Here is a 133,827-nt window from a genome sequence, read left to right on the forward strand (position 1 = left end):
GCATAAAGCCTCTATGCAGAAAGCTTTGAAAAAGGCCTTAGGAATAAAGCCTCTATGCATAAGGCTTTGAGGCTTAAGCGTATAAAGCCTCTATGCATAAGGCTTTGAGGCTTAAGCGTATAAAGTCTCTATGTATAAGGCTTAAGCATAATGTTAAGCCTTATGTATAGAGGCTTAAGCATAAGACTTAAGCCTTATGGATAAGGGCTTTATGCCTAAGACTCTATGCATAATGTATAGAAGTTTAAGCATAAAGTCTCTATGCATAAGGCTTAAGCATAATGTTTAAGCCTTATGCATAGAGGCTTAAGAATAAGGGCTTTATGCATAAGGCTTAAGCCTTATGCATAAGGGCGTTATCCTTCAGTCTCTATGCATAAGGCTTAAGCATGAATGCAACATAAATTATGGCTTCTATGCATGAGCCTTATGCATAGAGGCTTTACATAAAGCTCATGCATAGAGTCTCATGCATAGAGGCTTTGCATAGAGGCGGTGCATGAAGCTCATAAAGAATCTTTGCATGAAGCTCATGGGGTTTTACAATCATGTCTTATATACATAATTGTATGTATTGTGTAGGCAACCATGTCTTCTCCTCCTCGACATTCAATTCCAATTAACCCTTCTCAAGAGACCCAGTTGTTGTGTAGCTACTCTCCATTGTCAATCAACGTTATGGGCATCAAGAATGGACATAGTTGGCACATACACATGTATATTTATATGTTTTATGTGGCTTTTTATGTTCTCTCTCTCTTTATGTGTTTATATATTTAGTATCTCTCTCTTTATGTGTTTATATATTGAGTATCTCTCTTTATGCATCCGTATATGCACACTCCTTTAACACCTTTTCTACCATCAAGCCAATCTACTCCATTGTATGGTGTAGGCCCAAGTGGTGTAAGAGGCCCATCACGAGCTGGGTATGATAACCCTACACCTCAATCTAATAGACCCACATTGACTAGACCCACACTTGCTCCATTATGTCCATCTTCACCACCATGACATAGGGAGTCTAGTGAGGGGTCTACTAGACACAGTAGCGGCATGACAACAGAATACTTCTTTTGGGGAGAAGCTCTACTAAGTCCCTTACATCATCTTCATATACAAAGGAGAGGGGGGGTTTATTATCCCACACTTATGAGCCATCCCCGAGCATAGAGATCCCACCACATGATCCACGTGAGTTACCATATAGCATAGATCTGGATGGGTCACTTATCATGGATAGTAGAGGGAAACAAGTAACCAACCGAATGCATGTGCTTGTGAACTAAGAGTTCTATTTTTTTTTAAATAAAGGGAAAGCACAAGATGATCTTCCAAAACAATATGTTATTGATATGCTTAAAAGTGAGTTTCAAATTCCACATCGGGCCCTAAGTTTATGAAAAAAGAAAGAAGCTATTGCTCTCTAATATAAGAGAAAACATTACGAGAGTCGCTAATAGTAAAACTCTGAGAAACCTAATGTTTACACATAAGAGAGTGGAGGCATTCGTGCAACTTTGTGGAGAAGAATCCAAATGCATACAAACAATGAGTAGTGGCAAGTGCTTCAAGACTACGAAAGCGAGAAGCTTCTCAATTTGGGTCTGGAGGAAAATCTTCCTTCAATGTGCACTTTGTAAGTGTATATTTTTCTCTTTGCATTAATCTAATTTGGTCTTCTATTTTACTCTTCTCTTAAATGTAATTTGATCTTCTATTTTATTATTTCTTTAGAGGGAGGTTGTTGGTTATCCCTCCAACAAAGGAAGAATAAGATCTTATGGGTACGTAGCCCTCTGAAAACTATTGTAGGCATGGATGCGCATAGTAGATGTTCCCTTGAATGAGTCCATTTTGGGAACTACAACTGACGAGGTAAGTACTATATAAGTTTTTTTCTTGTGTATATGTTCTCTTTTACTATTTAATAGTTATCTTATTCATGTGTGCATGTATATAGGAGAGTGAAGATGATCTAGACTATTGGCATGAAGAAGACCATAAAGATAAATAAAGTGATTTTGAAGATGAGGATGACGATGATGATTATTCATCCCTTTAGCTTTATTTAGTACATGGCTAAAGGCCTTATTAATACTTTGCTATCGTTTGAACTCAGTGAATATATGTTTTTGTTAATGTTTTTGTCCACTTCTTTCTACTATCTCTTTATTTTAAAAAAAGTTGGGAGAGACAACAATTTTTTAAAGGTCAACACTGAGGAGGGGAGTTCTATGAGAACTTCCCAATCTGCCCCAACTTTTTTTTTTGTAGGTTTATTTTTGCTATTGAGCAGCGTTTATAACAGAAAAATAACACTACCCACCAACAGTATTATTTTCCAAGCAACAAAATTTCACTACTAGTAACGCTCCTGAGGAGTAGCGCTCCCACTACAACCAATATAGCAACAGCTGTAGTAGCGAAATGACCCTGACATTCACCAAGGCTTGTAGTTATAATAACGCTGCTATAATTTCATTCTCTTATAATGCTTCATATGGGCACAAGATCTTTCTCTTTCAAAAATTTGGCAAGGTACATAAATCCACACTTCTCAAGTTGTTTAGTGAAGAGGATAAGAGATGGGTGGAAGTGGAGATGATGATAGAAAGAAAGAAGTGCAACTCATGGTACACGACATTGCGCTCTCATTGCGCTGCAATTTAAGCACATCCTGTTTAGAAGATGCCTATTCATGTAAACTAAAAATGTATCTATATGGAACCTATCTACCTATATAGATGTTTAATGTTCTCATTTCTTGTTGTTAACCACACTAGTTAACATTATTTTTAAGCGTGGTTATGCTTCATGTAACTCACTTTTATGAAAAACGCCCTAAGCGCTTTATGAAAAAGATATATGGAATGATCGAGCTTACGACTTGTGTAATGTTGGCCCCATGAGCTTAAGCCTAGGTGTACTTAGAGCTAGAAGAACCAGTTTTGGGCCCCCAATTATAGAATGGGTGGCCGAACATTGTAAAAAGAAGAGCTCATGTATATAAGTGACTTATGAAATATGAAAAGGGACAATCCCATTATCACAATTCTCTCTCTCTCTCTCTCTCCATCTCTTGTGGCTATGTTGGTAAGCTTGTGTGCATCCATGCTTGCTTTCTTGATTGTGTGTGTGTTTATGTAGGTGAGGTTCACATTGCTTGCATCTTCTTATTCTTCTTGCTCTGTCTCTCATCTTCACTCTTGCACACATGAAGGTATTGAGTAGGAGTTGAGCTCTCCATATCTCCTTCTCTCATTGCTCCTTACCTAGCTTATGGAAAGCTCCACTTGAGTTACACAAGTGGTGGTGGAGTGAGCCCCTGGCGACCTCACATCGAGTTAACCCTCATTAGGGTTGGCTAAATACTAGTCCCCAAACTGAACCTTGCATTGTCTCCTTTCTCTTCTCTTCTCTCTCTCTTGTGCAAGGAAGCATGCTCATTTTGGTGAACATCTTTAGCACCGCTGTTGGGGAATGCATTTAGCTTAGGGTCCTCCACATCCTATCCTTTAGCTAGAATTCAACTAGCTAAAAATTTCATAGTAGCTTAATCTCATAATTAATCTTAGGTTATTAGGTTTAATTAGGCATTCTAGGCATCATTAGATAGCTTGGGGTTAGCCTAAGCCATCCACAAAAAGAGAAAACATAAAAAATCATCTTGGAGGGGCTAAAATCATAGAGAAACCAGAGGAGAAATTGGGTGCATTCAGTCTCGGCTAGCTTTTATGGGAAGTGAATGGCCGTTCACTTCTCAAAGGTATGACCGTATGCTTCTAAGCCACATCTATTTGCTTTTTCTGGTAAGACCCTCCCATATTTGCCTCATCAATGAGAGAAGTGTGCATTCAAAAGGGTATAAAGTGCATTAAAGAGAGAATAAAGTATATTAAAAAGGGTATAAAAGGAGTACACTTGTACTATCAGGGGAATATTTGAGGGTAGCTCAGCGGAATATTTGAGGGTAGCTCCCAGAAGATACGTCATTTTGATGCATTCAAGATACCTGCCAGTGTCTGTAAGTGTACACTTGTACCTTTATAGAAGTACAGCCATACCTTCCCCAAGTGAACGGCCATACTTTTCCCAAGTGAACGGCCGTACCTTTCCCAAGTGAACAGCCGCACCTTCCCCAAGTGAACGACCATTCCCTCACCAGCATATGACTGTTCCTCAGCATATCCACATCCGTACCCTTCTAGCTTAAGAACACTCGTTCCTTTGTCCAAGAACACCCATTCTCTTCCTGATCCACCATCATATACCAACTTCAATGTATGACCACACCTCCCCTAAGCCACACCCGTACCTTCACAGATGTACATTTGTTCCCTAACAAGTAAACATACGTACCTGAACAAAGGAACTTCCATTCCTATGTGAGCGAACGACCATACCTAACCCTCCAGAGAGGGCAAAAAAAAATCCATGTCCAGAGTGTGATCCTACACTGTCACTTGACACATTCATGCACCTACACTTAGGGAAATGTTAAAACCCTAAAGATCTCTCTAGATAATAACCATGCATAAACATGTATGAACCAGGTATATACTCATCCACCCAACCACCCTCGATCCCAAGGGTGCACACATAAATACAATGAAGTATCACATATATTACCTTAGTGTCCCATACCACCAAGAGATATGACTTCACTCCAGCAGCACATAGCTCTAGCATGAAATGACAAGAGAGTAGATACAATGCTCTACACAAGAGAACATCCCTTGAGAGTGCCCCATGCCCCTATTATATGTGAGGGCCCTCAAGTGACTCTTGGCTTTCCATTTCCATGTGTGACCCTTGATTGCCTGACCCTAAACCCACGGTTAGACCTAACCCTTGCCCCACTAGAGCATATTCCCATGCTCCCATGTTCACATGCCTAGGGTGGGTTAGCCTCCTAGTATATACACATATAATGTGCACATAACATACTTCCCCTCTCTCAAAACATTGCACTCTTGCAACAATGAAAAGAAGGAAAACTGCGCCGAACATCTCAACTAACTCCTAGGTCAAATCCTCAATTTTCATGTCTTTCCACTTAATTTTAACCTCAAGGATTAAGTGACTACGAAGTTTCCTTTCCCTGAATTTAAGTACCTTCTCGGGTTCATGTGGAATATAAGACAAATCTTTGACTTTAACGAGTTCTTGAGGAGTAACTGTGTTATCCTCACCTCTCCTAGCTTCTCTTTCAGTCTACTCACATGAAAGACTAGATGAACTCTGACACGTGGAGGTAAATTTAATTCATACGCAACCGTGCCAATCCGACATATAACTCAAAATGGACCACAATATCTAGGAGATAATTTTGAGCACTTTCCTGTTGACAAAGTCTGAGAATCTTTAAGAACTTTCAAATAAACCAACACTCCTGGCTCAAAAGACCGAGGTGAACGTCCCTTATCAGCATAAAACCATGCTCTATCCTCAGCACTCCTGATAGAATCCTGAGCTTGGGTCAGAATTTCCTACATATCTCGCAAGAAATCCCTCGCAAGCTCAATGTCCTTAAGAGACTGATATCAACAGGTGCCCTGGGTTGATACCCATACATAAGCATGAATGGACTATAACGAGTAGCCGAATGCTTAGAACTATTATAGGCAAATTCCATCATTGAAAGATATTTTTTCCAACTCAATGGTTTTCTAGAGACATATGCACGAAGCATATCCTCTATAATCTGATTCACAGTCTCTGTTTACCCATCAGATTGTAGGTGATCAAAGGAACTCATATTCAAAGTAGTTTCCAATTTCTTAAAAATGTCTTGCCAAAAATGAGGCCCATGAACTTAGAGTCCCGATCGCTCACAATATCAGAAGGTAGACCATACATTCTAAAAAGTTGCTTGACAAATCGGTAAGCCAATTTTAAAGCTTCAATTGTTGTCTTTGTGGGTAAAAACCTAGCCATCTTTGTCAATCTATCCCCATGACTACCCAAATGGCATCGTGACCCCTACTAGTACGTGGAAGTTCCGTAATGAAATCCATGGAAATACTTTCCCACTTTCAAGATGGAATATCCAAAGGATGTAATAACCTAGCAGATTTAAGGCGCTATGCCTTATTAATCTAACATTGATGACATTTGACCACATAATTCTGAAATAAAATCTTTCATTTTTGGCTAATAAAAATTCCTAACCAAAGCCAAGGTACACTATATGCCTGGATGTCCTGCTGATGGTGTATCATGACACTCAAATAGAATCCTTGATTTAATTTCTAGCACATCCGGTACGCAAACCTTATCATTTCGGAATAAAAGAATAAAAAATGGTCGGCTTTTCTTTGATTCACCAGGTTTTGATGTACCTCAGAGTTGGACCCTGATTTTACCAAATTCTAATATTTTCCAAAGAAAATATATGTACTGCATTTTCCCTGAGTGAATCGTACAAGTTAGAAGTAATTTTCGTGAAGCTAAGTTCATTAACTTCACCAATGCTATTCAAGCTACCTTTTCTATATTTAATCATGCAATCAAAGTCCTGCATCAATTCATCCCATCTGGCCTTTCTAACTTTCAAGTCTGGCTGATCACAAATGAACTGTAAAGACTGATTATCTGTCAAGACCATAAACTAAGACCCGTAGAGATACTACCTCCATGCCTTTAAAGCATAAATAATTACATACAACTCTTTCTCCTGAACTGGGTACCTAGTATGTGCATCATTGAGTTTTTTACTTTTGAAGGCCATAAGCTTCCCATCCTGGAACAAAGCTGTGCCTACCGTAAAATCACTAACATCAGTGTCTCCACAATGTAAGGCCTACTAGGATCTAGTAAGGCTAACACAAGAGCATCTCGAACTTTATATTTTAAAGTATCGAAAGTTTCCTGTAGCTTCTCATTCCACTCAATCAAAGAATTAGACTTCTTATTTTTACCCTTAAGAAGGTTGGTAAAAGGCACTGTCAACTTTGGATAATCCTTGAGAGAATTTTTAAAGAAATACCACGAAACCTAAGAAAGATATTAACTACTTGACCATGCACAAAACTGGCCATTCCAAAATCTTTTGGATGCAATCCAAATCTATACTTAAGCCATCTTGAGAGATCTTATGACCCAAGTATAACAATTCCTTTTTAAAGAAATCACACTTAGATAATTTACAATACAATTTCTCCTTCTTGAGCCTTTCTAGAACCTCTTTAAGATGATTCTCATGCTCAACCAAAGTTTTATTGTATATCAAAATATCATCTAAGAAAACCACCACGCATTTTCCTAACAGATCCTAAAATATATCATTCATCATCTGTTAGAAAGTTGCTAGTGCATTAATGAGACCAAAGGGTAACACTAAAAATTCATAATGGCCATAACGTGTCCTAAAAGCAGTTTTAGGAACTTCTTCCTGTGCAATACGGATTGTGCAATACGGATCTGATGATAACCGGTTTGCAAATCAAGCTTTGTGAAATACTTAGTTCCTTGCAACCTATCAATAAGATCATCTGATCTAGGAAATGGGTATTTGTTTTTAATTATAATTGTGTTAAGACATTTTTAATCAATACACATCCGCCAGGTATCTTGATCTTTTTTTCTTAAAACCAGGAGAACTAGTGCACCCCAAGGAGACTTACTTGGTCCAATTCGACCCATCCTCAAGTATTCAACTAGTTGCTTTGCTACCTCATCTTCCTCAGTCTGGTAACACCCAGAACTAGCTCAATTTTATGGTCCACCTCTCGTTTAGCAGGTAATCCATGACGTAACTCATCAAGAAATACATCCTGAAATTCACTCTTAATGGAATTTAACACTTTACTTTCCCAAACATCCATAGAAACAGTGTTTACATCAAAATGAACACATGAAGATACTAGATCCATAACCAATTGGAAAAGTTTATAGTTAAAAAGATTTTTCATTAACTCAAGCTCATTAATAAAAGTTTCCTTGGGTACAACAATGTTTCCCTTATAAAAGTAACAAGATTTCGAAGTTCTGTAATATGTACAGATTTCTTTGGTATGAACTTCTTCGGTGCCACCTTTTGTCCAGGCGCCGAAGATGCTGTAGCTCCATTCAAAGGACATAATTTCTTCGTGTGTCCCTTTTCCTTGCATTTGAAACATGTGATATTATGTTCGCTCACAAATTTTTGCTTCTTGTTGGCCGCTGTTAGAATTTTTTGGTTTTGGTGTAAAAACCAACTTTCTTTTTCGTCCACTATTTGAAAAAGTGAACGTGGATTTCTTTTCATTAGACGATGGTTTTGAAGTGTTGGCGTTGACCATAGTCTTATGAAAAACCTGAGTTGCCTGAATAGCATCCTCAGCCGTTTTGAGCTTGCATTTCTTTACCTCATATTGATAATCACAAGCTAGACCATTGATGAAAATCCCACACAAGGTATGATCATTAGACTTGGCTTTGGCAGCCAATTGTCTAAATTTTTGCACATAATTGTCAAAAGACTGATTTCCCATGCTATTTTTAACAAGCTTGGTAATTATTTCGAATTCATCCTCTTGGACAAACTCTTTTTAAAAGCTTCCTCAAAACTTTGCCAAGTGATAAGAATTGAATCATCTTTGAGATCCTTCCACCAGGTTAAGGCCTTTCCTAGTATAACAAATTTTGACCTCAAAACCTACATTAGGAGCTAACTCACTAAGGTCCACAGACCTCTCATCAAATGGAAAGGGCCTACCCAAAACATTTCAGCCAACACACAGCACCTATGTTCAACCACTATTCACCTCGTGGAGTGTATCCTGGATACCATGTGGATCCCTACGAAGCACACGTTGGTCCACCACTAAGACAAGGACCACGGATGGGATACTATCCTCTAGGCCTAGCTTCCCTGCCCATCATACCCGAACTTGCACCAACTCCAGCCATGGCAAGACTGAAACCGGAAATGTTAAGGATAGCCATGGAAATAGAGAGGGGAGTAGTTTGAGGAATCGCTCCACCAGCACCACCTGCTCAGTCGGTGCAATGGCCAAGATAGGAGAGAAATAAACCTGCCCACATTTCTAAACTTATCACTAAGTTTAATGGGACTGGAGACCCCCCATACCTCATTTGGAGATGCTCAACCAGATTTTTGAGACATTTGGCCATGTGGACAATCAGGTTAAGGTGAGTGCCTTTGGTCTCACTCCCTGGATGGAAAAGTAGGATAGTGGTTTTGATCACTGAAGGTGGAAGACAAGGCTACCTTTGACACCTTGAAAGAGGTTTTCAAAGTCGGATATTCAAGACAAGGAAATTGATGGAGTCTAATCGAACAATTACACACAATGTGAAACAAAAAGATGGAGAATCTATCCAAGACTATATCAACCGGGTGAGATATCTCCACTGTCGGCGCTGTAATAATAGAGGCAAGTTCTTTGACGGAAGACTGATCAGGCGATTCCTAGAGGGCATCAAAGATGTAGCCTTACATAACTCTCTGTATGCTCTAGTCCACACTTTGAGCAATGCTGCATGGATTTTAAGGATAATTTCAAGGGAACTCATTCTCAAGAATTGCACGATGGCACTTCTAAAGCTTCCTTCAAAACTACTAGTGAAATCTGAAGGAAAGTGAAAAGAGTTCTCTTTAGGACCAAGAAGTGGAGCAGTTATCTACATTAATGCAACAAATGACCCAACATTGGAGAATAGGCCAAGGCCATGACTAAGTTGGCCAACCCCCAACTTTATCGTAAGGGAGAACTAGTATGGTTCCCGATTTGTCAAGCTAACCACACTAGTACGAAGTGTCCACATTTGAGATCCCGACCCACTTTGTACTACTACACTTACTGCCAAAGGTGGGGCAATCAGAAACCTCCAACTTCTACCACCAAATAGCCGCTCAAGCACAAGCTCTACCCTAGGCCTTGCACCACCAAACCTTAGACAATCGTTGGCCTTGCCAGCCCTAGCACAACATAATGCACCTTTAACTAAGCCATGAAGTGGCCCTGAGAGGAATCCTACGGGTGCCCTAGGTACCCTTACCACCCCTAGTTCTTCACCGCAACCACCATTACCTCGAATGACCCCTATTCACCAGTTGACCTTGATAGAGATCTTTGAAGAAGGTGAGGAGGGAGAAGCCATTAACAATACCACCTTTGAAACAGATAGCCCACCCCAGCAAATCCTAAGTCATTATGTGATGGAGGGTGAACACATGTACCCCGTGTACCTAATAGCCATAAACCCTCAGGGAGGAGACTTAAATAGCATGGCTAAACAACTGCCTATGCAATGCTATCATTGTGTTGGACCTCATCGAATATTTGAGTGTCCGATCAAGAAAGGGATGGCTAGTACTCCTACCTTAACTCTTTTATGCACAAGCTGTGGGATAGACAAGGATTATCCGATCAAGAAAGGGATAGCTAGTACTCCTATGAATACTCCTACCTTAACTCCTTTATGTACAGGCTGTGGGATAGACCATATATACAAGGATTGTCCATTGAGAATGGGTATGCTTGGGAAGGGAAACGAAGCTAAACCTAGAACCATCATTAACTTGCTGAGTGTATGAGATGGTTTCATACACACGGTACCTCTAAATGCAGTCACCAGAATGCAAAGTAGAAGAAGAGACAACTCACGTTGCCGCCAAAGCATCTACATATTGCAAAACTAGGAAACCTTGGGACATGCAAGTATTTTATCCCCTAAAGAGGTCCCAAAAAAGAATGTGCAGCTAGGCGCTCCTCACGGAAGGAAAAGGCCACAAAGATTGGCAAGGGGGATAGCCAAGTGGTCATAAAGAGCAAGTTTGATGAGGGGACAACCACCAATCATCTTCCTCATCTGACGAGGAGAAGATGCTATCGTCCACCCCTTAAGCAAGAGGGCAAATAGACCCCAATCGGCTACCCTAAAAGTTAGCCAAATACTCAAACCCCATCGTAGAGAAGGAAAGGCTAAAGGCTGCTCTAGAGTTGGTCATGAAGTGTCAAGCTCAATTGGAGGAGAAACCTCAAGCAGCACATGCTATGAAAAGATCCCCTATGCCGAACTTACAACCAACTAAGGAAACCCAAGAGCTTGATAGACGTCCTAACAACCAAGCACTCCCTGAGAATCTGCCTACCAAAAGCCATGCCAGCCCCACACCAAGTAGACCCTGTTGTGCTTAGTATCTCAAAAATATGAGGGACAGTCACCCAAGAAGAACTGACATAGAAGTTCATATCCCGATACCCTACACACAGAAAAGCCAAGCAGGAATAGGGATAATCCAATTCGGGAACCCGCATCCATCCCGAGAGACATTGCAAGTGTTTCCTCCTTCCTTTCTTCACAAATCCAAATTCACATTGGTACCTTACTTTAAGGCAGCCCGAGTCTATGGAAAGATTTAAAAGATTGGATGGAAGGAGGGCTTGGAGCAGGAATGGAAGAATAGGCACAACTAGGAAGTTCTAAGAGACTAATGAGGATGGATTCAAATGGAATCATCGGTGTTCCCACGACCCAAGTAAACAAGTTAGGGTAGTACTTTGAAGGAGATGAACTTAAGGCAGTGCATTGCCCTTAACTTTCGATCACCTTCAAGTCACCACCACCATCTTGGATAGCAGGGTAGGAGTGAGCATTGTTACCAAAAAAATACTGGGAAAAATGGGGAGAATCTCTCATGGATGACACAGCGTTAATCGTGAAACTTGCTGACAGAGCGACCCCAAAGCCCATAGGTCTTCTATGGGATTTGAGGATTAAGATCTATTCCCATGGTAGAGTGAGCAAGACCTGTAAAGCATAGAGCATATGCAATAAACCCCAAATACTCCAAGATGGTCCGAGAAGAAATCAATCGACTCATAGATGTTAGATTCATCTATGAGATAGAGCACACAGAATGGGTTTCACCCATAGTGATAGTGCCCAAAAAGAATGGTAAAGTGAGAGTGTGCATGGACCTCAAAAAGGTCAATGCCACGATATGAGACCCCTATCCATTGCACTTCATAGAACATGTGCTCAAGCGAGTCGCAAGAAAGGAAGCCTATGGCTTCCTTGACAGATTTTTTGGTTATAACCAAGTGTTGATCGACCCAAAGGATTAACATAAAATGGCTTTTGTCACCGAGTGGAGCACGTATGCATATCAAGTCATGCCATTTGGACTAACCAATGCCCTAGGCATCTTTTAACACCGAAACTCCTTGCAGTCTTCATGGATGACCTTTGTGTCAACTCTACTTGTTGGAAAGTGCATTTGTGGTGTCTAAGGAAAGTGCTAGATAGGGATCGGCCTTACATGATCTCTCTTAACCCTCTAAATGCCAATTTTGGGTCAGGCATGGAGTAATCCTTAGACATATTATCTTAGAATGTGGAATCTTCATAGATGATAGCAAGCTGCGACTCATTCTTGAGCTACCACCCCTGACCAACTTCAAAGGAGTCCAGTGATTCATGGGACATGCTGGTTATTATTGGCATCTCATCTTCATATATGTTGACATTTCCCATCCCTTGGATTGACTCTTATAGTGATTTTTGAACAGACAAAGGAGTGCCAACAAGCATATGATACCCTAAATAAGGCATTAGAAAATGCTCCCATCTTGAGATCCCCTAATTGGGAAATCATATTCCATGTCCACATAGATGCCTTTGCCTTGGCAATTGGTTGTGTATTAGCTCAACCCAGAGAATACAATAGGGATTTTCCTATTAGCTTTTCAAGTTTCCAATTAAATGAAGTAGAATGAAACTATACCACCACAAAAAGAGAGGGATTAGCTTTTCAAGTTTCCAATTAAATGAAGTAGAATGAAACTATACCACCACAAAAAGAGAGGGATTAGCAATGGTCTACATTGTTAAAAAGTTTCACCATTACCTTTTGTGGCGACTAAGTTTATTTTCTTTATATATCATCAGGCTCTTCCTTACCTAGTGAATAAACCTTGTACCACTGGAAGAATTATCGGATGGCTTCTAATTATGCTAGAATTTGAATTTACCATCATGGTACGTAAAGGCTCACAGCATGTATTGGACCATATGTTGCACATCCCGAATGGAGAGCCACTGGTGGGTGTTGATGAGATGACCTACTAGATGCCCCCCTTTTCCAGCTATGTTTAATTCATGAATGAGGAGAAAAAGTTGCACACTATCTAGCTAATGGCCTACTTACCAAAGCACCGATCAATAAAGATCAGGCTACACACATCATCAAAAAAGTTACCCCCTATTAGTTGATTGCAGGGTAACTCTATAAGCAAGGAAAATACAGAATCATGAGACGATGTGTCCGCGAGGATGAATACATCTCTATTTTGGAGCAAGCCCACCCTAGAATTGTAGGAGGACACTTCGTAGCAGATACCATTGCTTAGAAATCCTACTGGCAAGCTTGTGGCGGCCTAGCTTGTTTGGAGATGCTACTGAATATGTCAAATGATGCAATGAATGCCCATGGGTAGCAACTCCACACAATAAGGATAGAATGCCCCTAAACCCTATCATGTCCTTACAACCATTTGAGAAATAGGGCATCAATTTTATGGGACCCATTATTCCAATTGCCCGCCAACACACCCAAGCTCGGTACATCATAATGGCCACAAACTATTACATAAAATGGGTTGAAGCTAGGGCCACAAGAAAAGCCAATGCAAGGTCTATGGCAAAATTCCTTTACGAGTGCATGATCACTCTGGTGCTTCTTGAGCTAGTGTGAGTAACAATGGTACACACTTCATTAATGAAATACAATTCTTTTCACACACCAAAAATCCTCTGCCTACTACCCCCAAGCCAATGGCCAAGCCAAAAGCACAAATAAGACCCTATGCGTTATCCTGACCAAGACCATAGAGGCAAGCCGAAATGACTGGGAACAAAAGTTACTGGTTGCACTTTGGGCTACATATAAAGTGGCCATTATCACACGACACCCTTCAACCTAACCATGGCATTGAAGTGGTTATGCCTATGGAATTCTTAGTGCCAAGATTAAGAGTGGCTGTATGAGAAAAACTCACTAGCAATGTCTTGAGTGACCGGCTCTAGGAGCTTAACGAAACATGTCTATAAGCTGTGTATGGAATGTTTGTAGAAAACCTAAGGCACAAGCAATGGTTTGATGACCAGCTCAAGGACAAGGAAATGAACGGAGGGGATATGGTCCTCCTCTACAACACTAAAAATCATAAAAACAAACTCAAATATAGAGGACTAGGACCTTTCCTAGTGACTTAAATAACCCCACAAGGTGCGATGCACATCGAAACGCTTGATGATGTCGAGATGGCCGGTTATTTCAATGGTAGCAAACTAAAATGCTACTACGGCCCACTCACACAAAACACCTTAAGGGCCATTCACCTCAAGAAATAGGAGAAACATAAACATGATGAGATGAAAAAAATGGCACAACGCGAAGTCAAGGAACGGCAAGCAAAACTCAGGGGGCCAACAAATCGTGGTAAACATGACCCAGGTAGTTGACTTTGAAGAAGAGGACTAGGAAGTGAAACGTGCACGCTTGTGGTTAGGAATGACCACTCCGACAAGTTTCACACAAGAAACTAGCACTTGTTCACACGGGTGCTAACCACAATTTAATGTCCTATGACACATGGTACTCTCTCGGGAGGCCAACCTTATAAAATACCCCAACCACTGTGTCACTGGTTGCTTCACATTCGGTCCAATGTTTAGGTGTTATTACAATTCTGTTTCACATTGGGAATAACCCATTGGAAGGCAAGTTGTATGCTATGCTTGCATGAACAATGCACAAAGAGAACCTTCTAGGATGTGGATGGATGGGACACAACCAGTGTCAAATCTATTGGGACACAAGGATGGCAACACTACAACTTGTCTCAGGGAAAGTTATAGTCCTTTTATGACAGGCGAAGAGCCTGAGCCACCCAATTCCCCTGACCACTCCCTTTCACCAGCCATGATCACCCTGCTTCTTAACCAACATAGAACTATGCCACCCAAAAAGAGGCCTCTCCTTTGCCAGCATACTCCATCTACTCTCTCCAAGAGCCTCATTCGCACCAAGCTCTGCCAACAACTCAAACCTTACCAACCAAGCCCACTAACACTGCTAACTTTACTAACACCACTAACTGCCAGCTAATACCCATTAACCCCCATTGCACCCAACCCACTGATTCTCACTATTGGGTACCCAAGAAGATCCTCATTGCCAAGAGTTATTATGAGGGTGCTAAAACTCTATTGATTCCTCGAAGATCCAACCTCTCCCCTCAAACCCCGATAAAACCCAAAGCTTTGGCACAACCAAAAACTCCTATTTCTCATCATGTTGGCAGAACCTCACGCCGGCCTCTAATAAGGTAGCAACAAGCCCAAAAAATCAGGGAAAACATCCGCTGAAAACCCTTGCCATCTCAAAACAGTCATCACCACCCACCTCATCCTAAACCCACAATTCCTTACAGGTCGGTACCTAAACCTCTTCTCATAGCCCAGAAGTTCTATGAAGGCAATCGGCAAATCAAGTTATCACAACAATCGACGTACACCCTCCTTGATCCCAAGCTCCCAGCACTGCAACAATTCCACCACATAGCACTCTACAAGATAAGGGGAAAGCGAAGATCCAGCAAGAAGCTAAGGCCATGCAACCCCCACCCAATATACAACAGTTCCATCTTATGAAGCACCAAAGCTTCCCGACAAGATGCCAACCTTGCTAAAACCCAATTGGACCCGCCTTCTCGCTATTGCCAACTAAGCAAGGAATCATTACATAACCCTTAACGGGCCTTAGAGTACAAAACATGTTAACAAGGTTCCCAAAAAAATAATCAATCTAAGTCCAAGTGAACGGCGGTTCATTCAGAAAGCCACGACCGTTTCCTCACTCACGAAGCCACGATTGTTTCCTCATGAAGCCACGACCGTTCATTTAAAAAGCCACGACCATTTCCTCATGAAGCCACGAGCGTTCACTCTAATTTCACGAAGCCACGGCCATTCATTTAGAAAGCCATGGTTGTTTCCTCACAAAGCCATGGCCATTCACTCTGATTTCATGAAGCCATGGCTATTCACTCAGAAAGCCATGGCCATTCATTCAAAGAGACATGATCGTTCCTTGGTCAAGCCCCAATCGTTCACTTTGATTCCACAAAGCCATGGCCATTCACTTTTCCATCCACAGTTATTTATTCATGCAGCCAACAAACCACCAACGTCAAGGTGAGATCACATTGGTCAAGTCCACATTGGCCGAGTGGAAGGGTGAGGTGCATCCATCGTTCATTTGCAAGCCACAACTGTTCATTCGTAGAGCCACGATCATTCTCAGTGATGAAGCCACAGTCGCTCCTCCACAAAGGAACGCCCATTCCTCTTAAGGCCATGGATGTATCTTCCTTGGAAATCTATATAAGGCCCCCCATTCATTTCCCTCACTTTTCTTCTTGCCCTCTAGCGGAATTATTACAATTTTTCCCCCAAAATTTTCATAGCTTCCTGCCTACTTGCTCACCCACAACTCTCATGGCCGGACCCGAGTATTCTGACTCATCCTATAAGGTCATTGCTCATACCCCACGAAAGAAGAGGAGGCATGCCAGCCACCACTTTGAAGAGTATGGGAAGCATCCCACCCAGCTTTCCCACTTGGGTGAGGCACTCATGAAGCAGGTTGATGGTCACGCAATCCATAGCCTCATGAAGAATACCCACAAGGTCGAGCACAAGCTTCTCTACTACACAGATCCTTGTTATCGGGCCATCGCATACCCTACCATAGTCAACTGCCTGGAGTAAATAAGGCTTGGTGGCTTGCCCACACTACACCCCTAGGGGCCATACCTCCTAAACTACCTATATTTCCTTGAAACCTACAACACTAAACCAAGCCACGGGGTAGCTGTTGGATAATGAGGGCGCTCCCCACACAAGTCATCTCAATCTCGATCTTGTTAGGGATGCACTCCACCTCCCACAAGTTGAGTAACCTTATATCAGATACAACCATGTCATGCGCTAAGTGCATCATACATTCCAGAGGACACCACCAAGGATGGCATTAAATGGCAAAACACCACTTACCCGAAGCTTGTGATGCCTACCCATGCTCTTTCATTCCTCCTCACCACCCACTAGTTGGATAGGTTTAACAAGTGCAATATTTCAGCCCTAGCTTGCATCCACCAAGGAGTCCATGTCAGTTGGGCAGAATACTTACATAAAGAGCTCCATGCCATTTGCTTAAACCCCTAGGGCAAGCTTGTGGCATCATCTTTGCTCGCCAAAGTGCTATATCATGCCGCGGGCTAGGAGGACCTTCCACACCTCATCTACCTATAGAGAACCACCTCCATTCCTTCTCCTACCCTAGAACCAAACCCTCCCCAACCTCGCCACCCTCCAAATGCCACCATGCGGATACTCAAGCAGAGGAGGAAGCTTGTCGCAAAGCTGCAGAGAGGAGGACCTTTGCCACACATCCCAGTTTTTCAAAGAACACCCCATCCAAACTCCTAGCCCCGTGAGCCAACTTTTACCTTCTTCGCCCCCGTTTTTCTCGAATAAGGTCCCTCAGGATCACCCTCTTCAATCATCACACTTGCACACCATGGACACCCTACACTGGGTCTAAGCGGGGTGCTTCTGCTCCCAACAGGCCTATTTAAAAGGCATTAGGTCCACTCTCATGACACCATCCCCAAGTTTGCGGAGGGCTTTTCCAACCTCACCCAAGAGTTGGTCACTTCAATGTGACTGATTACATGCAGTGCCAACATGAACAAGTGATAGCCGCTAGCAAGCAATGCTCCTGGCCAAAGTAGATCAGCAACAAACACATGAAGATCTCAAGGTAGCCAGCCCTGCCAACACACGCCATGATCTTAGAAGATCACGAGACTACCCTCGCCACCGCACTCTCAAATATCACCCAACTTTAGCAATAACTCCAGGTAGCCCGTGAAGACGCCCACATAATAGCCAATCACGCCCTCTCCCTCACCCAATAAGAAGCTCGACATCTCCACTGCAAAGTGCAAACTGCTGAAGATGGCTACAACTGTCTACGTGCCTCCTTTGACAATTACAAATAGGTGACCAAAGAAAATTTGTTTTAGAAGGACACCCAACTGTGGGCAGCGAAAGAACGAGCTCTCCAACATCCACTAGCAACTTTGAGACAGTCGCCCCCCACAATAGAGCGCAAAATAGATGCTTTGATGGACGCTACCACTAAGTTGCCAAGCCACTCCAGCCACCCACAAAACCCCCCACAACTCCTTGACCTCCAATTCTATGCCCTTCACTTAAACCTTCTACTATAGCATAATATCTTTATCAATGACCCCCTCACGTCCTCCATGCTCTCCTACCTCATCACAAAACTCCCTTGCCTATCCATCAACCTCCTTGTCACCTTATTTTACCAAAACCAGATCTCCCTTGCTAACCCCATAAACCTCTACACCCTTCCCATCCACTTCATCACTGCTAACCTCTACCACTAGGCCACACTACTGGAGTATGGGCATGCCATCGCAACCATTGATCTCTTTGTCCCCCATGGCCTTTACCTATACCCATACAACTCTGCCAAATACCTCATCACCATCGACTTCCTAGAGGGGCTTAGCGGGGCTGGTCGACCATTCACTATGCTTACAAGGCCCTTCACCACCGAGCCCTCCCCCTTACTATCCCTATGGACTTCTAGTCCTCTATCACCAATGCTACTGTTAATTATAGATCATCACCGCCACTAGCATAATGCAGTTTGACATCTCCCATGTCGCCTTCCCATATGATATATCCATCGAAGAGGCACAAAAGGCAAAACTATTCTTCTTCTCCAAACAACTGGCTTGCAACTTTGATAGTGACGACGACGACAGTGGGACAACACAAAGGCTCTCGTCCCATAGGATATGACCCCCCTGCCTATTAATCTCCTCCCTCTCAACCTCCACCCCCACTTTGACCCTCGCCAAAACCAATCCACCCCACCAACGCCCACTAACATACCCTTAAACCCCCCACCCTACATGCTAAAATCCTCGGAGGCACCAATTTCCCTCCTTCCACCACTTTACCCACACCACCTTGCCCCTTTTTCCTTTGCCTTCTACAACCCCTCCTTACATTCTCGCACCACCTCCTTCACCCATGCCACCATCGCCCCCTTTATCCCTTCATCTAGGCTTGGGCCTTCCAGTACCCCCCCAAAGATCTTCCCTCTACATCAACACATCCACCTCCTTGCCTCGATGCCTCCCTTGGCACCGCTCCCTCTTCCTCAGCTATTCCTCCACCTCAACCACATCTCCCTGCCAACCTCCCTTCACCCACCCCCTCGAGGAAGGTGAGATCCCACCCCAACCCTTGCAAGAGCACATGGAAGTGGATCCCCCCCTCAACCCACTCAACTACTGCAATCCTTTAGACCGCACGGAGTTCAAGGCCATCCTACTCGGTTGACAACTCTGGCATGCGCCCATTACCAAGCTCACGGACTGCCTAGACATCCATGTCCTCTGGCCCTACATTGATGGCAAAAACGACACCTAGAAGCGCCAGCATCCACACCGCCAACACGGAGGTTACCTCAGGCCCCCCTTCGATGCTCAGCCAATCACCTTCAAACTCATGGGTGAGTAGCTGGTTTGGTGATGCTTATTCATCCTCAAATCCTACATCTGGATGGCCCCTCGATTACTCCAAATTAATCTCGCTCACCTCCCCATCCACCAACGCTAGGCCTGGAACCTATTCTAAATAGAGCAAAAGGAAAACCCCAAATTACAATTCAACTTCCCTTGGATTGCCCATCCTACGTCCCAGAGCCCATGCATATGCAGGATAGCATGATCACTAAGTTGCAGGATAGCATGATCACTAAGTTGCATGCATTCATTACCAGTATGATCACTAAGTTGCATGCATTCATTACCAGTATGATCAGGTGCTCGATCTAGCAATTGTGGCCACCATACATTTTTTCAACCTCATCACATCACACTTGTGGAGGCCTTTCCATAGTGGCACCACTACCATGAAAAAGCCATCGCCATGTGCGAGATTGGCAATAGGCATTATCTTGTAGACTTAAAAGTTAACTTTCATGTGATTTTTAGCCTTAGTGGACTTGCCAATGCACTTCTTGAGACACTCATCTTGGATGAATCAAGATTTTGGGTAGCTTTCTTAACACCACAACCAAAACAATCATCCTTCCACAAGGACAAGTGTTCACCAAAATGAGCATGCTTCCTTGCGCGAGAGAGAGAATTTAAGAGAAAGGAGACAATGCAAGCATCGTTTTGGGGACTAGCATTCAGCCAACCCTAATGAGGGTTAACTCCTCGATGATGTGAGGCAGCTAGGGGCTCACTCCACCACCACTTGTGTCACTCAAGTGGAGATTTCCACAAGCTAGGTGAGGAGCAATGAGAGAAGGATCTACGGAGAGCTCAACTCCTACTCAATACCTTCATGTGTGCAAGAGTGAAGATGAGAGACAAAGCAAGAAGAAGAGGCAAGCAATGAGAACCTCACCTACATGCACACACGCTTACCACCATATCCACGAGAGAGAGAGAGAGAGAGAGGGAGAAACTCAATTATGATAATGGGATTGTCCCTTTTCATATTTCATAAGTCACTTATATACATGAGCTCTTGTTTTTACAATGGTCGGCTGCCCATTCTATGATTGGGGGCCCAAAATTGGTTCATCTAGCTCTATGTACACCTAGGCTTATGCTCATGGCCAGCATTACACAAGTTGTAAGCTCAGTCATCCCATATATCTTTTACATGAAGCGCTTAGGGCGGTTTTCATAAAAGTGAGTTACATGAAGCGTACCCACGCTTAAAAATAATGTTAAGCAGTGTGGTTAAACATACCCGCTCCCTAATTCTAGTCCGTCTATGGAGTATGTTCGGATGAAATCGTACAGCGATTTTGGATGTGGAGGGATCTGTGAAAAGCTTTGTAGCTCATCCAAAAAGGCCGTCTCCATCATATCTTCGAATGTTTGATTAGAACCAAAAGGGGGGCCTTTTCTAGTGTAACAAAGTGCAGATATTAGCCTCACGTGGTATCAACCTTGATAGGTAATAAGTATTTATGTTCCTAGACACTAGTTCCAAAGTATTTGTATCATTGATGTTAATAATTTTTTCTACTTGGCTGTGGTAATGGGAAGAAGGAGCTTCTGCAACAAATGATGATGACGGCAAGTGGAAAGCATACAATTGCATCCACCAAGTATGGAGATAAAGAAAAGGTTCAACTCTATGTGAAAAAGGAGACACATTGGTAGTACTTGCTTGAGCAAGGCATTTTCATCATCAATAACTTGTGAAGCCGTGATTTGGAATTACCCGAAGGGTTTGACGCATCCACCAAGTACGAAGATAAAGAAAAGGTTCAACTCTATGTGAAAAAGAAAACACATTGGTAGTACTTGCTTGAGCAAGGCATTTTCATCATCAATAACTTGTGAAGCCATGATTTGGAATTACCCGAAGGGTTTGAGTCATTTCCTAAAGAGAAAAGATGGCATCACCTCTATGAAGCCTTTGGAAGAATATGAAATGTACACTTTGAAGTGGATAAGCAACCAAAGGAGTCCTCCTTTCACTTGGTGTATAGGTGATATTTGTATTTGGTTTAATTAACCATTTTACTCATATATTTGAATACTTCCATGCATAACAAGTGGATATGATCTTCATGTAGAACCATGCGATTGGTTGAGGATGCCATATGAGGTTAAGGCATGGAGAGACATGGAGAAAGAGGCAAGCATGTACCCCTTAGCATGGATAAATAGAGACATAACTATTTGTTGGTGGTTGGATTACCCACACTGGGGAAAATACATCCCACTGAGAAACACACATATGAAGGTGATGCTTCAAGGAACCCCTTGAATTAATATCTATGGATATGTTTGGCCATCTAGATACATATAATTAGCTTTGTGACATTTTGTGCTCATAGTCTTCGAGAAGAACATGGTATTGCTGAAAGGATGGTCTTCGATATGACAACAAGTTCTCCTTGCTTGTGATTTCTAATCATGTTCTTCATGCTTAATGATCATCACATTTGATTATGCTTGGATTTTGGCATCTATTAAACTAGGGATCAGGAAGCCTAAATGAAAGGGCTAGTGCCTATGATGTTGGGAATCATGCTTTATTTGATTTCTTATGTGTGTTGATGAATTATTAAATATTGGTATAGATGTTTTCCCTACCCGAAGCTACATGTGTTATCCTTGTATGGCCAATCATAGATTAGGAATCTAACATACTTTAAGTATGCATGAAGTTTAATGGAATTCAGTTATGGTATTCAAGTGATTGTGACATGATAGATGCTTTAGGTATGCATAAAGTTTAATGGAATTCAATTAAGGCATTCATATTAGATTCAAGTGGATGTGACATGATAGATGCTTTAGGTATGCATAAAGTTTAATGGAATTCAATTAAGGTATTCATATTAGATTCAAGTGGATGTGACATGATAGATGTCAAGTCTTATGCGCCTCACCCCCCTTCCCCCCTACCTTTCTTTTCAAAATGGAGTACGATTTAAAAAAAGGAGCAAATCCAAAAAAAGCTTGCAGTATTTATGGAATTGAAAAAATAATGAAAATTAACATCTTGTAAGGGGAAAATGAATTGGGATACAAGGATTGTGTAGAATCTAGAGTAGAGCATGTCACATGGAGACCGTTAGATGACATGCATGTTGAACATCCACATGCATGGGATGACATGCATGGAGACCGTTAGATGACATGCATGCTGAACATCCACATGCATGGGATACAAGGATTGTGTAGAATCTAGAGTAGAGCATGTCACATGGAGACACATGGAGACCGTTAGATGACATGCATGCTGAACATCCACATGCGTGCTCATGATAGATGTATTTGCATTATTTTATGGGGCCAACATTTGCAAGTTATATGCCATTTGCAAGTTATATGCTCATGATAGATGTATTTGCACACGGGGCCAACATTTGCAAGTTATATGCCATTGCAACAAGAACCAAGTCTTCAATATCCATGCTTAAGAAACATTGCATAAAGACTAATAATGAACATCTTGAAAGGGAAAATGAATAAGGCCCATTACACAAATTCCAACAATTGATATTTTTGGCTTAAAAAAAATGTCTTTACTAAACAAATTCGGTTGTATTGCTAGAATCAAAGCTTTACATCTATACAAGATAAAGCACGAGTGCCCAAGGATCCACATGGCCAAAGGAGAGGGAGAGTTTGAGAAAAGGAGAAAGGAGAGAAAGGATGAGCTCTTTTTATTTTATTTCTCCCCCTCTACCACTTGTCATTCTCTCTAGCCATCTCCCTTCCCCTTTCTCAAATTTGAATTTTCTTATCTCATGTCATTTCAATTTTTGAAAGGAGAGCTATCCCTTTTTACCTAATGATTTTCTTGGGAGAAAAAAATACTAGTCTTCCTCTTAAAAAGTGAGCTTCATGATGAAAACTTCAATGTGTTGTATCTCTCTCTTTCTTTCTCTCATTGTAAAGAAAAGATAAAAGACATTGTATGTAAGATACATCTATTTAAGAGTGAGCACACCTCACTATCCATCCCCACCGATTAAAATTTAATATTAATTAATTAAAATTTAATCAATTAAAATTATGTGTATGTGTGTTTATTTATTTTATAAAAACACATGTATATATAGGTATATGTGTCTAAATATTATTAAAAATATATATTTACACGTGAGGGAGAGAGAGAGAGAGAGTGTGTGTGTGTGTGCGCGCATGTGAGAGAGAGAGAGAGAGAGAGAGAGAGAGAGAGTGCATGCATGTATGTAAGAGAGACAGAGAGAGAGAGAGAGAGGATGCATGCATGCATGTGTGTGTGTGTGTGTGTGTGTTGGTTTGAGAGAGAGAGAGAGAGAGAGAGAGAGAGAGAGAGAGAGATTTTCTATGTGTGAGAGTGTGTGTAAGAAGAGAGAGGGAGTGTGTGTGTGTGTGTGTGTGTGTGTGTGTGTGAGAGAGAGAGAGAGAGAGAGAGAGAGAGTTTCTATGTGTGAGAGAGTGAAAGGAAGGGAGAGAGAGTTTCAATATGTGAGAGAGTGTGTGTAAGAAGAGAGAGGGAGTGTGTGTGTGTGTGTGTGTGTGAGAGAGAGAGAGAGAGAGAGAGAGAGAGAGAGAGAGAGAGGATTTCTATGTGCGAGAGAGTGTGTGTGGAGGAGAGAGTGTGCGTTTGCATTAGTACATGTGCGGGTGTGTACATGTGCGTGTGTGTGAGAGAGAGAGAGAGAGAGTATGCATCCATGTGCGTGCATGTGTGTGTGTGTGTGTGTGAGAGAGAGAGAGAGAGAGAGAGAGAGAGAGTGTGTGTGTGAGACAAAGAGAGAGTGAGATGGGGGTGCCTTGGGGGGGGGGAGATATATATATATATATATATACATATATATATATGGATGTAAAGAGAGAGAGTAAAATTATATTTTAATAATATATAAATATAATATAAATTAAATAAAAAATATGTATGTATATGTGTATACATGTGTGTGTGTTTGTATAAATAAAAAATATATATGTATGTATGTATATACATGTGTCTATTTTTTTTATTTATATTTATACATACATACATACATACATACATACATATATGTATGTCTGTATGTATACATATATATATGTGTGTGTGTGTGTGTGTGTGTGTGTGTGGGTGTGTGTAATATATCTATCTATATCTATACTATCTACTATGCACAAGCATTTGGGAGGAGAGGGGACAAGTGGTGTTTGGAAGAGGGTCCAATGGTGGGGTATGGGAAAGAGAAAAGAGGGTGTGATGGGGAAGGAACGGAGCCACGTGTTGGGGCAGAGGAGAGAGAGAGAGAGAGAGGGGGGGGGGGGAGGCCACATACTGGGGAAGGGGAGAGAGAGAAGAGTGTAAGGGTAAGTTGAGAGAAGAAAATTTAAATAAATAATATAACACAAAACTATAAAGATATATAATATATAAGTATGAAATATATGATATACAAATATATATAATAACAATATAAAAATATATAATGAGTAAGGATATTAAATAAATAAATATATTAAATTGATATTAATATATTATAATATAATGTTATATATATATATTACATAAATTTAAATAAGAAAATTAAACACACACACACACACACACACACACACACACACACACATAGTAAATATATAATACTATATTATGATAATGATATATAAATCAATATACATATAGGAAATATATAATAGTATTATATTAATACTATTATATATAAACACATTCACACATACATATGTATGCACACACACAGCCAGACACATACGTGTGGAGGGTGTGTGTGTGTGAGAGAGAGAGAGAGAGAGAGAGAGAGAGAGATTCTATGTGTGTGAGAGAGTGTATGCGAGATGGGCGTGAGAAGAGAGAGAGAGTGTATGTGTATGTGTATGTGTGTGAGTGAGGATTGTGTCTATGTACGTGACGAAGACATAAGGAGAATGCATGTGAGAGACACACAGATATGTGTCTATATGAGAGTCGCACATAGACACATGCACACACAAGTACAGATGCATACACACATGCATATACAAACACACACCACACATAAAAACGCACAAGCACATGCACACACACACTCACATATGCTTGCACATATATACATATACATAGATGCATACATATATACATACAAAAGTGAAAACTTTATGCCGGAGCAACGCACGAGTCACGTACTTGTAATGCATAATCTGCAACGAAATATTCTAGTCACTTGAACATGATTTAGTGGAAGCTCCATGAGGTGGTTGGGCACTTACCGTGTGAATTCTTTGGGCGATGTGTAAGAAAACCACGCCACTGGTGTGAACACGAGAGTAATGTCACATGCATGCCCCAAAGCTTCACTGCACTAGCTACATCTTGTGATGACATGCATGCCCCAACAGGGGCGCATACGTGTTCTACCTGTATCTGAGATTGGCCGCTTCCAGAAAAGAAATCAAAGGTGTGTTATACTACCACATTATCATGATTTGCATCTCATGGGGTCTGCCTTCCTCCAAGCAGCAAGCGGATTGCCTCGCAAGGACCAGGTCTGTCATAACTTACTGCACAGGAAGTAGGTTATCTGCTAATATGTTATTCCAGCATGCTTCTTTTGTGTGTGTGTGTGTGTGTGTGTGTGTGTGTGTGCGTGTGTTGTATTTGACTCCTTGCTTGATAAGCTAAGCATGAGTAATTGCTGTTTGGGGCTAGGCCAGGGGGCTTCAACTATGATGACAAGTATGTGGGTAGCACCCAAAGGGAGCCCTTTGATAAAAACCAGAAACAGGAGCTGCAAAGGGGTGGCTATGCCCTTAACAATGTCCGGGTCCATCTTGGAACAGGAGAAGCAACCTACTTGAAAGCAAAGGAGAGCCTCAAGAGCTGGAGGTATGATGCTTCTATTTTTCTGAACAAGGCATCCATGGGTTACTGTTCCTAAAAAGGTTAGTGTTCCTTTTTGGGCTATGTATGGATTGGAATTTGCCCTATCCTTACATTTGAATAGGAGCCATATTGACTTAATCCTTTTGATTTCCTTGTAATGTGAGCTGAGTTGCCAGGTATGCATGCAAACGCCATACTATAAGTTCTAGAGTGGTGCTTGTATGACATAGATCTCCCATCCTTCGTGAGAACGAAAACACTGTGTTTGACGCAACAAAGGCTTTAACAATTCATAGATTGCGCAAATTTTGGTCATTTAGGGGGGTGTAGATGCCTAAAAGCTAGAGTTTTGAGAGGCAAGAAATAGGAAAACCAAGGTATTGAACTTCTAAGTATGACTCTACATTGCTAATGTACTGCAAAGCCAAGGTTTTGAATTTCTAGGTATGGCACTATGTTGGTTGATGCACTACTTAAAACAAAATGTTCGTTGTTGGTGTTATGTTAGCAATTTAGCATGGTCAAACAAGCCTAGTTCTTGAGCTTCAGGTGGCCATAACTTTCTGAATATACGAAACACATTTTGCCCCTAATCTCACGTATCCAAAACAATGCCCCTTAAGCTCATGTAATTTGGATCTCCGAGTTGAATTAATGAAACTTTGTTGTCTTTTGCAAACATGCTGAAAGTATATTGGACAAATGCTCGAACAACGTGATACCTCTCATAATGGTTGTTTCACACTTAGCAATGTGGAATCACAATTGGATGCTCAGAGTAGGATATAAACTCTAGCCAAACTATGGCTGCAAACAGCCTGGATGCCGGGGGGGAGTCTGCGGGGATTTGAACCTGGGACCTCCCCCTCCCCCTCCCCCTCCCCGGCCACAAACCCACACTGCTAGGCTTCACACCCATTGAAGATCATGCGCAGGGTTGTTTAGGTGAGATGAGAGTTATCTATGAGTCCTATTATTAAAGGAACATGGTCATTGGGTGACAGTGAGGAGTAGGATTTGAACAGGGTTAGTGTCGGTGCATGTCATGTGAGAGGAGCAATGGAGGGAGGGGCCCGGGGGTTATGTCTTCCATCAACTTTTTATGTGCTGAAATACCACTATGAAGACTATTTCTAATTTTGGCTATCTAATAAGACACAATTAAGACTTAATTCGGAAGTTAAACAAGTAGAGAGTAGAAAGCAATGTTCGTGGCATTGATGTCAAAGGCCTCTCTTAAAGAGAGTGAAAGGTCATAATTGAGGAGTCATGCTTTTTGGAAGACGTGTGACTCTGGATAGTTACGTCTTTTAATGGTGAAGAGTCATGCCCTTTTAATGCTGTGATTGGAATTTGTTTTTAATCTTAGAGGTGTTGGGGGCTTGAGCTACATCCCTTGTGCAATTCCTCTCATGGACCTTTGTGCAACGTAGATTCTGGTTAATATATAAAACTAGATTCTCTCAAAAAACAATAATAGGGAAGAGACATGTCCCATTGATGAGGTCCTCATAAAGAAATGTTTCTTTGAAAAGTAAAACGCTTCTCTTTGTGGAAGTCTGACCTTTTGTTGTGTGTCTTCATGAGAGGCCGCATTTCATTAAAGGTGCGACTTTCAGTGAAAGAGGGGGAGAGGGGTAGGGGTGGGCAATTTGTTAAAGGGTGTAACTTCTAGTGAAAGGGTGCGATGGTTCGTGAAACTGCTTGGGAAAGTTTTTGTCTCTCTGATGATGTCCGTCTTTTCAAGTAGAAGTTATATTGGGCCCCAATCCCCCTCATTCATCATCTTCCACTCCAGTCCCTAGCGAAGCAAAATGCAGCCTCAACCCTGGTGATTCAGCTTAGAGCAACAGTCAAATCAGGTTGTCATTGTTGAGATTACATGGTGCTTTTGAGAGATAGTGTCATGATTTGGGCATTCTCTGTGCTTCAGGCTTATGGACGAGCTCCATGAGATGGATTGGCATGGTCGAGGACTTGCTATCAACACCAAGAGCTAGTAGGTTGGGGATATTGATCCGCGTCCATATCCAGAATATGGTACCATGGGTTACTAGCTAAATGAAATGGAAAATTGTTCCATGGTGCATTCTTGCATTATATCTATACGTGTAAGGTTTTAGGCCTGTTTTTGCATGAACTGTTTTATTGAGGTTTTAGGCCTGTTTTCGCATGAACTGTTTTATTGCATGCATGAATTGTGCGTGTAGTTCATGAGTTGGGGACGCCCTCTGTCCTCTTGTTAAACGTGCGAGTGAAATAGTCTTTTGGCCTTGCTTGTGGAATGTAAACAAATGGTAAGTATACTACTTTACTCTATGTTGCTTATTTTCCTGTTTTGCAGGTCCACACTTTAATGAGTGTGTCCGCTCAAGTTATGAGTGAGTTTGGGTATCCACACTTCATTAAAGTTCAGGCGGACAATTCATAAAGAGGTTGGACGAGTTTCCACTTCCGGTCGGCCAGGCACATATTTAGGCGTCCTTTTCAGCATGCTATGAGCTTTGGTGGCCTCCCACATGTCAAGAGGAGGGATGGTTTGGACGGGTGGCTCAATAGGCAATAGGCACCCTCCACTCATCCTCTACATGTTAGGAAAGCTTATCTTTCCTCTCTCTCCTCTCTCTAGAAGTACCATATAGAGGCTTCTCTTTTCACTTTTACACACACACTTATGGGAAAGCTGATTTTCTTCTCTTTCATAATTTCCATAGCCATGAAAGCTTGAGAAATCTTGTCTTCTACTTATACAGTCTCATATGATCACCAAATTGCAAAATTCCTCTTCTATTCATGAATATGGAGCCTCCTAAGTATTCTATTACTCCCAAATTTTCTATAAACCCTAATTTACAGAAACTCTAGTTTTGTCAAAAACCCTAATTTTGAGGCAACCATAGTACATCTATAGACCTCTGCTTTGGGCATCTTTTGCACCCAAAAGCCCCAATTGTGGAGTCCGAATACTTGTTGAAAACCCTAATTTACAGAAACCTTAATTTCAGCTTGGAGTGGAAATGGACCCATGGAAGCGTGAACATCAACCATACGGTGGTTGTACTCAAATTCAAGAAGCAGAATTGCGGTAAGAGGTCATTTAAGCTTTCTTTCACTTACTCAAGATCCAAATACTAGTCATTATGGTCCTATGTCTCGGTCTTTGCACACACAATGTTTGTGTATGGATGCCAATGAAACATAGTTACATTTGATTAGCTATGAGGGATCAAGGAATGAGATGGTGAAATCAAATGGAAGCTATGAAACCAATCAACTACATCAACAACTATGTTTGCAATGCTGTTTTCATTTGCAGGAATGCCTATGGAAAGTTTGGCATGTGAATGCTCGTGAAGCTTGTAACAGGAACCTTGATAATATAATCTATTACAAGGGGGATCGGCCCTTTCTGGCCCTAGTGCAGTATCCAAGTGATTTCAATTTTCAGTTTTGTGGTGTCATTTTCAACTTGTTTAATTATGTTAATTGCTTGAGTGTAAGGCAAGATTGTGCTCAACCCCGAACGGGGGAGTTTGGGGAGTCTTATTGGTATCAGAGCCTAGGATCTTCTCTCTTCTTACGAGGAAGATGATCCAAAATCTTGCAAACACTAGCATTTAACATTGTTAGATAATATGGCAAGTCAAACAGGTACCATGCAGGATGTAAATGCAAAACAATATGTAAATGTGGAGCATGGAGAAGAGAATGTACACAATGATGCTCATATGCATAAACAAGATATGGCTGAAAATGTCTCTCATGCAATTCATGCATGGTGGACAGTCGTTCCATGCTAGAGAGGAAGAGCATGTAACATATGTACAAATTGGGACAGCCGTCTTGTGGCAAGGAGAAGGCTTTGGAGGAAACTGAACATGATGCTATGTAGGCTGAAATTGCAACTCTTAAGAAACAACTATGTGAAATTCAAGGCTAACTCAAAAACATGCATGAAGGTTCACAAACTAAGAATTTATCCCGTCTTTGTGAATGATACATTAGGAAATGTTGCATTGGAATTGGGAGTGCAACCAAAAGATATGGTCATCTCTTATCTTATGGGACAAGGTGATGTAATCAGAGGTAAACAAGATGGGCTTATGTTCAGAAAGCCACCTAATGTAAGTCGGCCTTCTTTTGTGGCATCAAAATTGAAATTGGTTGTGCATAGGAAAAGAGAAGAGGAGTCTGCAACCTCTCATTTTGCCTCTTAACACACATGCTACTTTCTCTCGTAGGCCTCCTCCTATACCACTTGAAAATCTTCCCAAAGAGCATATGCATAAGTCAACCTCTCTAAGTATGGAGCATGAACGGTATGTGCCTACTTTGGATACAGGGAAGCGGGCCAGCCATGTCACATGAAGAAGAAACCCACCGCCGTAGAAAGAAAGCCAAAGAATTTGATGTGGGTGACAACCATGTAAAATTTGAGGTTTATCATGGGGAGTGTGATTCGGGTAAAGCATTATCTTTCATCTCCCAGATCCATGAAGCCAACTATTTTGAGAGTTCAAAACTCAGACATGTGGGAATGTACATGAAGGGCACCGCTGCACATTGGAGGTTGGTCGAGAAACTTGCAGGCAATACCATTGCTACATGGGCTGAATTTAAAGAGAAGTTTTATGAGTAGTTTTTGCCTCCAAATTTTGTTACAGACATGTGCCAAAAATGGCATAGGTTGGAACAAAAAGAAGGGCAATCTATTTCCTCTTATGTGTCAAAGTTTTGGGAGGTGCTAATGGAAGTACGTCCCTTCATAATGAAGAGGAAAAGAAGAGGAAGTTTGAATTGGGATTGCAACCTATCTTCCAACGAGGGCTGCAAGTTTATCCCAATTAAACTTTATGCCAACTTATAAACTCTGTCTTGGCTTTGGAAGAGCTAAAAGTTAAATGGGTGCAATCTAGGATTGATGTGAGCTTGGGAAAGGGCAAGGACAAGGCTGGCCCTTTTGTTCAAAGGAATGGACAGCCACCAAGAAGAGATTTTGGAAATGCAAAAGGTGAGCATAAGGCTGAAAATTCTAGTTTTAAGGATACTAAAGGCCCAAGATGCAAAGGAGAAGAAGAAACCCCCCAAAAAGAGCACTTTTGGGTTATCTCCACAACAAAGAATGCAATATATGTGTGAAGGGAAATGCTTTAGATGTGGTAGTAAAGACCACATTTCTCCTCAATGCCCAAACAAGAGCAAGAAAGAAGAAGATCCCAAACCACGTATAAACATGATACATAATGTGCAGGGTAATACGGGCCATGCAATCACGGATAGAATGGTATTCAAAGCATGGGGTCAACTCAAAGACCAACCCGCTTTATTCATGTTTGATGATTGCTCTATTGACAGCTTCATCTCCACTCATATGGCTGCCGCCTTGTGGGTTTAAGTAGGTGAAATGGGACCCGAAATAAATGCATGTTCAGCCTTTATTGAGAAGGATGTGAAGGTCACTCCTTCATTGGAAAGCTGAGAATTCACATCCAAGGCTATCTCGACCACGAGAACTTCTCATTGCGCGTCTTAGTGGATGTGATGTGTTACTTGGAAAACCATGGCATGCACGCCTTGAGTCCACCAAAAAATACAAAACCAACAAGATCTCTTTTATGTACAAAGGTAGAGAGCAGAGTCACAAGGGACGGGGGATGGTAATGGGGGACGGGGACGGGAACGGGAGCGGGAACGGGACGGGGGACGGCCGTATGTACGGAATAGGGACGGGGGTAGGAACGTCACTTAAAAATTACTTTGTCGGCGCCACCCACTCGCATATATGGGCAAAGCTTGCATGCCCATGGCCGTGCACAGCCTCCATGAGGGGATGGGGTGTGATTGACCTCATCCCACCATGTCCATCCCGTCGTCCTTCTACGGGAACTTGAAGTGCCACCGCCATGTGAGGAGGATGCCATGGATGATGGATGCCTCCTTGTCACTTGATAACTTGAGAGAGAGAGAGAGAGAGAGAGAGAGAGAGAGCATAGCACTACCATAAGTGAGCATATGCCTACAAATCCCCCCTGTAGTGGAAGTGTGAACCTGTACAAGGTAGCAGATCACTCTCTGTATGAGAGTAAGCCCAAAGCTTTGCGGAAAGCTTCAAACTTTTCTCGAGGTAAAGCCTTTGTGAATAGAGCTACAACATTATCCTGTGTAGGGCAATAAGATAAACTGATCTCCCCTGCATGTAGCCTCTCTCTGACATAGTGATAATGAATCTCTATGTGCTTGGTATGTGCATGAAATACTGGATTTCGTGCCACGGCCATAGCACTCTGGCTATCAGTGAGAATGGTGGTGGGTGTTTGCTGACACTCACGAAGATCAGCCAATAGTCTCCTCAACCATACACAATCTACTGTAGCTGTAAAGACTGCCCTGTACTCAGCTTCACAAGTAGATGTAGCAACAGTGGGTTGCTTTTTACTCAACCAAGATATGCATGAGCTGCCAAGAAAAAAACAATTCCCATTGGTGGATTGCCTGGTATCATTCACCAGCCCAATCTGAATCACTGTATGCATAAAGCTGCAAGCTGCTCCCCTTGGGATACAACAAACCAAGATCCAGGGTACCCTTAAGATATCGAAAAATGCGTTTGACTGCTTGCCAATGCTTTGTGCCTGGGCTGTGCATGAATTTGCTCAACAAAGACACCCCAAAAGATATGTCTGGCCTCGTGTTACACAAGTAAATGAGGCATCCCACTGCCTGGCTGTAAATGCCGGCCTCAAAAGGCTCTCCAATATCATGCATAGTAAGCCGTACACCTGGTTCTACCGGAGTAGAAATGGGCTTACATTCATCCATGTGAAACCTTTTTAGCAAACTTTTTATGTACTTAGTTTGCTGCATAACAATGCCATCATCTGTATGCATAAACTGTATGCCGAGATAGTAGTGTAAAGGCCCCAAATCTGACATATCAAATTCAGCTTTCAAATCAGATTTGAAATCTGAAATTTGTGCTTTGCTAGTACCTGTAATGAGCATGTCATCTACATACAAGATGACTATGAGAATATCGGCATCGGTTTTCTTCACATACAATGTGCTTTCAGCTGGACTATTCTCATAACCTTGGCTGGTTAGATGAGCATGTATCTTATCATACCAAGCTCTTGGAGCTTGCTTTAACCCATACAATGCTTTGTGCAACCTGCATACTTTATGTTCCTCACTAGGAACTACAAAACCAATGGGCTGATTTACATATACTTCCTCTTGTAAATCCCCATTTAAGAATGCAGTTTTGATATCCAATTGATGCACTTTCCATCCTTTATGGGCAGCCAATGCAATCACTGATCTTATTGTGGTCATTCTCGAAGTAGGAGGAAAAGTCTCTTCATAATCTATTCCCTTTTTCTGGGAGTAGCCTTTAGCCACAAGTCTTGCCTTGTACCTGTCAATAGTACCATCAGACTTTCTTTTGACTTTGTACACCCACTTTGTTCCAATTACATGCTTGCCTTTAGGCAATTCCACAAGATCCCATGTAGAAGAAATTTCAGCTTGCATAGCTTGCAACCAATGCTCATTCTCATGTGCTTCTTCATAAGAAGAAGGCTCTTCTGAATCAAAGAGACCACCCATTGCGAATGCAGACTCCCCACAATGTACATTTAAAGCATGGCTGGAACTAGCCCTTGTTCTACCTGTGACCTGGAGTAGTCATCAATGAATGTGACAAAGTAAAGATGCCCCCCTATGGATGGTGTCCGCATTGGACCACATACATCACTATGTATGAGCTGTAATTTACTTTCAGCTCTAACAGCTCCATCTTTGGGGAATGGTTTTCATTGCATCTTTCCCAAAATACACCCCACATACATGTCTTGGTGGAGACTCAAGAGGTGGCATATTATCAGCCATATGATGCTTCTGCAAAAGCATCAAACTCTGAAAATTTACATGCCCAAAACGAGCATGCCATAGCTCTACATCATGCATAGCAGGAGTGTGGGCAGCCACTGTATTTGCATCATAAGTGCGCTTGTCATAGCTGTCCAGCCTATACAAGCCTTTGTATCGTGTTCCAGAAGTGACTATTTCATAACCCTTTGATGGGTCTTTTACCAAACACTTCCCATCTTCAAATTCAACCTTTAAACCTTGGTCGTTTATGGCTGAGACGGAGAGCAGTTTTTTCTTTATTCCTGGAACATACAATACATTTTTCATACATATATTGGCACCATTGGCTGCAATAAGTATGACATTACCAATTCCCTTTACTGGATATGTGGTATGATCTGCACATGATACAGTGCGGCCATTTGAAGCATAAACCAAGTGCTGAAATACATCTTTGCATGAAGTGATGTGGCTCGAAGCACCACTATCAAAATACCATGATGCATTTTGTCTGTCAGATGCAATGCAAGACATATCAGTGTCTGAAGCACTTGGTGTGTCACTAGTGCATGTGACCAAAAAAGTGTACTCTTCCTGGATTACATTAGCTGATTGTTGTGCTTTGTCATCCGAAGAGTCTGCTATTGCATTGCCTGCTTCTTTCTTTTTCTCTTTTGCAATCCGCTTCCTACATTCACTGATGTAGTGTCCAGGCTTATGGCAGTAGTGACATTTTCCCTTCTTTTTGGGCTTGTTTGCATCCCCTTTGTCAGACTTTTCACCACTAGAAGAGGGCTGTCCATGACCAGCCTTGCTAGATTGTCGTCCCCCATGCTTAAAGCTCTTTGCTTTACCCTTATCCTTGGCTGTAAATGCCTTTTCTCCACCACGGTTGCTCGATAAGTTTGCTCTTGTTTGCTCTTCCTGCAAGAGTAAACCCACGAGCTCTTCAAAAGTGACGGGATCACCACCTCCTCTCATTGAGAGGTTGAGAGAGGTGTGAAAGCCCAAGTAGGAAGGCGGTAAAGAATGAAGAGTGTTCGTGACCATCTGTGTGTCTGGGATAACCTCATCAATGTTGAGCAATTGTTCCTGCAAATCTTTCACTTTGGTGAGATAATCTGCCATGGAGTCACCCTCATCCATAGAAAGAAGATCCAATTGCCTCTTCAAGTAGGCAACTCTTGCCTCGTTGCGTACCTGATACATTGCTTCCAATGTGTCCCATGCAAGCTTCGATGTCTTGCATGAACGAATGTGTGGAATAATAGTCCTTTTCACTGAAAGAGCTATCAATGACATGGCCTGTGCATCTCTAGAGTCCCATCTCTTTTGCTCTTGTGTGGGAGCAGGATCTACATCAGGAGCTCTTTGAGCACCTCCCCTTTGAGACGTGGCTGGCTGTATGGTAAGTGGGCGTGTGTCATCACCACACACGATGCCCCAAAGCCCTTTGGCTACCAGCAAATTACGGATCTTGAAACTCCAGAGGGAGTAGTTAGATCCATCCAGCTTGTCCTCCTGGGTGAGCACACCAAATACAGCTGTAGCATTCTGTGCCATGTCAACAAAGTATATCTGCAAGCAAACCAAGCACCAATGTGCACTACCAGGCAACCAAATGTCCTGTGCAAATGTATGCCTGCAAACCAAAGCATGTGTAAACCTGCACCAAATTTTCCAATTACACACAATGTGTATACATACGCGACAAATCGCAGCTGTAATGCCCAATTACATGCTCCAATATGAAAATCCCCAATTTTTATTTTTATTTTTTATTTTTTATTTTTTATTTTGGAAAAACGATCCTTCTATTAGTTAATGAGAAAACGCCATAAGGCTACAAAACTCACCTCACAAGGAGGGATAATAAACACAGTGAACACCGGAGCTCCACCCCCGTGGCTGGCCGCTCTCTGGGGGGGGGGGGGGGCTACCTAGTAATACATGCTGGAGGTGAGAAGAGCCAAACTGGAGGCTTGTAGTGCCAAGTGACATCCTCGCCCCTCGCGATGAGGAAAGGGCCAGGCTGCCAAGTGCGGAGGAACGCCGTGCGGCGACCTCTCATGCGATCCGAGTCGCCCTGAAGTTTCTCCCAGTGTCCTCTCAAGGTGTGAATGATGTCCACCCAGAGGGCCTGTATGACCTCCGCCGGTGGAGTCGCCTGGCGGTCTATGGCCTCCCTGCGTCGGGCTCTCCATATGTGCCAAGCCGTCATGCTGCTGATCATCTCCCATCTATGCCCGTCCCCCTCCTGGGAGACTGCCGAAGAGAAGTCTGGCGTCGGAACCACCGCCATCGCCCTGTCAGAGACCTGGATGGTCACACTGCCAGGGAAGTCCTCGTATCCAAGGGCCGGGCCGCTGTCCGTGGCCCAAGCCACCGCACCCCACGTCGCCATCATCTCACCTGGCGAGCCTGCAAAAACCATCCTGAGAGCGCGTTGCCAGACCTGCTGGGCCTGTGGGCAATCCCATAAGCAGTGCCGCTGCGACTCTTGTGCATGGCCGCACCGAGGGCAGGACGCTGGGTGTCTGCCAAAAGCTAGCCAAGCCCCCACAGCCAGTCCTCTATGCGCTGTAAGCCAGAGAAAAAGCGTCACCTTCCGGGGCCGGAAGCTGGCCCAAAGGCGCTGCCAGAAGTCCCTAAGGAAGGCATGGGAGAGCCCTTGTCGCCGCCAATGCTCGGCCGCCCCCGGGGTGCCCGCTGTCCTGTGCCTCTGGATCCTCCGCCCCAGCCTCGCTGTGTACTGAAAAAAGGGGGTGCCTGGGCTGGTAGGGGCCGAGTAGGGATCTCGCCAAAGCCACTCGCCTGGATCCCACTGAAGGCGAATAAGAGGCCTGCTGTCCCAAGCCCATAATCTCCAAGAATAGTCCTCCCCTATCGAGGCCGGTGAGGGGTCTACATGCCACTGTCTCTGATGAAAGCCGACCACCCGCACCCTCTGAAAGATACAACCCTGGAACTCATCCAAATCTAGTCGGGTCCTCTGAAGCTGGCCTCCCTCTCCCACCTCGAAGGTGAGTGGGGCGACTCTCTCTGCTGAGCCGCAGACCGCTAGAAGGATCTCATGCCGAGTAAAGACGCCCATCCACTGTGGAGGAGGAGGGTCCTGTACTGGAGTTTGCCACTCCCGGGGGATGGCCGCCTCAATGTCCTGCCTCATCAACTCTCTGCCCCTCATCCCGCTGAGTCTCCTCTCCTGAGCCTCTAGAGGCAGCTGCTGAAAACATATCCAGTCGTCTAGGGACTGGGCTGGGCCGGAGCTCAAAGGGCCCCACGACACTTGAGATCGCGATCCAACCATATGACCACTGGGAAGTCGGATCAAGGGGTTCCAGATCAATGGCTGCCTCAAGCGCTCCTCATCGGTGCCCGGGGGAGTCTGGAAGAGTGACGGCCTCAGATGCTCCCAGGCCCTCAGAAGGCTAGCTGCAAAACGCTCCTCGAAGCCAAGGCCCACTCCTCTGGATCGCTGCTCTGTAAAGATCCACCTGATGCTGGGGGTCCAGGGGCCGCGAAGAGAAGGAGTGCGGCTGAGAATCCTGGCAACAAGAAACTTGTTCCACGGCTCAGCGCCTGGTAGGAGGCCACGAACCACCAACTTGCCAAGCAAAGCTCGGCTCTGACAAATAGGATCAACTATGCCCAGGCCGCCTCTCTCCCTCGGCTGGGTGATCACAGCCCATGCCACCTTGGCCCTGGCGGGCCGCCCGTCGCCACCGGACCAAAGAAAGTTCCTGATGAGCCTCTGCACCTGGCCAATACACGCCCGCGAGAAGGCCCAGCAAGAAGTGATGTACCACATGGTAGCAAGCAGGACCTGGTTGGCCACAACCACTCGGCCAGCCAGAGATAAACGAGCGGTACTCCAATACAGAAGCTTCTTCCGAATGCTCAGAAGAAGGGGGGCTATCTGCTGCTCCGGAGATATGTCAATGCCCACATAGCATCCCAAATAGCGCACTGTAGTGCCGGGGGGCAGCCACTGAAACCCATCAACTGGCCTCCAAGTTGGGGGGGGGGGGCACAGAACTGACCCACACCCCACACGACTTGTGCTAGTTGATCAAAGCGCCCGAAGCTCTGCAAAACCTGTCCATGGCTGAGGCGAAGCGACGGAGGTTCTCCTCCCCTCCCTGAAGATAGACAGCAGTGTCATCCGCAAACTCCGAGTCTAGGAGCTCCTCCGAGGTGCGGATGGGGAGCTGGAGGCCCCGCAAACCTGTATCCTGTGCCGTCAAGAAAGTGCTCATGGCCTCCGCCACAAAAAGAAAAAGAAAGGGCGCCAAGGGGCACCCCTGCCGCACCGATCGCGAGAGCTGGAACCTCTCTCCGCGCACGCCGTGTATCAACACCTGGCTATGGGCCGATGTGTAGAGTGCAGAGACCCCACGGATCCACTGAGGGGGGAAGCCCATCCTCTCCATAGTGCCTTCCAAGAAGGCCCAGTCCACCCGATCACATGCCTTCTCGAAGTCGAGAAGGAGCACTGCCAGATCCTCCTGCCGAAATCTAGCCAAAGCCGTAGCCTCCCAGAAAGAGAAGATGTTATCCAGGATGCTCCTATCCTGGATGAAGCCTGTCTGCGTGGAGTGGATGATGTCCGGAAGGTGAAGCTTTACTCTGGCTTTACTCTGGCTGTGTTCTATGGAATTGCCGTGGCAGCTCTAGGGATGCTCAGCACTATTGCGACTGGTCTTGCAATTGATGCATATGGACCAATCACAGGTGCACGACATGCACATAGGTGACGAGGCAGGGGCCAGGTGTCTGGTTAGGCAAGCGCAGAGGCGGAGGGTTCGAATAGTGGAAGCGGGCAGAGGCGACGAGGCAGGCGACGGACCATTCAGGCGCTAGGCGCTGGTGCCGGGCAGGAGCAGTGACGCGAATAGCGTATGGAGGCGCAGGAGTCGGGCAGGACCCGCCGAGACGCGAGAAGGAGATTGAGGCGCAGGGAGGCCTGGAACCGTCGGCGCAGGACGGACGGCGGGTTCGGGTGTCCGTTGACGGAACAGAACGGACGGTGACGAAGGTCGAGCAGAACGGGACGTCCGGAGCAGGAACGGCGATCGGTGGCTGTGACGCAGCCGGGGCGCGTTGGGACGGCGTGGCGGCTAGTCTGCAGGCGTCGATGGAACGGGACGGAGGGGCGACGCCTGTGCTGACCTTCGACGGGCCTGGGCTGGTGGCGCTGATGGGGCTACGACGGCTGTTGATGGCGGTGCCGCCCGCGAGCTGGGCGGCGGTGGTGGGCTCCCCACTAGTGCCGCCCGTCTCTGGCGGCCGGACGGCTGAGCTCCGACGGACGGAAAAACGGCGATGGAATCTGACGGACGGAAACACAGCGGCAACGGAAAAACACAGTGGCGGCGACGGAATTTTGCTGGAATTTTTCCAGCAGCAGAATATTAGGCCAGCTCCCAGCTCCCAGCTCTGATACCAAATGTTGGGTGTTGGACTCACACACTCACACACACAAACCTGCACATTAGGGTTAGGTGCAGGGTAGAGAAGCTCACACAGAAATGAGAGAGAGAGAGAGAGAGAGCCAAAAGTGTGGTATCCACAAAATGCAAGTCAACCCTTGCATGTGTGCCACATCCATATAATATAGAAGTACAAAATATTATATGTCCTTTCACACTTGATGTCCAAGGGGAAAAACCACATGGGAAAAAGTGCCCTTGGTTAAGCCCTGTTCACACATAGCACTACCATAAGTGAGCATATGCCTACAAGCCCCACATGAAAGCTCAAGTCCAATCTGGTGTTCAGTAACCAGATCAATGAACCAACAAGCTTCCGATATGGAGAGGCATCAACCGGCTCACAAGGATCATTCACTGTAAGCTTCGTGTTCGGGTCCATCGGTGACATGATAGGCTTGTAGTTCTCCATCCCAAAGGCCTCAAGCAACTCATAAACATACCGCCGCTGTTGAGAGACAAAGAACCCCCTTTGGGTTTGCCAGATCTCCAACCCCAAGAAAAAGTGGAGTAAGCCTAAGTCGGTCATCTCAAACTCCTTTGACATGGCAACCTTCGTCATTGCTATGTGCTCCACATGACCGCTAGTGAGAATGAGGTCATCCACATAAAGGATGATCAATGTGACCAAGCCGCGCTCCTGAAAGAGATACAAGTTAGGATCTGCAACTGATCACTGAAATACAATCAGTAGAAAGAAGGAATCAATCTTCTGATTCCAAGCCCTGGGAGCGTACTTAAGACCATACAAGGCCTTCTGCAACCTATAAACCATCCCCTTTGATCCTGGAACCTCAAAGCCTGGAGGCTGCTCAACATACATCTCTTTTTTTTTTTTGGGAAAACGATCCTTCTATTAGTTAATGAGAAAACGCCATAAGGCTACAAAGCTCACCTCACAAGGAGGGATAATAAACACAGTGAACACCGGAGCTCCACCCCCGTGGCTGGCCGCTCTCTGGGGGGGGCTACCTAGTAGTACATGCGGGAGGTGAGAAGAGCCAAACTGGAGGCCTGTAGTGCCAAGTGACATCCTCGCCCCTCACGATGAGGAAAAGGCCAGGCTGCCAAGTGCGGAGGAACGCCTTGCGGTGATCTCTCATGCGATCCGAGTCGCCCTGAAGTTTCTCCCAGTGTCCTCTCAAGGTGTGAATGATGTCCACCCAGAGGGCCTGTATGACCTCCGCCGGTGGAGTCGCCTGGCGGTCTATGGCCTCCCTGCATCGGGCTCTCCATATGTGCCAAGCCGTCATGCTGCTGATCATCTCCCATCTATGCCCGTCCCCCTCCTGGGAGACTGCCGAAGAGAAGTCTGGCGTCGGAACCACCGCCATTGCCCTGTCAGAGACCTGGATGGTCACACTGCCAGGGACGTCCTCGTATCCAAGGGCCGGGCCGCTGTCCGTGGCCCAAGCCACCGCACCCCATGTCACCATCATCTCACCTGGCGAGCCTGCAAAAACCATCCTGAGAGCGCGCTGCCACACCTGCTGTGCCTGTGGGCAATCCCATAAGCAGTACCGCTGCGACTCCTGTGCATGGCCGCACCGAGGGCAAGACGCTGGGTGTCTGCCAAAAGCTAGCCAAGCCCCCACAGCCAGTCCTCTATGTGCTGTAAGCCAGAGAAAAAGCGTCACCTTCCGGGGCCGGAAGCTAGCCCAAAGGCGTTGCCAGAAGTCCCTAAGGAAGGCAGGGGAGAGCCCCTGTCGTCGCCAATGCTCGGCCGCCGCCGGGGTGCCCGCTATCCTGTGCCTTTGGATCCGCCGCCCCAGCCTCGCTGTGTATTGAAAAAAGGGGGTGCCTGGGCTGGTAGGGGCCGAGTAGGGATCTCGCCAAAGCCACTCGCCTGGATCCCACTGAAGGCGAATAAGAGGCCTGCTGTCCCAAGCCCATAATCTCCAAGAATAGTCCTCCCCTATCGAGGCCGGTGAGGGGTCTACATGCCACTGTCTCTGATGAAAGCCGACCACCCGCACCCTCTGAAAGATACAACCCTGGAACTCATCCAAATCTAGTCGGGTCCTCTGAAGCTGGCCTCCCTCTCCCACCTCGAAGGTGAGTGGGGCGACTCTCTCTGCTGAGCCGCAGACCGCTAGAAGGATCTCATGCCGAGTAAAGACGCCCATCCACTGTGGAGGTGGAGGGTCCTGTACTGGAGTCCGCCACTCTTGGGGGATGGCCGCCTCAATGTCCTGCCTCATCAACTCTCTGCCCCTCATCCAGCTGAGTCTCCTCTCCTGAACCTCTAGAGGCAGCTGCTGAAAACATATCCAGTCGTCTAGGGACTGGGCTGGGCCGGAGCTCAACGGGCCCCACGACACGTGAGATCGCGATCCAACCATATGACCACTGGGAAGTCGGATCAAGGGGTTCCAGATCAATGGCTGCCTCAGGCGCTCCTCATCGGTGCCCGGGGGAGTCTGGAAGAGTGACGGCCTCAGATGCTCCCAGGCCCTCAGAAGGCTAGCTGCAAAACGCTCCTCGAAGCCAAGGCCCACTCCTCTGGATCGCTGCTCTGTAAAGATCCACCTGATGCTGGGGGTCCAGGGGCCACTAAGAGAAGGAGTGCGGCTGAGAATCCTGGAAACAAGAAACTCCTTCCACGGCTAAGCGCCTGGTAGGAGGTCACGAACCACCAACTTGCCAAGCAAAGCTCGGCTCTGACAAATAGGATCAACTATGCGCAGGCAGCCTCTCTCCCTCGGCTGAGTGATCACAGCCCATGCCACCTTGGCCCTGGCGGGCCGCCCGTCGCCACCGGACCAAAGAAAGTTCCTGATGAGCCTCTGCACCTGGCCAATGCACGCCCGAGAGAAGGCCCAGCAAGAAGTGATGTACCACATGGTAGCAAGCAGAACCTGGTTGGCCACAACCACTCGGCCAGCCAGAGATAAACGAGCGGTACTCCAATACAGAAGCTTCTTCCGAATGCTCAGAAGAAGGGGGGCTATCTGCTGCTCCAGAGATACGTCAATGCCCACATAGCATCCCAAATAGCGCACTGTAGTGCCGGGGGGCAACCACTGAAACCCATCAACTGGCCTCCAAGTTGGGGGGGGCACAGAACTGACCCACAACCCACACGACTTGTGCCAGTTGATCAAAGCGCCCGAAGCTCTGCAAAACCTGTCCATGGCTGAGGCGAAGCGGCGGAGGTTCTCCTCCCCTCCCTGAAGATAGACAGCAGTGTCATCCGCAAACTCCGAGTCTAGGAGCTCCTCCGAGGTGCGGATGGGGAGCTGGAGGCCCCGCAAACCTGTATCCTGTGCCGTCAAGAAAGTGCTCATGGCCTCCGCCACAAAAAGAAAAAGAAAGGGCGCCAAGGGGCACCCCTGCCGCACCGAGCGCGAGAGCTGGAACCTCTCTCCGCGCACGCCTTGTATCAGCACCTGGCTATCGATGTGTAGAGTGCAGAGACCCCACGGATCCACTGAGGGGGGAAGCCCATCCTCTCCATAGTGCCTTCCAAGAAGGCCCAGCCCACCCGATCATATGCCTTCTCGAAGTCGAGAAGGAGCACTGCCAGATCCTCCTGCCGAAATCTAGCCAAAGCCGTAGCCTCCCAGAAAGAGATGTTATCCAGGGTGCTCCTATCCTGGATGAAGCCTGTCTGTGTGGAGTGGATGATGTCCGGAAGGTGAGGCTGAAGCCGCTGCTGATCGCCTTACCTAGGACCTTGTAGGCCGTGCCTAGCAAGGTGATCGGTCTCCACTGTCTAATCTCCAGTCTGTCTCCTCCCTCTTTGGGGATCAAGTGAATCAACCCCTCTGCCATGCTGTCCGGCATGTCTCCCGACTCCATGATCTCCTGGAATGCCAATTTGAAACCCCTATGCAAGAGACCCCAGTACCTCTGGAAGAAAGCCATTGAGAGACCGTCCTCTCCTGGGCATTTGCCCCGAGGAAGTGCCTGAAGAGCCGCCTCCAGTTCCGTATCCGAGAAGGGGGAGAGAAGGGAGTGCTGCAAGTGGGCCGGCACAACCGGTCTCGTGAAGCTCCAGACTGCCTCCCGAGCCTCTCTCACCCTGTCATCTGCTGGCTCAGCAGAGAGCAGATCCCTGTAAAAATTTGTGGCGATCGCCCGAACCCTGGGGGGATCCACCACTACCTGGCCATCAGCCTGCCGAAGACGCCTGAGACCCTCTCGTCTGAAGCGAGGCCCTGTCGCCTCAAAGAAATCTCGAGTCACTCTGTCTCCAGCCTGTGTCCAAAAAGAAGCCCGAGCATGGAATCGGAACTCCATCCTCCTCTCCTCGATGGATCTGATCTCTGTGCGAGCTGACTCCATCTGCTTTGAAATCCAAGGGCTCGTAGGATCCCTCTCCTGAAGTCTCTGAAGGGAAGCTAGACTCCTCCGCAGGCTCCTCTCCTGCTCTCTGAAAGCCTCCAGATGGTCCAGGGCAGCCTGTCTGAGCATCCTACTGATCTCCTGCAAACCCCTGTCAAGATCGCTGGCTGCCGATCCTCTCCTGAACTGAAGCTCCTGCCAGACCTGCTCAACTCTGGTCGCAATCTCGGGCTCCTCTATGAGACAATCTGGAATCCGGACGCTCTGGCCTCGCTCTCCTCTCGTAGGGTCCTCGATCTGGAGAAGCACTGGAAAGTGGTCTGAAAACGAGGAGCCTGCAAGTATACCCACAGTGCCACCTCTATCGCAAGCCCACTCATCAATGTAAAACCTGTCGATGCGGGAAAGGTTAACTCCTGTGGCCCGTCTATCCGAGCGCGAGAAAGATAAACTCCCCTGCAACCTGCCAAACTCCGAGAGTGTCCACGGATCCTGGCCTCTCACCTGCAGCACTAGTTCCTCCCAGGCAGCGAGCTCCGGCCCATGAATGGTCTCCTGGCTGCCCCCATCCTGTCCTCTGCATCCTCCAGCATGTTGCAATCCCCCCCTAGGCACCAATGGTCTGCCATGGGGAGGGACTGCCTAATGGTGCTCCAGAACTTAGCTCTCCCGGTCGCCCCATTAGGGGCGTAGAAGTTGAGGAAGCCAATGCGGTCTTCCCCAACCCGAAGGATGATCCACTGCGTTCGACCCTGGACCAGAGTGCCAGAATCCACAACCTCGGATAGAAGTTGCTCGCTGACTGAGATGCATACTCCACCCTGGTTCCCCTGGGAGCCATATGCCGGTGACCAAAAAGTGTGACTCCTGCCTGGCAAGATCTTCCCGCAGGTGCGGGTACGCCCGTCAGAAAGATGGTGCTCCTGGATGAAAAGGATATCTATGGGTCCTCCAACGAGAGCCCTCTGGATCTCCTGGCGAAGTCTGTCCCGACCAATGTTACAGCGAGGTCCACCAAGACCCTGGATGTTCCATGAGAGGATCCTCATGGATGAGCTATGGCAAGTGAAGCAGCCGCCACTGGCTCACACCTCTCAGCCGGCCCTGATGAGCTGCCCTCCACTCTGTGAGTCTTGGGCGCCGGCTTGGAGGGAGAATAGTCACTGTCTGTCCGGGTGCGGAGTCTCTCCAAAAAAAGGGTGACCTGTCTCTGTGTCCAGCCCCACTCCACCTTCGCCCTGTCCAGGGCATAGGCGTGAGACCAATCCTCTGCATATATGTATCTAAAGGTAGGCTGCATCCTCGGGGCGGCGTGGAGGAGAATCAGTAGCACCGCCTCAACTGAGGTGTGGACCGGATCCGCCCACCAATCTCCTATACCAAACAAGCTCATGCGTGCTGAGTGTAATTGGGTCTGCAATAGGTCCGTGAGCCCCAAGTCACTGAAGTGGTGAGAAAACTCCAGTATCTGATCACCCTCTACAGAGTTGCAATCCCATGCTGTGTCTGGGGCAACACTGAGAGGAAAGGAGAAGGCCACCATGCTGCTCACCACTGAAGGAGAACGAGAGGGATGGCACACCACGCAAACTCGCAAGGGCGCGACCAGTGTCTCGAACAGGCCAGCATCCAGCTGGAGACACCTGAAAAAACCGTAATCAACTGGGAGCCCCATCACTCGCGGGGGCCCCCCAGGGGAGGCTGGAGAGAACTCTGTGGCGGGCGAAGCTAGGATCGCCATCTCCACCGGCCCGGAGTGGCGGTGGAACAGCCGCTGAACTGAACTCTGGCCTACCCAGCTGCGTTGCCCCGGGGCAGTGGGTGGTCTGGAGGAGTATCCTAGAGAGGCCGAGGGAGGGATGGTGGCTTGCGGAGAGGAGGGGGGAGAGTGAGGAGAGGATGGAGAGGCATCTGCCAGAGGAGAGGCGTCAGGGGGGGCCGCCGGGGGGGGGCTGGGGGGGGGGAGAGGGGGGGGTGGAAGGAGTGCTCTCCGAGTGAGGGGAAGAGGGGCCGGGGGTCACAGAGTGCGGCCCGGGATCCTCAGGAATCTGCTCCATGGAGGGGGCGGGGCCCCCCGCGTGGGGAGGCGGGAACGGGGTCTCCACGTGGGGGGCTCCACCGGCGGCCTCAACGGGCACTGAGACTGAATCCTCGTCCATCGGGGTGGGACCTGTTGGCCGCCTATCCCTGACTGGAGCATAAGTGCGGGTAGGTGCCTGGACGCCAGCCGGAGTCGCCTGTCCGCCAGCCTGTGCTGCCTGCTGGCGTCTGCGACGGTCCCTGCGGGCCGGGCGTTTCCGCCGGCGAACCTCCTGCCATCTGCCAGCCTCCTGGGTCTGCGCGGCATCCTCCGCCGGGGCCTGCTCGTCAGATGATGGCGCTTGCTGAGACGAGCCAGGGATGTCCGGTCTCTGAGGTGGATGGCCACCCCTCGGGCCTCCTGAAGGGGGTCCAGAGGCGGCAGAGCGTGAAGGATGAACCTCCTTGTGGGGACAGGCGCGTGCGAGGTGGCCCATCTCCCGACAGATGTAGCACTGGCCGGGGAGGCCCGAATACTCCACGCGCTGTATCAGATGTCCTCCAGAAAGACAAGGAAGGAGGATCGTCTTCGGGAAGGACTCCGGTGACGGAACCACAACACGAATGGCCGGGAGTCCTGCTGCCCGAGCTATCACTGAAGCCGCTGTCTGAGGCGTCTCCACCACCTGCCCGAACGCCTTGCCAATGGATGACAAGAGGGGCAAGTACTCCCTGCGGAGTCCAGGAAAGCAGATAGTGATGTGGAAACCTGTCGTGCCTGCTAGCGGGTCAGAAGCGGGGTCGAAACCGTGAGTCCATCGCGCCAGGAACACCCGGGATGAGCGGAGGGCAATGGGGCTCCGAGCCAGCACCGTCTGAGCTGCCTGGGGGGACTCGAAATCCACCTGGTAGTAGCCACGTCCCAAAAAATCGACGCTGACGATCTTGGCAGGCACGCCAACGAGGCTGCCTTGCAGAAGGTCGCGAAGCTCTCTCCGCATCGGACGGCTACCCACTATCTTGCAGACCAAGGAGGAGGCCTCAAGAGCGGATACTGTGGAAACAAACAACTGATGATCTGCATCTGTGAACTCCAGACGGAGACCGGAATCGGTAGGGGTAGTCTTAGCGGCTTCCATGGAGTCCTCCAGAGGGAAAAGGCCAGAGACCGGGGTCACCAACAGGAGGGACACAGCCCTACGAGGAAACGGAGAGGCGGAAAGAGAGAGGATAGCGGGGGCGGAGCGGGGGGCGGGGGGAGGGGGGAGCTAGCGGTGGGGGGTGGGGCGAGACGGAGGGGGAGGTGAGGGAGAAGGCGGGGGGAAGAGCCGCGAAGCGGAGGAGAAGGCGGGGGGGGAGAGATGGCGGGGGAGGAAGCGAGGAAGGAGGCGGGGGGGGAGAGATGGCGGGGGAGGAAGCGAGGAAGGAGGCGGGGGAGGAGAAGGCGGGGGGGGGGGGAGATGGCGGGGGAGGAAGCGAGGAAGGAGGCGGGGGAGAGAGGCGGAGGAGATGGCGGGGGACAGGCGGGGGGGGGAGAGGGGGGCACGCGACGGCGAGAAGCAGCAGGGGGAAGGTAGACGGGAGGGGGGATGAGGCGGAGCTCGTAGGAGCAGATCGACAGTCTTCCTCAACATACATCTCCTCTTGCAAGTCACCATTAAGGAACGCGGATTTGACATCCATCTGATATACGGGCCACTACTGAGAAGAGGCAAGGGCAAGAATAGTCCGAATCGTGGTCATCCTCGTTGTTGGTGCAAAGGCATCCTCATAGTCGATGCCAGGCTGCTGAGCATAACCCTTAGCCACAAGTTTGGCTTTGTGTTTGTCCATCGACCCATCAGACGTATACTTGGTCCTAAAGACCCGCGTGACACCAATGACTGACCATTTTGACGGCCTCGGAACCAACTCTCAAGTTTTATTCTTCTCTATGGCATCTAGTTCCACTTGCATGGCTTTCCTCCAAGTATCCTGAGAAAGAGCTTCCTTCACGAAAGTGGGTTCTTTGTCCTGCATGATACGAGACATCAAAGCATAGTTTACCTGTAAGAGCTCCGCTGAATGATTTTTGTCACGAACTCTATGCGATCTTTGAGGTCTGTCCTCTGTGGTCCACTCGGAGGGAAGCTCCATAACACCCGACTCCCGAAGGGTGTCTAACAACCACCTGGGTACTCAAACAGAACGCGGAGCCTCCTGCTACTGCGGGGGCTCAACTCCAGCCTCGGGCTCAACCTCTACAACTGACTGAGGCTGTCCAGCTGGAACAATGGACTAGGAATCATCATCAGACTCATTTGGGTCTCCAAGAAATGGTGGCTCATCAACAGTGGAAGCGGGAACATGCTCATTAAAAACAACATTTGTACTGACAACAATCTCGTTCCGCTCCGGGTCATACAAAGTTGAACGGGTAGCCTTTGGAAAGAGAATTATATCCCACAAATACAAGCTTCTAGGACTTTGAGTCAAGCTTCCCTCTCTGCTTCTTTGGAATGTGAACATAGGCATCACTCCCAAACACACGGAAATGGGAGACATCCGGTTTCCTGCCAAAATAAGCCTCAAATGGAGTCATCTTTGGTACTGAAGTCGTTGGAGATTGATTGAGGATATGGACAGCCGTAGCCACAACCTCTTCCCAAAGGGGACGAGGAAGATCATGATGCTCCAACATCGTCCTCGCCATCACCACTTGTCCGGTTCTTTCGCTCAACCACTCCATTCTTTGAGGGCAAACCTGTATTGGCCAGCTTTCGCTTGATGCCATGTTCCGCACAAAACCGCACAAATGCATTGGAAGAAAACTCTCCTCCTTTGTCAGCCTGAAGAGTCTTTATCTGCAACCCAGACTCTTTCTCCACCATCACATGCCAGTCCTTGAACCGAGTAAAAGCTTGGTCCTTCTGGGAAAGGAAATAAACCCATGTGAATCTGCTACAATCATCAACAAGCAGCATAAAATACAAAGAACCTCCCAAGGATGGGGTTTGCATAGGTCCACACAAGTCAATGTGTACCAACTCCAAAGGTTTCGAAGCCCGCCTAGAAGCGTGCTTCGGAAAAGATTCCCTGTGCTGCTTACCACGAATGCAAGAACTATAGCGTCCGTGCTTACTGCCAACATTTGGCAAGCCATCCACCATGTGGTCCCGGAAAGCCCGTCGCAGCGCATCCACATTCAAGTGGCCAAAACGGAAGTGCCACAAGTCACCGATCTGAGTGCCTGTCAGAGAAGAGAGTGCTGAGAGTTTGTAGATACCGTTCTCCACTCCGCCTTCCCATACAACCTGACTTGTTTCTCTGTCCCGTAGAGCAACAGAATGCTCCTCAAACTCCATCCGGAAGCCAGTCTTGCAAACCTCATGCATTGACAATAGATGAAAACCAAGTGCGGGGACGTAAAGAACGCAAGAGGAATGCTTCCCCCCTGTGTTATCGGGAATGATCTCCATCCTTCCCTCACTATAAATCGGTATAGTGGAATTGTCACCAATGAAAATGCGACATGACTGCCGTTTAAGATCCTGTAAGAACTCATAGGAAGGAGTCATGTGATTGGAAGCACCACTATCAAGAATCCACTCCCGAGTATCCGTGGCGGTGAAGCCAACTGCCTCCTCGCTTGAAGAAGATCAAGCATCTGTGTCCAAAATCTCCAAGTGCACAAAAGCTGGAGTCTTTGCAGTTGAAGCTGAAGAATCAACACTCTTTCCGGTATTCCGCTTAGGACACTTTCTCCCTTTCTTGCCACAATCGTTATAGGTCCGCTCGGCCTTCAGTTTCTCACGGTCTGAATCGGGCTTCTTCTCAAAAGACTTCTCCGATGAAGACTTCCCTTTGCCCTTATTGTTGTTGTTGTTATGGCCCTTCGACCGCTGGCCAGTCAAGGTCTCAGAACCTCTGCCCCGTGGAGGGTTCATAAAACACTCTTCCTGGTCCAAGACCATAGGCACGAGCTTCTCCCATGTGATGGTGCTGAGCGTGCCACTGGTGATCAAAGAGGAGTAAAATGCTGAGTATTGAGAGGGCAAATGAGACAATAATGTGATGGCCATGCCCTCTGAAGATATCTCCTTCCCAGCTTGAAGAACCTCCCGCTGAAGAGCCTGCAACTTGTTGATGTGCTCCCGGATGGTCGAAGACTTTGCAGGATTCATCACCTGCATTTGCACTTCCAAGGAGATCCGCTTCATGGATGATGCCTTGTTATACTACAGAGAAGCCAAATGTTGCCAAATCTCTCTGGCCAATGTCATATGCTTTATATGATTAATCACCTGTGGTGTGCAATTAAGGAAGATGAAAGAACGCACACGGGCATTGACACGATCCCATAACTGTGCCTAAGCCTCCCTTTCTTTCCGTATAGAAGGTAACTCCCCGTCTTCCAACTCCGGCCGTGGAACACCAACTACAATGAAATCAGCCAAGTCATAAGACTCCAAGACGGACTCCATCATTAGCTTCCATATGCCATAGTTGTTCTCGTCCAACTGTCAGTCCAGCGGGAATGTGGGGAGTGTAGGGATTTTCACGTGCTTCTTAGCCATCTCAAGCAAGTTTGCCATCTCAAGGGTTCACAAGGTCTTGTGAAGTGAGGGTGGGTGGGAAAAAAAAAGAAGAAGAGGTTGCAAATAGTATGCAAGGTGGCTGTCCAACGGTGATGGCCTCCTACCCGATCTCCAAGTCCCGAACAGCCCAAGCAATCTCCAATCAGCACCACAGATCAACAAACCCTCGAGGTCCCACTGTCTCCAAGCTTCAAGCCACCTGGGGCTTTGATACTATGTCAAAATGCACAACGGAAATGAAGACAACTACCGTAGAGAGTGTTGGGGTAAAGGCACTATGCCCACCCTTATAGTGTGTACAAGCCCATAAGTTATAGTACATAGTACACTTAGTACTTTTAATGTACTAAGTGCACTATGTGTACTAGTGCAATATACATGTGTGATAGGGGAGTCACACACTCATGCCTCATGAGTTGACTTATCCCCACAACTCTCTCTCTCTCTCTCTCCCTTGCTTCTCTGTGTATGTCTCCCATGAATGAACTCTAACCCTAATTCTGTTTTCTCCCCATCAACTGGTATCAGAGCCTTCAATCGTGAACACACAGTCGAGCCAGCAATTGTGAAGGCAAGCTTGTAGCGAAGAACCAGGCAGCAATACGTGAGCTGTAGCTCTACACGCCTTGCCGCTAGGTGGCCTCACGTGTTGGTTCAACGCCCGCCACCTAATTCGCTTGTGTTTGCCTGCGCCGTGTAGAGCTACAGCTCACGTATTGCTGCCTGGTTCTTCACTACAAGCTTGCCTTCACAATTGCTGGCTCGACTGTGTGTTCACGATTGAAGGCTCTGATACCAATTGATGGGGAGAAAACAGAATTAGGGTTAGAGTTCATTCATGGGAGACATACACAGAGAAGCAAGGGAGAGAGAGAGAGAGAGAGTTGTGGGGATAAGTCAACTCATGAGGCATGAGTGTGTGACTCCCCTATCACACATGTATATTGCACTAGTACACATAGTGCACTTAGTACATTAAAAGTACTAAGTGTACTATGTACTATAACTTATGGGCTTGTACACACTATAAGGGTGGGCATAGTGCCTTTACCCCAACAACCTCCCACTTAAAGGCAAAGTGCCCTTAAGTAAAGGAAAAGAAAAAATCAGCATGTACATGATAATATACAAGGCCATATCAAGGCTGAAAATGGCCTCATCCAATGCCCATCAAGTGTCTGCAATGAGCAAACCGCTCCGGAGGCAAACTCTTTGTCAACAGATCAGCCGGGTTGTCATCCGTATGAATCTTAACAAGCTGAATTTGCTTGTTCTCTATCACCTCTCTGATGAAGTGATACTTCACATCCACATGCTTCGTCTTTGCATGAAAGACAGGGTTCCCGCCAACTGGATGGCACTCTGACTGTCACAATGCAACAATGGAATATCCCCTGTATAACCCAAATCAACCACTAACCGAGATAGCCATAATGCCTCCTTGCAAGCCTCTGTGGCTGCAATATACTCGGCCTCTGTAGTAGATAAGGCTGTGCACTTCTGCATCCTGGATATCCATGACACAGCACCTCCTGTGAATGTAAATACATAACCGGTAGTAGACTTCCGGTTATCTGGATGACCGGCATAATCCGAATCCGTGTAACCATGCACTAATGCATCCTGTTTGCCAAAGCAAATGCACAAATCCTGTGTGCCCTTCAGGTATCTCATGACACCTTTCACTGCTTCCCAATGCTTCTTGCCAGGGTTGGCCATGTATCTAGAAACCACTCCCACTGCAAATGCAATGTCCGGCCTAGTAGCAACCATGGCATACATGAGACTGCCACAAGTTGAAGCATACGGAATCTTGGCCATATCAGCCCTGTCTCTATCTGACTGTGGGCTGTCCATAGCACTGAGTTTCACATATGGAGGCAAAGGAGTACTAGCCTTCTTCCCCCCGTCCATATTGAACCTCTGCAAAACTTTGCCAATATATTCCTTCTGAGACAAATACAACACATGCTGATTTCTGTCCCGAAGTATCCGCATACCCAAGATGTGATTTGCATCACCCAGATCCTTCATATCAAAGGTCTCATGCAGCCTCTTCTTCAAGGCATCCATCTCTTTACGAGATTTCCCGGCAATCAACATATCATCAACATACAAGATGAGGATCAATAGACTGCCATCCAAAGCTTTCTTGGTGTACAAGCAGTGATCTATGTCACTTCTCCTGAATTTCTGAGATTTCATGAATGTATCAAATTTATGATACCATTCTCTTGGTGCCTGTTTGAGCCCATAAAGACTCTTTTTCAGCTTGCATACAAGCTTCTCCTTTCCATTTACTGCATAACCTTCTGGCTGCTGCATATATATCTCCTCATGGAGATCACCGTGAAGAAAAGCAGTCTTCACATCCATCTGAATCAAGTCCAGATCATCATGCGCAACCAAAGCCAACACAGCTCTAAGTGTGGTCATTTTGACCACTGGAGAGAAGATCTCATCAAAGTCCACACCATATTCCTGCTTGAAGCCCTTAGCCACTAACCTGGCTTTGTATCTTGGCTTTGCATCTGATGCAACTTTGAGCCTGTAAACCCACTTGCATGGCAAAACCTTCTTGCCTGCAGGCAAATGCACCAACTTCCAAGTTCCATTTTTATGCAGAGAATCCATCTCTGACTTCATGGCACGCTCCCATAGAGCCTTGTCTGCCCTCTGTAAAGCCTCTTTATAACATGAGGGCTCCCCACAGTCAGTAAGCATCAAGTAGTCAACCCCTGGAACAAACCTGTCTTGGACTCTGGAGGGTCTAGTGGACCTCCGTACCCAATGACCATCATTTGCAGGTTGCTGTCCAGCCTGCATATCACCCATTGGTGGCTCCTGTTCCATGCCATAAGGCTGAAAAATCATGCCCGGTATATCCTCTAACTGTGGTATATCCATAGGGATATCTTCTGCCATATCTGGCTGTCCATTTGGACCATTTTCAGCACCATTTAAGGGCTGGTTTTCCTGCTGTAATGGCTGATTTACAGCCCTTTGTTGTTGTCCATGATGTCCATCATCATCAAAGATGACTCTGCCAGGCTCCTGTTGCCTTGCAGGCTCCTTATACATGCATGTTTCATCAAAAATGACATCATTGCTGCGTATGATCTTTATATTTATGGGATCCCAAAGTCTATACCCCATTTCACCTCTGTCACCATATCCTAGGAATATGCATTTGTGAGACTTAGGATCAAGTTTGGTGCGCATTTCCCTGCGTATGTGCACGTACGCAACGCAACCAAACACTCTCAAGTGCTTGTATGACGGAGGCTTCCCTGTCCATACTTCTTCTGGCACTTTCCCACCAAGCCTCGTGTTAGGTGACCTGTTTATAAGGTGAACGGCTGTCATAACAGCTTCAGCCCAAAAACCATGAGGTAATGCAGCATGTGACAACATAGAACGGACCTTCTCCTGTATGGTCCTGTTCATCCTCTCTGCTGTCCCGTTTTGTGGAGGATCATAAGGAGTAGAGAGCTCCCTCTTGATGCCTTTAGCATCACAAAAGTCCTGAAACTGTTTGGACATATACTCTCCACCATTGTCGGAACGCAAAGCCTTCAGTGTTTTGCCAGTTTGATTCTCAACAAGAGCAACAAACTTCTCAAACACTGAGAATGTATCACTCTTCAAACGAAGAGGATAGACCCACACCTTGCGTGTGGCATCATCTATGAAAGACACAAAATATTTTGCCCCTCCCAAAGAAAGCTGAGGCATCTCACATACATCTGTATGCACAAGCTCTAACTGAGCATCTTTCTGTCCAAGAGCTTTCTTGTGGGGGCACTGTAGTTGCCTACCATATATACAATGCTCACAAAATTGAAAACTTGAAAACTTTAGAGAAGGCAAGTAACCCAAACGAGACAATTGCTCCATTCCCTTGACACTCATGTGTCCCAACCGGCTATGCCACATAGAAATTTCCGACAGCTCGGTTGCATTTACATTAGCATGGTGACAAACACCTGCATGCATAAAGTAAAGAGTGTCCACCTTAGAGCCTCTGGCAACAACCAGTGAGCCCTTACTAATTTTCCACTTTCCACTACCAAATGTGGTAACATAATCAGCATCATCAAGCTGTCCAGTAGAAAGCAGATTCTTCTTGATCTCAGGCACATGTCTGACATCATGGAGCATAAGCTGTGAGCCATCTGAAAATACAAGCCTTACATCACCTCTGCCAAGAATCTTGCATGCATGGTTATCACCCAAATAAACCACTCCTTCATTGCCAGCAGTATACCTGATAAACAAGTCTCTGCAACCTGTGACATGAAAGGAGGCACCTGAATCAATGATCCATGAGTGCATACCATGACCACCTGTAAGAAGTGAATGGGCATCAAGTGAAGACGTAAAGAGGACCTCATCCTCACTGCCACCTGCATGTGACACATTGATTTCTTCGATTTTGACTCCACTTTTGCCCTTTGGCTTTACATCTTTGGCTTCATCTTTCTCTTTGTCTTTGCCTTTTCCCTTTTCCTTTTGATCATTTTTCCATTTGTAGCATTGTTTTTTAATGTGTCCCTTCTTGCCACAATAATGGCATTCCAAATCCTTTTTGGAGCGAGACTTGCTCCTTCCCCTTTCTTGGCTTTTTCCCCTTTGCTGGGATCTCCCACGTGCATTCATTGCATTGGACTTTCCAACAGAGTTGTTTTTCCTGTTCATCTCTTCTTGAAGAAGAGCACCCTCAACATCTGCATATGACAGCATAGCATGCGAATTGCTAGTGGCTGTCCTGAATGTGTCCCAACTCTCTGGCAAAGTGCATAACAGAAAAGTGGCTTTGAACTCATCGTCCATTGCCAACTTTTGATTGATGACCTGGCTGACAATACCATTAAACTCATTTAGATGGGCTGTCATAGAAGCCCCTTCCTTCATCTGAAGGCCTATGAGTTTCTTCAACCAATACACTTTGCTTGAGGCACTTTGTTGGGCATACAAGTCCTGCAATCTCTGCCACATTCCCCAAGCTGTCTTCTCTTCACGAATGCTGAAAAGTAATGAGTCTGACACAGACAACATGATAGTAGATCTTGCCAGCTCATCCATATCTTCCCATTCTTCAGCAGTAAGAGAAGCGAGCATTACACCCCTTTCTTTGATAGGCTTGTGCTGCTTTTTCTGGAGCAACACATTGTAGCACTGGGTTTGCCAAATATCATAGTTATGCGAGCCTTCAAGCTTCTTGATGTGAAGCAATGAAGAGCTCTCACCTGTGGTTGCCATAGCAAAATGCAACCTGTCAATGCCTGACTCCCTGCAAAATGTGCAAACACTGCACCAAAAGCACACAAAGTGCTCACGGTTATTCTCCCAAGCTTTATCTCCCACTGCGGAAGCAAGAATGCAACTTTTCTCCCACTTTTTGTGATGAAAACACCAAAATCTGGTTGCTGCAGATTTTGGACAGCAACTTAAATGTGCTCTTTTGCCCTTCCAAAGTACTGTACAGCAGTACCAAGTGCTCACCAATGATGTACCAAACCTGTACCGGCAAGTTCAGCAGCTGAATTTGAACCTTTTGATCACTCAAAACAGTGTACAGCCATGCCAAAACATGCACAAAGCTGTGCCAAATCTGTACCAATAGGTACAATAGCAATAATTGCTCTCCTGGCTGTCCAAATGAGTGAAAATCAGACTTTAACAGTCCCGAACACTGCATACAACAGTTCCGAACAGAAATTGGGCAAAAGCCCCTTGACTGCAAGCTGATTTTTGAGGATTCAAGGCATAAAAGTCTCGCCTGCTGCTGTGCCAAGCTCAACAAGCATACAAACTGGAAAAGCCCCTTGATTTAAGATCAATTGCTGATCATACATGGTACATTGAGGCACATGAAGGCATCCAGAGTGTTCACGATGCTTCCCCCTGGCCACATATACATCAAATACATGAAAGCCCCTTGTTTTACAGGCACATTGAGTGCTTCTAAGGCATTAGCACATTATCCACAGCATCAAATGCGATTGCCTGCATGCAAATCAACCAAATCGGCACAAAAGCCCCTTGATTTGCACTGCAATTTGCTGCAATTTTGCCCAAATGTGCGATTTTTCACATCATACAGCATGTATGAGTGCTTAATTGCACAATTACATCAAAAGTCCCAAATTTCGACATCCAATTTCCTGCAAATTGATCCTGATTTGACCAATTTCCTGCAAATTGATCCTGATTGTGACCAATGTCTCCCAATTTTGCCAATTTTGCTCAAAAATTGAGCAATTGGGCACCTGTACCTGCTCAATTGTTGATTGTACTTGCTCAATTGCAAATCCCAAAAAAAAATTGAGGCAAATACCTTGTAATTTTTTGATTTTTCTCTGATTTGCAGAAAAAGGGGGGTTTGCTGATGCTGCTGCAGAATTAGTGCAGATGAAGGACTCCTTTGCAGTAGCCCGTGCGAATCTCTACAGTTCTCTGATGAGACCCTTTTCTGTGCTCAAGCGTTGAAGCCACCTGTAGAAGTGATTAGCGGCGAGTGTGGTGGGCCTTGCCCAACCGAAATCCTATCGCAGCTCTGTGAGGGAAAGCGGGCCTGCGCTTACTTTTGTTGGCGTGGCAATAGAAACAGGCCACCAGAATGCAGGGACGCCACGCAGAAACGCCCAAATGGTGAGCTTGCATCTTTCACGACCCTCCTCCAGACCCTCGCCACCGCAAAAACCACTACAGGCAAAAGTGCCGACTGCTGCTGTATGTTTATGTTGCCGCTTGGTTTACGCCTTCGCTGTCTCCTTCGCCTAGCGCACACGTTCACACGCTGCTTTCGCCTAGCGCATCTACTCCCAGCGCTACACGCCTTGCCGCTAGGTGGCCTCACGTGTTGGTTCAACGCCCGCCACCTAATTCGCTTGTGTTTGCCTGCGCCGTGTAGAGCTACAGCTCACGTATTGCTGCCTGGTTCTTCGCTACAAGCTTGCCTTCACAATTGCTGGCTCGACTGTGTGTTCACGATTGAAGGCTCTGATACCAGTTGATGGGGAGAAAACAGAATTAGGGTTAGAGTTCATTCATGGGAGACATACACAGAGAAGCAAGGGAGAGAGAGAGAGAGAGAGTTGTGGGGATAAGTCAACTCATGAGGCATGAGTGTGTGACTCCCCTATCACACATGTATATTGCACTAGTACACATAGTGCACTTAGTACATTAAAAGTACTAAGTGTACTATGTACTATAACTTATGGGCTTGTACACACTATAAGGGTGGGCATAGTGCCTTTACCCCAACAACCTCCCACTTAAAGGCAAAGTGCCCTTAAGTAAAGGAAAAGAAAAAATCAGCATGTACATGATAATATACAAGGCCATATCAAGGCTGAAAATGGCCTTGTATATTATCATGTACATGCTGATTTTTTCTTTTCCTTTACTTAAGGGCACTTTGCCTTTAAGTGGGAGGTTGTTGGGGTAAAGGCACTATGCCCACCCTTATAGTGTGTACAAGCCCATAAGTTATAGTACATAGTACACTTAGTACTTTTAATGTACTAAGTGCACTATGTGTACTAGTGCAATATACATGTGTGATAGGGGAGTCACACACTCATGCCTCATGAGTTGACTTATCCCCACAACTCTCTCTCTCTCTCTCTCTCCCTTGCTTCTCTGTGTATGTCTCCCATGAATGAACTCTAACCCTAATTGAGAGCAAAACACAGATGAGAGAGGGAGAGAGAAGCTTTATAAACTTTGTATATACACTAGAAAATCCCAGTAATGGTACAAAAACAAGTGTGGGGGGCAGGGGCCATTTTATATGGCCCTAGGCTGCTCATCGGCATGCAAAATCTTAGTCGGCCAGTATTGAACCAGGTCGGGTAGCAACTCCACCAGTCGGCCAGCAGAAGATGACAGCCGACAGCCCTCCCACACCCAGAAAAAATGGGAAAATACATGGAAAGTGAGGAAAAATGAGGAAACACCTAAAATGGGCAGGCACACCCACAACAGAGGCCTTGGTGTAATGTCCAGACAGGAGATGACTACCAACAAATTCTTCCTTTCGGAGATTCACTATTTGGGACATATAGTCTCCAAAGATGGTGTGAGAATGGATTCCGCAAAGATCCATATTGTTGAATGTGATTCATGTGGCAATTGTATTGGTGTTGTCCTAAGTCAAGAGGGACATGCAGTTAATTGCAAGTTAATTGCAGCACCCACAACAATCTTCTGCTCGCTGAAGCTCCTGCCCATCCCTGCTTGCGCTACCTGCACACCTGCGCCCCCCGCCTGCCTGCCTGCTCGTCCCCTCGCGCCCCCCTCGTTCCTCGCGCCTCCCTTGCCTCCCCCGCCTGCTTTCGCTTCTGCGCCCCCCTCCCACGCTGCACTACCCGCCGCCCCTCCTTTTTGCCCCCTCCGCCTGCTTTTGCTGCTGCGCCCCCCTCCCTTGTTGCACTGCCCGCCGCCCCTCCTCGCCTTTGCGCCCACCCCCTTCTTCGTGCCCACCTCCCCTCTGCAGTGCCCCGACACCCCCCCCCCCCTCCGCCAGCACTTTCTCCACCCCGCCCCTCTTGCGCGCAGCTTCCGCCCCCCCCCCCCCCCCCTAGGGCTTCTCCTTCGCCACTTCACCCCCCCTCCCTTTTCTTGCTGACTTCTGTCCCCAGGGGGTTTTTTTTTTCCTTTTTCTCCGGCCTTCGTCTTCCGCCTCGCTGTGTGCAGCTCGTTTCTTGCAGGATCTCCGCTTTCGCCTCGCCTTCGCCTTAGCTTCAGACTCTGATGGAGGCTCCTCCCGCCCCGCCTCAGAGGGACTCATCCGCAGCCCCCTCGCCCGCCCCTGAGGACACCCCCATCAGGCTTTCTCTTTCGCCAGAAGAGGAAGCGAGCCTCACCGTAGAGGTGGAACGCCTCCAGGCTCATTCCACCATCTGCCGTATAGTCGGCACTCGCCCCAGCAGAGGGGAGATCCGGGATCTTCTCCAGGCCCGCCTTCTTGCAGATGTGGGCAAGATCCTCGACGTACAGCTACTGGGCCGTGGACATTATCAGATCGAGTTCGAGACCGCCTAGAGCGTGGCCAAGGTCCTTGCCATGAGTCCCCTTGACATCAGGGGTGCTTGGGCTTTCTTCAGACCTTGGCAGCATGGCTTTGACCCAGCAGCGGCTGAGCAGGGAGAGCGCCTTTTTCATGTTAGAGTTTGCTTCCCTGGACTCCGCCGGGAGTATCTTCCGCTCCTCTCTAGGCTAGGAGCATTGGTGGGCTCGGTACTAGAGTCTGGCCCCATAGCAGCTTCAGTGGTGGCCAGAGCAGCTGGGCTACCTTCGGTCAGAGTTTTGGTGTCTGACATCTCCTCCCTTCCTAAGGTTATTCAGCTACCTAGGATAGGGGGGGATGGATTGATCAGAGAGTGGAGTTATCGGGGCTCCCAAACCAGTGCTTCATTTGCAGGCAGGTCGGTCATCTGGCCAAGGCCTGCCCTCGCAGGAGACCTCGATCCTCACCACAGCAGCAGGCCCCTAATGGCCCGCCCACATATGCGGCACGGCACGCTGCCTCTTGGACACCTGCTCAGGCCACAGAGACCTCGGAGTGGCAGCCTGGACAGGGGCGCCGCCGAGGGAGACAGCCACAGCAGCACGCCCAGAGACCGCTGCAGCAGCAGCCAGTCTCAGCCTCACTGGGTTCCCGTGAGGTAGAGCTTTGCTCCCCTCCAGGAGGAGACCCCTGCAGCGACGACTGAGGACCAGGAGATGCCAGCACCCCCTCCTTCACCCCCCTCCCACCCCCGTCCCCTCCCACCGCCTCGCTTCCACCTTCGCCTCCTCCCGTCCCCGCTTCAGTTTCGGCAGCGGCTCCCTCTCCACCCCCCTCGCCCCCCCCTCCTCCCCCCCTACCCGCCTCACCTTCCCGGGAGGCCCTGGCAGTCCCCTGGTGTTCGCCTGCAGTCCGGAGGGCGCTGAGCACCGACCTCGCTCGAGCACCACAGAGGAGACCTACCATGCCGATTCGTGCTTCACGGATATTATCTATCCGCAGTCGGCTGAGTCGCCTTGGTGTTAGACATCGATCGGAGGCTTTTGATTACGCCTTCACTCGGCTTTTTGGAGCAGAGGGCCCCCATGAGCCAGCACCCATCCGAGTTCATGTAGTGATACCTCCGGCTCGCGGGGAGGAGGCACTTGATTCAGCGGTGGCCTTCTCGTTCCCTCTATGTGGCCCTTGCGACCGGGAGTGGACTCTAGAGCTCGCTCTTAGCACTTTGAAGATTCAGGCAGTTGAGTTTTCTCATCATGTGAGCGATCTGGAGGTGACAGATGTGATAGGCCGGCTATGGGAGTTGGCTCATTTTTTCTTGGATCCCGGGAGTGTGGATGCCTCAGGGATTCGTCATTTGGTCGTGCGTATAGTGGCAGACTTAGCACGCGACCCTGGATATGTATGTATACACGAGGTTGCTCTGTCAGAGCGGGAGGCAGTCGCCATGGGCCATAGCCATTGGCGCCTGATCCGTGATTCTTGCAGTACACCGGGTGGGCAGATTCGCAGCCACTCGGATGGGGACTACTCTCCATCCAAGCCGCTTGCGAAGGCCCGCCGTACGGCTGAGACAGCATCCACCTCAGCAGGTCATCCATGAGGATCATCTCATGGAATGTACAGGGCCTGGGTGGAGCACATTTTATACCCTATCGTGGTTGCTTGAGGCAGGAGCTTCAGAGATGCCTGGTTGGTGGCAGCATTGATATTTTGATGATGCAGGAGCACCACTTGGGTGAGAGCAGGATCCGGAGATATGGTTCGGTGATGCCTGGTAGATGGGACACCTTTTGGTCTACAGGGTTTGGTCCTTTGGGTGGACAGGGAGGAGTATGCATGGTCATTGCAGATGTATGGCGGCAGGCCATTGTGGATCGAGGGATCAGTGTGCCTGGTAGAGCATAGTATGTCATTCTGAGAGTGCATGATGAGCTATTGGGTGTGCTCAACGTCTATGCGCCTAATCATGCTAGTGCCAGAGCAGAGTTCTGGACCCAGGTTACGGATGCATTGCCAGAGGCCGCACATTGGTGTGTCGGGGGAGACTTCAACATGCTTGAGGACCCGGCCGATAGGGTGGGAGGCAGTCATGTTACAATGCACGGCACGGAGCTTGCAGCTTGGGACCGGTTTTGCATATCACTGAGGATCACTGATGCATGGCAGCATGGGGCCTTCTCCCGCTCTCAGGACAGTCTTAGTTTCTCTCGGTCGGATCGCCAACAGGGAGGGACTAATCTATCACGGATTGATCGCTTTTATGTGGGTGACTGGTTAGGGGAGCGAGGGGGCTCCGTCGGCATTCTCGCTGGCACCTCATTTTCAGATCATGCGCCAGTTATCCTGACATTGGAGGAGAGGACACGGGAGCCCAGCTTGTAGTTGAGGATCCCAGAGAGGGTACTTACAGATCCCAGTCTCGCTGAGGACATTGAGAGGATCTGGCATGATACTCAGTGCTCTGACCAGGATGCAGCAGGCCAGTGTGCCCAGGGACTCATCGAGCTTAGCTCTTTTCTGCACGCTGCAACTTTGACACGGCTGGGAGAGATTCGCGAGCGGGAGCATCGGCTGAGACGCAGCCTTGCTTCGCTACAGCGCCTTCAGGAGCAGCAGCCTGCATGTGAGTGGTTGGTGTCACAGCTGAGCTAGGCACGCCAGGAGGTTAGAGAGGCAGAGGAGCAGAGACATGAGTTTTACTATCGCCGTCAGGCCTCTCAGTGGACGCAGCTTGGTGATAGAGTGACTGGGGAGTTTTTTGAGATCACTGGACCCCGCCATGCTCGAGCAGGAGTCCGTCAGCTTGGTAGACCGAATGGATCGGTAGCTACTAAGCCCGGGGAGATCAGAGCCATTGCCACTGCATTCTATAGAGATCTGCTTTTAGCGGAGCCAGCCACTGAGGATAGAGATGCTTGCAGACAGACTGTGTGGGCCCATGTGCAGAGGAGGGTCACAGATCGTATGCGTACAGTTCTTGGTGCGCCTCTTTCAGAGATTGAGCTTGCCGAGGCCTTGAGGGTCCTGCCGCGACATAGTTGCCCAGGGGAGGACGGACTGACGCCGGCCTTTTTTATGCGCTATTGGGACCTCTTGGGGCCAGGCCTCCGCAAGGGCTTTCAGTATGTTTTGGACACTAGGGTGATGCCACAGCTTTTCAGAGCGCTTGATCTTTCTTATCCCCAAGGGGGAGGGAGTATCCGATGATATTCGGCATTGGAGGCCTATTATGATTCTCAATACTGTCTACAAGGTCTTAGCAAAGGCCTTGAGTTTGAGGATCCAGCCCTTCCTGGGGGAGTTGATTCATGCTACCCAGACAGGATTCGTCAAGGAGCGCAGTATCCTTGACAACATCTTTACTTTCTGGGAGGCGACAGCCCGAGCTAGATTTCTTGGCGAGGACTTGGTCGTGATGCTTCTCGATTTTGAGAAGGCATACGATAGAATTGATTGGGGTTTCTTAGAGGGCACTATGCTTCGCCTGGGCTTTGAGCCAGGATGGATTAGAGGGGTGGCGGCTCTGTATTCCACAACTCGTAGCCAGGTGTTGATTGCAGGAGGACGGGGGCCGAGTTTTGAGCTGACCAGATCAGTCCGTCAGGGGTGTCTCCTCGCCCCTTTTCTTTTTTACTTCTTTGCGGAGGCTATGAGCATGTATTTGACGGCAGAGGAGGTTGGTTTGAGAGGACTCCAGCTCCCAGTCCGGGGGGAGGACCTGCTCGATGCTGAGTTTGCAGACGACACGGGCTTATTTTTGCATGGCCAAGAGGCCAATCTTCTTCGGGCAGAGCAGTCGCTCCAGGTTTTTAGTGCAGCTTCGGGAGCATTGATCAATTGGCGCAAGACAGTGGCCTTTTGGATTAGTAGTGCTCCCACTCCGGCATGGAGCCCGGACCCCGGTTTTAGATGGATTCCTCCTGGCACAGCAGTGCGGTATTTGGGATGCCAGATTGGACTAGATTTGTCACCTGAGCAGCAGATTGCCCCGCTTCTTCTGAGCATTCGGAAGAAGCTTTTGTATTGGAGTACAGCTCGACTATCCTTGGCTGGGAGGGTGGTGGTGGCAAATCAGGTGCTGTTAGCGACCATGTGGTACATTACGTCTTGTTGGATCTTCTCGAGCTCTTGCATCAGCCAGGTACAGAGGCTGATCAGGAACTTTCTTTGGTCTGGGCGGGACTGTCAACCAGCCCGGGAAAGGTTGCATGGGCAGTTATTACACTTCCGCTGGCTCAGGGAGGCTTGGGCATTATAGATCCAGTCGATCAGAGTAGAGCCTTATTGGGGAAGCTTATTGTTCGGGGGCTGCTTCCAGGCGCTGAGCCTTGGAAAGAGCTTCTCTTGCAGCGGCTGCAGGCTCGGGCTCCCCCAGTAGGGGACACTTGGGCACCAGAGATTCGCTGGATCTTCATAGAGATGAGGAGGACAGGCCTCAGTAGAGGATGGGAGGACAGATTTGCTTTGAGTATCCTGAGAGCTTGGGAGCTGCTGAGACCGGGGCGCTCTCAGTGACCTCCTTCTTGTGTTGAGGAGCGGGCTAGACAGCTGCTCATCTGGAGCCCAGCGGTTCGCACAGAGCAAGGTCATATGCTGGGTTCTCGGCCTCGTCTAGCCTGGGGACCTTTAGCGGCAAGCCCAGCACGAAGTTTTGGAGACTGGCAAGCCTTCTGCAGTCTCCTAGAGGAGATCCAGGTGGAGAGGCTCAGTCACTTCAGAGGGGGGTTGATTATGAGGGATGATATTCAGGAGGCACTCACAGAGGAGTGGTTCACGCCTTTCGAGCCAGTGGCCCCACGGTGGATGGGAGCCTTTACTCAGTTGGAGATCCTGATTGCTGTCAGAGCTTGCATTGAGGATGGCAGATGCCTCTACTATGAGATTCAGGATGAGGGCAGACTTTAGAGAGTGGAGGTGGAGTCGCCTTTGGTTGCAGAGTGCACCTTTCAGAGGATACGGGTAGTAGCCGCCGCTTCTCGAAAGTGGCATATTGACCCCGACCCTGCTGATGTGCTCCCGGATTGGCGCATATGGGCATATGCAGCGCGCCCCTTGGCCCGGCTACAGTGGGACCCTGGGGAGTACGAGTGGCATGATCCTTATGCATCCCTTGAGGCCATAGAGATCACCTTTTTCCAGTATACTGTTCGGCTGGGGAGGCATATTTTGACGGCGAGGAGGATGGTCTCTCCAGCTGCAGCGGGGCATTGGCGCCTACAGGGATTCTCACAGGAGTTCCTGGAGGATTTCTGGGCTCGGCTTTGGGCTAGTCGACAGGCCCGCAGGATCTCAACTTTCCAGTGGCTGGTCGCCCACAGGGGCTCAGCAGTTGGCACCTGGCTTGTTTACAGTGGTCTTCCGGCGGCCTGCGTGCGATGCGGCCACCCTATGGAGACACAGAGACATTGCCTTTGGGATTGCCCTCAGGCGCAGCAGATTTGGCTGCGGATGCTGCGTATTCTGGCCCCCCTCTCTCCAAAGGGTATGTTTACGTGGGGTGCCGCTGCTTGGTCGACTTCGTCAGGGCATGCTATGGGCTATGAGATGGAGCAGGACAGTCAGGCTATCAGATTCATTAGGGGCCAGCCTCGCCTGGTTCCGGCACCGGATTTCTCGTCCGCCAGCTGGACACAGGAGAGGGATTTACGATGGGAGCTCCTCAGCAGCCTGACCATTTGGTTCACCTGGAGGGCCCGATGTTTCACGGCCTTTGAGGGGAGACTGGAGCCACCAGCAGAGACTGTACGGGGGGATTTGGCAGGAGTTGATCCACACCCTGCGAGGACAGTATGACCGCATCCAGGGCGACTCGGACGAGGCGATCTTGCAGCGCCAGGCCTTTCACACCACCTGGCGCAGCGGCCCCTTCTACACCTTACACACGGGATCCCCCCGTTGGCATTACAGGCCACCTGTTTGGCTATTCCCCCCCCATTGTATGATTTAGCCCCTCAGTCCTTTGTACTGATGCTTGTATTTTGCAGCACCTAGGGAGAGTCTCCCGGGTTGCCTTGCTGTATTCACTGCTCTGTTTCTCTTATGAGCCGGAGAGATCTTTTGTAGCCCTACGGGCGTTTTTATATAACTAATGAAAGGATCTTTTCTCGAAAAAAAAAAGAGGGACATGCAGTTGTATATAAAAGCAGGAGACTGCGTGATGCCGAGCTTATACTTGACGTTTATGGGAAGGAATTATTGGCCGTTGTTCATGCCCTTACAGTGTGGAAACACTACTTATTGGGAGCTGAATTTGTGGTCAAAACCAACCATCAAAGTTTTTGATACTTTCTTACGCAAACTAAACTCTTCGAAAAGCAAATGAGGATGGTGTAATATGTGGAAGCTTCGGAGAAGGATCGGTACTTCAAAACTCAGAAATCAGTCTCTTTTCGCGACGGAATTAATGCACAAACTGAAAGGAGATGTGCAGAAAATAGAGAGAGAAGGGGGAGATGGAGAGGACATAGTATTGGGTCCCAATTACCCTCTGTAGTGCCCCCACCACGGATGGTGTATTTGCTTTATTAGAATGATGTGAATCTGAAAACAAATACAGGAAAACTTGACCTTTTCTTGGCTGGAAAACTGAGATGAATGATGGGATTTAGGCCTACCCTATTTATACTCCTCCTCAGGAGCAGTCGGCCAGCTGAAAAACAGCTTATTGTCCCACGACTGGTGAAATTCAGCAATAAATGCTGAATTAAATCCCAAAAAATACTGCCTTTTTTCCCTAACAGGCTGAAAGTGATGCGCCTGCTTCTGATTGGCTGGACACCACTTTTGTCCACAATCCCAAGGCTGGGCAGCCTGTATGGGCTGCCCCATAAATGCCCTACAGCCATCTAAAGGCTGTAATCCCTTGGAGATTGCCTGATCTGTGCCCTAGGGCTGTCCTACAGCCCCTCTGGCCACAACTCGGACAAAAACTTCACAATGTGAAATCTGCATGTCCGCTAATACGGCTGAATTATATACCTAGATGAATCCAGGAACATGCCCAAGTTCACCTTTTAGGAACATGCATGTTATATACTCATGGTAGTCAACCCACAAGACTATATAACTATCAACTCCATTATGCATAGTATGGACTGTCTAATGCTGAATTATGATGCCTTCTTATATATCTTACTGAAGGTGAAGTCGGCCAGTTTTCAGTAATCAGCCTGTACTGTTGGACATAAAAACCCTTTTCTTATAATATAAATGATGTGTTTATTTGTCCTTGTTGTCGGCCACTACCTAGGCATCAGCCGCCTGCTGTTGGGACCCGTGATGGTTGCCGACAGCACATCTGCTAGCTACCAACAGGGTTCCCAGCCGTCCAATATGATGTAAATGTTGATGATGGGCTGTCAATGTTGCTGATGCTATAGACCAAGGTGATGGTCCTGATGCTGATGATGAAGACGATAGTAACCCTGCTAAGGATGATGCTTCTAATACTACTGCTTCTGCTGATGCTGACACTATATGTTGTCCTAACTGTTACACTAATCAAGAGTTAAGACTGTTCCTGCACAGGGTTACCCATGGCACGAGCGTGCACGTGACATTCCCTTCTGCTAAACTTGATGACGGGATGGAGACTCTATCATCCTTCCTCCCTGGACTTCTACTGACCTTGAACTGCTACTGCTTAACTAACTTTGACTTCTACTGACTTTGATTGATATTTTTGGTCTGAACACCTTCACTCCTGATCTCCACTTCCAAGTCTTTGATGAAGAACTGAGCATCTATTCAATGTTGTCCCCATGCTTGCTTTCCCTTAACCTTGACACAGCGGTGGATCACCTGTCGGAACTAATTATGCCTGTTGCTAGGCCTTTGGAACTGATCTAAGGACTTATTGAGGTACTGGGTCTGCATACCTACCCTCAGGGACTGCTTCCTCTAGTGTCACCTGTGGGGCGAGACAGACAGGCCGGAACGCCCGGAACGCGCGTTCTGCCCTACGTTCCGGCGTTCCGGGAAACGTTCCGCCACGTTCCGACTTTACTGGGCGTTCCGTGCTCCGTTTGCGCGTTTCGAGCACGCGGCATCTTCCAGGCCGGTGTTCCGGCGTTCCAGGAAGGCGGAACGCCGTTCCGCGGTAACTATGGTGTGTGGAGTGCGTGTGAGAGCATATCTTGATACAGAGTTCTACACCCACTATTGGGCACTGATGACGTTAGTGGGGATGTCATAGTATCTAGTCCATACTATGCATAATGGAGTTGATAGTTATATAGTCTTGTGGGTTGACTACCATGAGTATATAACATGCACGTTCCTAAAAGGTGAATTTGGGCATGTTCCTGGATTCATCTAGGTATATAAGTCATTATTCAGTCACACATCCATCATTTATCCATGTCTGTAGTAGAGCATAAGTAGAAGGGCTATGGGTCAACCCTTATGGGCTGACCACAAGTGGTAAGCCTCAATCATGTACAAGCATCAGTTATCTTTTTGTACCATAGGAATAAAGAAAAGCTGACACCTAATCTCTCCCTTCTTCTCTCTCCTCTGTGTCTTAATCTAAGTTAATTAGCATCAATGCTCTTAAGTATGCTTAGGGCCGTGGATCAATACAACAAAGCTTCCGTGCATGCAACATTGGTATCAAAGCATTCAGACTCAACCCACTAAGCTATGCCCCAAGGAAGGTGCACAATTCGAGTAGGAAGGATGCTGCAGGGTAGCAGATGGAGTGGTTTGCACGGTGAAGCTAGAGGAAGCAGTCCCTGAGGGTAGATACGCAGACCCATTACCTCAGTAAGCCCTCAGATCAATTCCAAAGGCCTAGCGAGGCATGATGAGTTTCGGCAAGTGACCCACCGCTTTGTCAAGGTTAAGGGAAAGCAGGCATGGGGACAAGAGTGAACCAATGCTCAGTTCTTCATCAAAGACTTGGAAGTGGAGATCATGAGTGAAGGTGTTCAGACCAAAAATATCAATCAAAGTCAGTAGAAGTCAAAGTCAATAAGCAGTAGTAGTTCAAGGTCAGTAGAAGTCCAGGGAGGAAGGATGACATAGTCTCCACCCCGTCATCAAGTTTAGCAGAAGGGAATGTCATGTGCACGCCCGTGTTGTACTGGTTGCTGAACTGTACCTGACTCATGTGAAGCTGTACTATAGTGTACTTGGCTACTCGCCAGTACCTGTTGTGCAGAACCCGCACCATTACCTGATGTGCTGAACCTGTAACACTGCCGTACGACTCTCTTGCCAACTGGGTACCTGCAGCCGTTACCGGCTTCTACCTGTATCACTCGGTACTTGCATGAGCACTTGCTCTTCTACAAGTGCATGTTCGCGTACTTGTCATAGTATGAGGACTTGTTTGTGTACTTGTGCTACCAGGACCTGGTGTATGAGGTTGTGAAGGGAGAGAGTTAGGGTTTCATGTGGGAGACATACACAGAGAAGAAGGGAGAGAGAGAGAGAGATATGTGGGGATGTGTCAACTCATCAAGTGTGAGTGTGTGACTCCCCTATCACACATGTATATTTGCACTAGTACACATAGTGCACTTAGTACATTAAAAGTACTAAGTGTACTATGTACTATAAAACTTATGGGCTTGTACACACTATAAGGGTGGGCATAATGCCTTTACCCCAACAACCTCCCACTTAAAGGCAAAGTGCCCTTAAATGAAGGAAAAGAAAAATCAGCATGTACATGATAATATACAAGGCCATATCAAGGCTGAAACTGGCCTCATCCAATGCCCATCAAGTGTCTGCAATGAGCAAACCGCTCTGGAGGCAAACTCTTTGTCAACAGATCAGTCGGGTTGTCATCCGTATGAATCTTGACAAGCTGAATTTGCTTGTTCTCTATCACCTCTCTGATGAAGTGATACTTCACATCCACATGCTTCGTCTTTGCATGAAAGACAGGGTTCTTTGCCAACTAGATGGCACTTTGACTGTCACAATGCAACAATGGAATATCCCCTGTATAACCCAAATCAACCACTAACCGAGATAGCCATAATGCCTCCTTGCAAGCCTCTGTGGCTGCAATATACTCGGCCTCTGTAGTAGATAAGGCAGTGCACTTCTGCATCCTGGATATCCATGACACAACACCTCCTGTGAATGTAAACACATAACCGGTAGTAGACTTCCGGTTATCTGGATGACTGGCATAATCCGAATCCGTGTAACCATGCACTAATGCATCCTGTTTGCCAAAGCAAATGCACATATCCTGTGTGCCCTTCAGGTATCTCATGACACCTTTCACTGCTTCCCAATGCGTCTTGCCAGGGTTGGTCATGTATCGAGAAACCACTCCCACTGCAAATGCAATGTCAGGCCTGGTAGCAACCATGGCATACATGAGACTGCCACAAGCTGAAGCATACGGAATCTTGGCCATATCAGCCCTGCCACTATCCGACTGTGGGCTGTCCATAGCACTGAGTTTCACATATGGAGGCAAAGGAGTACTAGTCTTCTTCCCTCCATCCATATTGAACCTCTGCAAAACTGTGCCAATGTATTCCTTCTGAGACAAATACAACACATGCTGATTTCTGTTCCGAAGTATCCGCATACCCAAAATGTGATTTGCATCACCCAAATCCTTCATATCAAAGGTTTGATGCAACCTCTTCTTCAAGGCATCCATCTCTTTACGAGATTTCCCGGCAATCAACATATCATCAACATACAAGATGAGGATCAATAGACTGCCATCCAAAGCTTTCTTGGTGTATAAGCAGTGATCTATGTCACTTCTCCTGAAATTTTGGGATTTCATGAATGTATCAAATTTATGATACCATTCCCTTGGTGCTTGTTTGAGCCCATAAAGACTCTTTTTCAGCTTGCATACAAGCTTCTCCTTTCCATTCACTGCATAAGCCTCTGGCTGTTGCATATATATCTCCTCATGGAGATCACCGTGAAGAAAAGCAGTCTTCACATCCATCTGAATCAAATTCAGATCATCATGAGCAACCAAAGCTAATACAGCTCTAAGTGTGGTCATTTTTACCACTGGAGAGAAGATCTCATCAAAGTCCACACCATATTCCTGCTTGAAGCCCTTAGCCACTAACCTGGCTTTGTATCTTGGCTTTGCATCAGGTGCAACTTTGAGCCTGTAAACCCACTTGCATGGCAAAACCTTCTTGCCTGTAGGCAAATGCACCAACTTCCATGTTCCATTTTTGTGCAGAGAATCCATCTCTGACTTCATAGCACGCTCCCAAAGAGCCTTGTCTGCCCTCTGTAAAGCCTCCTTATAACATGAGGGCTCCCCATAGTCAGTGAGCCTTGTCTGCCCTCTGTAAAGCCTCCTTAGAACATGAGGGCTCCCCATAGTCAGTGAGCATCAAGTAGTCAATCTCTGGAACAAACTTGTCAGGGATTCTGGAGGGTCTTGTGGACCTCCGTACCCAATGACCATCATTTGTAGGTTGCTGTCCAGTCTGCATATCACCTATTGGTGGCTCCTGTTCCAAGCCATAAGGTTGAAAGATCATGCCCGGTATCTCCTCTAACTGTGGAATATCCATAGGGATATCTTCTGCCATCTCTGGCTGTCCATTTGGACCATTTTCAGCACCATTTAAGGGCTGGTTTTGATGCTGTAATGGTTGATTTACATCCCTTGGTTGTTGTCCATGATGTCCATCATCATCAAAGATGACTCTGCCAGGCTCCTGTTGCCTTGCAGGCTCCTTATACATGCATGTTTCATCAAAAATGATATCATTGCTGCGTATAATCTTTCTATTCACTGGATCCCAAAGTCTATACCCCATTTCACCTCTGTCACCATATCCTAGGAATATGCATTTGTGAGACTTAGGATCAAGTTTGGTGCGTATTTCCCTGCGTATGTGCACGTACGCAACACAACCAAACACTCTCAAGTGCTTGTAGGACGGAAGCTTTCCTGTCCATACTTCCTCTGGCACTTTCCCACCAAGCCTCGTGTTAGTTGACCTGTTTATAAGATGAACGGCTGTCATAACAGCTTCAGCCCAAAAACCATGAGGTAACGCAGCATGTGACAACATAGAACGGACCTTCTCCTGAATGGTCCTGTTCATCCTCTCTGCTGTCCTGTTTTGTGGAGGATCATAAGGAGTAGAGAGCTCCCTCTTGATGCCTTTAGCATCACAAAAGTCTTGAAACTGTTTGGACATATACTCTCCACCATTGTCGGAACGCAAAGCCTTCAGTGTTTTGCCAGTTTGATTCTCAACATGAGCAACAAACTTCTCAAACATTGAGAATGTATCACTCTTCAAACGAAGAGGATAAACCCACACCTTGTGTGTGGCATCATCAATAAAGGACACAAAATATTTTGCCCCTCCCAAAGAAAGCTGAGGCATCTCACATACATCTGTATGCACAAGCTCTAACTGAGCATCTTTCTGTCCAAGAGCTTTCTTGTGGGGGCACTGGAGTTGCCTGCCATATATACAATGCTCACAAAACTGAAAACTTGAAAACTTTAGAGGAGGCAAGTAGCCAAAACGAGACAATTGCTCCATTCCTTTGACACTCATGTGTCCCAACCGGCTATGCCACAGAGATTTCCGGCAGCTCGGTTGCATTTACATTAGCATGGTGACAAACACCAGCATGCATGAAGTAAAGAGTGTCCACCTTAGAGCCTCTGGCAACAACCAGTGAGCCCTTACTAATCTTCCACTTTCCACGACCAAATGTGGTAACATAACCAGCATCATCAAGCTGTCCAGTAGAAAGCAGGTTCTTCTTGATCTCAGGCACATGCCTGACATCATGGAGCATAAGCTGTGAGCCATCTGAAAACACAAGCCTCACATCACCTCTGCCAAGAATCTGGCATGCATGGTTGTCACCCAAATAAACTACTCCTCCATTGCCAGCAGTATACCTGACAAACAAGTCTCTACAACCTGTGACATGAAAGGAGGCACCTGAATCAATGATCCATGAGTGCATATCATGACCATCTCCTGCATGAAGTGAATGGGCATCAAGTGAAGACATGAATAGGACTTCATCCTCACTGTCACCTGCATGTGACACATTGACTTCTTCAATCTTGACTCCACTTTTGCCCTTTGGCTTTGCATCTTTGGCTTCATCTTTGTCTTTGTCTTTTCCTTTTCCCTTTTCCTTCTGATCATTCTTCCATTTGTAGCATTGCTTTTTGATATGTCCCTTCTTGCCACAATAATGGCATTCCAAGTCCTTTTTGGAGCGGGACTTGCTTCTTCCCCGTTCTTGGCTTTTACCCCTTTGTTGGGATCTCTTCATTGCATTGGACTTTCCAACAGAGTTGTTCTTCCTGTTCATCTCCTCTTGAAGGAGAGCACCCTCCACATCTGCATATGACAGCATAGCATTTGAATTGCTAGTGGCTGTCCTGAATGTGTCCCAACACTCTGGCAAAGTGCATAAGAGAAAGGTGGCTTTGAACTCATCGTCCATTGCCAACTTTTGATTGATGACCTGGCTGACAACACCATTAAACTCATTTAGATGGGCTGTCATAGACGCCCCTTCCTTCATTTGAAGACCTATGAGTTTCTTCAACCAATACACTTTGCTTGAGGCACTTTGCTGGGCATACAAGTCCTGCAATCTTTGCCACATTCCCCAAGCTGTCTTCTCTTCACGTATGCTGAAAAGTAAAGTGTCTGACACAGACAACATGATAGTGGATCTTGCTAGCTCATCCATATCTTCCCATTCTTCAGCAGTAAGAGAAGCGGGCATTACACCCCTTTCTTTGATGGGCTTGTGCTGCTTCTTCTGGAGCAACACATTATAGCACTGGTTTGCCAAATGTCATAATTATGTGAGTCTTCAAGCTTTTTGATGTGAAGCAATGAAGAGCTCTCACCTGTGGTTGCCATAGCAATATGCAACCTTTGACACAGTCAATGCCTGACTCCCTGCAAGATGTGCAAACACTGCACCAAAAGCACACAAAGTTCTCACAGTTGTTCTCCCAAAGTTTATCTTCCACTGCGGAAGCACGAATGCAACTCTACTCCCACTGAATGTGATAAAATCACCAAAATCTGGTTGCTGCAGATTTATGACAGCACCTTAAATGTGCTATGTTTCCCTTACAAAGTACTGTACAACAGTACTAAGTGCTCACCAATGATGTACCAAATCTGTACCGGCAAGTACAGCAGCTGAAAATGTACCTTTTCCTCACTCAAATCAATGTACAGCCATGCCAAAACTTGTACAAAGTTGTACCAAATCTGTACCAGCAAGTACAGCAGCAATAAATGCTCTCCTGGCTGTCCAAATGAGTGAAAATCAGACCTTGACAGTCCCCACCACTGCATACAACAGTCCCGGACAGAAATTGGGCAAAAGCCCCTTGACTGCAAGTGGATTTCTGAGGATTCAAGGCATAAAAGTCTTCCCTGCTGCTTTGCCAAGCTCAACAAGCACAAAATCTTGAAAAGCCCCTTGATTCAAGATCAATTTCTGATCATGCATGGTACATTAATGCACATGAAGGCATCCAGAGTCTTCACAATGCTTCCCCCTGGCCACATATACATCCAATACATAAAAGCCCCTTGATTCAATGGCACATTGAGTGCTTGACAGGCATCAACACATTGCCCAAAGCATCAAATGCCAATGCTTGCATGCAAATCAACCCAATTGGCACAAAAGCCCTTTGATTTGCACTCCAATTTCTTGCAATTTTGCCCCAAATGTGAGATTGCTCACATCATACAGCATGTATGAATGCCCAATGGCACAATTACATCAAAAGCCCCAAATTTTGACACCCAATTTCCTGCAAATTGACCCGGAATGTGACCAATGTCACCCAATTTTGCCAATTTTGCTCAAAATCTGAGCCATTTGGACCTGTACTTGCTCAATTGATGAAAATGAACAAGCAAATCCCAAAATTGAAGGCAAATACCTCTGAAATCAGATGATTTCTGTTGCAGAAAAAGGGGGGGGGGGCGTCAAATTCGCTGCTGCTGTGCAGACTCGTGCTGAAGCTGTATTCGTGCTGCTTGCTGGTCAGGCTTCTACAGTTAGTGCAACAGGGTAGAGGTAGGTTGCTGCAAGAGCCACAGGAAGCAGCAACAGTCACAGCTGGCGATGGTGGGCACAGCTGGCGATGGTGTTGTCAATGGGCGGCGAAGGGCAGCTGCAGCAGCACTGAACAGTAGTAAGAGGCGGCGGGACCTCCATGGGGACACGTAAACATGCCCCAAATTTGTTTTTTTTCCCCCGATGGCGTCGCACAAAACGGAGAGATTGTGGGCCTTTTTCAACAGTCCCCCACGACACTTCGAAAAAAAAATCACCTGCCGTGTATTCTCGTATCCGCCCAACGCCTGCGTGCGCTTATTGACCACCTGCCTGGACTGGTTCAACAGCTCTGTGCACAGGCGACCAACGACCAATGAAGGGGAAGAACGCTGCGGCCTTGCTCGTGGCTCTTCAATGCTGCGCGCTGCCCTCCACTGCAGGATGTGTGAAGCGAAAGCTACTACCTCCACAGTCAGCTACAGAGGTGAAACCGGTGGCCTTTGCAGTTGGCGTCAAAAATGCTTGTGGACACGCACCCCTGCTTCTTCAAGCAAATGCTGCAGTTGCAATCGCCATGGCTCTGATACCAGTTGAAGGGAGAGAGTTAGGGTTTCATGTGGGAGACATACACAGAGAAGAAGGGAGAGAGAGAGAGAGAGACACGTGGGGATAAGTCAACTCATCAATTGTGAGTGTGTGACTCCCCTATCACACATGTATATTTGCACTAGTACACATAGTGCACTTAGTACATTAAAAGTACTAAGTGTACTATGTACTATAAAACTTATGGGCTTGTACACACTATAAAGGTGGGCATAATGCCTTAACCCCAACAAGTTGGTGGTTTGGTTTCTGTGCCTCTTGCGACGAGTCTTGCATTGACATTCTACTCCGACACACTTGTTTGGGTAACATGTATTCATTATTTGCATTGCATGGAATATCTGGTTGGAAAGCCCTTGGAACTTTGTACACTGATTAAATATCCAATAACATACAACAGTATTGAGGAGAAGGGGGGGGAGGAGTGGGGGTTGGCCCGTTCGCAGCCCTAGTGGTGGTGTACAATACAGTGCAATATCCATCTTTGCAATGATATCTTGAGTAGTGTTGTGTATTTTCAGCGATTTGTTGCATTGTTAGTCTATATTTAAGTGTTGACGAGTTTGTTGTTCATGAGACGGTGCCTAGAAATGCTCACACCTAACCGGTGGTAGTACAAATGCCAACAAACCGGGGCGGCATGAGTAGGAGAGGTGTTTCCACATGAGTCTCTGATGCATGAGTAGGCACAATGGATGGAGTAACATGTCGTACAGAGGCTTCCGATCACCTCGTGTGAGCTCAATAGGAAGTGTACCATGGGGTACCTAGCAGTTACGACCATGCCGAATACCGTATGGGGTAGAGGCATGACATAGATGATGCTCACGGTCATCCATCTTTTGCTTTTGGGGTGGGGTTGTCTACTTGAACATTGGCTGCAATGTGCATCGTAATGTTATCATGGCCTTGCAAGAAAGCAAAGAAGCCATGAAAGGATGTGAAGTTTCATGAGATTGATTATGAAAATTTTATCTCAGTTTTGTACTTGGAGGCAAATTGATATTATTTTTTGTTGATGCGAAGTGAAATTCATTTCGTTTGTTGGATTCATGTGAGCATTGAGTTATTCTAGCATTATAATGTCTCTTCGGGGTATTTATATGTAGTGGAAGCAAACGAGAGACATACATATTTAGCTAATTGGGTAATAGATATATGGTTAAGCATATGGATATGTATATCAGCAAGTGAGTTATTTGGTTTATGCCCATGATAGATTATAGAGCATGAAAAGGTTTCCTTCAGTTCTATGAAATATTTTCTAGGAAAGTGCAGGTGTCACGTGCACACCTTAATTTGGTGCCACGTAGACATGATTATTCCTTATAGCTTCCTTAAGGGCAAAGATAGAGGTCGTATATGGGCAGTTTGGAGACAATTTGGTGACCCTATAGGTGCCTGGAGGTGCCCAGGACATGCACCAATGGTTGGGACATTATGGGCACAATATGAACACATTTTATGACATTTTTGATGACTTTTTATGGCCTGAAAAGTGAAAACCGACCTAATTACGACTTGTTATCACTTTTACTATATAAAGGTAGCTCATGGGTCATTCATAATCATTCAGAGCTAAGACCAAGGACATGCAATCTAATAGTTTGGATCAGCCAAGTACATCTCCAAATCAGCGTTTTCCATTAATGCACGGTGGAGGATAGTAAGCATAAGTTCATTCATAGCATTCATAGTCTAGATCTACATTGGATCAATGACAATCATTGTAATTACTCATTCATTCAGTAATATATAGTAGGAGTAGGTTAGGTAGAGTCTCTCTCTTCTCCTTCTCTCTACTTCTCTATGTCATGAGCATGTGATTAGCGTTAATCTTTATTGCTTTGTGTTAATCATCATTAAGCACGTTTCCGCATAGTAGTCATGTTACAGTAGGGAGAAAGGATAAGTGTGGCAAGACATTTGTGTTGAGTGCACACCTGGATGATATCAAATTTGTTCCTTTAGGAGGACAAGATTATGGCACATTTCGGCTGAGGATAGTTGATTTCAGAAGTCGAAGGGGTGTCACTAAACGTGACGTAAGCAACTAGTTAGTAGTGTGCATCGATGGGACTGGTAAGTGTCATGTGCATGCACATGGACATTCCATCCCAGAGCTAATCCTGGAAAGGCAACAGATCAAACAGATCATCTAGGTCTGGATCAGGGCTTATATTTTTACCAGGTGTTGGAGACTGTTCTGTGGCTCCTGGCTGATCCAGACACTGACCGACTGCTGGTCTGGGTGTCCTGGATGCTGGCCGACTGCTTCTTCTTGTCCCCGACTTGTCCTGAGTGCTGGCTGACTCTGAGCAGCTGGCCGAGTGGAGACTGACCTGGTTGTGGACATCTGAGAGGCTGTCGGTGTCAAATCCCCACGGATCTCCTCGTGATCGTTCCTGGTACGAGACTCGAATCCTGCAAACAAACAAACAAATAAGCAAGGGGGTGCAGGCCTGACTCACCTCCCAACCATGCCAGCCGTGGGCAAGCCCACAGTCTTGGCTGTCCCCACCGAGCCACGAGCTGAGCTAACTAGGTTGACGTACCGACCAATCTCCTCCTCACGACGTCCCATACCGCCACGAAGCTGCCCTCGTGGGCCTCGAGATTGCTGTTGGCCTCAGCTGCGTAAAGCAGGTGCACGTCTGTACTAGACCCAGGCTCCAAGACCATAGAGCTCTCACAAACTCGCGAGACTCTCTATATCCCAATAACTAACCTTGGCCACCCTTTTATAGGCTCTTGGTCGGTCATCGGGCGTCCACACTTGGGCGCCCGCCCGTCCATACTTGGGTGCCCGCCCGTTAGTCTATCCCTAACTCAGCTCGCCAATCAGCCTGCCTAGCTCCAAGCTTCCCCAAGTCTCGAAACTAGTATTGCGTGCGTGTAGCACACGGTAGATACACACTGTGCACATGACATACTCCCCTTCCTCTAAGAGCTCACTCCTGAGCTCACTAAAAAGCCAGGGTAATCTCTCTGAAGAGTAGTCAATGTCTCCCATGTAGCGTCCTCCTCAACACGATCCTTCCACTTGATCTTGTATTCCGTGATAAGCATATTACGCAATCTTCTTTCACGAAATCCAAGAATCTTTTCAGGTTTGTGAGGAACAAATGTCATGTCCTCGACATTTATAATTTCTTGAGGAGTAACTAACTGATCTGCTCCACCCAGTACTGCCTTAAGTCTACTGACATGAAATACAGGATGAACTTTCACATGAGAAGGCAAATCCAATTCATATGCAACTGAACCAATCCGTCGTGTAACACGAAATGGTCCACAGTATCTAGGGGATAATTTCGGAGATCGACCTGTCCGTAAAGTCTCGGAATCTTTCGGAGCTCGCAAATACACCATCGTTCCTTCAGAGAACTCTCTGGGTGAACGATGTCTATTAGAATAAAACCTGTCTCGGTCTTGAGCACTTCTAATAGATTCCTTCGCAACTTGTAACATTTCCTGCATATCTTGCAAAAAATGACGTGCTGCATCATGCTGAAGTCTTGAGAATCCTACTGTAACAGGTGATCTAGGTTGAAAACCATACATAAGCATGAAAGGACTAAACCCTGTACTCGTATGCTTAGTACTGTTATATGCAAATTCTAACATAGGAAGATAATCCTCCCATGAACTCTGTCTTTTGGATACATATGCTCGAAGCATATCCTCCAAAATCTGATTCACTCTTTCAGTCTGGCCATCAGATTGAGGATGATGAGAGAAACTCAAATTCAAAGTTGTTTCCAACTTCTCAAAAACAAGTTTCCAAAAGTCACTCGTAAACTTAGAGTCCCTATCACTGACTATGTCTTGAGGTAACCCGTACAGTCTAAACAATTGCTCGATAAACTGCCGAGCTAATTGCGTAGCTGTAATAGTCTTCCGAGTCGGTAAAAATCTAGCCATTTTTGTCAAGCGATCTACCACAACCCAAATAGAATCGTGGCCTTGATGTGTTCTTGGCAATCCGGTAATAAAATCCATGGAAATACTTTCCCATTTATTACCTGGGATTTGCAAAGGATGCAACAACCCAGCTTGTCTAAAGCGTTCAGCTTTATTTGCCTGACAAATCTGACACTTGAGAACATAATCTTCTACATACCCTTTCATCTTTGGCCAATAAAAAGTGTGTTTCACTAACGATAGTGTCCTATGTACCCCAGGGTGTCCAGCAGAAGGGGCGTCGTGACACTCCTTAAGAATCTTGGACCTAATGTCCGGGATCTGTGGTACACAAATTTTGTCATTACGGAATAGTAAACCATTCCGAATCATCCACTGGCCTCCTGTAGCGTGAATGGTAGACTGCTCAGTCATCAAGTCTTGGTCAATCAATGAGCTCCCGTCTTGGATCTTCTGTCAAAATGGACCAATATAACTATTAGTCCTGCAAAGCCCTCTCATCAATGACTGAAATAAGTCAGTAGAAATCTCGGTGAACGACAAAGTATTCACCTCTCTAATTCGACTAAGCGCATCTGCAACATTATTCACTCATGGACCCTTTCCGATAACGGATCTCAAAATCAAAATCTTGCATTAACTCTGCCCAACGAGCTTCTCTTCCTCTCAAATCATCCGCATCACACACATACTTGATTGACTGATGATCAGTCAATACCACAAACTTGGAGCTATATAAATAATGTCTCCAAACCTTAAGAGCATGAATCACAGCACAAAGCTCCTTCTCAAGGGTTGGCCAACGAGATTGAGTGTCGTCTAGCTTTTTACTTTCAAAAGCAACCGGTCTACCATCTTGAAATAGAGCAGCCCCAATAGCATAGTCACTGGGATCAGTTTCAAGAACATAAGGCCGACTAGGATCAGGTAATGCTAAGATAGATGCTTCCTTGACTTTATCTTTCAAAAGTCTAAAGGCCATATCTAAATCGTTATTCCAAGTGATAGGCTGATTTGACTTACGTCCACGACCTTTCAATAAGTCGGTCATCGGTAGTGTGAGCTGAGAGTACTTCCGCACAGATTTCCGAAGAAAAACTACAAAACCGAGAAAAGAACGAAGTTGTTTCACTGTTCGCGGTATAGGCCAGTCGAGAACCTTTTGAACTCGGTCATAGTCAATGCTCAATCCATCTCTAGTGATCTTGTGTCCCAAGTAAATGATGTCGGTCATAAAGAACTCACATTTACTTAACTTAGCATATAGTCGATTCTGTCTTAAAATAGATAAGACAATCGTGAGGTGTCTAACATGATCCTCAAGAGTACGACTATATATCAAAATATCATCCAGGAACACCACCACAAATTTTCCCAAATGTTCACGAAAAAGATCGTTCATCATTTGCTGGAAAGTGGCTGGAGTATTGGTTAACCCAAAAGGTAATACGAGAAACTCATAATGGCCATACCTAGTCCGAAAGGCGGTTCTTTTGACATGCCTTTCATGAATACGTATCTGGTGATAGCCAGTACGTAAATTGATCTTCGTGAAATATTTCGCTCTTGCTAGCCGGTCAATCAGGTCATCTGATCTAGGGAAAGGATAACAGTTCTTAATGGTCAGCTTGTTCAATCTCTTGTAATCTATACACATTCTCCAGGTATTGTCCTTCTTTCTCCTAAGCAACACAGGTGCACCCCAAGGTGATTTACTTAGATGGATCTGGCCCATCCTCAAATAATCTTCGAGTTGTTTAGCCAACTCATCTTCCTTAGCTTGGCTCATCCTGTAAGGTGGAATACTGATAGGATGAGGACTAGGGATCAAGTCAATACTATGATCTACTGCTCGTTCAAGTGGTAAACCCGATGGTAGTTCCTTAGGAAATACATCTTGAAACGAATCAAGTATCTTCTGTAATTCTTTGCTTTCAAACACAATTCATTGACATCCATGGAAGGTATGAGAAATGACCCATGAAGAGGATCTCCTTGGAAGTACAGATGTGGGTGATGAATCGTGCAAAGTCGTCGATGATGCGGGAGCACATCAACAAGCTGCAGGCTCTTCAGCAAGAAGTTCTCCAAGCTGGGAAAGAGATATCATCGGAGGATATGGCCATCACGTTGCTGTCGCATTTGCCCTCTCAGTAGTTAGCATTCTACTCTTCTGTGATTACCAGTGGCAGGCTCAGCACCATCACATGGGAGGAGCTTGTGTCCATGGTCTTGGACCAGGAGGAAAGATTCACGAACCCTCCACAGGGCGGAGGTTCGGAGGCCTTAACTGGCCAACGATCGAAAGGCCATAACAACAAGGAAAAAGGGAAGGCTTCATCGGAGAAGTCTTCTAAGAAGAAGTCTGACTCAGACCGCGAGAAACTAAAGGCAGAGAGGGCTTGTAATGATTGTGGCGAGAAAGGTCACTATTGGAGGCAGAGTCCCAAGCGGAGTACCGAGAAGAGTGCTGAATCCTCAGCAGCAACCATGAAGACTCCAACTTTTTTGCACATGGAGGTTATGGACACCAACGTTTCATTTTCTTCGTGCAGGGAGGAGGTTGGAGGACTCTCTGTTACGGATACTCGGGAGTGGATTCTAGACCGTGGTGCTTCCAGGCACATTACTCCTTCCCGTTCAAATTTACAGGATCTCTGCAGGTATTCTGGTCACATTCTTACTGGGGATACATCCACTATCCTAGTTCACAGTGAGGGCAGGTTGGAGATAGTTCCCGATGGTAGAGGGGGGAAGCATTCCTCCCAGGTGTTGTATGTTCCATCACTGTCATGTGCACAGTGTGTATCTACTGTGTGCTACACGCACACAAGACTAGCTTTGAGGTTTGGGGACGCTTGGAGCTAGGCAGGCTGATTGGCGAGCTCAGTTAGGGTAGACTAACGGGCGGGCACTCAAGTATGGACGAGCGGGCACCCAAGTGTGGACGCTTGGTGACCAGCCAAGAGCCTATAAAAGGGTGGCCAAGGTTAGTCATTAGTTCATCGAATCTCGTGTGTCTTTGTGAGAGCTCTATGGTCGGGAGCCTGGATCTAGTGCAGACGTGCACTTGCTTTATGCAGCCGAGGTCGGTAGCAGTCTCGAGGCCCGCGAGGGTAGCTTCGTGGCGGTATGGGACGTCATGAGGTGGAGATTGGTCGGTACGTCCATCTAGTTAGCTCAGCTCGTGGCTCAGTGGGGACAGCCAAGACTTGTGGGCTTGCCCACGGCTGTCAAGGTTGGGAGGTGAGTCAAGCCTGCACCCCCTTCACGTTTGTTTGGTTTGTTTGCAGGTTTCGAGTCTTGTACCAGGAGTGTTCTACGAGGAGATCCTATGGGGATTTGACAGTGGTATCAGAGCAAGCCCCGAGAACGAGCAAGTCGCTAGGTAGAGAAAGAGGTCAAAGAAAAGGTACGAGTTCGAGAAGATTTCTGTTTTTCTGTTCATGCTGCTGGTTTTCCAAATTCAGCATGTTGCTTTTGCATCATAGGAACCCGTGATGAAGGTTTTAGTCTTGTATTGGTTGTTTGCTTTGCAAGAAGAAGGGCTGTAGGTGTTTTCAACTGTGTAAACAGTTTGAGGAGAGAGAGAAGTGGTAAAAGCCAGTCGGCTGTTTTTGTGAGAGAGAGAGAGAGAAGTATTGCCGGCTGTTTACTGTTGGCGCCTGAATTGCTGCTCAGTCCACGTAAGCGGAAAAGCCTGTACACGCAGCCAAGCAAGTGGTCATGCACACGTGGGCTGCTATGCACAGCCAGGCGGCGCAGGTCAGGTGCCCATGTAGATGCGCAGGCGGCAACGCCAAGCAGGTGGTCGCAAGCGGGTGTTATTCGCACAGGCGGGTACACATGCGCAGAAACGCAGGCGTACGGGTGCTGGCAAGCGGGCGGACGGGTGGCAGGTAGGCGGTGCTAGGTGTTGCAGACAAACGCGAAAAGCATGGTCGCCGGGTGGTTTTTTTAAGCTTTTGTAAAAAAAATATAAATCACCACTGCTTTCAGCGTTTTAACCTGCACTTAAGGATTTTAATAAACCCACACTTTAGAAAAAAAACCCATGCTTTACTTTTATAGTGTATAAAAAAAAGAAAGAATATATATATATATATATAAACACAAAAGCAAAAGCTAAGTAAGCTTTTGGGGAAGGCTATAAATTCCCCTTAAGGAGGCTTCTTGCAACACAAAAGCAAAAGCTAAGTAAGCTTTTGGGAAAGCCTATAAATTCCCCTTAAGGAGGCTTCTTGCCACACATCTCCTCAAGCTCTCTAGTACTCTTCCTTGTACAAGGCCAACCTTTTCTCTCATCTTGCCCTCTTCAAGATGTCGACCCAAGAATCCGAGTTGGAGCCCATTCTCGAACGTGAAGACCAGCCGGCTACGGAAGCCACCAATGGCGATCTTTTTGACGATTTTGTTTCAAAATCTGATTTTCAAGAGTTTAAAGTTGCTCTCAAAGCTTCTTTCTCGGAACGTCAAGCACAAGTCGCCGTGTAGATGCAGGCCTTACAAAACTTCATCTCTTTGTTGATCACTATCCTATCTACTCTTTTTGGTATGGATACTTTGGCATCTGCTTTAGACCCCAACATTTCTTTGGAACAGTTTGGGGGCGAGCAAAAGCAGGGTACCAAAGAGATGGTGGACACTTGGCTACATAAGTGGCAAGTCCATTTTCAGTTTCATCCATATGACGATGGCAAAAAGATCCAGTTAGCAGTAGGTTTCCTCTCATGCAAAGGTTTGCTTTGGTGGAAAGAAGTCAACCCTAAACCAACGACTTGGACACAATTCGAACAAGTCTTCAAGAAAGAATTCCTCAAGAAGAGGATGACTATGATATTGTTGCCCGGTTTGCTACTTTGACCATGACCTCGCAGAACCTCGCTTATGAGGTCTACCTCCAGAAATTTAGAGACTTGCAGATGAAAGCTACGAAGATGGATTCCACCACTCTTTTGGGTTTCTTCGTAGCCGGTTTACCCGACCCATACCGTTTACAGGTTAAAAACAACAAATGCAAAACTTTGGACTAGGCCATTCATTCCGCTCGTATCTATGATGATACAATGGTCTCTTCCAAGTCTAAACCCGTGACTGAGGAGGGGAACAAGCACAAAAGGAAGTTCTCCACGCCGATGGCTAGTATGACAGAAGGAAAGTCTTTGGACCAACCTTCGAAGAATTCTACTTCGACTCCAGCAAAGAAAAAACGTCTCCTTAAGGCTTTGAAGCTCAAGAAGGAGGAACGTTGTTTCATTTGCGAAGAAAAAGGACATATGCGTAGCGAGTGCTCGAAGCAAAAGGGTGCCAAGACCAATGCAGGATCCAAGCCAAAGGCAGCTAACCAGTTGTCTTTGACAGGTACGTCAGTTATTGTACTTTCTCGTCCTAGTTCATGTTCTGATTGTATATTCAACTCTAAAGTTTTTGGCTTGCATGATCTTCTTTGAGTTTATGGAGAAGTGAATGGCTATAGAATACATATTCTTTTGGACCCTGGCAGCTCACACAATTTTGTTAATTACAAACTTTGCAGAAATTGGGTCTTGACACAACACCCAGCGATCATACCTATGAGGTACGCCTACCTGCGGATCGGCAAGTATGGGATCGAAAGGTGGAGACGTTATATTATGCTTATGTTCTCAAGTGTCAAGTTTGTCAAGCGAATAAAGCTGAATGCTTTAGATAGGCTGGGCTGTTGCATCCTTTGCAAATCCCGGGTAATAAATGGGAAAGTATTTCCATGGATTTTATTACTAGATTGCCAAGAACACGTCAAGGCCACGATTCTATTTGGGTTGTGGTGGATCGCTTGACAAAAATGGCTAGATTTTTACCGACACGGAAGACCGTTATAGCTACGCAATTAGCAAGGCAGTTTATCGAGCAATTGTTTAGACTGTACGGGTTACCGCAGGACATAGTTAGTGATAGGGACTCTAAGTTTACAAATGACTTTTGGAGGCTTGTTTTTTAAAAGTTGGAAACAAGTTTGAATTTGAGTTCCTCAGATCATCCTCAATCTGATGGCCAGGCTGAAAGAGTTAATCAGATTTTGGAGGATATGCTTCGAGCATGTCTCTCCAAAAGACAGAGTTCATGGGAGGATTATCTTCCTATGTTAGAATTTGCATATAATAGTACTAAGCATACGAGTACATGTTTTAGTCCTTTTATGCTTATGTATGGTTTTCAACCTCAATCACCTATTACAGTGGGATTTTCAGGACTTCATGCTTATGTATGGTTTTCAACCTCGATCACCTATTACAGTGGGATTTTCAGGACTTCAGCATGATGCAGCATGTAATTTTTTGCAAGATATGCAAGAAATGTTACAAGTTGCGAAAGAATCTATTGGAAGTGCTCAAGACAGACAGATTTTATTCTAATAGACGTCGTTCACCCAGAGAGTTCTCTGAAGGAAAAATGGTGTATTTGCGAGTTTTGAAAGATTCGGAGACTTTACGGATAGGTCGATCTTCAAAATTATCCCCTAGATATTGTGGACCATTTCGTATTACATGACGGATTGGTTCAGTCGCATATGAATTGGATTTGCCTTCTCATGTGAAAGTTCATTCTGTATTTCATGTCAGTAGACTTAAGGAAGTACTGGGTGGAACAGACCAGTTAGTTACTCCTCAAGAAATTATAGATGTTGAGGACATGATATTTCTTCCACACGAACCTGAAAAGATTCTTGGATTTCGTAAAAGACGATTGCGTAATACACTTATTACGGAATACAAGATCAAGTGGAAGGATTGTGTTGAGTATGTCATGTGCATAGTGTGTATCTACCATGTGCACAAGACTAGGTTCGAGGTTTGGGGAAGCTTGGAGCTAGGTAGGCTGATTGGTGAGCTGAGTTAGGGATAGACTAACGGGTGGGCAACCAAGTATGGACGGGAGGACGACCAAGTGTGGATGCCCGGTGACCGGCCAAGAGTCTATAAAAGGGTGGCCAAGGTTAGTCATTAGTTCATAGAGTCTCGCGTGTCTTTGTGAGAGCTCTATGGTTAGGAGCCTGGATCTAGTGCAGACGTGTACCTGCTTTATACAACTGAGGCCGGCAGCAGATTGGAGGCCCGCGAGGGTAGCTCGTGGTGGTATGGGACGTCGCGAGGTAGAGATTGGTCGGTACGTCCATCTAGTTAGCTCAGCTCGTGGCTTGGTGGGGACAGCCAAGACTTGTGGGCTTGCCCACGGCTGTCAAGGTTGGGAGGTGAGTCAGGCCTGCATCCCCTTCACGTTTGTTTGGTTTGTTTGCAGGTTTTGAGTCTTGTACTAGGAGCGTTCTACGAGGAGATCCTATGGGGATTTGACAGTGGTATCAGAGCAAGCCTCGAGAACGAGCAAGTCGCTAGGTAGAGTAAGAGGTCAAAGAAAAGGTACGAGTTCGAGAAGATTTCTGTTTTTCTGTTCATGCTGTTGTTTTTCCAAATTCAGCATGTTGCTTTTGCATCGTAGGAACCTGTGATGAAGGTTTTGGTCTTGTATTGGTTGTTTGCTTTGCTTTCAACAGTTTGAGGAGAGAGAGAAGTGGTAAAAGCCAGTTGGCTGTTTTTGCAATCGAGAGAGAGAGAGAGAGAGAGAGAGAGAGAGAATTATTGCCGGCTGTTTACTGGTGGTGCCTGAATTGCTGCTCAGTCCACGTAAGCGGAAAAGCCTGTACACGCAGCCAGGCAAGTAGTCATGCACATGTGGGGTGCTATGCAGAGCCAGGCACAGGCGGTCACCTGTATTCACAGGCAGGCGTAGGTGCCCATGTAGATGTGTAGGCGGCAGCGCCAAGCAGGTGGTCGTAGGCGGGTGTTATTCGCACAGGCGGGTACACACGCGTAGACACGCAGGCGTACGGGTGCTGGCAAGCGGGCGGACGGGTGGCAGGTAGGCGGCGCTACATGCTGCAGACAAACGCGAAAAGCATGGTCGTCGGGTGGTTTTTTTAAGCTTTTGTTTTTAAAAAAAAATCACCACTGCTTTCAGCATTTTAACTTGCACTTAAGGATTTTAATAAACCCACACTTCAGAAAAAGGGTTTACAATAAACCCATGCTTTGCTTTTATAGTGTATAAAAAAAAAGAATATATATATATATAAACACAAAAGCAAAAGCTAAGTAAGCTTTTGGGGAAGCCTATAAATTTCCCTTAAGGAGGTTTCTTGCCACACATCTCCTCAAGCTCTCTAGTACTCTTCCTTGTACAAGGCCAATCTTTTCTCTCATCTTGCCCTCTTCAAGATGTCGACCCAAGAATCCGAGTTGGAGCCCATCCCCGAACGTGAAGACCTGCTGGCTACGGAAGCCACCAATGGCGATCTTTTTGACGATTTTGTTTCAAAATCTGATTTTCAAGAGTTTAAAGTTGCTCTCAAAGCTTCTTCCTCGGAACGTCAAGCACAAGTCGCCGTGCAGATGCAGGCCTTACAGAACTCCATCTCTTTGTTGATCACTACCCTATCTACTCTTTCTTCAGGTATGGATACTTTGGCATCTGCTTTAGGTCCCAACATTACTTTGGAACAGTTTGGGGGCGAGCAAAAGCAGCGTACCAAAGAGATAGTGGACACTTGGCTACATAAGTGGCAAGTCCATTTTCAGTTTCATCCATATGACGATGGCAAAAAGATCCAGTTAGCAGCAGGTTTCCTCTCATGCAAAGGTTTGCTTTGGTGGAAAGAAGTCAACCCTAAACCAACGACTTAGGCAGAGTACTGGGCTGCTTGTGGTGCTGCTTGTGAGGTTGTGTGGCTGCGGAGGTTGCTTGGCGAGATTGGGTTTCCACATAAGAAGCCCATAGTCATCCAGTGCGATAACCAGAGCTGTATAGCTATTGCTCGGAACTTGGTCTTCCATGCCCGGGCCAAGCACATAGAGATACAATATCACTTTGTACGTGAGAAGATCTTGGTTGGTGACATCTTGCTTCTTTATTGTTCGACGGAGGACAATGCGGCGGACCTCTTCACAAAGTCTCTACCTCAAGCTATGCTCCGGCGCACTCTAGCTCACTGGGGTTGGTTCCACATCCAGGAGCTGAGAGGGGGTGTTAGCAGTCATCTCCTATCTGTATATTTACACCAGGGCCTCTGTTGTGGGTGTGCCTGCCCGATTTAGGTGTTTTCTCATTTTTCCCATCTCTCCATATTTTTCCCTATTTTTACCAAGTGTGGGAGGCTGTTCTGTGGCTCTTGGCTGATCCAGACACTGGTTGACTGCTGGTCTGGGTGTCCTGGATGCTGGCCGACTGCTGCTTCTGGTCCCCGACTTGTCATGAGTGTTGGCCGACTCTGAGCAGCTGGCCGAGTGGAGACTGACCTGGTCGTGGACATTTGAGAGGCTGTCGGCTGTCTTCTGAGCAGGCCGACTGCTCATGTGGGGCCATATAAAATGGCCCCTTGGTCCCCCACTCATTGTATTCAGTCACTGGGATTTTCTTGTGTATATATAGCAGAGTTACACGCCTCTCTCTCTCCTTCTCTATTGCTGTGTTTTTCTGCAGTGCACTTGCTCTTGTGCTCTCAGATTTTGTCTTCATCTCTGCTGCATATGGCTTGCCAAGACTTGTACCTTTTTGTACATTAGGAATATATTGAAAATACAGCTATCCCTCTCTCTTCTTTCCATCTCTGCTTTGTGTTTTGCATGTCTGTGCTCCTATGGAAAGGTGTTTAGGGCTGAAAGAAGACACAGAGCTTCCACGCATGTGACAGCAAGTCGCATAAAGATATTGTTGGTGAATTTCAGCTGAGGATAGTTGATTTCATAAGTCGGAGGGGTGTCACTAAACACGACTTAAGCAACTAGTTAGTAGTGTGCATTGATGGCACGGGCAAGTCACATAAAGATATTGTTGGCGAATGAAAGGGCTCTGAGAGACAATTGTTTTTCCCAGAAATGCTCAAGGAAATCTTTTGCTTGATTCGTTTTGCTTCTGAAGCTCAATAGAGCATGGCAGCTCGAGTTCTTTGTCATTTTATGCACAGCTTGAGGAAAGGGCATGGAAAAGAGAGATGTAAGTGAGGGAGGCAGGAAGCTATCGGTTGGCCTCAGCTGGGCTCCAAGGCTTTCATTGGTGCGTTCATACTGGGCACGGTCTGTCAGGCACGTGGGCAGCCAACAAATTAATTGGTAAATCGTCAAACTGACCACCAATTTATGCAATTGCTGAGCCGGGGAACTTGTCAAAGACACTTACAGTGAGATGCTATGAAGAACTTGTACACTCTGGTAACAAAGTTCTGACCTGCTTGTTCTCAGCTTTCATATGGCCTTATATAAGTATGGCAATATGGGAGCTGGGAGATTATTGTATAAAATGGGCATTGAAGTTTTAAAGGGAGGGATATCAACACGGTTTCTCTATTCACATGATTATTATTATCTTAGGAGAGGGTTTATTTTTATGAACATTTTTTGCCTTTGTTGGATAGAATCTTTAATGAAATAGATCTTTGCCTTACATCTTGGTTGTTTTTAAAAATGATCATTTTTATGTGCAGGCACTTTCAGTTAGGGTGGGCTTCGGTGGATCCAAGCACCCCCATCAAAGTTGAGCAACAATTCTGTGTGCGTGTCAACGAGTTGTTCACGTGGATCCTCACACCACTAGAAATCCTTTATGTGCATGATATCTATCGTTTTGAGTCTTTGCCCAAGTCACAGAAGGAATTCTCTTCTACCATTTCAAAGGGAAACATGAAAGGTTTTTTTGCTTATGGAAGTGGCACGCTTGAAGGGCATCTATTGGTAAGCGTCTTGATTTTCCTTTGTGCTGTAGAGAGAGGGGAGGGGTAGAGAACTATGGCTTGTTTGGAGAGAGAGAGAGAGAGAGAGAGAGAGAGAGAGAGATGGATATATTAAGCATCTTATAAAGACCCAATGGGCCTATGAGACCAAAGTGATACAATAATGTCCATGGCATATCTCATCATGAATGAAAAATAGGCCATGCCTTTTGGGCAGTGCGGTGCGATAACTATTTGGGCAGTGTGGTGCAATAGCTATTTGGGCGACGAACTCGGATGAATTTTTATGCATCGGGTCTGTTTTAATCATCTTGGGAAAGAAATCTCGTTTCTTGTGGAAGTGATCCTTCTGTGACCAGGGTAGTATATATTGTATGTAGGCTGGCGAAGAAATGTTTGCCGTCAAATGGGAGGAGGATGACAGTGTCTGGTATGAAGTTCTCTCCTTTTCAAAGCCAGCAAAGCTTCTATCCAGGGCAACTTATCCATATGTCCAGTGGAGGCAGAGATTCTTTGCAAAGCAATCAAGTACTGCAATGGTCAGGGCAGTTTCTGGTTCAGAATATGCTTGATACATGTCAACCTATTACAGATAATATAGAGGTGAAAGTACTCTAAACTCATCAAATGATGGTATGAGGATGCTTTTTACATGGAATTCACTACCTGTTTTTCTCTCATATTTGATTGTTTGTATTGGATTTCCTGTGAGTAACCAAGCAAAATAATGTAAAATGAGTCTAAAACCATCCTAATACACAATGTGCATGCTTGCCCGCCTGCACCAGCAGTTGCCCATGCCCACCCTCATGTGCATGAATGACATGATGTGGAGGAGAAAAATTCATGCTTGAAACAAGTCAATGCCCATAATTATGCTTGTCATGAGAGTTGGTCTTAAAAGTAGAGCGATTCTAGTACATAAATTTGTGAACTGCAAATTTTGGTTGAGTAAAAGTACTAAGATTTGAACTTGATAGGTTGGATTGACTACCATTAATTTTGCAATTTAAAATATAAATCTCTTATAGAATACTTTATAAATTGTACATCCTTTGTATATTTGGCTCAACATTTTGTCAAATTCCACCATAAACTAGTTTAACATTAACTATATGGTGTTGCTGACCTTGGAGGTTGATTAGAACTTGTTGGTACTTGAATGTAAACATGCATCATCTCTAGAATTTTAGCACTTCTTCAACATTCAAGAGTTATTCCCCACAAGGATATGATTACTATATTCAAAATCAACTAGCCACACATTTGTGGCATCTATTTGTTGACTTTGTCCTTAATCGTGCAGATTATTTGTAGACTACATACGTTAGCTTCAACCATGCCTTCGTTGTTTTTTTCCCTTTTCTCAATGAGAGGACGATTTTTTGTCAAAATTACAACTTAAAGATTTTCCTTTATTAGTTGCCATATATCCTCCGCCTATTCAATTCATAACTTGTGCTTGTTTTGACAAAACTACCACATGGCAACGTAGGCTTACGTGTGCTATGTGTAAAAAAACTTCTTTTGAATGTTTATTATTTATTTGAGAGAGAGAGAGAGAGAGAGAGAGAGAGAGAGAGAGAGCTTGGGCGAGCACTGACAATGCAACCAAATCCGAAAAAAAATCGCAAGACTTAGGCGAGCTTTGCCTTTCCCTCCAAGTCACAAAACATGTCCACAACCTTGCTAATCAAATGAGGTAGATATGTCGAGGTCATTGAAATCCGCATTCCACGATTGAGATTGTTTGGGATAAGTTATTCATTCCTTGCAGTTTATCAACATATATGTCCACAACCATGTTAATCAAATGAGGTAGAGATGCCTAGGTCACTAGAAATTTGCATCCCGTGGTCGATATTGTCTCTATTGACAAGTTGTCAATTCCTTGCACAAATCCGTATCCCACGATCAACATTGTTTGCTGACAAGCTTTCCATTCCTTGCAGTTTACCAATATACATGCAATACTGGGTTTTTTAAATTCTTTCATTCTCATGGACAACCCAACCTCATTTCTTGCCTTATTTGCCATCCTCATTACACGTCAACACTTAATTCCCTATCTCAAACCATGTGTAAGAGTCGAAGAAAGTAGGCAAATAAGTGTCTAAGAAAGTGGTCTGTTAGAGTTTTTACCAGTTTTTACATGGATCCACCTTTTGCCCAATTCCCATGCATGACATCTGTAATATACACACGGGCTCTACATGTAGTAAACACATCAATAGGCATTGATATCTCCATTAAGCCTCATCATCGATAGTAGCCGTCCAGGTACATTTCTGTATTCCTTGGTGTTAACCACACTGGTAAACATCATTTTTTAAGTGGGTTATGCTTCTTGTAATTCATCATTATGTAGCCGTGCTAAGAGCTTATTAAGAAAAGATATATGGGATGACCGAGCTTACGGCTTGTGTAATGCCGGTCGTAGGAAGAATGAGCTAGATTACATAGAGCTACGAAGCCAATTTGGGGCTCCCAATTGTAAATGGGCAGTCGATTATTGTAAAAAGTGAGCTCATGTATATAAATAATTTTATGGAATATGAAAAGACTATCCTATTTGTCCCAATTGAGTCTTGCCTTCTCTCTCTCTCTCTCTCTCTCGTGTTTATGGTTGTAAGCTTGTGTTTGTGAATGCTTGCTTGCTTGATTGTGGTGTATGCATGGAGTGGATAGTATTAGTCTAATCTTCTCTTCTCCCTCCTCTTATCTCCCTCTTGCATGCACATTGGCATTGAGTGGAGGTAGAGCTTTCCATAGCTCCCTTCTTCCTTGCTCACTACCTAGCTTGTGGAGGATCTCCATTTGGGTGACACAAGTGGAGGTGGAGTGAGCCCCTAGCGGTCTCACTTAGGGGAGTTAACTCTCATTAGGGTTGCTAAATGCAAGTCTTCGAATTGACCCTTGCATAGCATCATTCTCTTCTTCTCTCCCTCTCTTGTGCAAGGTAGTATGTTTTGGTTAACATCTTTGGTGCCGTTGTTTTCGGGGATGAGCATTTAGCTTAGGGTTCTCCATACATTTTACTTGCTAGAGCCATCACATTGTCCGGTTGGAGTGCAAATCCACTGAGATTGTCCGGTTGGAGTGCAAATCCACTGGTGGTTGCATGTTGGATGTGTTTGTTTGCTTGTTGTTTATGTTTGTTTACTCTTGCCATGGAGCAATGGAGATCAATGGAGCATGAGGAGCGTAAAAGTCTTCATCAGATGTGGGAGACACAAGTAGGTGCTTAAACCTTGCTCTTGAGATTTTTGCAATTTTTGGTTTTGTAAAAACATTTGTTAAGTTTTACACAATTAGCTTAATTCTCTAATTAATCTAAGATAATTACTTTTTCTTAAGCATTCTAGGCATCATTGGGTAGCTAGAGACTAGCTCTAGCCTCCTACAAAAAGAAAAACTCAAAAAATTATAAGGAAAGAGCTCAAATCGTTAGAAATCTGAGGAGGAGAAGAGGTAAAATTTTTACTCTAGACTGTTTTCTAAGAAGCGTACGGCCGTACCCTTCTTAGTGCCATGTCTGTGTCTTCTTTGCCATGCCCGTTCCATTCCCCAGAGCATATCTTCTAGCATATACTACATTAAATTGAGCAGAGGGCATTTAAAAAGGAATAAACTGTATTAACTAAACATAAAGAGCATTAAACAAGGGATACAAACTGGGAACATTTGTACTCTCAGGGGATTTCAATGGGTGGCTGTCAGCACTTCAAAATTAAAGATCTCTAACTGACAAATGTACGATCGTACCATTAGAAGCATACGCTTGTACCATCCGAAGTGTACGCCCTTTCCTTCTGCCCTGCCACAGCCGCGTCTTCCTTTTTTGCAAGAGCACACTCGTTTCTTTCCCTCAAGTTACGTCCGTGTCCTCATTCTCAGTGTATTTGCCCATTTCTTCATTTTCGACAAGGACATGTCTGCATCCTTGCCGTAGCCATGCTCGTGTCTTCCTAGAAGCGTATGTCTATCTCTTCGGTCCTGCCATGCTTGTTCCATTCCCTTGCTGGGAAGCGTACGCCTGTGTCCTCAACTGAGCGTACGCCTGTACCTTCTTGAAGCAGTTTGCCATTTCACGATGTGAAACATCAGTTCGACAGAAATCGGAGTAACGATTGGAGTAGTGAGTTAGCCTGCTGAAGTGTATTCTCATGCACTTGAGGTCAAGGAAACTTATTGGAGGCGAACTTACTCCCGACGACGACTGCATATAATTACCCAGGTTCCTCATACCCCCCCAGAGAAGTGTTGGTTCAGATTGCTCGTCGAGCACTCAATTGAGTGTTGTAGCTTAGAGAAATCTGGCCACTATAGAAACTAGTAGTGAAGAATCTATGGAGTAAGGTTTAAGGTTCTCTGGGATTTGGAGAGGAAGGGAAACCAGTTTCTCCGACAAAGTCCAGTGGAATCTTTGATATGGCCAGGGGATTTTTTGGTCTCCAACACGGCACATAAGTAAAGAGAATGTAGGGGGAGGGAGAGCTTCAAACCCTAGCAAGCAAACACACACACAAAAGAGAGATGGATGGCTGATTTTTTTTTCTATCTTCTTCTTCTCTTCTCAACCAACATAACATACAAAGATAAGAGTACACACTATATCGGTTAGTACTCTACTACTACAATATACAAGGGTCGGTCCATAATGTGAACCCGACTCAATGAGCTGGTGCTATAACTAGACCAGTCTCTAGTAATCCAAAATGGTTGTCACACAGCTTGTCCACTGGCCGCATATCACCCATAATCTCACCAACCATGGCCAGTGGTGTAGATGCGGAAGCTATCACCCAGGCGGGTCATCAATGTCCACCGTAGCACTAGTTGAGCTCAATATCTCAACACTCCCCCTCGAGCTCAACTCCACACACTGCACTCCAAGTAAGCTCCTAAACCTCTGGAGCTTCTTTGTGCCCAATGCCTTCGTGAAGATGTCAGCCACTCGATCCTCTGTGTGCTGATATATACCAGATCTACATCTCTTGCTAGAATCTTCTCCCTCACAAAGTAGTAATGCACCTCAATGTGCTTCGTTCTAGCATGATATACTGGGTTACTGGGGCCAACTGTATGCTGCTCATGTTGTCACAATATATGACAACTGTCCTATCTACGGGCTCTCCCATGTCACCAAGGAGCTTGTGAAACCAAGCTACCTCATAGAAACATCCTTGTTCTTTGCCTCTGTACTCGACAAGGCAACTGCTGGCTGCTTCTTACTACTCTAACTCACAACAGCACTCCCAAATGAGAACATAAAACCACTAGTAGATCTCTTGTCTGCAATACTACCAACCCAATCAGCATATGTGTACCCATGTAGCTGTATCTCTGTACCAGCCTCATAGAAAAGTCCATAATCAATTGTGGACTTTATGTACCTGAGAATCCATCTAGTCACATCCAAGTGTGGCTTCCTAGGGGCCTGCATAAACTGACTCACAAGTCCAACAACATAGCTCAAGTCTGGCCTCGTAATGGTCATGTATATCAAACTACCCACTATGCGCCTGTATGTAGTGGGATCCTCCAAAAGCTCACCTGTATCTGCGGAAAGCTTTGTGTTATGCTCCAATGGCACTGAAATAAGCTTACAGCCTGTCATACCATACTTGGACAACATGTTCAAGCCATACTGTCTCTGTAATAGCAAAATGCCATGAGGTGAGCTCACCACCTCTATGCCCAAGAAATATCGCAGCAGCTCACCCAAATCCTTCATCTCAAACTTCTGCATCAAAAGCGTCATGACATCTTTTATCTCTGCATCACTATCACTAGTGATAATCAAGTCATCCACATAGATGACTAATAGCATGATCCTTCTATATGTCTTTTTCACTTATAGTGAAAAATCTACATTGGATATCTGAAATCCAATGGTAACAAGATACTCCCCAATCTTGTTTGATCATGCTCTGGGTGCCTGCTTCAAGCCATACAAGGCTTTGCGTAACCTGCACACAAAATCTGGATGTGCATCACTCTCATAACCTGGTGGCTGCATCATGTACACTTCTTCTAGCAAATCACCATGCAAGAAAGTATTCTTTACATCCATTTGATGTAAAGACCAACCCTTCGCTGTAGCCATACCAATGACAGCTCTCATGGTTGCCATTCTTGCAAACCGGACTAAATGTCTCCTCATAGTTTATTCCATAAGTTTGCGCATAGTCCTTGGCAATCAATCTTGCCTTGTACATGCTCACTGAACCATTAACATTGTGCTTGACTTTATACACCCACTTACATCCAATTGCCTTCTTTTCCTTAGGCAAAGGCACTAACTCCCATGGTGTATTTGCATCCAATGCTGCCATCTCCTCATCCATGGCATCTTCCCATTTCTCATTTCCAATTACCTGCTCAAAGCAAGTGGACTCAACCTCCCGTGTTGCTTTTACCATGTAAGCATAATGATGGGCTGTATATCCATCATATCTTAACCTATCAACAACAGGGTATCTAACCCTTGTAGACCTGCGTACACCTGGATCATTACCAGGTGTCCTCAAAACAGCCCTAGTTCTCCTTACACCAGGAGTAACCACCACAGGGGGCAGACAGAATGCCAAGCTCCTCATCAAGGCTCTGATCAGAGCCACTGGAGTCACCATCCACATATGAGTGACTCTAGTGGCTCTGATCAGAGCCACTAGAGTCACTATCCACATATGAGTGACGTGCTGACAGATCAGGCACAAAAGGTTGATCTACCTTTTCCTTCCCTTTCCATGATACATGTGTACCTGCATCATTCCTCAACCTGCCTGACCGTGGGCTAACATTGGATCCACTACTCGCGGACTCCCTAGGTCCACTCAGCATCTGTGATTGCTGCTTCACATGTGGTGCTACATCAGCACTTCTTACATCTGCATCTTTTGTTTCTTTCACTTCTACTGGTGCATACTAGCTACTCATCTCATCAAAGACAACATCTTTGCTTACTCGCATCGGTGGTAGGGTTATAGCATCTATAACCTTTTTGCTCCATAGCATAACCAATGAAAATGCATTTCTTTGCCTTTGGGTCCAACTTTGTTCTCACTTCATCAGGAACATGTACATATGTAATACACCAAAACACTTTCAAGTGAAACACATCCGGTCTTATGCTTGTAAACTTTTGTTCAGGAGTCATACCATGAATAACTGTAGTGGGTGTCTAGTTCATAATGTACACAACAGTTGCTACTGCTTCTGCCCAAAAGTAATGTGGCATCTTCTTTTCAGCCATCAAGACACGTGCCTATTTTTCCTTTCTGCAACACCATTCTGTTCGGAGTGTACCTGCATGTAAACTGCCTCTTGATTCCCTGCTTTCTCAAGAAATCACTGAACTCATTGGAGAAATATTCTCCCCCACCATTTGATCTTAGGCATTTTATTTGCATGTCTTTTTGCTTTTCGACCAAGGCTTTAAGTCTCTGAAAGCGAGCAGACACCTCACTTTTCTCCTTCATGAAATAAACCCACACTTTCTTAGTGTGGTCATCAACGAATGTAACATAGTACCTGCAACCTGTAATCGTTGCAATCTTGGTCGGTCCCCATACATCTGAATGTATGACATCCAATGGGCTTGCAGTGACATGCTTTTCATGTGGGAAAGCATGTTTGGCCTGCTTACCAAGAAGGCATGCTTCACATACCTTATGCATACCATCAACCTTAAACTTTGGCAAACCTGCAACAATATATTAGGCCTGCATAGACTTCAGTCGTGTACATTCACATGACCAATGCGCTTGTGCCATATGTCAATATCTGCAATGACATCTGTTCCATGTGCAAACATGATGGCTGCCTTTATCTCACGCATGTTCACATCCAAAGTAAACATCCTGCCATTTCTGTTACCCTTTGCAACCAAGCGACACTTATTTTTGAAGTCTTCCACAAAACATCCTTGAGGATTAAACCTCACTTGCAGACCCTGCTCAACCATCTGTCCAACAGAAATCAGGTTCTTTGTAATATTTGGAACATGAAGTACATCAGCCAAGTACTTCATTTTGCCATCCTACTTAGACTGACACTTTACCAACATGCGCAATGGGATGCGCAATATCATCACCTATTTCTACATAACGTGGTTTTTTCATTTTCTGCATATCTCTAAACCACTCAATATGACTGGTCATGTGGTTAGAGGTGCCAGAATCCACATACCATATATCTTGAGATCCTGACACATCCCCTATTATGGAACTAAGCATGTGCTATATCACAAACAGCTCTGCTCACTTCTGTCATCACCTCCATGTTTACTAGATGATGCACACAGTAATAGAACTCTATGCTATTTACATTTTGATTTATGTGCCAACCACCTCAGCCTCTTTGGCTCCCCTTGCCTCTAGATTGGTCTCTTCCACCTGTGTATGATTGCTGCTGTGAATCATTGGACTGTTGTTGTCCAAAATTCTGATTTCCTTGTCGGCCACCACCTTGGCCTCGACCACGGCCTCTACCTAAATTAGAGTAGAAGGCCTATTCCGATGTGTTCTTGCTTTGTGAAGAAGAATCCTCACTTAGAGCCTTTTCTTCTATGATCAACATAGATATCAAGTCTCGAAAGTTAGAATATTCTCCCTAACTGCAATGGAGGTCTTGAATGGCTTGTACTCTTTGCCATGCCCATTCAAACAGACACTCACCAAATCATCATCCTCCACTGATACATTGATAGACCCAAGGGATTCAACAATGCCCTTGATCTTTAAGGCATCTTCATTGATGGACATGCTTTTCTTTTCCAACAGTATGCAACTCTTGCTTTAACTACAACTTTTCCTTGCTTTTGTGTTAGTCTGGAACATTTGAACCAGATTCTGCTATGCATTTGCTGGAGTGTTTGCATCCTGTATGTGTCCTATCATAGTGTCTGTGACACTAATTGAAAGCCAGTACATGAATTTTCTTGCACCCTGATTCCAATGTTTAAATGCCTATATATTTGTAGGAGTGGCATTCTCCTCAGATAACTCTGGAGGCTCCTCATTGTCTCCTTCTTCATAATCCCAAAATCCTTTACCCATTAGGAAGTTGGTCATTTTGAACTTCCAGGCATGGGAGTTGTTCTTATCCAGCTTCTCACTAAAAATCTGATTAATTCCATTAGACATGTTTTCTTGGAGCAATCAAATAACCTGCAAACAGACAACTTCTGTATGCAACCTGTAAAATACAGCAGTATCTCCTGTAATTGTTGCAGCAGTGGTATTTCAGCACAACCTGTGTGTCACCAAATGTGACTAGAGTACATGTACATACACCCAGTATCAACAATACATGTGCAAACCATGTTTGCTCTTCCAAAATGCACTGCTGCACTGCAATAACAGGATTTCAAGCAAAAACAATTCTCTACCAGAACTTCCAAAAAACTGTCCTTGTAGTGACGAAACAGAGCCCGTAATGTGCTCGAAACGCGAATCTGACCGAAAGACATTGTCTAATAGGATAATATACCTGCCCTATAGCTCCGCCTCCTGCAAAGACAACTCCTCAATTAGAGATGTGTAGCTCCCAGAGCTATTAAGGGGGTGTTGTATCTAAACCAAGAAGGGGAAAGAGATGATGATGCTCTTACCCCTTCCTTGTTCTTGCCTCTGATACCATAAAGAGAATGTGGGGGAAAGGGAGAGCTTCAAACCCTAGCAAGAAAACACACACACACGAGAGAGCATGACACAAGAGAGAGATGGATGGCTGAATTTTTTTTCTATCTTCTTCTTCTCTACTCAACCAACATAACATAAAGATAAGAGTACACACTATATGGGTTAGTACTCTACTACTACAACATACAAGGGTCGGTCCATAATGTGAACCCGACTAAATGAGCTGGTGCTATAACTATGCCAGTCTCTAGTAATCCAAAATGGTTGTCACACAGCCTGTCATCCACTGGCCGCATATCACCCATAATCTCACCAACCATGGCCAGTGGTGTAGATGCGGAAGCTATCATCCAGGTGGGTCATCAATGTCCTCTGTAGTAGCACTAGTTGAGCTTGATATCTCAACAAGAAGATGAATCGCAATCTACGGGCATGGACCTGTCTCAACAAGTGCGAAACATGGTCCAAAACCGGACTTACCAACACATACGTCCCTAACATCTAGACCTAGAAACACTAACCCCTTGGAGATCTAGTGGAATGATTCCTAGGGTCAGACGGGTTAAGGAAAATGCTACCCAGGTGGGTCAAATCTTCTTCCCCACATCTGAGGAATTAGAAGTTGACATAAAGATGGCTTTTAGAGCATCAAATGTGAATTCTGAGCTTATAAAGGCAAGAGCTTGATACACGAAGATTGGCAAAACAGAGGGAGATTGGTAATTTGAATCTGTTATGGCCATGGGAATGACAGAAGGAGGAATACCAGCCCTAGAACCCATAAATGAGGAGCCCAAGGCTGAGGGAAGACCTTGAATTGACCGAAGAAGTGGACAATCTACCTAGGGCATCTACCGGAGGTGAGAATCGGCTCTACACAAGAGAGGAAATAAACAAAATTATCAATAATTTCACTTTCGCATGGAACTATTAATTCAACAAAGGCGGGCTGAGGTCGCTAATAAGGAGTCAGGTGATGAGGAATTGCGCGGACCCAGCAGTAGACCTGGACTGGATAGATGGAACTACCCTACACAAGTAGAGGACAAGGTCTAGGAAGGGGGGGTAACTCCTTGGAGGCCAATAATAGATCCCCACACATATCTGAATACAGCGACAAGGGCGGATTTATTGAATATGGACGCATAAGTGGGTAGAGGCATGGTAAGGGAACTAGGCACGACCCTTGAATCCAGACCACCTAAAATGAAGCCGCACATTATTTCAAAACTCGTGTAGAAATTCTTAGGAGATGAGGACCCTATCCAAAACATAGAGATCCTTGAGTCAACATGTGATACATGTTGGCCCGTGAGTGACGTGACTAGGATACATGCCTTCTCTCTAACTTTAGAAGGGAAAGCTCACCAATGGTATCAAACATTAAAGCCTAAAGATAAAATCAATTTTACACGGCTTAAGAATGTGTTCATACCGAGATTTGCTCAAAGTGGTGATAGGTGGAGTCCTGTGGCTCAACTCCATAACATAAAGCAAAAAGAAAACGAATCCATGTGGGATTGTGTCTAGGCTCAAGCACTTAAACTCAATATGCAAAGTGAGGGGGAAAGACTAACTGATGATTAGTTATTTTCTGCTTCTTCTAGAGAGGAGTCTGAGTTCATAAGATGCATGATTATTTGGTGTTAGCCTGCCAACCGACTACGCTGGATATGTGCTGTAAGTTGGCCATTGAATATGAAGATAACATGCTTGAGTTGCCACAACTGGACGATGCCAAGGCAGCTTCGATGGTAGCAGCATCATGAGTCTTGTCTCTAGTTATCAGGACACAGGATCCAAGAACAAGCAAGTTGGCAACATGACATTTGAAGAACTCAGCATTGCCATTTGGAAAACCTAAAAGTCAAGGATGGGATAAAAGCATCAGTAAATGCTCATCTTTACCCCCGGAGAGACCTGATTTGGTGCTCAATCTGTAGAGAAAATCATATAAGCACTGAATGTCCCCACCTAAGACCGATGCAGTTACTTTATTGTGCTCATTGTCAAAGACTAGGAAACCACGATACTAGCGTGTGCAAGTACCCAAGGATCCAACCTTTAGCCAGCACCACCTAGAGCGCCTCTAGCCTTATTAGCACTACCATTGCAATCCAACGTGGCTGCAGGGCAGCCGAATGAAAAGATGCAGGGGGGAAGAGAGCTTGAGCTCTTGCAAGCACACACACACTCACAAAACCCTAATAGAGAACACACAAGGTGAGAGGCTGAAAATCTTCTTCTTCTCTACTCAACACTCAACACACCATATACAAGAATAAGAGTACACACAATATGAAAGGTACTCAACCAATACATACATGGGTTCTCTATAGTGTGAACCCGACTAAATGAGCTGGCGCTATAACTATGCCAGTCTCTAGAGTGGCTGTCACACAGCCTGTCATCCCACTGGCCGCATATCACCCAAGATTTCACCAACCATGCCAGTGGTGTAAGTGCGGGGCCTATCCCCCAGGCGGGTCATCAGTGTCCACCGCCTCACTAGAGCTCGATATCTTAACACTCCCCCTCGAGCTCAACTCCATCTCATGTACACCAAGCGAAGCCCTGAATCTGCGGAGCTTCTCTGTACCCAATGCTTTGGTGAAGATGTCAGTTACCCGATCCTCTGTGCTGACATAAACAAGGTCAAGATCTCCTGCCAAGACCTTCTCTCTGACGAAGTGGTAGTGGACTTCTATGTGCTTTGTACGAGCATGAAAGACTGGGTTCCTGGCCAACTGTATACTGCTAATGTTGTCACAGAAAATGACAACTTGTCTATCCCCAACTGATAGACCCAAATCTGCAAGTAGCTTTCTTAACCAAGCTACCTCACATGCTGCCATAGCAGCTCCTCTGTACTCGGCCTCCGTACTCGATAGAGCAACCGTAGGCTGCTTCTTGCTGCTCCAAGTCACAGCAGCACTCCCCAAAGAAAACATGAATCCACTGGTAGATCTTCTGTCTGAGATACTACCAGCCTAATCAGCATCTGTGTACCCATGTACACATATCTCTGTCCCAGTCTCATAGAATAGTCCACAATGTAAAGTAGACTTCACATACCTCAGTATGCGTCTCACTGCATCCAAATGCGGTTTTCGTTGAACCTGCATAAACTGACTCACCAACCCAACAGCATAGCTCAAATCTGGTCTGGTGATCGTCATGTATATCAAACTTCCTACTATGCTTCTGTACATAGTAGGATCCTCCAAGATCTCTCCTGAATCTGCGCTCAACTTGCCATTCTGATCCAATGGCACAGAAATAGGCTTACAGCCTGTCATACCATACTTGGACAACATGTCCAAGCCATACTGTCTCTGCAGTAATCCAATACCATGTGATGACCTAATCACCTCAATGCCCAAGAAATATCTGAGCTCCCCCAGATCCTTCATCTCAAACTTCTGTCTAAGCAAGATCTTTACATCAAAGATCTCTGCATCATGGTCCCCCGTAATGATCAAGTCATCTACATAGATGACAACAAGCACAACCCCTCTATCACCATGTCTCACATACAATGAGAAATCTGCATTGGCTACATGAAAGCCAATAGTGACAAGATATTCAGAAATCTTGTCAGACCATGCTCTTGGTGCTTGCTTTAAGCCATACAAGGCTTTCTTCAACCTGCAAACATGCTCGGGGTGACCCACATCCTCATAACCAGGTGGCTGCAACATATACACCTCTTCTTGCAAATCTCCATGCAAGAATGCATTCTTTACATCCATCTGATGTAAAGACCATTGCTTTGACGCAGCCACTGCTATCACAACTCTCACCGTTGCCATCTTGGCAACTGGGCTGAAAGTTTCCTCATAATCAATCCCATATGTCTGCGTATATCCTTTGGCTACCAATCTAGCCTTATACCTGTTTATGCTTCCATCACTGTTATGTTTAACTTTGTACACCCACTTGCATCCAATGGCTTTCTTGCCTTCAGGCAATTGCACTAAATCCCAAGTTTCATTTCCATATGGTGCATCCATCTCCTCATCCATAGCTTTCTCCCAACACACATTTCCAATAGCCTCATCAATGCATGTGGGCTCTACAACCTGCACAACCTTTGCCATATATGCATAGTGATGTGCCACATAACCATCATATGTAAATCTCTGCACAGGGTCCTTCACTCTCCCTGATCTTCGCAGCTTTTCATTCATGGCTTCCATAGCCTTCTTTACACCAGGTGTTCTCATAGCTGGGATCCGAAGCTCCTCATCAAGGCTCATATCTGAGCCACTAGACTCTCCATCAACATGAGAATGCCCTGCAAAAATGTCAGGCATACCAAGGGGCTCAACCACTTTCTCTTTTCCTTTACGTGATGTAGTAATCACATTTGCAGGACTGGTATTATGACGCAGCCTGCCACTCCATGGTCTATCAACAGACCCACTAGATGAGGACTCTCCTGGTCCACTCAAAGACTGTGATTGCTGACCTGCATTCTGTGCAACCACACTTCCACTCACATCAGCCCCAACAGCTTCTTTTTCAGCAGCATACCAGCTGCTCATCTCATCAAACACAACATCCCTGCTTACCCTCAACTCACGTGTAGTAGGGTTATAACACCTGTATCCCTTTTGCTCAAGGGAATATCCAATAAACACACATTTTTCAGCTTTCGAATCCAGCTTGGTTCTCAGCTCATCTGGCACATGCACATATGCAATGCATCCAAAGACTTTCAGATGAGACAAATCTGGTTTTCTGCCAGTTACATCATGTATGGCTGCAGTTGGAGTCCTGTTCATGATGTATACTGCTGTAGAAACAGCCTCAGCCCAATAGCAATGCGGCATATTCTTCTCTTCCATCAATGCTCGCGCAATCTCAGCAATGTGCCTGTTTTTCCGCTCAGCAACTCCATTTTGCTGCGGAGTGTATCTGCATGTGAACTGTCTCCGAATACCATTCTTCTTCAAAAATTCAGAGAACTCATTGGAGAAGTATTCTCCCCCTCCATCTGACCTTAGGCACTTGACATATTTCCCTGTTTGCTTTTCAACCAATACTCTAAAATTCTGAAAATGAGTGAACACCTCACTCTTCTCCTTCATGAAATATACCCACACTTTCCTTGTGTGGTCATCAATAAATGTGACATAGTACCTGCAGCCTCCCATAGACACAGTCTTCGTAGGACCCCATACATCTGAATGCACAACATCTAGTGCATTTCTGCTCACATATCTGTTACGTGGAAACATATGCTTTGTTTGCTTCCCAAATTGGCATGCTTCACAGATTTTATGCATACTTTCCACTTTAAATTTTGGCAGCCCTGTCACAATTCCTTTTGTCTGCATAGACTTCAATCTCTGCACATTTACATGTCCAATTCTTTTATGCCATATGTCTGTGTCTGCAACAACTCCTGAACCATTTGCAAACATCGCAGCACTCATCTCAGGCATGTCTACATCCAACGTAAACATTCTGCCCACTCTGTTGCCTTTTGCAACCAACCTGCACTTGTCTTTGAAATCTTCAACATAACATCCATCAGGGTTAAACCGAACCTACAAACCCTGCTCAATCATCTGGCCAACTGAGACCAGATTCTTTGTTATGTTTGGTACATGAAGTACATCTGCAAGGTACTTCACTTTGCCATCCTGCATAGACAATGGCACATCTCCAATGTGGGCAATTGGATGAGCAGTGTCATCCCCTGTTTCCACAAAACCTGGTCTTTCCGGGTTTTTCATCTCCTTGAACCACTCCCCATGACTCGTCATGTGGTTCGAAGCGCCTGAATCCACATACCATACATTATCTTTTTGTGCTGCATCAACATTTTCAGACATGGCATTCACGACATGCTGCATAACAAACAACCTTTCATTGTCCTCATTATTTCTGCTTGAGGAGGATGCATAGTTGTTTTGCTGCACTTTCCCATTTTGCATGTCAGCCTGCTTCTTATAACATTCTGACTGCACATGTCCAGGCTTACCACAATAATAGCATTCACGTGCATCATTATATTGCCTTTGCCAATTTCCACGGCCTCTTTGACTCCCCCTGCCTCTGAATCTGCCTCTTCCACCTGCGTGTTGTTGTTGTTGTTGATTCTGGGACTGTTGTTGTTGCTGCTGTTGGGCTGGCCATAATTCTGATTACCTGTTCGGCCACCTCCTTGACCGCGTCCACGGCCTCCTCTACCTCGTCCTCTTCCTGAACTCGTGTAGAAGGCCTGTTGCTCTGAACTGTTTTTGCTTTGTGAAGACTGTTGGTCTTCACCCAAGTTCTTCTCTTCGATAATCAGCATAGACACCAAATCTGTAAAGTTGGGAATGTTTTCCCGAGTCTGAATAGACGTCTTGAACGCCTTGTATTGTGGCCCGAGACCACGTAAACAGACTTCCACCTTGTCATCATCATCTACTGACACACCAATAGATGCAAGGGATTCCACAATACCCTTTATCTTCAGCGCATAGTCATTCACAGACATGCTCTTTTTCTCCACAGTATGAAGTTCATTCTTCAACTGTATCTTACGTGCCTTGGTATTTGTTTCATAGAGCTTTACCAAGGTGTCCCACGCCTCCTTGGGGGACTTAGCATCCTGAATGTGCCCAATCATGGTGTCCTGTATACTAATGGATAGCCAATACATAACCTTCCTGGCTCCTTGGTTCCAGTCTTTAAACTCTTTCACATCTGCAGCAGTAGGATTTATGTCCGGTATCTCCGGTGCCTCTTCATGTTCACCTTCTATGTAGTCCCGATAGCCTTTTCCCATCAGGAAATTAGTCAACCTGAATCTCCAAGCATGGAAGTTATTCTTATCCAGCTTCTCAGCCACAATCTGTGTTATGCCATCATTAGACATCTTGCCAAACACACAATTTTACCAAAAACTACACTCTGGTTTTTCCTGCACAACTGCTGTATTTTTTGCACAGCGGTACTGCAGTCCACTCAAATGTCACAACCAGTGACCTCAATGTGCATACATACACCCAATGGCAACTGTAGACCTCTTTGCAGCACCCACAGTGTCTGCACAGTCAATCTGTCTTCCTGCAGTACTTAAAACAGAGTTCTGCAGAGAATCGATGACTTACCCGCAGTGCTCGAAATCGCCTGCTTTCTGAAAAACGGAGGTCCAGACGCGCCCGAAACGCGTTTCCGGCCCGAAAATATGAGTCCAAAGGACTGTATAGTTGCCCTATAGCTTTACTCCCGCGAAGAAAGCTCCTCAATCAGAGACCGTTTGTTGCCGGTGCCTCCCGTAGAGCTCCCGACAAGGGTGTAGTCACCAACACAATAGGGAAGAGTAGTTGAAGCTCTTACCCTCGTACCGCTTCCTGTGGTTCTCTTGCTTGCAGCTCAGCCCTTAGCATGAACCAGGCTCTGATACCATGAAAAGATTCAGGGGGGGAGAGAGCTTGAGCTCTTGCAAGCACACACACACACTCACAGAACCCTAATAGAGAATACACAAGGTGAGAGGCTGAAAATCTTCTTCTTCTCTACTCAACACTCAACACACCATATACAAGAATAAGAGTACACACAATATGAAAGGTACTCAACCAATACATACACGGGTTCTCTATAGTGTGAACCCGACTAAATGAGCTGGCGCTATAACTATGCCAGTCTCTAGAGTGGCTGTCACACAGCCTGTCATCCCACTGGCCGCATATCACCCAAGATCTCACCAACCATGCCAGTGGTGTAAGTGCGGGGCCTATCCCCCAGGCGGGTCATCAGTGTCCACCGCCTCACTAGAGCTCGATATCTCAACACCGAATACGTCCTACTTACCAAAAGGAATGTTCAGGATGTAGGCCATGTTGCCATTATACCGCCACCTGTTCTACCACCACAACCACCACAAGCCAAGATCAACTAGGTGTTGATTGAAGAACCCTTGGAAGAGGGGGAAGCTATGCACTAAGTAGAAGTGAATAACGATTACTTACGAGGAACCAACTGAGATTACACCGGAGTATTGTCTTACAAAATAGCATGCTAGTACCTGTGTTCCAAACCACGGTACAGTGGAAGGAAAAAGACATCAACTCGACTATGAAAGGGGACCCATGCAATGTTATCAAACCCCCATAACCTCCACCCCAATTCAGGGGAAGGGCAAGATGATAATCTAGGATCCTCAACCTTTGTACCCTGTGTTTACTTTTCTGGCATGCCTTGGCATTTATGTGGGTTTGTAGTTTGGATTAGCATATAACCCATCGAGTGAGCCAGATGTTAGTGGATATATATACACACATTAGCTTAGGACACTAATATAGACATTATTCACATTTCTATGATGTTCATTGAACCTTAGGAAAAGACACCCATTCATATGCAGCCCTTCATATCCCACCTTTCATCTTTTACATACATGGAGAATAAGCAATGCAATTGATTATCATTCATGAAGTAATACGATGTTTCATGGAGTTCTTTGAGCATGCATCTTTAATTTTGGCAATCATCTACCATTAACAATTATTAATGCTTTAAGTGTATATGGGGCTTCCCTTCTAATCGTGCTTCCAATCTTGCACACTAAGAAGAAGTTCCATCCATAAAAATTATGTTTGGGTAGCACTAGAGTCCATGTATAGAAGCTATAATGCCCACCAACAATGGATTTATTATAATGTTGTTTATTATCAAATAGAAGACTAGGAAAATAGACATACAAGACATATTGACAAATAGGACACTATGAAAATAAATATACAAGAGATATTGACAATTAATTATCCATAATTTTTTAAAACCCATTAGAATTATTATACTAAAGATCTAATAGTAGACAAACCCATTAGAATTATTGCACGAAAGATCTAATAGCAGACAAACCCATTAGAATTATTGCACGAAAGATCTAATAGCAGATAAAGCTTTGGTAGGATCATTATGGCTGTATAAGATTGTCTTTATTACAATGAGACTATGATCTTGTATACCCAGTGTAATTAGTCCCCCTTACTACCATTAGAATTATTACACTAAAGATCTAATAGCAGACAAAGCTTTGGTAGGATCATTATGGCTATATAAGATTATCTTATTTGTGAGACTATGATCTTGTACACCCAGTGTACTTCATCCCCCTTACTACCATAATAAAGATATTTCTAAACCCTTAAAGACAAGGTGATGGATTTATCCTACTTGCATATAATTATATGCCAAGATGGGTGTACTATAGAGGCAAAGAATGATTTCGTTTCAACTCAAGTATCAGCTCTCTGCATTGGTGAAGATAGTGCAAGAAAAATTCACCTTGGGCATAGCAATGATGTTTGTAATGAAGAATATCATACAGTTAGAGATGTTAAGCCATAGAATATCATCAAAATGTCTAAATTAGAATACTTAAGAAGATCATGCTTTCATTTGGCTAAGCCACAAAATGTATAAATACATAAATATATATATTATAGGTCATGATTGTGAATGGGCTAATCCTATGGGTATGAAAAGAATGTGGAGGAGAGGGTGAACTTGAGCTCCTCAAGAAAACACACACATATACAAGAGTAGACAAGCACACAAGATATATCTTTCATTCTCTTCTCTTCTCTACAACCATAACTTAAAGATAAGAGTATATACTATATGGAAAAATACTATCCTACTATAACATACAAAGGTCGATCCATAGTATGAACCTGACTACATGAGCTGGCACTATAACTATGCCATAACTCTAGTAAATTAAAATGGCTATCACACAACCTATAAACCACTGGCAACATATAGCCCATAACCAACCATGCCAATGGTGTAATTACGAAGCTATCATCCTAGCATTCACCCATATCTGCATTAGTTGAGCTCGATATCTCAACACCCTCATGCTCAACTCCATACCCTACAATCCAAGTAAGCTACCAAACCTACAGAGCTTCTTCATATCCAATGACTTTTGTGAAGACGTTAGTTGCTTACTAATCCTTTGTGCTAACATACACCAAATGCATATTACTTGCTAGAACCTTCTCCCTTACAATGTAATAATACATCTTAATGTGCTTCATCCTAGCATGATACAGTGGATGCTACTCTTGTTGTCACAATAAATGATAACAACCCTATCCATGGGCTCACCCATATCCCAGTAGCTTCTACAACCAAGCTACCTCACATGTGCTGCTGTAGGAGCACCCCTATACTTAGCATCTATACTCGATAAAGTAACTGTTGGGTTACTTCTTACTGCTCTAGCTAATAGTATCACTCCCAAAAGAAAACATAAATTTGCTAGCAGTTTTCTTATCTGAGACACAACCAATGCAATTTACATTTGTATATCCATGTACTTGTACCCCAGCTTCATAGAAAAGTCCATAGTGTACTATGCAATTCATATACTTGAGTATCCTCCTATATGCATCCAAGTGTGAAGTTTGGCTTCCTTAGGGCTTACATAAATTGACTCACCAACCCAACAACATAGCAAATATGGTGGCCTGGTGATAGTCATGTAAATCAAACTCCCTAATAGTGTGCCTATACATAGTAGGGTCCTCCAAAATATCACTTGTATCTGCAAACCAATTCTGTGTTCTGCTCCAATGACAGGCTTACAACCTGTCATCCTACATTTGGAAAACATGTTTAAAGAATATTCCCTCTATAAAAGCCAAATCCCATCATGTGATCTAATCACCTCTGACCATCTAGGTACATCTTAGGACGATGGGGGCCATGGCGGGTGAAAATTTGGCCCATGGTATGGTCCATCATGTGATCTAATCACCTCTGATCATCTAGGTATATCTCAAGATGAGGGGGACATGGCGGGTGAAAACCTGGCCCTTGGTATGGCCCATTGCCTAGATTGCAGTGATTAGAATACCACTAACAAAGGCACTAACTAACTAAGACCCAATGCCTAGATTGTAGTGATTAGAATACCACTAACTAAGGCACTGAAAAAAAAAACTCTCTCTATGCAAGTTGTGCATACACATTCACATACGTGCATGCACGTTTCCATATGTGCATGTATGTTCATTTGTGTGCACATACATTTCCATCCACCCATGCACATTTCCATTTGTGCACGTACGTTCACATCTCACCATGCATGTTCAAAGTTTTGAATGCATGCATATCATTTTGCGTATGCATGTTTTCACTAAGAATGGTCTACGAACATACATACCGACTACTCCATATGTATGTTCCCAAGTAAAATACTATAAAAACAAAGGGTCCCCCTCTTATTATCCACTATTTCCTCCATACCTAGCCAAATTATGTTTGAGTTTCTCTAGAATCTTCCTTGCCTTTCCAACCCTCAGCATCCTCCATGGCATCATGGCTATTGTTGTTGCTAGGGCCTTGGAGACCTATTTTGACACTATAATCCTCACTCCCACCAAGAAGAGGAAGGCCACATGAGGGTTTACATAATCTATGGGCCGTTGAGGCCTGTGCTACCCTAAACACCAGGCTAATGCTAGGGCTTGCATAATCTATGGGCTTCTTTTCCTTGGGAAGAGTAGGGGTTGAGGCCTATGCTACCCTAAACACCAAGCGAATGCTAGGGTAATGGCCAAATTCCTTTGTGAGAATATAATTACCAGATTTGGGTGCCCACCCAAACTATTAAGCAACAAAGGGAATGTCATCAATGGTGTGATCAAGTTTTTACTAGCAAATTCGTTGTAGTGACACCACAAATCCTCACCCTATTACCCCTAGGCTGAAAGCACCAACAAGGTTATCTATGCTATCCTAACCAAGATAGTTGAAGCCTCATGCAATGATTGGGAATAGAACTGCTCTTTTTGGGCTTACAAAACTACCTATAAGATGGCCATCCACACTACACCTTTCAACTTGACATATGGAACAAATCACATGCCCATGGAATTTTTATTACCAAGCTTAAGAATTACTATCAAAGAAAGGTTGATAGGAAACATCTTGATTGACTGACTATTTGAGCTTAAACACTTAGGTAAAGCTTGACTGCATGTAAACTATGGAATGGTCCTCGAAAAGTTGACGTGCAAGCAATGGTTCAAAGAGAAGCTCAAAGAAAAAGAAACCAAGATCGGGGACATGGTTCTCATGTACAACACAAAGAACCAAAAGTGTAAGCTAAAGTACAAAGGAATGGGACCATTCCTAGTGTGCGAACTTTCCAAGGGGAACACATTATGGCAAATGCTTAGTGAGGGGCATGCCTATGCTATCAACAGTAGCAACCACTTCTATTGGAACTATTTACACTTCTGAAAGTCTTAAACTGATAGGAGGGTTACATCATCAAGCTCCCACCTATGCTCCCCCCAAGAGTATGTGCTATTTTGCTTTGAGCAATACTTTGAAACTTTGGAAGTGAATGATAACCCCACTAAGGTCAGAGCATTGACCCACTAAGGTCAGACAATTCAAATTTACCCTAGATCATAAGATTGCTAAATGGTTTATGAACTTAGAACCTGAAGGAAAAGCAACTTATGAAGATTCGAAAAAAACATTTTTTATTGTTTATTCCAAGACTGGAGCCAAAGATTGGAGCCAAATGGAGTTTAGTTAATCAATTAAACACTCTTAAACAAAAAGAAACTAAGACAATCAGGGAATATATTAATAGGGCCAAGCATCTCTATAGCAGGTGTAAACTTGATGAGAGACCTAGCCAAAATCAATTGATCTCTTTTTTCTTACAAGGATTACAAAGTGAGAAGTTGCATGATGCACTTTATGCTCAAAGGAACAAAACCTTCAAAAAATATGTGCGGACATACCATAGATTAAAGTGACAATTTCATGGGACCACCCAGAGAAATACGTTACCTTTGAAAGCATCATTCAAGGCTAGTTCAAGAAGTGAAAGTTCTGAAGGACAAAATTAAAGGAAGAAGATTGTGATCTCATTGACAAACTGACAAAATAATTGAAACATAAATTTAAAGTCACTCCAAAAAAGGGGGCAATTTTCACCTCTATCCAAAGAGAGATATGGTTTGGTGCGTGTACTATATATCAAATCACATGAAAATAGAGTGCCCACACTTAAACCAAGGCTTAATGTATGCTGTGGTTATTGGCATTCACATGGGAAATCATAGATTTCATCCTACACTAAAACCTCATCTGATGAATGGAGTTTTAGCTTTACCTGCTCCTCAAAGGCCGCTTTCCCTACCTACACCTTTGATGGGAATTCTAAATCCAACAACAACTATGGTAGGAGGTGCAAGACCAACAAAGATGCCTCCACATATTCTACCTTGCTCCACCCAAGGGTCACTCCTATGCATCAAGTTAGAGAAAAACAAAGGAGAATACTTCAAATAATTTTGCGGACTGAATTATGAGTCACTTATGGAAAGTATACACACATGAGTACTTTGCTACACCTCCCAAGTTTTACTATGGTTGCATCAGATTAGTACACATCTTAATGAACATTACAATTTTAACATGTGAAAAAGGACATTAACTCTTTGATTAGAAGAGCCCCACTATCTTGCTATACATGTGGTGGACCTCACATTAAGGCCAAGTGTCCTAATAGGATTTATATGAATTCCCCTATGGCTACAATAGATGATACAGTGTATCGAGCATTTGCTCAAAGACTATCCCTATAATACTACTCCACTAATAAGCAGTGGGCCTTTGGGACTAACTATAACTTTGAACATGTTGAGCATCTTATAGGGGAAAAAGATTGATTCTATCCTTATACCATGTCAATGCTGTGCTGACCCCACAAATGCAAGCTTAGTTGGCTAAAGGGAAGAGGGATAACACCACGATGACCTAGAAATTGGCACTTCCAAAAGTGAAAAAAGAAGAATAAAAACGAAGAGAAGAGTATCCAAATAGGAAAAGGGAATGACAAAGTTGAAATCTTGGATGGAACGAATTCCTCTTCCTCTACCTTCTTTCCCTGAAGACTAAACTTTATGCTACAAAATGAAAGTGATCGAAGGAAGTCTTGAGTTAAACCCTTAAAATATTCACAAAAGGTTATCATAATATCCTAATCCTTTTTTACTTCAATTCTATTGAGGAGGTAGATCCAAAATTGGACAACACATGTGCTCAAACATTGCAGGCCATGTGTCTAGAGCATAACATGAACCGTAGTGCAAGGGCCTTCTTGGACTCTATGAGCACAAAATTTGACAACCGCTACTATGTGGAGATCATGCAAGGGAAGGGAATCTTCTCTTCCAACCAATCCCTCTTTTTGGACCTTGAAACACATGCCCTTGTCAACTTCTATGCCAATGATGAGCATGCCTTCTTCGCCAACTTTGCCATCTCCATGGTCAAAATGGGGAACACCCAAGAATAAGGCATGAGGGCCGGAGGAGAAAATGTCTTACATAATGATTGAAAAAACACGAAGCGTGTATAAATTTAACCTTATAGAATACCATGTTTATGATTGAAGAAACATGAAGTGTGTATAAAGCTAACATTATGGAATACCATGTTTATGTATACCTATATGTACTATATGTTTTTGAGCCATATATTTGTGTGGTTCTCACAATCTAGAAGGATAGGTTAAGCATTTTGGAATATTTACACGTGCAATTGTGTAACCATCTAATGTGTCCATGTGCGAAGATTTGTGATACAAGTATATAAGCAAATGTGTAACCATCTTTAGTCTCCATGTATGAGAATATGTGGCACACTAGTGTGAAGTACAAATATTTCTAGTATGGATGTGTAGCCATCTTAAGTGTCCATATATTAAATAGTTGGCACACTGGTGTCTAGTATAGATGTTTCTAGTATGGATGATCTTTGTGTGGTGGATGGAGCATTTAGTGTTCACAAAATGGCAATGCTTGCGGATTCTCCACCTTTGTCCTTACATGCGACTCGGTAGGGACCTCTATAGGCCTCTCCTTTGGCCCTCATTCCATATACTTCACCTTACAAAAGAAACTCGATAGGGGCCTCTTTGAGCCTCTCCTCCGGCCCTCATGCTGTATTCTTGGACTTACAGGCAACTCGGTAGGGACCTCTCTGGGCCTCTCCCTGGCCCTTATGCTGTATTCTTTTTAATGTTTTAATGCTTTAATTAATACAATTTTTGGTTGTTAAAAAAAAATTTCAAGGAAACATGCAACAAATGATGTTTTTGGAATTGTCCAATTACTCACTATCTATGTCCATTAGGTCGTCCACCTTGAGTTTCCCACAGAGGTGAGTTTCCCACAGAGGTGAGTTTCCCACACAGATGAAGGATGCACCCATCATTAGGGTCTATCTCATTATTAAAAAGCACATGCCAAATGCAAATTACTATGGCTATATTGTACATGCTAGTGCATTGCTTCTCCTAGCAAGTTGTAAAAATAACTATATATAGAGGGCGGACTTCTAGAATTGATCATGATGTGAATCTCCCTTTCTAGTGCCTCTATGCAATACCTTGGCTTCATAATTGCCTCATGCTCTTGACAATAGATGCAAGTATAATTATTTCTAGTTTTCCTCTTTCTCTTTCCCGTTCTAAGGTGTACTTAAGTGAGTGGGTTGCCCTAATTACCGGTTCAGGTTCACTTGAAAATGACCAGCCTAGGAACACTTATGCAAGTTACAAAAACAATGACGTGGCAAAACTCACACTTTTTCATTCCTTGTTTAGAGTTTTGATTGATTAAAGCTCTTGCAACAACTAGCGTACCACACTAGTGTGAGACCAAGTGTGCTTGCAACAAGTGCAATACCAAGGTCCTTGATGTTTACATGCAAGGTTGCTTGACCTTAAATTTTTTAGGGATTTCCATAAAATTTTCCTTGGGCAAAAGCTTTTTTTAGATGCAAATCCCTCTTGGATAATCTCATAAGGATAGAGTTTAAAAACTCATTTTAATTTTGGAGCACTCGGATAAGTGGTTGTTAAGAGTTTAAAAACTCTTTTTCGGATTGCTCAAACAAGTTGCCTTCTTTAAAGTTGACCAGCTTCCGTGGGATGGTAGGCTATGCAAGATAGTGCTTCCCAACTCATCTTCAAAGCCAACATTGAGGATTCGATCCACCTCATTTTATTAAGAATAAGAAACTTGATGCTCTTTTGATAAAAGTTGCTATGTCAGGATCATTCCTGAGCATGTCTGCTATTTATCCAGGTGTGGCGATAACGACATGTGGCTATTTCATTAGAGCTTTAGCCTGTTCTATCATATCTATACCACCAATGACAACAGAGCAATGCAAATGGAGACCAAAACCAAGGGCCTCAAACTAATCAGAGAGCTGGAGAGCTAGCTCTCTGGTGGGGGTAAGAACTAGGGCATCCATGCCATTGAGGATTTGGACATGCAGCTCTTCTACATAGGTGTGGGCCACTTCAAGCCCATCTTAATGTAGGTCCAGGTGAGCCAGTTGGAGAGGCCCAAGTCATTGAAGCTTGTGATGGAGCTGCACCATTCCCATCAGGAAGTAGCACTTTGCGGCTTATGGTGGAGGGCCACACATTTTGCTCTTTTGGGAGCTCTAAAGCCTCATCTTCTTCAAGAAAAGAGCAGGTCCCTCTTCCTCTGCGTCGGCCATTTTTGTTGCATAGCTACCAGACCTTCATTTTTTAGACTTCTAATCAAGGGAATGTGGGAAAGGAGAAGTGCAAAGCTTCTGTCCCACCGTGATCACCAGAGTGTTAGCCTTTCTTGCTAACATGGGGGAAAACACATGCTTCTACACACATAGCCATGGAGTACACATGTACACATGAGCATGGAGTAAGAGACATGGATCAAGAAAAAGACAAAGACACAAGCAAAACATCATGGTGTTTTCCTCCCTCCAATTCGCATACAAGAGGGGATTTATCTAGCCATCCAACCATGTGACTCTTGGAATACCCATGTGACTATTGGGCTCCCATAACCTCCACAAGATCCTAACTCCCCACTAGTCCTCTTGTAACCACTTCTTGATATGACATCTTTTAATGCCCCCCACTAGCTCTCTTGTACACCCACTTCTTGATATAGCATCTTTTAATGACAACTCATTAGCCTAAGCTAATTCTAGTAATGCTAGTGGGTGTTCTCACCTAAGCTAATGCCAAAATGCTAGGGGGTGTTCACACCTGTCAACACATCTTGCTTACATGCATGTGGGGCCAACATTTGGTACCAGAGTGGAAGGTGCTAACAGTGGAGAAGCCTCCACGCACCCCAACTTGGTGCCAGAAATCCTTCATGCAGCTACTTCATTGTTTTTTGCTCCTGATTCCCTCTAACCCAGGTGCTCACAACGCGGTGGCTTTAGTTAGCTCCACATTGCTAAATCCTTCATGCAGCTACTTCATTGTTTTTTGCTCCTGATTCCCTCTAACCCAGGTGCTCACAACGCGGTGGCTTTAGTTAGCTCCACATTGCCTCTCCTCTTCTCCCATCTGTTTGCTACATTGATCGTGGCCATCCTCTGTAGCATGCCATCCTCCATTGGTAGCCTCTTGCTAGCCTACCTACAGCCTCTTGCTAGCCTACCTACATGTCGTGGTATCCTGCACTTGCTTGGCATGTTCATCTACGAACTGATCTCTTATGGCACTCTTGCATGCATAGAAGGTGCTCGTGCATACTTTTTCCTTCATTGTAACACTAGAGATTCAATGCCCTGACTTGAACCCATAGGATTGCAAAGTCTCAATGGCAGGAGAATTGCCACTAACATGAAGGATGCATGCTCAGAGAACTCCATGAACCATTGTATATTACTTCATGAATGATAATCGCTTATTCTCCATGTACATAAAATATGAAAGTTGGGATATGAAGCCATGCATATGAGTGGGTGTCTTTTCTTAAGGTTCAATGACCAAATAAATATAGATAATGTCCATATTAATTTCTAAGCTAATGTGTATATATGCATCCACTAACAATAATTGAGATCTCACTATGCTCACAAGTTAAGGTCTTATCTTTATCTTCACCATGCATGAGGCCTGCATCCTAAACTAACAAATAACACACACTTGTAACTATTTGTATGCATGAAGGAAATTATTATTTGTTAGTTTGGTATAACCTCCTCTTAGACACACCATAAATTTAATTTCTTACCCTTATGCCTTTTTGCCATACCACCTCTCTATTTTATAATGGCCTTATGCATACCAATGCCTTTTTGTCATACCACCTCTCTATTTCATAATGACCTTTTATCTTTCTAATGAGATAGAAGAAGAGTAAGAGCATGGATCTCTTAATATGTTTAAATATATTGTTGCTTATATTGTGTGCCATGAATTTTACAAACATAGCATGACCAAAAACCATGTAAAATTGTAAGTTCTTTTTAGCTCATTAGTGTACCTAGATAATAACTAGAAGTCTTGTAATAAGCACTTAGACCTAATGCTATAACATGTTTTGCCGTGTTAAATGGATACACATAAGAGGAGGGAACTTTTTTTGTAGCAATTACTTATGGATCCAGTGTCTTCATGTGTTCATTTTGATGTAAACATTGTTTCTTTGGATGTTTGGGAAAGTAAAGTGTTAGATTCCATTATAAGAGCGAATTTCAAGATGTATTTCTTGACAAGTTACCTCATGGATTATCTCCTAAACGAGAGGTGGACCATAAAATTGAGCTAGTGCCGAATGCAGAACCTGTTAGTATTCCTCCATATAGGCTTAGCCAGACTAAGGAAGACGAGGTAGCAAAGCAACTAGTTGAATACTTGAGGATGGGTCAAATTAAAATAATGAGTTATTTTCATCTCTCCTCTCTCCTGTTTCAACTAGATCCAAAAAGTAAGCTAAACTGACCTAAAAATGGTCAAAAATTGACCAAATCGATCTGGAAAATTCTAGAATCAGTTTGCTTGGTTAGAGGCTCACTTTTTACTATAAATAAAAGCCTCTCCCTTTGTAAAATCTTAATGGTGTTTTATGCACTGTTACTCTACTCCTACCCAGAGCCATTTACATTGAATTTTCTTGATAATTCAATTGTTTTTGGCTTAAACCTCTCCAAAGCAATTGGTGGTCATTCTTGCTTCAAACAAGAGTAGAACCCTCAATCCCTCAAGCCAAAGAAAAGCTTACAACCCCATGTAAGCTAAATTTTTCTTACTTTTTAATTTTAAATCTATGGTTTTCTTAATTTTCTTGTTTATTTAGTTGATTAAAGTAAATTCTAATGCTATGCCTTGATGAAAAGGCCATCCCCTTCTCTTCTTTACAATTCAGCCTTTCTTTATCCTAGAATGTTTAACAAAAAGATTAATTAAACTTTTCTTATTGTTTACTCTCTTGAAAATTAAAAATTGTGTAGATTAGAGTCCTTTACATCTAATTGGGGTTAATTTAAATTGAAAATAGAATGTTAAAAATGAGAAATGGTCAGCCATACAAAGGAGGTTATGGCAAAATTTTCTAGAATTTTGTGAAAAAGAAAGTTTATTTTTATGTTATTCCAAAAGAGTAATTCGCACCGTTTGTGCATTCTAAAAGAAATATTCTAATTTACTCCATGTACATATTCACCTATGAATATGCATGGATATTACGGATATTAATTATTGAATTTAATTTCTATGCATAGAAAGATGTATAATGAAATTTTTATTATAAAAGTGTTGTTTTCATTGAATTTAATTTCTATGCATAGAAAGGTGCATAATGGAAATTTTTATTATAAAAGTGTTGTTTTCATTGAATTTAATCTCTATGCATAGGAAGGTGCATAATGAAAATTTTTATTATAAAAGTGTTGTTTTCATTGAATTTAATTTCTATGCATAGAAAGGTGCATGATGTAAATTTTTTAATATAAAAGTGTTATTTTCATTGAATTTAATTTCTATGCATAGAAAGCTGCATAAAAGATTTATTTTTATTTCAAAAGTGTTATTCTCATTAAAATTGATTTTATGCATAGAAAGATGCATAAAGGATTTATTTTTATTTCAAAAGTGTTATTCTCATTAAAATTGATTTTATGCATAGAAAGATGCATAAAGGATTTATTTTTATTTCAAAAGTGTTATTCTCATTAAAGTTGATTTTTTATGCATAAATAGATACATAAAATGATTTTTATAAAAGTGTTATTCCCACTGAAGTGGATTTTTATGCATAAATAGATGCGTAAAGAATCTTTATATCAAAATTAGAATTCTTTTAAATTCTATGTTTAAATTCTATGAATAGATGTAATAAGATGTGATGTGAATCAGATAGATGTGAATGAATGGATGGATGGATGGATGTGATGTGAATAGAGGTAATGAGATATGAGGTGAATAGATATGATGTGAATCAGATAGGTGTGAATGAATGGATGGATGGATGTGATGTGAATAGAGGTGAATAGATGTGATGAGATGTGATGTGAATGAGATAGATGTGAATGAATGGATGGATGGATGTGATGTGAATAGAGGTGATGAGATGTGAGGTGAATATATATAATGAGATGTGATGAGAATCAGATAGGTGTGAATGAATGGATGGATGGATGTGATGTGAATAGAGGTAATGAGCTGTGAGGTGAATAGATGTGATGTGAATCAGATAAATGTGAATGAATGGATGGATGAATGTGATGTGAATAGAGGTGATGAGATGTGAGGTGAATAGATGTGATGAGATGTGATGTGAATTAGATAGATGTGAATAAATGGATGGATGGATGGATGTGATGTGAATAGAGGTGATGAGATGTGAGGTGAATAGATGTGATGAGATGTTCTGTGAATCAGATAGGTGTGAATGAATGGATGGATGGATGTGATGTGAATAGAGGTAATGAGATGTGAGATGAATAGATGTGATGAGATGAGATGTGATGTGAATCAGATAGATGTGAATGAATGGATGAGATGTGATATCATGTGAGTCAGGATGTAAATGAATGATATGTGATGAAAATGGATGTGAATGTATAAGTGAAGAATGGATGTGGTTATGTATGTGAAGAATGGATGTGGATGTATGTGAAAGAATGGATGTGGTTATGTATGTGAAGAATGTATGTGAAGAATGGATGTGAAGAATGGATGTGGATGGATATATGAAAGAATGGTTATGTATGTGAAGAATGGATGTGGATGTATATGTGAAAGAATGTGATGTGGATGTGTATGTGTATGTGTATGTGAAAGAATGTGATGTGATGTAAAGAGATGTGATGTGACATGAATATATGTGGATGTGAAGCGATAGATATGAATGTATGAATAGACGTGGGTAGTCATACATGTGAATGGTTGGATGGATGTGTATGAATGAGATATGATGTGGATAGATGTGATGTGATATTATGTATGTGATAGGTGTTAAAAAACCATTCTAAGGAGGATCAAACACTAGCTCCATTGCATAGTTGAATAGAAATGAAGAAGATGAAGTTAAGCTACTAATCAAGAAGTAATTAGCATAATGATGAGCATAATGACAACATAAGTGAGGGGCAATAAAATGTGTTGATTTCAATAGATGAGAGCCTCTTTATATAGGCTGAAGTACATGAGGATTAAGCTCAAGATTAGGTGTTAATCATCATCTAAATCATCTCCACCTTCCCTCCTAGATTCAAGCACCTAAAAGTGACCACCAACCCTAGAATCTTGCTAATCACACCAATGCTACCTAATCAAGGGATCACGACCCCTTTGGCTGATGTTGAGCTCCTAAATGACTCTTTTACATCATGGTAAGGTTGCATAATAACTGCAATGCTCAGATTGATATTCCTAGGCAGAAAAAGACAAATGGAAAAGGTATACAGAAGGTTGGTTTTGTTGGGAAGGATGCCTCGAAAGGTCCCAAGAATGGGAAGAAGCAACAAGAAGATGCAGTAGATCCAACCGAGTCAACTGATGATGAAGATGCAGTAGGTCCAACCAAATCAACTGATGATGAAGATGAGGAACAACCAAATGCAAGATGGGTGGAAGGTTTCATGTCTCATGATATGCTAGGGGAACCAAATAGGAATTCAAATTGGAGCCCCATCATTAATTTTCCACTAAAGAATATTCACTTTTGCACACTTCATGCATTCATGAGAATCTTTGATCGATTGCTTAAGTGCCATATCGATTATACATTCACAATGCCTACACAAGAGAGGAAAGTTGCAGCCCTTGGTAAATTAGAGCATCTTTTAAATTCTCTGGGCTGCCATGGCAGAAATGTGAAAATTGAAGTGAATAAGTAGGCCTTTGGTATGTCATACGAGGTTGCTCAAAAGGTCTCCATGTCTGGATCAAAGGCAAGGAGATTTTTGGAGAAGCCAGCAAACATAGAGAATTCAAAGAAGACTTGGGGACTCTAGAGAGCCCTGTGTGCAATCACCACAAATGTAGATTGCCCAATGCCAGCTCTTGTAAATATGCGCAAACAGCTTTGGATAAATTTTCAATAACATGGTTCGTATTATGAATCAAAGTACCATAACTGCCCAAGAGCGAGCATCATTCCAACAACATATCATAGAATTCACCAAAAGTGTGCTAGGTGCTTGGGGAGAGAGTAAAGTAACACACTATATGGTAAGTTATACAACAGTAAAAAAATAAACTAGTGTTTTAACCTTGACTTTTTCTAATTAAATTCTATTGTCATGTGTACAGCACATAGTTTATGTGCATGGTGCATATTTCATGAACAAGTATGGATCGCTCGACATGTGGAGTACCCAAGGGATGAAGAAATCACATTATAAAGCAAGAGGGGTTTATTTCAAAAATACAAGACATGGAGGTGGAGCTTCTGTAGGAGGAACACGTACAAACTATCTACAAGAGATGTTAAATTGGTTTTATCGCACAACCTTTGGAAGGGTATTGGTTAGGGAGCGGGCCCAACAATCTAAGCTTGCGCAAGAGGCACTCAAGGCTGCAAAAAGTCATGCTCGGCTTGAATGGTTGCAGACCAATGCTCCCCATAGGCATGGTGCTTGGCATGCACGAATGAGGAGACAAGGGAGGCGTTGGGTTGTGCATGCACCAGCATAAATCTAGATGTAATAAGGCTAAGAAAATAAGTTCAGTTAGGTTTTTTTTTTCCCCCTTAAAAAAAACTATTAATAGTTCCTTCTCTCACTTCATTTTCATTTCACTTTTTTTTTAGAGAGCTTGAGCTCAAGATCTACGTAGACACCTACGTGAGGACACCAGCACATCACCACGTTAGCATAGTCGTACATGGAGATGGCACGCACCAACAACACCGCACATGTTACCATGCCTTCACAAAACACAGTGCAAGGCACCCAATGACCACATACTGGCAACACCACGGAAGAGAGTGACCCCTTGGATTCTAGGACACGCCCAATGGGATCACGAGAGTCCAACCCTTCTCCCACAGCAACACCAGTGCACACACATGCAGGCCTTCTAGTGGGAGCAAGCGTGTGAAGAAGACCCCACAATGCAGCCACCCCAACGAAGCGATCAAGACAGCGAGGCCGATGATGAGCAGTGAAAACATTCCTACATTGCACAGCACCATAGGTGGTACTACCAGGACAGGGTCCCCTACCTACTCAGGAGGAACTTGATACACAGGTACCAGAACAACAGGAGGAGGAGAATTCAGACTATGAGAGAGACCAAGAGGAGGTTCCTACAAGTGCGCGCAAGCGTAGAAAGGTCAAGCTCTTGAAGCCAAGGAAGTCCCAACCTCGCCAACGCACTAACACAACACAGAGAGCTCCAAGGAGAAGGATGCGCCAAGGGCATAGGGCTCTACAAGAAATCACGTTTTATCAGAGAACACTAAGTTGCTGATAAAGAAGAGCCCCTTTTGCTCGCACAGTGAAGGAGATTCTCCAACAATATAGAACAGAGTTCTGTGTGCAGGGGATTGCCCTTGAAGCATTGCAAGAAGCCTTCGAGGCTTACCTTGTTGGGCTTTTTGAAGACAGCAACCTCCTTGCAATACATGCAAAGAGGATTACCATATCTGCCAAGGACATGCAACTAGCTTGGCGCATTCGAGGCGAGCAAGACACGATCTAGAGATCTTAGATGTTAACCTTTTTTTTGAAGCAACTCTTTTGTTTCAAACCCCCCTTTGTAACAAGCCTATCTGGCTTTCATTTGTAACCTTCTGATAATTAAAATTTTAAGTTTCTCTTACAATGTCTTGGTGTCATCATGTTTGTTTAACATGGAGTGTCTATCATGTGCCAGTTTGTCACCCAAGGCAGAAATGCTCTTGGAGGACTGAGGGGAAGCTGTCCGAGAACAGTGCGAATTTGGCCTCTGCAACGGTGATGTAGGCTCAAAATTCGCACTGTTCTGGCACTTCTCCCCTAGCCACTCAGGATCATTTTTCTGATGCATTTATAATGAAGTTGAGCACACTAATTGTGAGAAACTATAGTTTATAAGATAAAAACACCTTTAATCATGTGTAAAAATATAGTGTTTATCATCCAATGCATCAAAATTGCTACTAGAGGACTGGAGAAGCTATGCCAGAACAGTGGGAATTTAGGCTCTACAGCAGCGAACGGTGCAGGCTCAAAATTTGCACTGTTCTGGCACTGCTCCCCCAACCACTTAGGATCATTTTTGATGCATTTATAATGAAGTTGAGCACACTAATTGTGAGAAATAGTAGTTTATAAGATAAAAACACCTTTAATCATGTGTAAAAATATAGTGTTTATCATCCAATGCATCATAATTGCTCCTGGAGGACTGGGGAAGCTATGCCAGAATAGTGCGACTTTAGGCTTTGTAGCGGCGGTGCAGGCTCAAAATTTACACTGTTTTGGCACTACTCCTCCCCCAGCCACTCAGGATCAATTCTGATGCATTTATAATGAAGTTGAGTACACTAATTTTGAGAAACAACACTTTATAATATAAAAACAGCTTTAATCATGTGTAAAATTACATTGTTTGTCATCCAATGCATCAGAATTGCTCCTGAAGGATTGGGGAAGCTATGCTAGAACAGTGCAAATTTAGGCTCTACAGCGGTGGTGCAAGCTCAAAATTTGCACTGTTCTGGCACTGCTCTCCCAACCATACTCAGGATCATTTCTGATGCATTTATAATAAAGTTGAGCACATTAATTATAAAAATAGTAATTTACAAAATAAAAATATCTTTAATAATGTATAAAAATACATTATTTGTCATCCAATGCATCAGAATTTCTCCTGGGGAGGGCTGGGAAAGCTATGCCAGAATAGTGCGAATTTGGGCTCTACAGTAGTAGCAGTGGAGGCTAAAAATTTGCACTGTTTTGGCACTGCTCCCCCAACCACTCAGAATCATTTTTTATGCATTTATAATCAAGTTGAGTACATTGATTATTAGGAACAGTAATTTACAAGATAAAAATACCTTTAATCGTGTAAAAATGCATTATTTGTCATCCAATGCATCAAAATTGCTCCTAAAGGACTGGGGAAGCTGTGCCAAAACAGTGCGAATTTGGGCTCTACAGCAGCGGTGCATGCTCAAAATTCACACTATTCTGGCACTACTCTCCCAAGCTCCCAGGGTCATTTCTGATGCATTCACAAAAACATTGATGGTATAAACTAGAAAAAACAATGATATACTTGATGAAAATAAGTTTGCAAGAATTGTATGTATTCATAATAATAAGTGATACATCATCTTTACAAAAGCTTTCTTATAATATTGAGCTTCCTTCTCTTGTTATTGGGCAGAGTGTGCTCACGGAGTGATTAGGCAATCGAGTTCGCCGGCGACCTGGACAAACTCAACTTCCCTAACGAGAACGCACGCTGCTATCATGGCCAGGCATGCGGGGAGAGGCTATTTCTTGAGGATCCTCTATGCCTATGCTTTTGGCTATACCTATACAAGCAAGAAGCTTACCCCCCCTAAATCCAAAACCAAAAACATCGAAGGCAAGGGATTTTTTAATCAGAACTATACATTTGGTGCTCTCTGCCATAGAGGCTACACAGAGCACCTTAGAGAGGGCTTTCAAAAAGAAGAGAGTGAAGGCAGATTGAGGGGTGTATTCCTTGTGGATAATGGTGATGCCATCCACATGAAGTTGACCAAGATAGTGTGCCAACACAGCATCATGTCCATGGACCTTGGCCTGGTCTGTGCTGCCGCGGGGCTGCCTCTCCCAGCAAATGAGCCAAATTCAACCACCCTCTGCAATCAAAGGAAAAATCAAAATATTTTCCTACACATAATTACAAATCTTTCTAGGTTGTAAAAGGTTGATTATTACCTCTTGCTCAATGTCTTCTTTTGCCAAAGTGCTGGTGGGGGCGGAGAGGTCAATCGAGGACTTAGCCTCATCCTTTTTTGGTGCTTTGGTCTCCTCCATTACTCCAGTAGCAAGGGTATCCTTTTCAGCCTCTAGCTTGTCTTGTAAGGTTGTGAATTCCTCCTCTGGAACTAGGGCTTGCTCCGTGGTCTCAACCATAGTTTCCTTGACCAAAGCAATTGTCTCTGTGATAGATTCGCCAAGGGGTAATATACCACTATCTAGGTGAGGACCGAGGTTGGACGTATCAAGGTCCACCTCACATCGCGTGCATATAATGCCCAAGCATTCATCCATTCTCAAGCCAGCTGTCTTTTCAAGGTCATGAAAAAATAAGTATTCTTCACCTTCCACCACAATGGTGCTCAAGAGATTGATCGCAAAGCTCTGGCAGCACCTTGCTCTCCTCGTGTGGGGAAGATGGCCCCGCATCTTCTACTACAGTGGGCTGTTCAGCTGCAGATTGTGCATTCTCTGGAAAGTGCTTTGATGCAAGCTGCTCTTCTACACCAGCAGTTGTTCCTACTGCCTTCACTTCCTTGTCATCCCTCAAATACCTTGCCAACAGCAATGCAGGCATCTCTACCTCCTCATCCGAATCCTCATTTGTCGTCTCGCCGAGGAACGCAAAAGTGGCAGTAGCTCAACAAGCACCCATCGATCATTGGGCCAATGGGGAAATGAGATGGAGTGGGGAGCCAAGTATTGCTCCATGTATGCAATCTGCATCTCATAATGTTAGGATGCAAGGGTGAGCGACTTTTCAAAGTCGACTTCACAAGAGAACATGACAAAGAGCTCGCTCTTGCCTGTCCACAGGGTGGTGGAGAGGAACTCACAAAAGTTGTCAAAGTGGGGAGCCATGTGAATGCAAAGAGATAGTGTGAGCTCGTGCTTGGTTTCTATCGCGTGAAAATGAGAAAGAAGGCACCTTTGACTATTCATAGTTAAAATTTAAAGTTTGGCCTTTTCACACTAGACTGCTTACAAAAAAATTACAGTTTGCAAAAATATTAAGATTTCAATTAAATAAAGATTGGTTAAAAAAGAGCCTGCTACAAAATTACAAGCATGTCATCTAATCTAAAATTGTTATAATGTCTTCATTTTTTGCCCCGCTCTTGTGACATTTACTTCATGTTGATCTCCATCTCCTTGTTGACTTGAAAGCTTGTCATTGCCTTCACCTCGATCCTTAAACTCTTGCCCCTCACGTGCATCAAAACAAAGGCTATTTTTCCATATACTTAGTTCATCTTCAAGCTCTTCCACATGCCTACTATGTGTTGGTAGCCTTGCTGAAAATTCAAGGTCCCCCATTTGCCATGATTCTGAGACCATGGTTGTCCGCTCACGCTTCCCAATCTGTAAAAATATAGAAAGTGGCACAATAACCAGAAAGTGTAAGGGTTAACTCTAGACATGTAGTGGAATCAGATATACCTTTCTTCTCATCAACTTGAAACTTGACTCTTCCACATTGTCAAAGCCCATGATGCTAAAGTGTTGACGCAGGTCTGCTAGACTCTAATGCTTGCTTGCTGTCTCTCACTCAATCCATCCATTTTGCATCAGCACAGCTACCTCAATAGGCATAATTTCTTCTTCTGAGGCTTGAAGTGGGATCCATGTCCCGTACTTTTGCATCCATCTTTGGTAGTGCAGACGCATGTACAAAATAGAGCATGCCTTCAAGAACCTGAAAGACACTATGGAATCTACTACATTGCACTTGTACACATCACCTTGATGTGACCCCTCATTAACCTCCCAACCCTCTCCTAGTAATCCTTGAATGAGGTCAGACCGTACCTCCTTACAAATACACATTGTTTTTGTTTGGTGCATTGGCATGGAATTGAACATGTGCACAAAAACACGTAAAGGATAAAACCAATTTAGCCCTACTGCCCTAGATGCCTTTGAAAACTTGAGTGATGTCTTGATATCACTTACCATCTTAAACTTTAAGCATAAGATGGTCCAAATATCAGGTTTGAGCCACTTGGGATTGTTAAAAGGGGGTTGGGGATCTCTTCTATCTTGGCAAATAAACTTGGTTTTTTATCTACAAAATATGAATGAGAAATGAAAAAGATATTGTTCTGTACAAGATCACTTGGGCTTTGAGATACAAACATTGCCTCTCCAATGGATGCATGCATAGCATAGAAAACTCCAGTGAGGCTTTGGAGTGGTTGTTCCTCAACATAATTAGAGGGGAAAATATTTGCAGAGAGATAAGAAAATGGAGAATCATAAGAAATTTTGAAACAAAAAATCCAATATTAGCATGTTGTTAAAGCTGTGTTTATGTTACACTGACAATTTGAAGGAAACCTTGGTCGTTGGCCTTGAATGTACATGTCTCCAAGGGTATACACATGTTGCACTATGGCAACCAGTCCTTCCTTCTTAGTATGCTTGAAGCCTTGTAGCTGCCCCTTCCAATGATGTAGCATATTCCCCCGTTGACGCACTCTATGTGGTCCCTTAGAGCTTGGCTACATGTAGACCCAAGCCCCAACCTTGAATCTTGTTAGAGCCAAAACTCCAGAAAAGAGAAGAAGGGAAAAGAAAAGCTTGTTTTACAATAGAAGAGTGGGGAGAGGAGAGAAAGTTCAGGGTTTTCAGTGCAGGAATGGAAAGCTTAAAAGAGGGTTAGAGTTTGAAAATAGGCTTTCTGAACCTAGAGTAGACTAAAGAGGGATAGAGTTTCTGCAACAATGGAGAGGGAGGGAGCTTGAGAGAGAGAGAGAGAGAGAGAGAGAGGGAGATTGAGAGGGAGGGAACTTGAGAAGGAGGGAGAGCTTGAGAGGGATGGAGTTTCTCTAGCAATGGAAAGCTTAGAAAAGGAAGAAAGAGGGAGAGGGAGCTTGAGAGTGAGGGAGAGGGAGAGGGATGGAGTTTCTCTAGCAATGGAGAGCTTAGAAAAGAAAGAAAGAGGGAGAGGGAGCTTGAGAGTGAGGGAGCTCGACAAGGAGGGAGAGCTTGAGAGGGAGTTTGATTTTTTTTGCGAGCTTTATTTGGCGAGCTTTTTGGAGAAAAGATAGTTTTATGCGAGCTTGTAAGAAAAATGATATATTTTGGTGAGCTTTTATATAGTAAGTATTTATGAAAGAGAAATAAATACATTCACATATATACATACATATATACATGCATATTCTCAAACATACCTACCTACCTACCTACCTTCCTACATATATACATACATATATACATACATACATATATACACACATGTGTACAATACATACATACATACATGCATGCATGCATACTCCCAAACATATACATGCATGCATACATACATATCTACATACCTACCTACCTACCTTCCTACATATAAACACACATTTTATGTCAAAGAAACTTAAATATAGGCACAAACATACCTATCTATGTACCTTTCTTCCAATACATACAATTTATAAGACAAGGACACTTCAACTTTTCATGCATACTCAAAGACCAATATTTATTTCAACACAAGTAAAAACAAGTATACCCGGTTCATATTTTCTTACAAAAAAAGATTGAGTTCACATTTCCTTACACAAGAAGATATATGGTTGGAACAACTCCTTTACCATAGTGTCGTAAGCTACCTACAATAAGACTTTAGAGTACGTGACAATATACTCCATCCCAAAGCAAGACAAAAATATTGGGTTCAAATTTTCTTACAAAAAGATTGACTTCACATTTCCTTACAAGCTTAAGTAGGCACAAACATGAGAGGCTTGATTAAAGCTTAAGTATAGGCACACACATCCTTGCTTCGAGGACGTGATAGTATATTGCCCACATCCTCTGGTGATAGTGTCGGTTGATGCATTACCATATCCTCATTCTTATGTAATCCCAAAACTCACAAGAAGACAAAATAGATATGCTTACATGCAACGTAAGACTTCATCTAGATTCTCTTTGCATGAAATCAGGACATGTAGCTGCATTGCACTCTCATTAAGGATTGTCGCTGTCATGGCCTCGGCACCACCAATCCTCTTTTTTGCCTCTTTGGAAATCCAATGCCGCCACTTGGTTGATCTCTTTGTATTCTATGTAGCATCATGTGGCCTCTTGTCACTTTCTTTGTTGCCCGCTGCTTGTGTGGATGTTTCTCCCACCCCTGACACAAAAGGTTCTTCATGAGTAACATCTAACTTGAACCCTGCCTTTACTAATTTCTCTACCTCTTGGCTAGTTATGTTGGTCCCAACATCCACTTTCCACATATCTGGGTATAATGGCTTGTATATTATTTTTGGATCTACATGCCATGTGTGTGAAACATCTGAAGGACAAAACCACATCATTTGAGCCTTGGGCTCTCCCGATGTCGTCGCTCTGAGTAGAAGCTAGGGGCAACAACTCCAATAGAGCTTCCTTGTATATATGAGTTGCACTTAAGTCTTCCATCAATACCTCCCAAACATTTGACTTTTGAGTTCAATGGGGTTCATCTAATGGCCCACATTGTGCATCCAACGGCCTCTTCCTTTACATGCATTTGTCCTCCGCTCATTGTGCCATAATGTTGTTTAGGCGCTTCATGTCCTACATCTTTGTTTCCTCCAGTCACTGGACCTTTTTGGCCTCCCCTTGAAGCGTGACTTGCTGTAGTGTTTGTTCTAGATCTATCTCCAAAACTTACTCTTCTTGATGTTCCCCGATTTTGATGGTCTGCTCTGCATGACATAACCTGGACGATGTGAGCATTGGTCTACTTCCGTTGTCCTCACCCTCTTCTGTTGAATAGTCTCCTTATCTCCATATAGAGGCCTTAATTCCTCATACATAGGAGTATTACTATTTCATGGACCATGCGAGCCACTTGTGGTGGTGTCGGTCTTGACCTTACTGCCACCCTGTCTAGCAACTTGCTCAAGCTTGGTCCCTCACCTTTGTGCTTCCCCATCTGATATGCATATTGCTTTGCACTTTGTAGTAAAGCGTTTGCGATATCTGAAATGCATGCATCATACAAGCTAACCTTTTCCTTATATCCTTCACCAGCAAGCCAACTCCCATGTACACTTTCTGATAACTTTGTTCAAGGGGTTTGTGCTAAATCCACCGAGCTTAAGACCACATGCACACAAGAAGTTTCATACATGAATTCACAAAATTGACTCCAATGCAAATACATCCATACAACATATCATTTCTCCATAAAATTTCTCACCCTTGACATGAGGTTGCGCCAATGTGCTATTCATACTTCCCACCAACTCATCCACGTATCCATTACTGTGATAGTTTTCCCTCATGAACATGTCCATTTCTCCACCACTCACGAATCTCTTTACTTTTTAAGAAAGCTGACTCCTTATTGGTTGCCAATCTCTATTCTTCACACAAGTCAATATGGTGTTGTCGACTTTCTGCCTTCACCCATTGTTTAGCATTCTTCAGCAAACTTTGTCTCCAATGGAATAAGCACATTCGCTCCCTGTCCTCCATAATGTTGTGCGGATCCCCATTGAAAACGGTCCTAAATGTACACCAATTTGACCCTGCTTCATCAGCCACCACCATAAACCCATAGAAGTGTGCGGGTCCATAACCGCATTGCTCCATTGTGCTATTCAGCATTTCCCAAAATAGTACTTGGCTTTTTGTATCCTCCTCCTTTATTTTGCATGTGGCAATTGTCAACAGCTCCTCTTGAACACTATAGGATTTTGGAGAGAATTTTTTTCAATCAGCAATTATTTAAGGTAAATGAAAGAAAGGAAAAAATAGAAGTACGTAGTCTCACCTTGGGTCGTAAACATGACAAGCCATTATTGACCAACCAAAAACTCGATGAGTGTGATCAAACAAAACCCAAGACTTTGCCAAGTCACCTCCACTATCACACTGCATGCAATTCACCAAGTCCACGCCTCTGATGCTGGTCCTTTGCAAAGACATCTTAAAGACATAACATTTATCATCAGGGCCACCTTGTCCTAGGAAACGGCTACCTTGTATAAATGAATAGCGAGATCTTCTCTGTATAAGAAGGATGCTATCAAAGCCCTCTCCTGCCGGCATCAATTTTCTTTTCTCCTGGGATACAATGCGTCTAAACCTAAAAAACATAACTTCACAATAGAGGACCGAATGTAGAAAAATACATCCAAATATAATTAAGCTACAGAATGAATACTCACCTTTGGTTTTCCACAAGAGGACTCAACTCCTCCAAAAAATTGCAGAGCTCATAATCCCCAATACTTGAAGGTAGCTCATCATTTTGATTCATCATGGAGAAAAACAGCATATCCTTCACAATATCCATATGTATTTTTCGAGGACCTGCACTTCTCTTGGCTTTCAACACTTGAGAAACAAACATTTTCACGCACTCCAACATTGACCTTGAAGTTCCTGGCTGAACTGGATGTTCATACAGCCCAATGTGGAGCATCATTCTTGTAATAGTTGTGTCATGAGGCATTACATAATAGTTGTGTCATGAGGCATTACGTAATACACAACACATCTACACACTTGCACACAGTGTGCAGTTTTGCGACAAAAGTGACAAACTATTTTAGTTTTCTCATCCTCTGTCTCAGAAGTCTACCTGCAATCTTTTTTGTTAGATGTCCATGAAAGTGTTATTATACCTTTTATCATTCAAGTAAAAAGGACAGCTGAGCCTACGGCACTCCAAAGCACCAACACAATAGCTAATACGCACGGTACAACTTACAGACATGTTTGATGTTACTGGATGTGTCCATAGGTGACCGTCATTCTGAGGGGCCCCCACAACCAGCCGCCATAGCTGGCCCTGAGAGAAATGTACTGACCTTTCGTCTCCTATCTGTGTCATTTAGCTCAAAGTGTTTGCTACTCATATTCAAGGCAAAAGAGAGAGAGATGGCTCCAAGAAAAGCAGGAAAAAAACAGGTAAAGACTAAGAAAGGTATATGATGTGAATAGCCAAGATTCTACTGAGATTGTGTTTTTATGTTTTTAGATATACTTACTTGGGCTTGGTGTGTGTCTTATAGACAACACGGGATACTCACTTAGATCTGGGCATGTTTGTTTGACTCTTAGCGAGGAAGCTCAATCACGGACACCTGTGTCCTCACATGTATCTCCTGTTAGAGAGGAAACAGAAGCACATAATTCTCTTGTTCAGGAGGAAGAAGCGCTTGTGTTGGAGAACGAAATTGGCTCAATGAGCTCATCTCCTCCAACTCACACGGAGATGCCTGAATCTAGTATTGGTCAAGGGGAGACCCATAGAAGGCTTCTTGGAAAATCTATTGAATTGGGATTGCTTGGTGATGTATTCACTAAGTCTTTTGTGCAACATAATTCCTCTACCCCATTGGTCCCTTTATGCAGGCTGATTCCAAATGAAGCCATGCGTACAGTTTCTAGCCAACTTGAGGTGTTTTGTGATTCCTTTGACTGCCATGGCTATGTCGAAGCATCTCCTCCTTTTTTAGTTTCACTTACACGTCCCGGAAGCTTTATGTATTTCGCGGTCACACAAATAGACTTGCAAGAATGGGGACCATACTGGGTGGTACAACATGATAGATTTGAGGATGAAATCAGAGGAAGGGAGGATGTCAGTGGTAAGAAGTTTCTTGTTTGGGATGGCAATCATCGTGTGAAGGCATGGATGTCTCGAGTGTGCGAAGGTATGTTCTTTTGAATGCCATAGAGTGATTTTATGCAACATTAAAAGTAATATCTTGTAATATCTTTATTTTGTTTTCTCTAGCTTGGTCTCATAGCCCCTCATGCCATGTCCGGGTCAAATGTCAATTTTTGGTTGTGGACAAGAAGCAAGAAGGAGAATTGCTATTGGCTTTGCAATCTCAAAATGAGTAAGTGATCT

General features: G+C 44.8%; 1 protein-coding gene across 2 annotated transcripts; it reads left to right on the forward strand.

Moving 5' to 3' along the window:
- Window positions 1–25,853: 25,853 nt before the first annotated feature.
- On the forward strand, window positions 25,854–90,955 carry LOC147607953 (outer envelope protein). Of its 2 annotated transcripts, none has more exons than XM_086789725.1 (4): window positions 25,854–26,144; window positions 26,308–26,484; window positions 89,824–90,070; window positions 90,287–90,438. In XM_086789725.1, the coding sequence occupies exons 1-4, from the start codon at window positions 26,080–26,082 to the stop codon at window positions 90,347–90,349; spliced, it is 552 nt and encodes a 183-aa protein (XP_086645851.1). In that variant the 5' UTR covers window positions 25,854–26,079; the 3' UTR covers window positions 90,350–90,438. The 2 variants fall into 2 exon arrangements, with proteins under 2 accessions (XP_086645851.1, XP_086645850.1); XM_086789724.1 differs by lacking the exon at window positions 90,287–90,438 and adding an exon at window positions 90,450–90,955 and having other exon boundaries at window positions 25,860–26,144.
- The last annotated feature ends 42,872 nt before the right edge of the window (window positions 90,956–133,827 follow it).

This window comes from Cibotium barometz, chromosome 54 (genome assembly GCF_041138505.1).
Source record: "Cibotium barometz isolate CiBa-2024 chromosome 54, ASM4113850v1, whole genome shotgun sequence".
NCBI classification, from domain to species: Eukaryota; Viridiplantae; Streptophyta; class Polypodiopsida; order Cyatheales; family Cibotiaceae; genus Cibotium; species Cibotium barometz.

Coding starts and splice junctions, on each gene's coding strand:
- LOC147607953 (XM_086789724.1), top strand. CDS start 26,080: ATGATTTGCATCTCATGGGGTCTGCCTTCCTCCAAGCAGCAAGCGGAT. Junction 26,145..26,307: donor GATTGCCTCGCAAGGACCAG/GTCTGTCATAAC, acceptor GTTTGGGGCTAG/GCCAGGGGGCTTCAACTATG. Junction 26,485..89,823: donor GAGAGCCTCAAGAGCTGGAG/GTATGATGCTTC, acceptor TTTTATGTGCAG/GCACTTTCAGTTAGGGTGGG.